Source organism: Bufo gargarizans, chromosome 2 (genome assembly GCF_014858855.1).
Source record: "Bufo gargarizans isolate SCDJY-AF-19 chromosome 2, ASM1485885v1, whole genome shotgun sequence".
Taxonomy (NCBI): Eukaryota; Metazoa; Chordata; class Amphibia; order Anura; family Bufonidae; genus Bufo; species Bufo gargarizans.
Genome location: NC_058081.1, coordinates 410380716 through 410513254, shown reverse-complemented (window position 1 = coordinate 410513254; position 132539 = coordinate 410380716). Strand labels below are relative to the sequence as shown.

The window sequence follows — 132539 nt, the reverse complement described above, 5'->3', positions numbered from 1 at the left end:
GACAACAGTCCACCACTTGCAGTAAATTATAGCGCTACCACAGTCCGCCACTTGCAGTACATTAGAGCGCTACCCAGGACTGACCCCCTACTTTACCGTGCTGTCAGCAGCACAATATACATACAGCATTAGATCATGAAATTAGGATACCCCGCACAACACTTTAATATGTAAAGATGGCCAGCACATATAAATACAACTCCACAGTCACACATACTATATAGATAGCAATCAGCTTCAATACAGCAACTATCTCTGCACTCCCGGTGACAGTCAGGCAGATGTGGGCGTTCTCTACCTGACATCACGAGTAGCATCATACATACCAGCTCCCCGCCCAGTAAACCACTGGCCTGCGCGCCAAAATACAGTTTAAAAGGCGATGTTTTGACATGACTCAGTATATACTTTTATTGTCCTGATGAAAAGGGCTGTGCACCCTTGAAACGCGTTGACAAAAGAATAAATAGCGACTTTCTTTTTTACAATATTAGGCGAGAACCTGCCTCCTGTTTTCAGCGCCGATAAAAAAGGTTCAGAAAAACGACTACTTTTTATCTTCAATACTTATTTCTCTTGCCACACCTGGGGCAGAGCAAAAGGAACCTTGGCAGCAGTACAGGACCCCGCACGCTGGACGGGAGAATACCAGCATAAGCATTATACAGTTGTTGTGGCTCCACACAACAACATATGGCAAGCACTTCTTGTATAAAGTGCAATAAGACTATAAATACAGCCACACACACGATGCGTGGGCTCCTTTCTCCTTCTCTCCCCTTTCTTTTATTTTTGTGAAAGTGCCACCTTGTTTAAGCGACTTGTAGCTAATCATTGCAGTTAGACAGAGAAGGAGAAATTGATGCTACACAAACTCGACTTTTGTTTTTACATATCTGTGATGTTTTTAAGGAGGCGAAAATAAAGGTTTTGCATTATTTTTAAGACAAGCTTAAGGTTATTATTATTATTAAAGCGCCATTCACTCCATAGCGCTGTACATGTACAGGTATTCATATATAATAAAAAACAAGTACAATAAGCATGAACGCCATGAGTTACAAACTGGTACAGAAGGAGAGAGAACCCGCCCACTAGGGCTTACAATCTACAAGGGAAGGGAGGTTCATCCTACTGCTGGTTAGGGTTTTTCTCTGGATTCAAGCCTGTGATGAGCTGATTCCTGTTTGTTTCTCATGTTGCAGTTTTGTATCATCTTGTTCACTGCTTCTGTTTTCATTGTTACCGTTTTTTAACTTCAAACTCACCCACATGGTATAACACAAAAAAACATGCTCACGGTAAGGGCTCTTTCACACCTGCGTTCTTGTCTTCCGGCATAGAGTTCCGTCGTCGGGGCTCTATGCCGGAAGAATCCTTATCAGAATTATCCTAATGCATTCTGAATGGAGTGAAATCCGTTCAGGATGCATCAGGATGTCTTCAGTTCCGGAACGGAACGTTTTTTGACCGGAGAAAATGCTGCGCTTTTTGCTCCGGCCAAAAAAACTGAAGACTTGCCGCAAGGCCGGATCCGGAATGAATGCCCATTGAAAGGCATTGATCCGGATCCGGCCTTAAGCTAAACGTCGTTTCGGCGCATTGCCGGATACGACGTTTAGCGTCCCGGCAGCCATGGTAACCATTCAGAAAAAGCTAAAGTCCTGGCAGCCATGGTAAAGTGTAGCGGGGAGCTGGAGAGCAGCATACTTACCGTGACGTCAGGGCGCCCCAGGCGCATGGATGACGTGATCGCATGGCACGTCATCCATGCGCATGGGGCGCTCTGATGTCATTCTGGAGCGCCCCGGGAGCCGCACGGATGGTAAGTATACCGCTCCCCGCTCCTACTATGGCAACCAGGACTTTAATAGCGTCCTGGGTGCCATAGTAACACTGAAAGCATTTTGAAGACGGATCCGTCTTCAAATGCTTTCAGTACACTTGCATTTTTCCGGATGGAGTAATTTTTCCGGATGGCGTGTAATTCCGGCAAGTGGAGTACACGCCGGATCCGGACAACGCAAGTGTGAAAGAGCCCTAAGAGCAGTGAGACTATGCCTGAGGAGGTGGTGATGGTGAATTTACTGAAAGAGGCTACTTTGACAATAGCGTTGTTGGATTCCAGCAGGCAGTTCTGTTGCCGGAACTGCCTGCCGGATCCGGAAATCCGTGTGCAAATGGAGATCATTTGTTTCCGGATCCATGTGACAAATGCATCGAAATACCGTATCCGTCAATGCAGCAATTTCCTGAACACTTGGTAGCGGATCCAGCATTAATACATTTCAATAGAGTGTTCCGGAATTTTGGCCGGAGAAAATACCGCAGAATGCTGCGGCATTTTCTCCGGCCAAATACTGTAAAAGGGACGGAACGGAAGACATCCTAATACATACTGAATGGATTGCTTTCCATTCAGAATGCATTAGGACAAAACTGAAGTGTTTTTTTTCCCGGTATTGAGCCCCTATGACGGAACTCAATACCAGAAAACTTTAACGCTAGTGTGAAAGTACCCTTAAAGTGGGGCCTTGATGCATTTCTGGAGGGTAATAATCTATTACAGGTTATAGTTACTAGAGATGGGTTATTGATCCAGGGAGTTATTTTGATTGCCTGATTAAAGTCGGGAAGGAATTTTTTTCCCCTAAAGTGAGGAAAATTGGCTTCTACTTAACAGGGTTTTTTTTTTTGCCTTCCTCGTGATCAACTTGCAGGATAACAGGCTGGACTGGATGGACAGATGTCTTTTTTCAGCCTTATAGACTATGTCACTATGTTACTATCTTACAAATCAACCACCTGCTTTCTCTTTCTATTCTTTTGCTACTAGCTGTAGGCGACATCTCACCAAACTCAGACCCACCTTCTACTAATTCTTACCTGCCTCACAGAGAAACCCTGGGAATCTGATTAGCACTCACAGTACATATTTTCCTGTTTCTCTTAACTGTGCTCTCTGGAACAGCTGGTGTGCAACAAACTGTCCAATATCCATGACGTCTTTCTTTTAAAATCTCTTAAAGGGCATCTGTAAGCAGATTGGTACCTATGAAACTGACTGACCTGTTGCATGTGTGCTAGGCCACTATGTTGGTCCCATGTTCATATGTGTCCGCATTACTGAGAAAAATTACATTTTGATATCTATAAATGAGCCTCTAGGAGCAACAGCGCTGTTGCAATTACTCCTAGAGGCTCTGCTCTTTGCAACTGCTACACCCTCTGCACTTCAAAGGGCTTTAGGAGGTCATACCCAGATGTGATCACATTTATATTGCCTGGCCCTGTCAATCAAAGTGCAGAGGTTGTGGCAGTTGCAGGGAGAGCTGGGCCTCTAGGTGTAACAGCAATTATCTGCCAATCTTGACAACCATACCCTCAAAACCACCCTGGATGACACAGCTCCCATTACAGTCTGACCTTTCCGACACAGACTGCGACAGCTCAGGCAAACCTTTAGGTAGGCATGTTTTTTTCAGTTGTGCTCTTGGTGTGCCAAACGTTTATAGAGAAAATCACATATGCCAGTAGATTTTCTCAATTATTAATTCATGCTTAAAACCTACAAATCTTCCCTTCACCTTGCCAAACAAGCCTACTTCGCTTCTCTCATGTCCTCACATTTAAATAATCCCAAATGACTATTTGATACTTTTCACTCCTTCCTTAACCCTAGAGTGCACATGCCCCTCACCTCTGTGCTGAAGACATGGCCACTTACTTTGAAGATAACATCCACCAGGAAATGATCTTCGAGTTACCAAGCAGCATTGACCTTGCTCTCTCTCTCAACATTTGACCCTATAACAAAAAAAATAATCTCCAGGCTGCTTTATTTTTCTTGACTTGTGAACTGCAGTAGAGATTCTATTCCTTCATACTTTGTCCAGTACCTCTCCCTAGCTGTCATTAGTCGCCTAAATACAATATTTAACCTCTTCCCAACATATGATGTAATAGTACGTCATGTCGGCAAATGACCTACTATTACGTCATGGTGATCGGGCGGGCACCAGAGCTCAGCAGTAGCTGCTGTATCCTCCGGCATGGAAGGTGCATGTGGCAGGTGAGTGAGCCCATCGGGTCCCTGCGCTGCTGTGGCGGGGACCCGATGGGTGACAAGGCAGCCCGATGCAATGCACATGTAGTGTACGGGAGAGTAATACCCCGTCACTACAGAAGGGTCACTTGGGTATTGTCGTTCCCCCTGTATTTATGGGGAGGTTGGTATAAAACATCTTATAATGTCATGCTATGTATTTTCCTGTTACTGTGAAACGTGCTTATGCAGGCCGGCTAGGGTGTCATTCCAGCTCTGAGTCACTAGAGGGAGCTAGGGAACCCTAGGTTATATAAGGCCCAGTCAGGAAGTAATAGCAGGAGGAGTGTGTTCAGACAGTGGGAGCAGAGGTCAGAAATGATCCTGTGTCTGAGGGAAAGCCAGGCTATGGGCCTGTGAGAACATAGCAGGCCTGAAGCCTGTCGGCTAGGAGAGGGTAGTAAAGGCCCTGTAACCGGGTTCCGGATCCAAGGAAAAGGTTCCCCTCCTGAGTCACCATCCGTTCAGCTGAAGCAGCATAAGTGAGCCACAAGCCAAGACACAGATTACCACAGAGGCCGATCAGATAAAGCGAGAGGTACTCAAGATAACAGAGGAGGTACTAGATAAGGACAGCTTCAAGGGTACGCCAGATAAAGGGCATTAGACCTTGGAGGAAATTCACATATAGCGGGACCAGTCAGGAATAGTGTGCAAGCCGCCTGTACTGCATCTCCTGTAATTAACACTCTGTATAATTCATCGCTAAGACCGGCCTTTCTGTAATGTCAAGAACCATCTGTATTCTTCTAAAACCAACCGTCTTTTATGGAACTGTGCACTACCAGTGTCCGTGTATTATCCTGACTGATATTCAGTAAAAGTTCCAGTTTTTGTTGGCTATCCTGTGCTTGCTTCATTTGCCCACCATACTTTACACGGCGTGTCACCGTTTAATTGACACTGGCGTCACGAACTCTTTAACTACCTGCCTGTTCCAGTGTTTGCCCCAATTGAAGACGACAGTGGATCCCAGGTTAGTGGTCAATCTGCACTACAAAGCCCAGCACACACTACTGACCCCCTGGGACACTGCACACAGGCTGCCCAATGCCTTGCATGGCATCGGAACCTGCCTTCTACGGGAAACGAGGAGATCCAGCCCCAGGCTGGGTCTCCTAGGCAACCTGCTAGTGTATTACTCATTGTAATAAAGTGACAGGCAATGCATTACAGATGTATTGTAATGCATTACAGAGGGGGATCAGATCCTCAAAAGTTGAAGTCCCAGAGTGGGACAGAAATAAAGTTTAAAAAAAAAAGCTTCAAGTAAAAAAAGACAAAAAAACACCCCTTTCCCCTGATTTTATAATAAAAAATAGAAAAAACTGAAAAGACACATTTTAGGTATCACTGCGTCCGTAACGACCGGCTCTATAAATATATCAAATGATCCACCCTGTCTGATAAATACCATAAAAAAAAACTAAAATAAAAACTGTAAAAAAAAGCATCACAAACATCACAAAAAGTGCAACACCAGGTGATTAAAAAGGTGTATGTCCCACAAAATGGTACCAATAAAACAGTCACCTCATCCTGCGTAAAAATGAGCCCCTACATAAGAAAATCACTCAAAAAATAAAAAAAACATGGAAACATGAAAACATCATTTTTGTTTCAAAAATTGTGTTAAAGGGAAATAAAATAAAAAAGTATACATATTAGATATTGCTGCGTCTGTAACAACCAGCTCTATAAAATATCACATGACCTAACCCCTCAGCTGAACACCGTAAAAAAATAAAAAACTGTGCTATTTTTCACTGTACATCACAAAAATTGCAACACCGAGCGATCAAAAAGGCGTATACCCCCCAAAATAGTACCTATCAAACTATCACCTCATCCCGCAAAAATTTTGACCCTACCTTAGACAATCAGTCAAAAAATTTAAAAACTTTGGCTCTCAGACTATGGAGACACCAAAACTCATTTTTTTGGTTAAAAAAATGCTATTATTGTGTAAAACTTAAATAAAAAAGTATACATATTAGGTATTGCCACATCCATAATGATCTGTTCTATAAGAATGTCACATGACCTAACCCCTCAGGTAAACACTGTAAAAATAAATAAATAAAAACTGTGCCAAAACAACCAATTTTTTGGTCACCTTGCCCCACGTGTAATAATGAATGATCAAAAAATCATATGTACCTAAAAATGGTACCAATAAAAATGTCAACTCTCCCTGCAAAAAAACAGCCCCTGCACAAGACAATTGGCAGCAAAATAAAAAAAGGCGTTCAGAAAATACAAAAACATATATAATTTTTAAATGCTTTATTATGTAAAACTGAAACAAACAAAGTAGACATATTTGATCTCATTGCATCCGTAACAACCTGCTCTATAAAAATAGCACATGATATACCCTGTCAGATGAATGTTGTAAAAAAATCTAAACAATGCCAACATCAATTTTTTGGTTTACTTGCCTCACAAAAAATTTAATATAGAGCAATTAAAAATCATATGTACCCCAAAATAGTACCAATAAAACGGACACTTTATCCCCTAGTTTCCCAAATGGGGTCACCTTTTCGGAGTTTCTACTGTAATGGTGCATCAGGGGGCCTTCAAATGGGACATGGCATCTAAAAACCAGTCCAGCAAAATCTGCCTTCCAAAAACCATATGGTGCATCTTTCCTTCTGCGCCCATGGGGAATGTTAAGTAAGAATGTAATATTTTATGAGGTATCACTTTCTGTTTTATAAGCAGAGAAATTGAAATTTAGAAAATTGAATTTTTTTTAAATGTTTGGTAAATATGGGATTTTTTCATGAATAAATGTGAAATATATTGACTCAGATTTATAACTATAATTAAGTACAATGTGTCATGAGAAAACAATCTCAGAATGGCTTGGATAAGTAAAAGTGTTTCAAAGTTATTGCCACATAAAATGACACGTCAGATTTGCAAAAAATGGCCTGGGCAGGAAGGTGAAAACTGGCCCAGGGTAGAAGGGGTTTAAAGAGTGATGAGTCACAGGCTGGCCACACACCCCACACTGCTCTGTGTGCAGCAGCTACACCCACTACAACATCTGTGTCCATCTTTCTACACCCAGACATGAATCTGCTTCTCACCCAGTGTCTAACGCTAGGTTCAGACCTGAGCGTTCTGAAAGGAGTGCTCTGTATGCGAGATTGTACCGGCGTTTGCAATCGCGCATACAGAAACAAGCGAACGCCCATTGTCGCGCGTTCCCGAAAGTCTATGTACGGGAACACGCGACAAGACGCCCCAAAGAAGCTCATGTACTTCTTGGGGCGTCGGGCGTTTTACAGCGCAATCGTACGCGCTGTAAAATGCCCAGGTGAGAACCATTCCCATAGGGAATCATTGGTTTCTCTTTGTTGAGCGTTTTACAGCGCGTAGGAACGCGCTGTAAAACGCTCAGGTGTGAACCCAGCCTAAATCCCATTACTGACTGTCCACAGGCTCTTCCCTCACCATCTCCAGAGTGTGAAAAAAGGCTTGAATCAGCAAGTGTATCCAAACACATCTGTATCTAATCCTATCCTGTATGTGTGCCTGATACACATCCTGTTGTGTGCAATACTGCCTGCTGAAGTGTGTATTTAATCTCATTTTGTATTATAATGCCTGCTGAAGTGTATATCTAATCCCATCTTGTATGATACTGCCTGCTGAGCGGTGTATCTAATCCCATTTTTTATGACACAGTCAGCTGAGTGGTGATTCTAATGCTACATTGTATGATCCTGCCTGCTGAGCTGTGTATCTAAACCCTTATGCACACAACTATATCGATTTTGCGATCCACATTTTTTGCTGTCCCATTGAGTTCTATGTACGTATTTGAGATCCTCATTTTGAAAACCAGAATAGGACATGTTCTGTATTTTCTGGAACTGACATACGGATGTAAAAAAACACACTAATGACGTCCATGTGCTTTCCACATCCGTATGTCAGTTATGCGAAAGACAGAACATGTCCTATTCTGGTCCTCATAATTCTGACCTAAAACCCATAAAACTCAATGGGACTGTAAAAAAATGTGAATCGCACACGGACAGTAACCTTATTTAGTGGATCCGTGACTTGCAGACCGCAAAACGGATATGGTTCTGCGCACGAGCCTCATCACTTTCCATAGTGCATCCATAACAGTGACATCCAGTGCCCCCTTGTTTGCCATCCAGTGCCCCTGTTTGCCATCCAGTTCCCCCATTGTGCCATGCAGGGTCCCATTGTTTGCCATCCAGTGCCCCCCTTGTGCCATCCAGTGCCCTCATTGTGCCATCCAGTGTCCCCTTGTGCCATCCAGTTCCCCCAATGTGCCATCTATTGCCCCCTTGTGCCATCCAGTGCCCACTTGTTTGCCATCAATTGCTCCCATTGTGCTACCCATTGCCCCCTTGTGCCATCCAATGCCCTCATTGTGCCATGCAGTGCCCCTTGTGCCATCCAGTGCCCCTATTTAGCCAGCAATTATTAGGTTTGGACCGGAGAACCCCTTTAACCTTGCACTCTTTTGGCATCTTTCTGTCCTCTTTTAAAGATTTTGTTATAACTCCACTATTTGAAAAACAATCTCCTCTCACCTAATAAGTTAATGCTCTGCTAACTCTCTTCTCGACCTCTTACAATCTGGCTCTTGCACTCTACAGAAACTGCCCTTACCAAAATGTCTAATGATCTTTTGACAGCAAATCAGACATTGCAACTACACTATACCAATTCTTCTGGATCTTGCTTCAGCATGTGATACTGTAGATGATAAAATCCTTCTCACCATGCTTCACTCTATTGGCCTAAAGGACACGGCTCTCTCTTGGCTTTCTTCTTTTCTCTCTCGTCACTCCTTCACTGTATCATTTGCTGGTTCTACTTCCTCTCCTCCTCTTGCTGTTGGGGTTCTTCAGGGTTCACTCCTAGGTCCTCTCCTCTTTTCTCTCTACACAGCCCCTATCGGACATACCATAGGCAGATTTGGGTTTCAGTATCATCTCTATGCTGATGATGCCCAACTGTAAACCTATAAATTATCATTTTACAGCTCACAGTAAATGCTGGTAATGAGTTCTTATCAGTATATTGAGCTATAGACATGGATTACTTATACTCTCTATCATTCATTATAGTTTTCCAATTTGTCCATAATAAATGTTGGCTGTGATTTTAGGATAAGATGTCCAGAAAAAAAAGCTAAATTATGGTTGTCAACCCTGCCATGACATCACTCCTGCAGTACTAAAAAACATCATTGTCCGCGTTGCATCAGCTTTCTGGAATGCACTACCCTGAACATCCAGGTTAATTGACAAATTCCTTAGCTTTAAATGTGCCCTAAAAAACAATTTTTTTAGGTAGGCTTATCCCGGTAACCCCCAACACTCATTCCTCCGAATCGAAAGCCATCTTCTGACACTAATACACAAATTTTATGCACTAGCTCATGCAGCAAAATCTGCAGTATTCTATTAGGTAAACGATGGCAGAACCATTTTACAAAACAATTTTACCTTTTGTGTCACCCCCATTGCCTCACAGATTATAAACTCTTGCGAAGGCAAGGCAGAGACTTCACTCCTAGTGTTTCAACTGTATATTAGCCTGTAATCCTGTGATGTCTATTTTGATTTGTACATGCACCCTCTGAATTGTAAAGCCTTATGGAATATGGTGGCGCTATAGAGAGAGTAAATTATAAAAAAAAGTGACATTATACAGTTGAGGCAAGTATCCTTCTGTTTGCTTTTGCACATAGTAATATGCTCTTGTTACACACATGCTTGTTTGTGTATTTGTTTTGTCTGATATCCTAATTTCTATTCTACAGCTGTCATCATCATGAAATTATCATCCTTCCAGTCAGGGACAGGAAGCTTCAAAAGGGCCCACCTCCATACAATCCTCAGTGTCTTTTGGACATGAAAGGCCCGATATTTCAACACTCACACCAACAAACTTCCACCCTTTATTATAATTCATATATATATAACTTAAAAACCTTATTATTGTACCTCCTAAGTATTTTTTTTTTTTTGGGGTGGGAATATAAGCAGTGCCGTAATGGAGGTTTCATGAAAAGGGAATTACCGGTAAGACTAATTCAGTTTTTCCCCTCACCTCCATGATGGCACCTTTACCATGAGAATTAACAGATTAATAGTCTAGGGTGGGACAACTACTTGCAGAACCAATAACTTTGGCTCATCTGAGCCAATACATTCTAATACTGTACGGAGCGTTTTATGCAAATCCATTTGTTTCATCCAAAGTTAATTCGCTCATCCATAATTGGTACCTTTGTTTGCAAATAGATCTATTTGTGGTAATCCCCATCTCTGTAGTAAAGCGTTGAATGTTTCCTTTTTCAGACACCACTCCCCTGGATCCATTTTTTTACTTAAAAAATACGCATTCCATATTTTGAGTTCCCTTTAAGAAGACTGCTGACAGCGAGTTTACAGTTTTTTTTGCCCATTATGAAAAAAAAATCCTGCTGGTTAGGGTCTGTTTAATTCGCATGAATATGTATGCCACTATGGTCTTGTTGTCTGAACATTGAACCCCCTAAGCTCTTCCGTGGAGTAAGTCAGGTCTTCCCAAACTGCCCTCAGTTCTCTGTAGTTGGATGACTGCTTCTTCACAGCGTGTGATCATTCCACTTGGGTTGACAGACCCCGTAGATGAGCCCCCTAACCCCAGAGGCTGGCGTTCGTGGTAAGAATTAACGGATTCCTCAGAACCCATGGAACCCCAATTTGGAGATTGCATCTTGCTTCCCACCAACCCAGAGATAAGATGATATCCTCCGGGATTGTTATCAGCTTGTCCAACGATGGGATGGTATGGGACTTTTTACTTTTGAAACATATTATCTGGGATTCGTAGGAACGATCTGAGATTTCTCCCAGTTTTTTATCCAGTCCAGATCTTCTAATCTGTGCTGGGTTTTTAACAGATTGTTTTCCAGATCTGATTTGGAGTTGCTTACTATTAACCCCTTAGGGACACAGCCTTTTTACACCTTAGGACCAGGCCATTTTTTGAAAATCTGACCAGTGTCACTTTAAGTGATGATAACTTTAAAACGCTTTGACTTATCCAGGCCATTCTGAGATTGTTTTTTCGTCACATATTGTACTTCATGACACTGGTGAAATAAAGTTAAAAAAAATATTTTTTTTTGCATAAAAAAATGTCAAATTTACCAAAAATTGGGAAAAATTAGCAAATTTCAAAGTTTCAGTTTCTCTACTTCTGTAATACATAGTAATACCCTTAAAAATTGTGATGACTTTACATTCCCCATATGTCTACTTCATGTTTGCAGCATTTTGGGAATGATATTTTATTTTTTGGGGATGTTACAAGGCTTAGAAGTTTAGAAGCAAATCTTGAAATTTTTCAGAAATTTACAAAAACCCAATTTTTAGGGACCACTACAGCTCTGAAGTCACTTTGCGAGGCTTACATAATAGAAACCACCCAAAAATGACCCCATTCTATAAACTACACCCCTCAAGGTATTCAAAACTGATTTTACATACGTCGTTAACCCTTTAGGTGTTGCACAAGAGTTATTGGCAAATGGGGATGAAATTTGAGAATTTCATTTTATTGCCTAATTTTCCATTTTAACCAATTTTTTCCACTAACAAAGCAAGGGTTAACAGCCAAACAAGACTGTATCTTTATTGCCCTGACTCTGCCGTTTACAGAAACACGCCATATGTGGCCGTAAACTACTGTACGGCCACACAGCGGGGCGTAGAGTGAAAGGTGCGCCGTTTGGTTTTTGGAAGGCAGGTTTTGCTGGACTGGTTTTTTGACACCATGTCCCATTTGAAGCCCCCTGATGCACCCCTAGAGTAGAAACTCCATAAAAGTGACCCCATCTAAGAAACCACACCCCTCAAGGTATTCAAAACTGATTTTACAAACTTTGTTAACCCTTTAGGTGTTGCACAAGAGTTATTGGCAAATGGGGATGAAATTTGAGAATTTCATTTTTTTGCCTAGATTTCCATTTTAACCCATTTTTTCCACTAACAAAGCAAGGGTTAACAGCCAAACAAGACTGTATCTTTATTGCCCTGACTCTGCCGTTTACAGAAACACGCCATATGTGGCCGTAAACTACTGTACGGCCACACAGCGGGGCGTAGAGTGAAAGGTGCGCCGTTTGGTTTTTGGAAGGCATGTTTTGCTGGACAGTTTTTTTGACACCATGTCCCATTTGAAGCCCCCCTGATGCACCCCTAGAGTAGAAACTCCAAAAAAGTGACCCCATCTAAGAAACTACACCCCTCAAGGTATACAAAACTGATTTTACAAACTTTGTTAACCCTTTAGGTGTTGCACAAGATTTAATGGAAAATAGAGATACAATTTCAAAATTTCACTTTTTTGGCAGATTTTCCATTTTAATATTTTTTTTTCCAGTTACAAAGCAAGGGTTAACAGCCAAACAAAACTCATTATTCATGGCCCTAATTCTGTAGTTTACAGAAACACCCCATATGTGGTCGTAAACCGCTGTACGGTCACACGGCAGGGCGCAGAAGGAAAGGAATGCCATACGGTTTTTGGAAGGCAGATTTTGCTGGACTGGTTTTTTTGACACCATGTCCCATTTGAAGCCCCCTGATGCACCCCTAGAGTAGAAACTCCAAAAAAGTGACCCCATCTAAGAAACTACACCCCTCAAGGTATACAAAACTGATTTTACAAACTTTGTTAACCCTTTAGGTGTTGCACAAGATTTAATGGAAAATAGAGATACAATTTCAAAATTTCACTTTTTTGGCAGATTTTCCATTTTAATATTTTTTTTTCCAGTTACAAAGCAAGGGTTAACAGCCAAACAAAACTCATTATTCATGGCCCTAATTCTGTAGTTTACAGAAACACCCCATATGTGGTCGTAAACCGCTGTACGGTCACACGGCAGGGCGCAGAAGGAAAGGAATGCCATACGGTTTTTGGAAGGCAGATTTTGCTGGACTGGTTTTTTTGACACCATGTCCCATTTGAAGCCCCCTGATGCACCCCTAGAGTAGAAACTCCAAAAAAGTGACCCCATCTAAGAAACTACACCCCTCAAGGTATACAAAACTGATTTTACAAACTTTGTTAACCCTTTAGGTGTTGCACAAGATTTAATGGAAAATAGAGATACAATTTCAAAATTTCACTTTTTTGGCAGATTTTCCATTTTAATATTTTCTTTTCCAGTTACAAAGCAAGGGTTAACAGCCAAACAAAACTCATTATTCATGGCCCTAATTCTGTAGTTTACAGAAACACCCCATATGTGGTCGTAAACCGCTGTACGGTCACACGGCAGGGCGCAGAAGGAAAGGAATGCCATACGGTTTTTGGAAGGCAGATTTTGCTGGACTGTTTTTTTTTGACACCATGTCCCATTTGAAGCCCCCTGATGCACCCCCAGAGTAGAAACTCCAAAAAAGTGACCCCATTTTAGAAACTACGGGATAAGGTGGCAGTTTTGTTGGTACAAGTTTAGGGTACATGTGATTTTTGGTTGCTCTATATTACACTTTTTGTGCGGCAAGGTAACAAGAAATTGCTTTTTTGGCACCGTTTTTTTTTTTGTTATTTACACCATTCATCTGACAGGTTAGATCATGTGGTAATTTTATAGAGCAGGTTGTCACGGACGCGGTGATACCCAATATGTATCCAATTTTTTTTTTTTTATGTACGTTTTACACAATTATTTCATTTTTAAAACAAAAAAAATGTTTTAGTGTCTCCATAGTCTAAGAGCCATAGTTTTTTAAATTTTTGGGCGATTATCTTATGCAGGGTCTCATTTTTTGTGGGATGAGATGACGGTTTGATTGGCACTATTTTGGGGTGCACATGACTTTTTGATTGCTTGCTATTACACTTTTTGTGACGGAAGATGACAAAAAATGGCTTTTTTTACACCGTTTTTATTTTTATTTTTTTACGGTGGTCATCTGAGGGGTTAGGTCATGTGATATTTTTATAGAGCCGGTCAATACGGACGCGGCGATACCTAATATGTATACTTTTTTTTTATTTATGTAAGTTTTATACAATGATTTCATTTTTGAAACAAAAGAAATCATGTTTTAGTGTTTCCATAGTCTAAGAGCCATAACTTTTTCAGTTTTTGGGCGATTATCATGGGTAGGGTATGATTTTTGCGGGATGAGATAACGGTTTGATTGTTACAATTTTGGCGTAGATGCGACTTTTTTGATCACTTTTATTACCTTTTTTGGGAAGTAAGGTGGGCAAAATTCCAATTTCATCATAGTTTTTAATTTTTTATTTTTATGGCGTTCACCGTTCGGGTAAAGTAACATTACCGTTTTATAGATCAGGTCGTTACGGACGCGGCGATACCAAACATGTGTAGGGAATTTTATTTTTTTCATTTTTAATCAGTGATAAATGTGTTTTTTGATTTTTACTTTATTTTTCACTTTTTTCACTTTTTTTTTGACCCAGACCCACTTGGTTCTTGAAGATCCAGTGGGTCTGATGTCTGCATAATACAGTACAGTACAATATATATAGTACTGCACTGTATTTTACTTACACTGAACAGATCTATGCTTTCAGCACAGATCTGTTCAGCACCATGGACAGCAGGACGCCTGAGAAGGCGTCCTGTTGCCATGGGAACCTTCCCCGTCTGCTCAGTAGTGGCCAGAACTGCGCAGACGGGGAAGGGTAAGGACGGGGCTTGGGGGGGCTGCCTGGAAGCTCTCTCCCTCTCCATTCGGGGGACTGCAAAGGCACAGCAGCCCCCCGATCGGAGAGGGAGGGAGCTCCCTCTTACTGTTAACCGTTTCCATACAGCGGTCCGTACGGACCGCTGTATGGAAAGGGTTAAACGGCTGACATCGCATCACCGATGTCAGCCGTTTATACCAGGGTGCCAGCAATGTGCTGGCACCCTGGTATACCCACTAGACGCCAACGATTACGCAATGGGAGGCGGGCGGGGGATCGCGATCCCGCCTACCGCACCGCCCGCCTCCCGCAGCGCCCGCACCGCCCGCAACCCTCCCCCTGCACCTCCCACCGTGCTCGAACAACTCAGGGGTGCAGGGGGGAGGGATACAGGAAACAATTTTTAATCCTAAAGTTTCTGATCCCCGCGGTCAGGGACCGCGGGGATCAGAAACTGCAGAAATCGCAGCAAACCGCAGGTCTGAATTGACCTGCAGTTTGCCGCGATCGCCGACATGGGGGGGTCACGGGACCCCCCCGCGCATTTAGCCTAGGTGCCTGCTCAATGATTTGAGCAGGCGCCGGGTTCCGATCACTGCCAGCCGCACGGCAGTGATCGAAAATGCACAGGGCGTACATGTACGCCCTGTGTCCTTAAGTACCAGGGCACAAGGGCGTACCTGTACGCCCTGTGTCCTTAAGGGGTTAAAGGATTGTCCAAGTAAGGTATTACCAGGACATTCTCTCTTGTCAGGGATCAGGGATCAGACCCTCTCATTTGTGAAACTGGTGTAAAGTAGAACAGGCTTAGTAGCCCATAGCAACCAATCAGATTCCACCTTTGGAAAATGAAACGTGGAATCTGATTGGGCAACTAAGCCAGTTCTACTTTGCACCAGTTTCATAAATGATAAATGTAAGCGCTTTCCAGCCACCGGTATTGGTAAAATCCATTAAATTTTATTTTTTCTCCATTAAAAGCAGTTACAAAAGGTAAATACAAAACTGGCCTCACATCTCTGACGCGTTTCGGGTACACGCTTGTAGCACTGTTAGTCATAGTGTCACTAGATGACTACAGCAGTCAGGTTTTATGATGGAAAGGAGGGAGAGGACATACCCAGTGGGTGTGATTGGCATAGAGGAATACTAGCCACTTCCAAATTAACTCCTTGACCGCCATAGAAAACTAGACTGTATGTGAACAGGACCTTAAAACGACATTGCCAAATGAACACAAAATACAACAAAGCATTTCCTTACATAAAATTTTAAACTTTGTGCACTGTCACAACAATATACATGACAATCTTCAAAAATAGATTAATAATGTAAGATTAGATCTTGTTTTCTATTCAATCCATGGGGGACACATGATTTAGGCTTGAATATCCAAAAAGCCTCAAGATTAAAGTTTTCTCTGTAAATCTTCACCCCTCTCATATAATCTTACTTTTTCAATACCCTGTACCATAATGTGACTCACATCCCCTTCATGATGGGGTAAGACATGATGGGAGACTACTGAGATATGGTGGAATGTGTTTGTGTTGTTGTTGTTTTTTTAATCGTGAGGCTTTTTGGATATTCAAGCTTAAATCATGTGTCCCCCATGGATTGAATAGAAAACAAGATCTAATCTTACATTATTAATTTATATTTGAAGATGGTCATGTATATTGTTGTGACACAAAGTTTTACATTTTATGTAAGGAAATGTTTTGTTGTATTTTGTGTTCATTTGGCAATGTCGTTTTAAGGTCCTGTTCACATACAGTCTAGTTTTCTATGGCGGTCAAGGAGTTAATTTGGAAGTGGCTAGTATTCCTCTATGCCAGGCATGTCCAAAGTGCGGCCCTCCAGCTGTTGCAGAACTACAACTCCCAGCATGCCTGGATAGCTTACAGCTATTAGGATTTTTACCAATACCGGTGGCTGGAAATCGCTTACATTTATCGCTGGGGGAGTGCAGTCCTGCACCATCCGTGCCCTGGAGGTCCGAGCAGAAGCTGGCGTTTGTTATTATACTTAGTTTCATAAATGACCCCACTAATATTCTAAAAAAATTAAAGGATATTTACTAAATTATGCCAACTTAAGGTAGACATATTGTAAATGTCAGTTATTAACTTATTTGTCTAACAAGCAGAGATTTTTTTTTTTTAAATGCTCTTTGCATTTATTTATGTACACATTGAAAATTTAACCTCCTCCGGACACATGACGTACCAGTACGGCATGTGTATTTCCAATCACCGCCACCCTGGAACAAGGTGGAACAAGGTGCCTGCTCAAATCATTGAGCAGGCACTTTGGCACCCTCCCCCCCCCCATGTCGCAAACCGCAGGTCAATTCAGACCTGCGGTTTGCGGCTTTTCATGTTGCGGCGGTGCCATCGGGCCCCCATGGGGCTGTAGGGGGGACCCGATGGCATGGAAGGAAGCGCGATGCCTTCCTTTGGCATTGCACTGCCTTCCTGTGACAGCCCCCTGGATCTCACAGGCCAGAAGCTGTATGGGTAATACTCACTGTATTACTTATGCAGCCAATGCTGAAGTATTGGAATGCATTGTAAAGGATAAGACCCCCAAAGGTTGAAGTCCCAAAGTGGGACAAAAAATAAAGTGAAATAATAAAGTTTTCCCCCCAAAAAATTAAGTTTCAAGTAAAAATAAACAAAAATGTAATTCCCCCCCCCCCCCCCCAAAAAAAAATTGTAAAAAAAAATTCTCAGCGAAACGCGCATTGAGGTGCAGCTCAGGTCATACACTTTGGGTTCCAGCATACCATGGGTTTTGTTTCATGCATGGTTAGTTTGTTATTTTAGTGTCACTGCTTCCATATAGCATTCTTGCTTCGCCCTTACTATGTGATGCAGTTTGGTCGTCTGTATTCCCATGATGGCTATTCATGTTACCAGTGGTGGGCAAGTCTGCCATGTGTGACCGAGTTCACCATATTGATCCTCTACATGTATGCAATACACATATGTTTATATGTCACTTTAGGTGAACATACAGCTCTCCCATCTTTATGCGGTTTTATACCCAGTGTTTATGACTCCTTTTCCCTGTTAGTCGGGTATATGTGAGGGTGGTTGCTCACGGTCCCGTTACACTGGGCATCCCACTCTCCTTTACCTTGTGCCTTCGTGTTATATTTATTGTATTGTGTCTTAATAAACTACATATATATTTTATATGTGTGTTCTGTAATTTTCTATGGGGTTATTGTTTTTTTTTTTTTCATTGGTTGGCTATGGAAACACTAAAACATGCTTTTATTTGTTTAAAAAATGAAATCATTGTGTAAAACTTACATAAAAGTATACATATTAGTTATCACCGCGTCCGTGACAAACTGTGCCAAAACAGCTATTTCTTGCTACCTTGCCTCACAAATAGTGTAATATAGAGCAACCAAATATCATATGTACCCTAAAATAGTACCAACAAAACTGCCACCTTATCCTGCAGTTTCTAAAATGGGGTCACTTTTTGGGAGTTTCTACTCTAGGGGTGCATCAGGGGGGCTTCAAATCGGACATGGTGTCAAAAAACCAGTGCAGCAAAATCTGCCTTCCAAAAACCGTATGGCATTCCTTTTCTTCTGCGCTCTGCCGCGTGCCCGTACAGCGGTTTACGACCACATATGGGGTGTTTCTGTAAACTACAGAATCGGGGCCATAAATATTGAGTTTTATTTGGCTGTTAACCCTTGCTTTGTAACTGGAAAAATGTTATTAAAATGGAAAATCTGCCAAAAAAGTGAAATTTTGAAATTGTATCTCTATTTTCCATTAATTCTTGTGGAACACCTAAAGGGGCAACAAAGTTTGTAAAATCAGTTTTGAATACCTTGAGGGGTGTAGTTTCTAGAATGGGGTAACTTGTTGGGAGTTTCTACTCTAGGGGTGCATCAGGGGGCTTCAAATGGGACATGGTGTCAAAAAAAAAAGTCCAGCAAAATCTGCCTTCCATAAAACCGTATGGCATTCCTTTTCTTCTGCGCTCTGCCGCGTGCCCGTACAGCGGTTTACGACCACATATGGGGTGTTTATGTAAACTACAGAATCGGGGCCATAAATATTGAGTTTGGTTTGGCTGTTAACCCTTGCTTTGTAACTGGAAAAATATTATTAAAATGGAAAATCTCCCAAAAAAGTAAAATTTTGAAATTGTATCTCTATTTTCCATTAATTCTTGTGGAACACCTAAAGGGCTGTTTCACACGAGTGGAGGCCGTGCCATCTGCTGCGTGAATGATAGCCAAGACCCGATGCGGACAGCAGAAGCACGGAGCAGTAACATGATTGATAATGCTCCGTGCCTCTCTGTGATCTCTTTACTAAGAAATCACAGTGAGAAAAAGTTGTCACTGTGATTTCGTAGTAAAGAGATCACAGTGATTCACATTTTGGTGCCATCTACGATATAAAAGGCAGAGGCAAACAGGTGATGCGGTACCACTGATAAAGGGAAAGAGTTCCCCAAATTTGTTTGGGCTGGATCGTACACTTGTAAAGAAGCACCTCCGCATATACAAGCATGGCCATGCTATAAAGTTGAAATGAGGGACTGTTGAAAAGATTTGACTCAAGATCAACCAATTGGAAATATCTCTACCTTCCTACTGCATCGAACGGTGATATCTTATATCAAGCAAAGCTGAAATCCCGCTCGAATCCCCGCGAGATCTCGGGTAAGTTGGCTGGAGGAGGATACAGCGAGACGCCGGCAGTGTCCCGCGCCACTCGATCCTCACTGAACTAAGACGCCAACAGTAAGGAAGGTAAGAAGGACTCAACTTATTAACATAGTATCCAATATTTGGCATGGGACTGAAATTAGCGCAATAGTCATCTGACTGTACCAGTGCCTAACGGTTGAGAAGCAATAGGATTATTGGAGATTCTATATGCAGCAGGATCCACATTATATTTCGATCCAATTGCTTGTTTATATTTGAACTAGAACGGAACAGCGGCGGAGCACTTGATTATAGTGCAGCAAGCCAAATAGCGTAATGTGCATTAGAGTAACAAGGGACTACTCCCATTAACGGACTCCATCCCTGTGGATTATACATTTTATGAAGTGTATTTCTATTTTACTGTATTTTACTGCATATTGTTTTATTGTATTGTACACGTGTCTATCTATTGTGATTTAATTAAATACTATTAATTTTAGAAGTCCAAATGCAGTGTGCTCACCCATAATTTTAACTTTTATACCAATATTCATTTCCAGATGGTGGGTGGCCCTCTTTTTTGGGTTAGTAGCACCTACTCCACAATCTCGCCCAGAGTGAGCCACCGCTGTGAAAGTTGAAGTATAATGTGTCATAAGAAATCTCTGAATCACTTCTATTCTAAAGTTAACATATCTCAGAATCAATTCCAAAGTTATTACGATATAAAGAGATGCAAATCAGATTTGTCATAAAGGCCAAAACTAGCAGCTGTCGTAAGAGGGTTGAGAGAATCTTTAACTGTGTCAGCCAGGATTATTGTTGCAATGTGGAAATCAAGTGTAACTTGGGCAGATGAGTTATCTCTAGTTTAATAGCTTTTTCTGGTCACCAGGAGACAGTTGCATGAATAAAACTGTGTCACGTACGGGAACCGCCCTGTCTCATGACCCGGGTGCGACTGCCAAGGGTCGATCTATTTGACATACTCAATCTCTTGCGCCCCTGCACACAGGACTCAGATTGAACCTAGATCACACTCCAACACAGCCTTTCATGTACGCCGACAGGCTGCCACCATCTATGACACTTAAATCGATACACCAATTAATTAGGGGCTAATAGAAAACCCCAAAGCACCCCGCTTGCAAGCAGGCTTACAGTAGCACAGGCCACACAAAATTACAAGAAAAAAGAGACATACATAAACATAAACAGTTATAAAAATATAAGTATAAAAAAGAAATGGTTCTTACTACTCAAAGACTTGTGTGATCAGTGTGCATTCTGGTTCCGGGGACGTGGATAACCAAATTGTGTCAATGAAATGTTTTCAATTGTCCATTTTTATCCCCAATAGGCAGAGGGTGGAGCTTAGAGGAATCGCCCTCCTATTCTCATCCCAGCCTTCTGGGAAGGCCTTCATTACCTAGTCAGGCTCTACCTCTCTTACTCATCTGGCAGACATGAAATATTAATAAAACATGGCTTCCCGTCCACACTAATGGATATTCAGACCCCAACACGTTTTAATAACACATATTTCATCAGACTGATTGTTCACATACCACATATGACCAGTCTAGGGGTCCCAGAAGGTGAGAGACTCGTTATGTGGGAATGCTGTCTAATAGGGGTGGGATGTTTGGATTCCCTACGATGCCCACATTATATGGAATGCAATGATTACAATAATGAATATGTGAGTTGCACTAGAGATGAATTATTGCTTATGTGATATTTTCTTCATCTTCTGGTACTCTATTTGGAAAGCTGCTGGACCCCCACTGGGCGAGGTTCCATTCTGTCTGAGTGTATGCCTTTCCAGGAAACATGTTCAAGGGCCAGTTTTTTTACATATAAGTGATAAATTTATTTTTTCCAAGGGGAAAGCGTATTCCAAATGCGGGCCCAGACTGAACGGAATTGTACTGACAATTACAGAATGGCATGAAAATATATAGGATCGCCTTACATAGATATAAACACATACACAGATAATAAAGTTATGAGAAAGGTTGTCCATTTCTCACAAACTGATTCTCATGATTTCCAGTTGCAGATTACACTACATGTGATGCAGATTTTAGGCAAAGCTGCATTAAAATGCCAAGTTGAGCGCTCTACTTTGATTGTAGTCCACAACCCCATTTTACACAAACCCTCCCTGAATGAGGCTAATTGTTCAATTCTTCAATATAGCAAACTTTGTTGCCAAACTGCCATTAAATAAACTATAAAAGTCCAGCAATACAGATAGCGAGCTTATACTAAAACGGGGTATCAATATGTATCAACAGTTAGTCCAGCAAGAGTACCCTGTTTATCCATTAAGTAACTAAATTTAATAGGTAAGTTCAGAATTTACATATATACAGACAAAACAGTTCTATGCAAATGATCCATGTAGAGGCCAGAATATGGATACCTAAGATACAGGTATACATAGGCGGGAGGCCGGGGAAAGTTATCCCTAGCACTGATTCCCTGATCTGGTCCTCTGCCCAGGGACGTCTCCTGATGGTGGGGGCGCCCTGTCCCCGTACCTGAACTCCAACTCCTAATTATCCCTGGTGAGGTGAGTGATGGAGTGGGACGATATACGTGGTGTCTAACATGGAAAACAAGCACAGATAGGAAAGGATAGGTTACAAAGGTGTCCACTGTATACTGCCCTCATGGCGTAACCAGGAGGTACAGGGCCCACCTAGAAGATAAAATATACTAACAAAACGCACAATTGGGTATAGATATATTAAGATAATTATAGATGACCTACAAACCCCGACGCGTTTCACCCAAACGGAGGGTTCATCAGGGGGTTACGTGTAGTAGGTATGCAAAGATAATGGGACCATTGCCAATGGTTATGGCCGCCCCAGTTCAGTGATGCGTGCGTGCATATATAACAGGAATAGACAATCCTTTATGACACTGCAGACCCACAGTAATGAAACGATTGCCAAATGGCAGTTTACATACGTTTTTGGCAGCGTGGTGAGTGAACTCGACTACCAACATACACACTGAGGTTGGCAATAATATATTGCAAACAAGGTCGTTCCTGAGGAGGCTCATAGATAGGAGCATATGCACCTGACTGAAGTGCAGCACGAAAGATATGCGTGCCCCAGTTTAGTCACCCAGGATGCCGGGTTACCCACCCAGAGGATACATGGTGTGGTCAGTGGTGTGGAATAATGGGTCTGAGGTCAAACTACTCAATGTAATTTACCAAAAAATTTTATTAGATCATTGTTGACAATTGAAACAATGTAAACTTGTGACATAAAATAATCTAACAATTATAACAGTTATAAAAAGAGATTTAGTGATAAATGGCTTCGTCATTAATTTTAGGTCTGTTAGCATTGTGTTTCAAAAGCCACTCAGCGAGCCATATCTGTAACCAAGAGAAAGACAAAAAATTAACATTTAGTCCATCACAGTTTATGCTCAATGTATGTTAACTGTGAGCACATTTACATTTGGATTTAAATCTGGGATCAGGTAATGGATGCAATTTATTTCTATACGATTTAAAGGGGTTATCCCACGAAAAGTTACTATGCAATGATTAGGGCATTTATATTATCGCAATATACATACAATAAAACTAATGCTAGATTTTTTAATGTACATTACAGTTTTCTCTTTGGCAATGGTCCCTGCAGTTTCTCCTGTGGATAAAATTCTGGTGCACCTTCATCCTGTTGGACTAAAATGCTCAGTAGCTTCCCTGTTGATTTCACTTCCCCTCAATGCTGGCTTAGTAATCTCACAGTGAAGCAAGTTCAGACACTTTTCATTCTTCAATTTTTACTTCTAAATTTATAGAAATATAGGGGGTCATTTACTATACTGAAATAGACCTAAATAGGTGTAAGGCACAGATGGTGGCACAACTGTTAGATGCACCACTATCTGCGACTTTGCCCCTCTCACGCCAGATCTAAAATTGTGGGTGTGACATGGGTGGGGAAGGGGACAGGCCTGCAGGCCCATCTTATTCACCAATTTCCATGCCTGTTTTAGGTGTAAAAAATGTTCTAAATTTAAGACAGCTCGGAAATTTAGAACTGGCACTGGATGCGCCAAAGTTATGGACAGGCATGTCTAAAATGCCGGTCTTAATAAATGTGCCCCATAGTTCAATGTAAACTCATCTACAACTGAATTCCATGCTCTTTGTGACTTTATGTTAAGACTTTATGTTTACTTGGGCGTTAGATTTAGGGGAAACTTTATCGTTAGTACGATATATTTTATTCTGTAACATAAATTCACAGAAACTGTATAGCCGCCGATGTTCTTCACAGCAGTGCAGTGGAGAAGGAGTCTCTCCCTCCCCCCTCTGCTGCTGCCACCGCCAATAAGAAGAGAGACGGGAGGAGGAGGGGAGAAACTGTGGCCACTGCGCCACCAATGAAGATAACTGACCTGTTAATACAAATACAGTAGGCGGGTGCCGGAATCAAATAGCCGGCATCCAACCTCTATGACAGGGAGCTGCAATCCGCTGCAGTTACCTGAGGGGTTAACTGCAGCGGATCGCAGCTCCCTGTCATAGAGGTTGGGTGCCGGCTATTTGATTCCGGCGCCCGCTTCCTGTATTTGTATTAACAGGTCAGTTATCTTCATTGGTGGCGCAGTGGCCACAGTTTCTCCCCTCCTCCAGGTCAGTTATCTTCACTGGTGGCGCAGTGTGCCCCCGCAGTATAATAAACATTGGTGGCACAATGCCAATGAGGGTTAAAAAAATAAAAAATTAACTCACCTCCTCCAACTGATCGCGTAGCGGCCGGTCTCCTGTTCTTTCTTCAGGACCTGTCAAAGGACCTGTGGTGATGTCACTGAGCTCATCACATGGTCCATTACCATGGTGATGGATCATGTGATGAGCGCAGTGACGTCACTACAGGTCCTTGTCCTCACAGATGAAGACAGAAGAGAAGCAGGGCTGCGCGAACAAGTGGATGAGGTGAGTTAAAAAAATGTATTTATTTTTTTAAACCCTCCAGCCCTATTTTACTTAGCATTCTGTTTTAAGAATGCTATTATTTTCCCTTATAACCATGTTATAAGGGAAAATAATTACATCTACACAACACCTAATCCAAACCCGAACTTCAGTGAAGAAGTTCGGGTCTGGGTACCACAGTTTTTTATCACGTGCTTGCAAAACACATTGCACCTGCGCGATAAAAACTGAACAACGGAACGCAATCGCAATCAAAACTGACTGCAATTGTGTACCTACCCGTGTGGGTTTGCCGCAATGCACCAGGGACGCATCCGGAGCTAAAACGTGAAGGCTACTTTCACACTTGCGGCAGTGTTATCCGGCAGGCAGTTCAGTCATCGGAACTGCCTGCCGGATCCGCCGATCTGGATGTGACTGAAAGCATTTGTGAGACTGATCTTGATGCGGATCCGTCTCACAAATGCATTGCAAAAACGAATCCGTCTCTCCACTTGTCATGCGAACAAGGATACAAGACGGATCCGGCATTCCGGTATTTTGAATGCCGGATCCGGCACTAATACATTCCTATGGGGAAAAATGCCGGCATTCAGGCAAGTCTTCAGTTTTTTTTCACCGGAGATAAAACCGTAGCATGCTGCGGTTTTATCTTTTGCCTGATCAATCAAAATGACTGAACTGAAGACATCCTGATGCATCCCGAATGGATTTCTCTCCATTCAGAAAGCATAGGGATATGCCTGATCAGTTCTTTTCCGGTATAGAGCCCCTGTGACGGAACTCTATGCCGGAAAAAAAAAACACTAGTGTGAAAGTACCCTAAAATATTATGTTTAAATCCCCCCTTTCCCAATTTTACATATAAAATATATAAACAATAAATAAATAAACATGTTACATAGCGTTGCGTCCGAAAAGTCAAAATTATTAAATTATTAAAAAAATATCTCCTATGCGGTGAGCGCCGTAACAGAAATAAATAACTAAAAACCATGCGATCCGCCATTTTTTGTCACCCCAAAAAATAGGATAGGACTGTTCTATTATGGGTCTACGTTTCATAAAATGCGAAATGCACGCGGCTTTTTTTTTTTAATTTGCCCGGTATTGAGTATCACAATACTTTTTTATGGTGACGAAAGCGAATCAAAATTTTGGTATCGAAACAACCCTACGCCGATCTGATCGGCGTAGCGTTGTCATGATACCAAAATTTTGATTCGGTTTTGATTTGGCAACTAAAAATAAAATTTGGCTCCTAAATTTTTCAGTTCAGGAGCCAATGGCTACTAGGTATTTTTTTTTTTAGTCTGGAACACCGATCTGTATGCCTGAGTACATATGTTAGAGCCCTTTTTTGCTATGCAGGGTAGGAAGGGGTTAACAAGAGCTGACTGCAATGCACTGCTGCAAAATGTAGGTACTTTACTATCTCACATAAGCTGCTGCTGCCCACAGACAGGAAAGACCAAAGTCCTTCAGGTAATGTGAGAAAAACAGGTCAAAAAGACCATGGAAAACAGTGTTGTTTGCAGTGATATAGTAAAAATAACAGTATGCATTACTCCAGATATTTTTATTTTGATAAATTCGTGGGATAACTCCTTTAAATGGGAGTCAACAAAACAACACAATTGGGGTCATTTATCAAACTGGTGTAAAGTAGAACTGGCTTAGTTGCCCACAGCAACCAATCAAATGCGCCTTTCATTTTCCAAAAGGAGCTGTATAAAATGATAGGAGTTATCTGATTGGTAGCTATGGGCAAGTAAGCCAGTTCTACTTTACATCGGTTTAATAAATCTCCTCAATAAGATTTTTTTTTAATTATAGATACAAGTCATCTTGGGGATGACTATTTATAATTGGTTACTATAAATACTATTACACATTCTAAATTGAATGAACTACTAAACTATATACACCTGTACTACTAATGTTACTATTATATACATTCTCTCTGAATATTTATATATGTATATATAGATTCAAAAAGTATAGTGCAAAAGTACAGGCCTGTAGTAAAAGTGTGCCCTTGAAAAATATCCTGCGATTGGTTGCTATGGACAACAAAGTCATTATTTTTTAGTTTTCATGAATCAGGTTCTTTGTGTAGAGGTTAGTTTAAACCTGTATACAAAGGGGCAGGTTCAAGATGGCGACTTCGCAGCCAGAAAATGCTTTTCAATTGTTAGAATTTGCAAAATGGGATCTGTTGTGACAGTACAGCAAATATTTACAGAATACATTTGGTAAATGTTCTCCGCACAGAAAGTACACTTCACACTGGGTAAGTAATTCTAAACTGCTGGCTATTTATGTCATGGGAAAAGTCAGAGCCTCCCAAAGACTTTGGAAGAGACAGTGCTCAAGATTTGAGACCTGGACGAGCATAACTGTAGAAAGTAGACCAGACTGACTAGTATGGAACTAAAACAAACCACAGTGTGCTGTATTTTACGAAAACGTGAGTATTATAACCCATAAGGGTTACAAGTTTGTCAAGATCTGAAACCAGATGACAAACCAAAAATCCATGACTTTTACAATGACTTGCAGGGTCACCACTGGATGACTTACGCCTTCAAGAATATACCGCCACTATTCCAGATCACCGGCGTTCTCGATCACCGGAGCAGTGAAAAATTGCATATTAACATCCAGCCGGAATAAGATTTTTGAGTTAGGAAAGCCCCAGCAGTCAACTTAAACAACTCTGAAAAAAAGTGGTAGCAGATATTTGTTCTTGATAGTGATGATATTGAGATCTCAGTAATCGATATACAGGTATGAATGAAGAGAACAGTCTTTTTTTTACCAAAAAGAATCCGGCACCAGCAACCAGTTCATATTTTTCTTAATGTACTCCGATATTGTTTGAGTCTCAGTAGGTTACAGGGGATAAACTCAGCCACAAGGGGGTGGGGATCCAGGACCAGGTCTATTGGACTGTCACATGATTATTGTGGTGGTAGGGTTTCTGCCTCTTTTCTGTCAAAACGTATGCAAATTTCTGGTAGGCCACAGGCAAGTCCTTCAAGTTGGCTGAACTGAGGCAAGACATTTCTTTTGGCAGGCTAGTCCCCAAAGAAGAACCTTTATGGAATTCCAATCCAGAGCAGGATTATGTAGCCCCAACTGAAGAGTTAGACAATTCTGGCAGCACCATGATATCTTCTCAAAGAGGAGAACTCCAACTTTTAATTCAAAGAGTTAAGTGAAAATTTTTATGAACTTAAACAGAGCTCTCCCATCAATGGGTTTCTTGAGATGTCAAACTGGTAACCAGTACCGGTCTGCCACAGCTGCCTGATGCAGGAAACTACCTGCTGAACCAGACTCAAAGGGGGCCACCATAGAGAACCGATTACCCTCAAACGACAAAGACGCTGGCAAAGTCAAAGATGAAGAGGACTTCTATTTGCCCAGGGTCGCCTCTCCTACTGACCCTAGACTTTGAAGCCTGTTTTCTGGCTTCTTGGGACAGGTACAGGCAAAATGACCATTGCCTCTATAATACAAACAAATTTCATTGGCAAAGCTGCGCCTGCGTTCCTCCTCACAAAGCAAGGTTCTTTTCTTTTGACCTATCTACTAGGCACGTTTATGAAATCGGGTATCTATTCAGGTAGCAAGAGTTATTAGGGCATACAGGGAGGTTGGAATGTCCCAGCCTGCTAACTCATCCTCGATTCCACTAGAGAGCCCCTCCCAAATGGCTGCGAGCAATGAGTCACCATTCCACGCCAGTTCTGAGGCCATGGTATGAAACCGAATCGCATACTAGCATACAGTATGGCAGAGATGGAGCTGGGAGGATGCTGCAAAAAGTTTATAAAAAGAATCCAGCAAAAGTTGTAGGTTACTAGTAATAGCACTATTCCTCTCCCAAATAGTATTTGCCAATGCCAGGGCTTCTACACCAAGATGGGAAATAATAATGGCCACTTTGGACCGTTCCATCAGGAATTGATACAGAAATAACTCCAAATGTATTTTACATAAGTTTAGAAAGCCATGGCAAGACTTAGGACCGCCATAATAGCATGGGAGTGGGAGAGGAGATAATTTGGGTCTGGTCTTTCCAGAGGAGACGAGGTGCAGAGACTGTACAGTGGCTGCAGTAATTGCAGGTTGTTGCGGTACCACTGCTGTTGCAGTCAAATAATCCAGTTGGAATGACACATGGTGTAAATACAACAGTAATTGTTTCCATCTTGCACACTAGTTATCAAGCACTTGGAAGACCTCTAAAAAGCCAATGGCCTAGGTTTACTGTTACGGATCTGCGAGTGTGAACCCACTGTGCCAAATAACCAGCTTGGTGTAGGACTAACCTTAAGGGCGTTATTCTGGCGCCTCCCCTGTATTCAGCCTTTAACACCTATATAGGGATGTGAGTTGGCAACCAGACAGCCACTCTTTCTAGGATAGTCCCGATGTAGTTGGCAGCTGACCCACTGGGTCAGGGACCCTGGTGCAAAGCACCGGGAGGTCTGGATATAGAAAACACACCAAAAACACAGGAAAACTGCAGGCACAGTCTTAACATAAACCAAGGCTTTAATGCTGGTTTTTGAGATCCAGGTAGCACACAATTAAGGGTGAGTTCACATCACCGTTATGGATTCTGCTATTGTTTTCCGTTATAACATGGTTATAATGTAAAATAATGTAATCCGTATGACGGAAGTCAAAACGGAAGCCTTTACTTTTAAGCCTTTGCTTTCTGTCATAATTGAAGTCTATGGGCAATCATAACAGATCCATCTGGTTTACGTTATGTAAGACAGAAAAAAAAGTCCTGCCAACAGGACTTTTTTTCCGTTCTGCATAACGGAAACCAGACGGATCCGTTATTCTTGCCCATAGACTTCAATTATGATGGAAAGCAAAACAGAATGTCTTTTAAAGGCTTCCGTTTTGCATTCCATCATAATACAAGTCTGTGGTCAGCATAACAGATCCGTCCTGGTTTCTGTTATGCAGGATTTGACTCCTGCATAATGGAAACCAGGATGGATCCGTTATGCTGCCCAAAGACTTGTATTATGAAGAATCAAAACAGAATGCCTCTTAAAGGCTTCCGTTTTGACCTCAGTCTTATGAATATAACCATCCATAACAGAATCCATAACGGTGATGTGTACTCACCCTAACAGACACCGGAAAGACAGGCTGGGTTAACTTAAACTGGAACTAAACTTGGACTGTAATGTGCAGGAGCACACAGGCAAGATGGAAACAGAATCTTAAAGGATAGTAGTGTCAGGAATAAGGACTGTCTTATTCCAAGTTATGTTTGCTGTGATATTATATGTTTTATGGGTATATGTAGTAGTGCAACATAGTCCAGTGTGATTCACATTCACATATTTATGTATTTGTATTGCCAAGCCAGCAGCCATTGATGAATTGGTTGAAGGCTGCATCTAGTGCCAAGATGTCTGCCTCATACCTGTGAAAACAGCAAACTGCTCCACTGTGGGTTAGTTAGCACATAGATGCTAACCAGGATGGGCTTGGTTGTTTGTCACACTTGGGACAGGAGAAAAGCAGCCTCTCCAGTGCCTTGTCTCAGCATGGGGGATTCCTAACCAGAGAGTGAACAATAATTAGTAATGCCTCATCAGTTGTTCAGGAGGGATCGGATGTCCCCAAAATCTGGTATGATGGGAGCATTACATGGACACCAGACATGGCATATCAACTCGCCTTTATCTTCTTAAAATAAGGATCTCATCTTCCGAGCGTCCTGGACGTGTCTCGTTTGATATGCTAGGACTCGGAACGATGAGATATGAATTATGAAGAAGGTCTGGGGTCTGTATCTTAACCAGGGCAACTGGGAGAATATATTTTTGATATTTTCTTACCTGTTCCCTAGATGGCCAGTGGGCCGGCTGCAAGGGTAATAAAGTCCGGCCAGAGGGGCTGAATCAGAGGTGGGAGGGAAAATCCCCCTCAGGCCTGCCCCTGGAGGAAAGGCATAAACATGCAATCCCTGGATATTTGGGTGTCACAAAGTGGGAGATTCAATCGAATTGGTTTGTGCACCAGTATTCTGCCCAAATCTCCTGGGAGGAAAGGACTTTTACCACACAACTGCTAAGTATTAGAACTTTCTTTGTTTTCTCCTGTTTATTTTACTATTGTTTGCCATTTATGTACACTCACCTAAAGAATTATTAGGAACACCATACTAATACAGTGTTGGACCCCCTTTTGCCTTCAGAACTGCCTTAATTCTACGTGGCATTGATTCAACAAGGTGCTGATAGCATTCTTTAGAAATGTTGGTCCATATTGATAGGATAGCATCTTGCAGTTGATGGAGATTTGAGGGATGCACATCCAGGGCACAAAGCTCCCGTTCCACCACATCCCAAAGATGCTCTATTGGGTTGAGATCTGGTGACTGTGGGGGCCATTTTAGTACAGTGAACTCATTGTCATGTTCAAGAAACCAATTTGAAATGATTCGAGCTTTGGTGCATTATCCTGCTGGAAGTAGCCATCAGAGGATGGGTACATGGTGGTCATGAAGGGATGGACACGGTCAGAAACAATGCTCAGGTAGCCCATGGCATTTAAACGATGGCCAATTGGCACTAAGGGGCCTAAAGTGTGCCCAGAAAACATCCCCCACACCATTACACCACCACCACCAGCCTGCACAGTGGTAACAAGGCATGATGGATACATGTTCTCATTCTGTTTACGCCAAATTCGGACTCTACCATTTGAATGTCTCAACAGCAATCGAGACTCATCAGACCAGCCAACATTTTTTCCAGTCTTCAACAGTCCAATTTTGGTGAGCTCGTGCAAATTGTAGCCTCTTTTTCCTATTTTTAGTGGAAAAGAGTAGTACCCGGTGGGGTCTTCTGCTGTTGTAGCCCATCCGCCTCAAGGTTGTGCGTATTGTGGCTTCACAAATGCTTTGCTGCATACCTTGGTTGTAACGAGTGGTTATTTCAGTCAACGTTGCTCTTCTATCAGCTTGAATCAGTCGGCCCATTCTCCTCTGACTTCTAGCATCAACAAGGCATTTTCGCCCACAGGACTGCCGCATACTGGATGTTTTTCCCTTTTCACACCATTCTTTGTAAACCCTAGAAATGGTTGTGCGTGAAAATCCCAGTAACTGAGCAGATTGTGAAATACTCAGACCGGCCAGTCTGGCACCAACAACCATGCCAATCTCAAAATTGCTTAAATCACCTTTCTTTCCCATTCTGACATTCAGTTTGGAGTTCAGGAGATTGTCTTGACCAGGACCACAACCCTACATGCATTGGAGCAACTGCCATGTGATTGGTTGACTAGATAATCGCATTAATGAGAAATAGAACAGGTGTTCCTAATAATTCTTTAGGTGAATGTATGTCTCTTGTTAATTATTTTTTGTAACCAAGTGCTGTCTATTTTTAATACATTAAACCTAAAAGTTTGATGGTTTGTCTTGTAACCTTAAGAACCTGTTAGCTCCATGAAGAGTGTGTGTGCAGTCTGAGGCTGTATGTTGTTTTCTGTGAGGCTTACTACCGTGTGTGTGTGTGGTGACGGGTGGTGGCAGTGAAAGTTTCGTGTTAGTGCGTCGGTGTGCTTGCAGGCTTCAGGTGGCGATTTATGCTCGAGTTACGGCTCGGCGCAGGGCGTAACAGCGAGTGAGGACGTGAGGTGAATCGGCCTGAAGGGCTTGGGCAACCCTCGTCACGTGGGCTGGTCTGGTCCCCGGTACGTGACAAGTAGGAACACAGAAAGTAAATAATAAAGGAGAAACGCAGGTAAATCACAATTGCAGTAGACTGTCAAACACCTTTGCTGGTCAACAGGGAAGCTAAAGCTCAGACACCCCCTGCCTGGAGGAGGCGCATTAAATAAACAAAGGCCTTCAGCTATTGGTTGTGAAAGGTTTAGGAAGCCAGAGGTGAGTGTACTTTCGCCCTAAGGGAGAATCCAGAAGGAGCATAGAGGCAGCAGCATAGAAACATGGCTTGGTGAGTCGCACAAAGGGGACAGCAGGAGGGCACCGTGCACGGACAGTAGAACTAAAGGCCAATCGAAAGAAGATAAATTCACTGACAAACTGGTGTTAAGCAATCAGGCTACCTATCACCGAAGTGGGAAAATCAATCGCTAATAGAATCTCGGGCTCAGAAAACCAACATGCACTTATTGAGTACATGAGGGACTCAACCAAAGTAAACATGTTCTGTGCAATGAGCAGACACAAAGTCTACGGTCTCTTCTTTTTTGCTGAGGATACTATCATTGGCCACTCCTGCCTGGAAATCATCCTCTATTAGCAAGATGGTGCTTTGCCAATACCTGAATTAAACTTTACTTGGACTGAATTGGAAGTGGAGAAATAAGTGATTCACTAGTGTTACTCTGGCCTCCATGATAACCAGCTCTAACTCCTTGCAACTTCTTTCTGTGGGGGCTAGATCAAGAAGTCATTGTATCTGCCAAACCACGCTCCCCAAGACCCCTCTCCCAGCCACAGGATGTAAACTACTGGAGATTATGCATCACTAAAAAAGTGTAGTTCGTATCCGAGGATATGCTGTCCTGGCAAGTGTCTGGACAGAACTGGACTACCTCCTAGACATCTGCTGTGTCACCAATGGAGCTCACATCAAACATTTGTAGTGTATAGACAAAACTTTAATTTTACACCAGGTTTCCATAACAACCCAGCCACTTTTCATCAATGCTGCAGGGTGCTGTGGATGACACGGTTAAGGGAGTGGAGTGCTATGGAGGTCACAGTTCAAGGGGGCAGGTAGCGTGGCCATTCAAGCACCCTCAAAAGACAGACTTAAAATCCCCGGCCCCAGGTCCCACTAAGCAACGCCCCTGACCCGGTTAGGCCACGCCCCCTCCCACGCTGCAGCCAAAGGGGATTGAAAAAACGAAGGTAGAAATCAACTTCTGTCAGATGCAGGGGTGAGAGCGTGAGCTGCAGGGAGACTCCCTCAGACAGCACAATGCTCTGCCCACCCTAGGGGCAGGCTGCTGTGGAGGTCGCATTTAAGGGGACTGTCCGCTATGGAGGTCAGTGTTAAGAGGCAGATTGCTGTAGAGGTCACTGTTAAGGGGGCGGGATGCTGTGGAGGTCACTGTTAAAGGGGCGTGCGCTGTGGAGGTCTCTATTAAGGGGGCAGGCAACCGTGGAGGTCACAGTTAAGGGGACAGTCCGCTATGGAGGTCAGTGTTAAAAGACAGAGTGCTGTAGAGGTCACTGTTAAGGGGGTGGACTGTTGTGTAGATCTCATTTTAAGGGAACGGAGCTCTGTGGAAATCACTGTTAACAAGATGGGGTATTGTGGAGGTCACTAATAAAGGGGCGGCCACTGTGGAGGTCACTGTTAAAGGGGTGGGGTACTGTAGATATCACTGTTATAGTGGATACTGCCCATGTATTTTAATGACACACACCGGGTCCTTCTGCTAGTGTGTATACATATATATATATATATATATATATTTCAATACAAGGTAAAATATAGGTAAATATAGGTAAAAATGGGTTAAAAACAAAAGAACAACAACAAAAACCTACTAAAATGTCTGGTCCCCGCAAGCAGCTTTGATCTCCACTGGGCCTGCAGTGGTCATGCGCCATTCATAATTCCCGCTAACATTGGAGCCAGTTACTGGCCTCAGCCGTCACGTCTTTCATGCACACTTGACTGCTAAAGCTAGTGACTGTAGCAGTTATGTGAATGAAGAACATAACATAAGTACAGGTCTAGATTACTGAGCCGCAGGGACCAAAGTGGCAGAGAGGTATATTTTAAAGGTGAATACATTTTTAAAATTTTTTACAAAGACCCCTGTTCCCTGCAAAAAATTTTAAATATCTTGTACAATCACATTAAAGAGTAATTCCAATTACGGTCTCACTCTAAAATAAGGATAACATACGTATGGGTCTGACGGCTTCTTCTTGCAAAGGTCAATAAGTCCAGAAAGTAACGTTGGATTAACAAAAAGCTTCAAATAATCCAAGGCAACCTGACCAGTGGGCATGGGTTCAATAGGAGCTGAAAGATGATGAAACATTAGTATTAAAGGATATTCACATACATTTCCAATACCATACTGGTAAAAACTAATATTACTGTGATGTTAAGATTGTTAAAAACAGTAGCTACATTTAAAGAATGTCAGAATGTTAAAGATGACTTGTCAGCCTTTCTGAAATATACCTATATGGGTAGGAGAGTAAATTGTTCTCCTCCTCTACTTTGTCCCAGATCATTCAATGAGCTCAAGAGCATTAAGGATTAGCGAATTTGAGGTAAAACGTAACTTTTATTAAGAATTGTATTAAAATTGTAACCCCAAGTGAAAAAGTTCCTCAGTATTACAGCAGGGGGTCAAGTGCTACAAGTCTGCATATAACTACAAAGTTGTTTCCACAACTGATTCATATACAAGCGAAACTCGAAAAATTCAGGTTCAATATTCTAGGCTCAAAGTGTCACACTCTAGTCAGCTAATTAATCCATACCCCTGAGCAAAGGGTACCTGAGATTGTGACTTTGGGGTTTCATAAGCTGTAAGCCATAATCATCCAAATTATAACAAATAAAGGTTTGCAATATCTCGCTCTGCATATAATGAGTCTATCTCATATGTTAGGTTCACCTTTTAAGTTGCATTACTGAAATAAATAAACTTTGCACGGTATTCAAAGTTTCACCTGTATAATGCTGGCCTATCGCTAGTGCATACACGGAGTGGGTCATGATCTGCTTTTGTTGCTATAACTCTGCTTGAACCAGGGTTGCCTCCAATATGGCTTTGGGGAGATCTGAAATCCTACAGTTTCTTTTGCAGGACATATATAAATATAGCTCTTTCAGTTCACTATTCCCAGGACGGTGACTGTGACGAGGGGACATCCTCTGCGTCTGGAGGAAAGAAGGTTTGTACACAAACATAGAAGAAGATTCTTTACGGTAAGAGCAGTGAGACTATGGAACTCTCTGCCTGAGGAGGTGGTGATGGTGAGTACAATAAAGGAATTCAAGAGGGGCCTGGATGTATTTCTGGAACGTAATATTACAGGCTATAGCTACTAGAGATAGAGATGATCCAGGGAGTTATTCTGATTGCCTGATTGGAGTCGGGAAGGAATTTATTCCCCTAAAGTGAGGAAAATTGGCTTCTACCTCACAGGGTTTTTTTTGCCTTCCTCTGGATCAACTTGCAGGATGACAGGCCGAACTGGATGGACAGATGTCTTTTTTCGGCCTTATGTACTATGTTACTTGCTCCATCTCTTAGGGTACTTTCACACTTGCGTTGCTGGATTCCGGCAAGCGTTCTGGAATTTGGACAAAGAAAATACCGCAGCATGCTGCGGTATTTTCTCCATCCAAAAACGGCACTGTGACTGAACTGAAGACATCCTGATACATACTGAACGGATTGCTTTCCATTCAGAATGCATTAGGATAAACCGATCAGTTATTTTCCGGTATTGAGCCCCTAGGACGGAACTCAATACCGGAAAAGTTTAACGCAAGTGTGAAAGTACCCTTAGCTGCATATCAGTGAAGTCTGGACACTGTTAGAGTGTCCTGAGAAGGGCAACCCCCAGCCAGTCTGGGATCACAGAACTGCTCTCAACTTTCCCTCTCCTAGCGCACATAAACCCCTTCCTCCAACCTTTCTGAAATATCTGTTTCAGCAAATATTTGTACTTTACATGAAATACTTTTTTTTTTTTATCTGCATTATACCATTTTCTGTTATTCCAATTTAACAATAAACTTGGCATTACTATTACACTAAAATAAACTGTCTGACACTATCAGTGTGTACTGACCTGCCCCACAGAAAGGGGATTGTTAACGCTGAGCTGTTAATTTATTTGTAATTTCCATTAAGAATTGAAATTTGTAATAAACATTCCTTTAAAAATGTGCAAATGCATATGTATCTTATAATTCAAATTTACATATCTGTAACAGCGCAACCCAATACCTTAACCCCTTCCTAACATCCGCTGCAAGTAATAGCTATTTTGTAAGGTATCACTATCTGTCTTAAAAGCAGAGAAATTGAATTTAGAAAATTGCAAACTTTTCCAAACTGTAAATGTTTTATTTTTTAAAAATAAATAAAGGTAAAATATGTCAACACAATTTTTACCACTAACATGAAATACAATATGCCCCGAAAAATTTGTTTCAGAATCGCTTGCATAAGTATAAGCTTCTAAAGTTATTACCACATTAAGTGACACATCAGATTTGCAAAATTACAGTGTCAGGAAGGTGAAAAATGGCTGGAAAGGATTAACCCCTTCAACCCCGGTCCAGTTTTCATAGCAAGTCCAGGCCATTTTTTGCTAATCTGACGTGTCATTTCATGTGGTAATTACTTTGGAACCCTTTTACTTATCCAAGCCATTCTGAGACCGTTTTCTAGTGACACATTGTACTTCACGTCAGTCATAAATGAGTGAATATATTTCACCTTTAATTTATGAAAAATTCCCAATTTGCTAAATTTCTATTTCTCTGCTTTTAAAACAGAAAGTGATACATCATAAAATATGTATTGCTTAACATTTCCTATATGTCTACAATCATTTTGAAAATGTCATTTTACACTGACCAAAAATATAAATTTGCTCCTATTTTGTATGATCTGAATCATTTTCTACATACACAAAATACTCAAATATTGTTCACAAATCTGTCTAAATCTGTGTTAGTGAGCACTTTTCCTTTGCCGCCTCACAGGTGTGGCATATCAAGGTGATAATTAGACCGCATGAATATTGCACAGGTGTGCCTTAGACTGTCCACAATAGAAGGCCACTCTGAAATGTGCAGTTTGATCACACAGCACAATGCCACAGATGTCGCAACATTTCAGGGATTGTGCAATTGCATGCTGACTGCAGAAATGTGTACCAGAGCTGTTGCCCGTGCAATGAATGTTCATTTCTCTACCATAAGCTGTCTCCAAAGGCGTTTCAGAGAATTTGATTGTCTGAGACCAGCCACCCGGACAGCTGCAGCAACAATCGGTTTGCATAACCAAAGTATTTCTGCACAAACTATCAGAAACTGTCTTAGGGAAGCTCATCTGCATGCTCGTCATCCTCATCGGGGTCTGGACCTGACTACTGTTCGTCATCGTAACCGACTTGAATGGGCAAATGCTCACATTCAATGGCATCTGGCACGTTGGAGAGGCGTTCTGTTGACGTATGAGTCCCGGTTTTCACTGTTCAAGGCAGATGGCAGACAGTGTGTGTGACGTCGTGTGGGTGAGCAGTTTGCTGACATTAACGTTGTGGATCGAGTGGCCGATGGTGGCGGTGGGGTTATGGTGTGGGCAGGCGTATGTTATGGACAACGAACACAGGTGCATTTTATTGATGGCATTTTGAATGCACAGAGATACCGTGATGAGATCCTGAGGCACAATCCACGACCATCACCTCATGTTGCAGCATGCTAATGCACGGCCCCTTATTGCAAGGATCTGTACACAATTCCTGGAAGCTGAAAACATTCCAGTTCTTGCATGGCCAGCATACTCACCGGACATGTCACCCATTGAGCACATTTGGGATGCTCTGGATCGGCGTATACGACAGCATGTTCCAGTTCCTGCCAATAAACTGCAACTTTGCACAGCTATTGAAGAGGAGTGGACCAACATTCCACAGGCCACAATCAACAACCTGATCAACTCTATGCGACAGAGATGTGTTGCACTGCGTGAGGCAAATAGAGGCCACACCAGATCCTGACTGGTTTTCTGCCCCCCACAACCCCCCTCACACAGAGTGTGTTTTTATTGTGGGCAGTCTAAGGCACACCTGTGCAATATTCATGCTGTCCAATCAGCTCCTTGATATGCCACACTTGTAAGGTGGCATGGATTACCTTGGCAAAGGAGAAGTGCTCACTAACACAGATTGAGATGGATTTGTGAACAATATTTGAGAGTACTGGGTCTTTTGTGTATGTAGAAAATGTTTTAGATCTTCGAGTTAAGCTCATGCAAAATGGGGGCAAAACCAAAAGTGTTGCATTTATATTTTTGGTCAGTGTATTTTTTAGGACGTTAAAAGGCTTAGAATTTTAGAAGCAATTCTTAAAATGTTTAAGAACATTTACAAAAGCCACTTTTTAACCCCTTAAGGACACGGCCATATTTCACCTTACGGACAAGGCAATTTTTTGACAAGTGTCGCTATGTGTGAATAACTTTAAAACGCTTTGACTTATCCAGGCCATTCTGAGAGAGTTTTTTCGTCACATATTGTACTTCATGACACTGGTAAAATGGAGTAAAAAAAAAATCATTTTTATTTATAAAAAAAATACCCAATTTACCAAAAATGTTGACAAATTAGCAAATTTCCAAGTTTCAATTTCTCTACTTCTGTAATACATAGTAATACCTCCAAAATAGTTATTACTTTACATTCCCCATATGTCAAATTCATGTTTGGATCATTTTGGGAATGACATTTTATTTTTTGGGGATGTTACAAGATTTGGAAGTTTAGAAACAAATCTTGAAATTTTTCAGAAATTTTCAAAAACCCACTTTTTAAGGACCAGTTCAGGTCTGAAGTCACTTTGTGAGGCTTACATAATAGTAACCACCCAAAATGACCCCATTCTAGAAACTACACCCCTGAAGGTATTCAAAACTGATTTTACAAACTTTGTTAACCCTTTAGGTGTTCCACAAATATTAATGGAAAAATGGAGATAAAATTTCAAAATTGCACTTTTTTGGCAGATTTTTTCTTTTAATAAATTTTTTCCAGTTACAAAGCAAGGGTTAACAGTCAAACAAAACAATATGTATGGCCCTGATTCTGTAGTTTACAGAAGCAGCACATATGTGGCCGTAAACTGCTGTACGGGCACACGGCAGGGCACAGAAGGAAAGGAATGCCATACGTTTTTTGGAAGGCAGATTTTGCTGGACTGTTTTTTTTTTACACCATGCCCAATTTGAAGCCCCCCTGATGCACCCCTAGAGTAGAAACTCCAAAAAAGTGATCCCATTTTAGAAACTACGGGATAGGGTAGCAGTTTTGTTGGTACTATTTTAGGGTACATATGATTTTTGGTTGCTCTATATTACACTTTTTGTGTGAGGCAAGGTATTGAGAAATGGCACCGTTTTTATTTTTTTGTTATTTACAACATTCATCTGACAGGTTAGAACATGTGGGGTTTTTATAGAGCAGGTCGTCACGGACGCGACTAAATCAAATATGACTACTTTTTTGGGTTGTTTGTTTCAGTTTTACATAAAGCATTAAAAAAAAAATATATATTATTTAGCGTCTCCACATTTATTTTTTGGGCGACTGTCTTGTGTAGGGGCTCATTTTTTTCGGAATGAGATGACTGATTGACACTATTTTGGGATGCGTATGACTTTTTGATCGCTTGCTATTACACTTTTTGTGATATAAGGAGACCAAAATTTTTTATTTTTTTTTACTGTATTCACCTGAGGGGTTAGGTCATGTGATATTTTTATAAAGTTATTATGGACGCGGCAATACCTTATATGTATACCCTATTTTTATTTATGTAAGTTTTACACAATGATTTCACTTTTGAATAAAAAAATAAAAAAAATCATGTTTTAGTGTCTCCATAGTCTGAGAGCCATAGTTTTTGGGCGACTATCTTGGGTAGGGTATGATTTTTGCAGGATGAAATGACGGCACTATTTTGGGGTGCGTATGTCCCAGGGTGCCTGTTCAATGATTTGAGCAGGTACCTTATTCCGATCACCACCAGCCGCACGGCGGTGATCGAAAATACACAGGACGTACAGGTATGCCCTGTGCCCTTAAGTACCAGAACATCAGGGCGTACCTGTACGCCCTGTGTCCTTAAGAGGTTAAGGACCAGTTCAGTTCTGAAGTCACTTTGTGAGGCTTACATAGTAGAAACTAACCATAAATGACCAAATTTTAGAAACTACTCCCCTCAAGTTATTCATAACTGATTTTACAAACTTTGTGAATCCTTAGGCCCCTTGCAGACAAGCAAATCCGGATTAGGTCCAGATCAGGGAAAATTGTGCGAGTAGGTACGCAATTGCAGTCAGTTTTGACTGCGATTGCGTTCCGATTTTCAGTTTTTATTGCGCGGGTGCAATGCGTTTTGCACACACGTGATAAAAAACTGATTGTGGTACCCAGACCCGAACCCGGACTTCTTCACTGAAATTCAGGTTTGGGTTAGGTGTCCTGTATATTTGATTTTCCCTTATAACATGGTTATAAAGAAAAATAATAGCATTCTTAATACGGAATGCTTACTGAAATGTGTCTTTAGGGGTTAAAAAATGTTGCGCGAACAACAGGAGGAGGCGAGTTATTTATTTTATTTTTTAACGTCTAAAGCCACATTTTAGTAAGCATTCTATATTAAGAATGCTATTATTTTCCCTAACAAACATGTTAGAAGGGAAAATAATACAGTAAATTGACTTTCATCAATTTACTTACATCATCTCCTAGCAACCATGCGTGAAAATCGCAGCACATCCGCACTTGCTTGCGATTTTCACGCAGACCCATTCATTTCTCAAGTGATGCGTCAAAATCACCGCTCATCTGAACAGCCCCATTTAAGTGAATGGGTCCGGATTTAGTGCAGGTACAATACGTTCATCTCTCACACATTGCACCCGCATGGAATTCTCGCCCGTGTAAAAGGGGCCTTAGGTGGCCCACAAGAATTAAAGGAAAATGGCAGATTTTCCATTTTGATCATTTTTTTTCTGTAACACATGAAGGGTTAAGAAACAAAACTCAATATCTATTACCCTGATTCTGTAGTTTACAGAAACACCCCACATGTGATGATAAACTGATGCAAGGGCACATGCAGGGTGCAGTAGAAAAGGAGAGCCATATGGTTTTTGGAAGGCAGATTTTACTAGACTGGTTTTTAGACACTGTCACATTTGAAGCCTACCCCCAACCCCCCACCATGCACCCTACAGTAGAAACTCCCCAAAAGTGGCCCCATTTTGGAAATTACGGGATAAGGTGACAGTTTTATTGTTACTATTTTGAGGTACATATGATTTTTGATAGGTCTATATTACACTTTTTGTGAGACAAGGCACAGTTTTTACTTGTTGTCTTTTACAATGTTCATCTGACAGGATAGGTCATGTGGCATTTTTATAGAGCAGGATGTTATGTTCACGAAAATATCAAATATGTCTACTTTTTCGTTTGTTTGAGTTCTACATAAAAAGCATTTTTGAAAAAAATTATGTTTTTGTGTCTCCATTTTCTGAACGCCATATTTTTTTAAATTTCTCTGCCGATCGTCTTGTGCAGGAGCTCGTTTTTGTTATTAGTACCATTTTTGGGTACATATGATTTTTTGATCATTCAATATTACACTTTATGGGGCAAGATGACCCAAAAAATTGGTTGTTTTGGCACAGTTTTTATATATTTATTTTTACGGCGTTTCTCTGAGGGGGTAGGTCATGTGATATTTTTATAGAGCAGGTCGTTATGGACGTGGCAATCCCTAATATGTATACTTTTCAAAATTTAAGTTTTAAACAAAAGCATTTTTGGAACAAATAAAATCATGTTATAGTGTCTCCATTTTCTGACAGATTAATTATATTTTGTTTTTACAGAATGTATTTTGTAGGGGTTAATTTTTTGCGGGATGAGGCGACGGTTTGATTGGTACTAATTTGGGATACATCCGATTTTTGATCACTTAGTATTGTTGTACTGTTGTAAGGTGACAAATTTTTTTGGGGCACAGCTTTTATTTTTTGGGGCACAGCTTTTATTTTTTTATGTGTTTATCTGATAGGGTAGATTATGTGATATTTTCATAGAGCAAGCCATAACGGACCTGGCGATACCTCATATGCGTGTTTTTTCATCTTTTTTTTACCATAAAATCAGGGGAAAGAGGTGTTTTTTTTTTTTGTTTGTTTTTACTTGAAACTTAATTTTTTTTTATTATTAAAAATATCCCCCCCCCCCCCCCACTTTGGGATTTCCCCTTCCCCTTTGCAAGGCCTTACAATACATCTGTTACAATACACTGTTGAATAGGAGACAGCAGGGGCTGAAACTCCGAGGTCCCAATGCCTCTGCACAACGCTCTGGTGCCCGTCCGATCAGAATGACATAGTAGTACGTCAAATTGCAGGAAGTCTCTTCCCACTATTACGTAATATTACGTCATTGATCGGGAAGGGGTAATTATTATAAGGGGTTGTCTGGCCTAAACAATAAACTAATGGGAGGCAGCAGTGTGTTAAAAAATCCTTACCTTTCAAATCAACCAGTCTTCCAGTGTTATGGCTCTCGGCAGTCAACTTCAGACTGGAAGTGGCATGGACCCGTTCTTGGTCATGAGACCATTGCAGTCAATCAATGGCCTCAGCGATAAAGGTTTTTATTATCTTGAACACTACTGCTGTCTACCATTAGTTTTTTTTTTTTTCAATAGTCAGGACAACCCCTAAAGGACAATCCATTCCTGGACCCACTCTGATAAAGTGTCGCCGCACTATAATCTTCCCTGGGACTGCAGCCAATGACATATTGATTTACTGCAGTGGTGACATTTCAATTACTGCTGCAGCCTCCGCAGTCTTGCACTGTACACTGCTGAGGCTAGTGACTGCAGCAGTATAAGGAACAACACTGGCTGCAGCCCAGAAGATTTTTTAGCTTTGCTTTCTTAGAATTCCAATTGAAATGTGGAATTTATAGTCATAAAAAAAAGGGAATTAAATATAATTTTTACCAGCATACAGGGAGTTTTGACAAAATGATCAAAGGGGGTTTAGTTAAAGTCAACAGAGGTGTGGTAGATTCTAAAACAATCTTTTATGCAAAGATCAGGCTTTGAGGAGCATGTCTCACAACTGTAAATTGTGTCTTTCCCGATTCTGCTTCTGAAGCATACCAGACACTTTTTTGTGGCTATGTCTCTGTGGGGGGAACTACCCCAGGGAAATGCTGTACTTGTACTATTCTGCTCTCACTTCCTGTGGCCCTGCTCCCTTCCCCTTCCTGTTCCCCAAATAAAATGGTCTTTATTACTTTTTCTTGAAAGAACAGGAATTATCCTCTGTTTCCTGCACTTCTGTATATTACAAAGGCATTATATAGGGCTATTTGCATCAAGTATATTACCAATTTTTTTATACCACGCCCAATTTTTGCAAAGAGCAGTGTATGGTTGCAGTACCTGGTCTGACAGATCCACCCCTCCCATAAACCTATTATAGTTCTGAATGCACACAGGCTTGGGGGCTGATTCTGTGGATCCATGAACTGGGACAGGGATAGATCTCATTATGTATGGTTACTCAGTATGTATGGTTACTACAAGGACATCACGCTTGGCTTTGTACTTAACAAGCATCATGTTATCACTGCAAACTGCCTGCTTTCCCCTCACCTTTATTCTTTGGTCTATAAAAAATTTTTTTTTAGGCAGATGTTTTTGGTCTTCTCTGATAGTTCCACATGCAACAGTGTCTCTGAAAAACAGGCATTTCAGTAGTGGGACACTTGTGTAGAAGTTGTCAAGGTACAAGTTGTACCTTTGACTTAGCACGGAGTGAATCAAGTCCATACTATTTTGCCGGACGGGAAGAAGGACACTCTGGGGGTTCGATTTTTTAATCTTTTCCCTCGTAAACTCTGAATTTATGTGTATAGCCACTTTGGATTTCACATAATTTGTAGATTTTGATGCCATCCATATCCCGTTTGTTGAGCAGGTATTGGCAAAAATGCAGTCTGCCCTTGAAGTGCACAAGGGATTAATCAATGGAAAGATGCCTTTGAGGGTTGAATACCTGGGCAAACTTGAGATTATGATGATCTATAATGGTCCGAATTGTGTGTAAAGAATCATATCTAGGATCATTAGGGGGTAGACCATCTGCATTATTGTTATAATGCTGAAATTTCAGGAGAACTTTGCATTGGGCCCTAGGCATAATGGTGCATGTGATGTAAAAGGTCATTACTCCAATATGACCGTAGTGATGTTTTTTTTTTTAACTATACCCATATTAACCACCTCCCGTCCACCCATAGGATGGGAGGTGGATCTCTATTTCTGAATGGATGTTTTAAAACGTCCGTTCAGAAACTACAGCTGCACGCTAATCGTGCAGCTGCTGATCGGGTTGTCTGCTGTCAGAGAAGGCAGGGACAGTACCCAGGTGTCCCTGCCTTCTAGATCGCTGCATACACAGCGCTCACCGAGCGCTGTGTATGCAGAACAGGAAGCAATATGCGCTTCCTGTTCCGGCCCGGCGGTCATGTGACCGCCGGGAGCGGAGAGTGCAGGAGCTGTGTGAGTTCACAGACCTCGATCAGCCCTGCACTGAGGCTGTACAGCGCTGTATTGCGCTGTACAGCCTCTCTGGGGGGTGTATTTTTCCTGTAACTGGGGCTACTATGTCAGCCCCAGTTACAGGAGAAATCAACAGTGAAAAAAAAAAAGAAAAAGTGAAGTAAATGTCCCCCAGAGGTCTTGTATGACCTTATGGGGGACTAAAAGTGTAAAATAAAAAAATAAAGTGTTGGAAAAAAAAAAAAAAAAAAAAAAAAAGGTTTCACATGCAAAAATAAAATTCCTCAAGTAAGGAATACATTTTTTTTTTTTAAATATAAAATAGACATATTTGGTATTGCCACGTCCGTAAAAACCAGCTCTATAAAAATATCACATGACCTAACCCCTCGGGTGAACACCGTAAAAAACAAAACAAAACAAAAACTGTGTCAAAACGAGCAATTTTTTGTCACCTTACATCACAAAAAGTGCAACACCAAGTGATCAAAAACGCATATGTCCCACAAAATGGTACCAATAAAACAGTCACCTCATCCCACAAAAAATGAGCCCCTACATAAGAAAATCTCTCAAAAAATAAAAAATAACTATAGCTCTCAGAACATGGACACATTAAAACATAATTTTTTTGTTTCAAAAATGCTATTATTGTGTAAAACTTTAATAAATAAGAAAAAGTATACATATTAGGTATCGCCACGTCCGTAACAATCTGCTCTATAAAAATGTCACTTGACTGAACCTCTCAGGTGAACGCTGTAAAAATAAATAAATAGAAACTGTGCTAAAACAACCCATTTTTTGGTCACCTTGCCCCATAAAGTGTTATAATGAATGATCAAAAAAATTATGATTACACTTACCGGTAATCGGATTTTCCTGACCCCACGACAGCACCTTAGAGAGATGGCTCCGCCCCAGGACAGGAAACCTGCAGCATAAAAAGGTGGAGCCGCTCTCCCACCTCAGTGAGTTTCCAGAGCATGAGAGGGACTCTCCCTTACGTTAGTTTAATTTTTACATACTGTGTATATATATATATATATATATATATATATATATATATATTTTTTTTATTTTTATTTTTTTTCTTCTGCAACCCCCTTGAACACACAGACTTACACCAATAGGGAGGGAATAAAGAGGTGCTGTCGTGGGGTCAGGAAAATCCGATTACTGGTAAGTGTAATCATCATTTCTCCCCTCCCCCACGACAGCACCTTAGAGAGAGATTTCAGAGATCATCCTCAGGGTGGGTGACAGAACTAAAAACCTTAGTGCCAAAGAGAAGGTCAGAAATAGAGTCAAGCTGAAGCCTATAGTGCTTATAAAAGGTGGACGGAGAAGACCAGGTGGCCGCCCGACAGATCTGTTCAATAGATACGCTGGCCCTCTCTGCCCAAGAAGTGGAGTGAGCCCTCACAGAAATAGGGGGAGACACACCGGATACTGAATACGCCAAGGATATATATAGCCTCTCTGATCCACCGGGCAATAGAAGCCTTAGAGGCAGTATTACCTTTTCTAGCCCCACCGAACAGAACAAATAAGGCAGAGGACTTCCTCCAGTCTTTAGTCACCTCCAGGTACTGCAAAATACACCTCCTGACATCCAGAGAATGCAGCTCCTTCTCTCTGTCATCTTTTGGTTCTGAAAAGAAAGCTGGGAGAACTACCTCCTGACCCCTATTAATCCTGGAAGGAACCTTCGGCATAAAACCAGGATCTGGTCTGAGAACCACTCTGTCCTCTCTGATGGACATAAAAGGGGGGTTAATAGAGAGGGCCTGAATCTCCCCAACCCTTCTGGCTGATGTTAAAGCTACCAGCAAAACTAGCTTAAGGGAAAGTACTTTAACCGAGCAAGAGGCTAGAGGTTCAAAGGGATGTCTGGTAAGGACATTAAGCACTAAGTTAAGGTCCCAGGGAGGAAATCTAGGCCCTGCTACTGGCGTAATCCTATCCACTGCCTTAAAAAACCTAACCACCCAAGGGTCCATGGCCAAACTTCTTCTCCCCAGAACCGATAAAGCTGACACCTGCACTTTTAGCGTACTCTTTGCTAACCCGAGGGACAATCCCCTCTGTAAAAAATCCAACACCTGAACTACAGAAAAATCTAATGGCCAGGAAACCCCTTCTGCGCCTATAAAGGACAGAAACTTTCTCCATACTCGTGCATAAATAACATTCGTCACCTCCTTCCTACTTTTCATCAAAGTGGAAATTACCTCCTCAGAGAATCCCTGACTAGCTAAAAATGACCTCTCAAATTCCATGCCGAAAGATGTAGGGACCCTACTTCCGGATGGAACACTGGACCCTGAGATAATAGGTCTGGAATTCCTGGCAGGATCCACGGATCTGAGACTGACATTGCTCTCAACAGGGAAAACCACGCCCTCTTCGGCCAGAAGGGGGCTATCAGGATTACCCTTGCCCCTTCGTACCTGATCTTCCTTATTACTAGTGGAATCAACTGAAGCGGGGGAAAGGCATAGCCTAGCGGAAAATCCGATCTCTGGAGGAAGGCGTCTACCCCAGATGGGCACTCCTCTGGACCGAGGGAGAAAAAATTCGGTACCTTTCTGTTTTCTCTTGTGGCGAACATGTCTACTGAAGGTAAACCCCATAATCTTACTATCTGGGAGAAAATTTCTGGATTCAGAGACCACTCTCCCTGACGTAATCTGTGGCGACTCAGGGAGTCCGCTCGAGAATTCTCGACCCCTCTGATATGAATGGCCGAGAGATGAAGCACTCTCCCTTCTATCTCCTCGAAAATCCATCTCGTCTCCTTCAGTAAAGAATCTGACCTGGTCCCTCCCTGACGATTGAGATATGAGACCACTGTCCGATTGTCGGACATCACTCTCACATGTCTGTTCTGGATCATAGGAAGAACTGCTCTCAAGGCCATCAAAACCACCCTCAGCTCCTTTCGATTTGATGAAAACCGTCTCTGACCCTGGGACCACTCTCCCTGAAAGATCTGATCCTCCATGTGAGCCCCCCAACCCCAGGGGCTGGCGTCCGTAGTAACAACCACCGGTTCCGGAAAGGACCAGGGAAGTCCCTGGTTCAGATTTTTTACCTCCTTCCACCAATCTAGGGATGAAAGAGTCACTTCTGATAAGCTTATCACTGACTCCAGGGATGCCCCTGCCCGTCTTGTGGCATTCAAGATCTCTCCCTGTAACTGGCGGGAATGTCGTTGAGCCCACTGGACTGCTGGCATGCAGGAAGTTAGAACTCCTAACAGGGACATAGCTTTTCTTATAGACAGGGTCTGTTCTAAGTGAACCCTCTGAACTACTCCCTGAACCCCGGATACCTTCTCCTCTGTGAGGAAAGTTCTTTCCAGCCTGGAATTTAAAACCAGACCCAGAAAAACCTGGCTCGTTGGCGGCTCCAACCTGGACTTTTGGATATTCAACAGCCAGCCCAAAGACTGAAGAACCTCCATAACCCGATCCAGAGACTTGGCACACTCCTCCCGAGACTGGGCCACCACCAGAAAGTCGCCCAGGTAAGGTAAAAACGTGATGTTCTCCCTTCTGATGAAGGAAGCCATCTCCGCCACTACCTTGGTAAAGATCCGAGGTGCCATGGAGAGGCCAAAGGGAAGAGCCTGGAACTGATAGTGAAGAAGTCCCACCTCGGTTCTCACCGCCACCCGGAGGAATCTCTGGTGATCTGGATGAATCGGAATATGAAGGTAAGCATCTTTTAAATCCAGGACCGCCATATGGCACCCTGGAGACAAAAGATATATCGCTGACCTGATGGTTTCCATCTTGAATTTTATGGCCTTCAGGAATCTGTTCAGATATCTGAGATTTATTATGGTCCGGTACGACCCATCCGGTTTCTTCACTAAAAACAGGGTGGAATAAAAACCCTTCCCTAGCTCTGACTCTGGGACAGGAATCAACACCTTCTTGCTTATCAATTTTTTTTATTTCTTGCAGCATGATGAGAGAAGACCTCGAAACCACAAATCTTTCTGTGGGGCAACTCTAGAACTCCAATCTTAGACCCTCCCGCAGAAGACTTATTAACCATTTCCCTGCCATCTTTTCCCAAACAGGAAGAAAGAACTTCAATCTTCCTCCTACTGGGATCATGGCGTCATTGTTTCCCTTGTTTTCCCGCACGGGCTGTGGCTGATCCAAACAAAAAACCCTTACTTCCTGATCTAGGCCTTGCTCCCTGCTCTCTGTCCCCCGTCTGCTTCTTATTCTGGAACCTTGTCGCGTTCCGAAAGGGCCGTTTATATTGCCTGAATTGTGTAAAAGATTCCTCAGGAAACTTCTTCTTCCTATCTGCCGCTTTCTCAAGTAAAGAGTCAAGTTCCGACCCGAAAAGAAACTGGCCATCACAGGGAATGCTACATAGCCTTAGCTTGGATGGCAAATCTCCCCCTTTCCAATTCTTAAGCCACAAAGCACGTCGCGCAGAATTGGAAAGGGATGTGGTTCTTGCTTCCAGCCTCACAGAGTCCACCGCGGCATCCGCAATAAAATCCGCGGCTTTCTGGAAGGTCGGTATAGAAGCTAATAACTGCTCCCTAGGGCATTTCTCCCTAATCTGCCCCTCTAGCCTCTCCAACCACAGTGACATAAACCTTGCAACAACAGTGGCAGCTATACTAGGCCTGAAAGCAGCCGCAGAAGACTCCCACGCATTCTTAAGGGAAGAGTCTATTCTTTTATCTAAGGGGTCCTTTAAGAATCCCATGTCCTCAAAGGGCAGTGAGGATTTTTTAGAAATCTTGGAAATGGCTACATCCAGTTTCGGGGCCTTGTCCCAAGATGTAGACGCTTCTTCCTCAAATGGATACTTCCGTTTAAAGGTCTTAGAAATGAACGGCTTTTTATCAGTTTTTTTCCATTCCTTTTCTATCACCGCTGAAATAGACCTATGGACAGGGAAACACCCTACGCTTTCTTTCCCTAAGTCCCTCAAACACAACATCCTCTACCGATCTATCCTCTCTGGCATCCTCCAACTCCAAGGTAGATCGGATAACTTTTAACAATTTGTCCGTATCTTCCGCTGGAAATAGGAACTTTCCTTCTCTTATATTATCCTCAGAAGAAAAGGAATCATTAGAGTCCTCATTCCCGGAGAGAGAATCGCTATCTTCCGATTCCACGTCGGACTCCTGCCTCACCGTTCTTCTTCTCTTCCTACTTCTCAGGGAATTTTTAACTTCAGACATAAAAGACTTAAGGTCTTTCAAAAGACTTGGAGTCTCCTCAGCCACCGTCTTCTCAATGCACTGCTGACAGAGCTTTTTAGTGTAAGAAGAAGACAACGGGCACTTGCAGATAGGACATTCTTTGTTCTTTTTCTTTGCCACCACCTTCTTAGGCACCGTCTAAGAAAAAAGGAACATACCCAAATCTGAGGAACAGTCTAGACCCTCTAAGGACCGAGAATAGGACTCAATACCGGTGGCAGGATCTCAACATCCACACTTTCAGACCTCCTCTCTTCATCCATAGTGAGGGCAAAAAACCTGCACGGATACAAACAATGCCCAAGTTACATACTGCCACCAAGTATTCCTCTCACCTGAGAGATACACAGCTCCTGCAGACCCACCACGCCAAGATAGTACTGGAACCCTCTGGTCCACTTTCTGGCCTCTGAACTTCAGATACCGGCGTCCAGAACACCCCAGCTCCTCATACCTGCCCGGAGCCGGTTTAAAATTGCCGGGATGTCGAACTTCCGGTCACCCGACAGGAAGCGCACGGCCGTGGAATGCATGGCACTTCCTGTCTCAGACGCCGCGTCTACATCCGGTGGCGTCCCGGCTAGTCTGCAGAACCACCGAGGCCTTCTGGCCCCCTTCCAGCCGCTGGTGCTGTCCTCCTCGCCTGAGGGACCGGCACCTTCTGCCCTGTGATCCGGGATCCAGACACCGGAACTTCGCCCCCATGCCTGTGGGGAATAATCGGACAGGTACCATACGCAGCCCCAACCCTCCGGCTTCTACCGGGACTTCCAGGTCAGGACGACACTGCAGGCTCCCGTACCAGGACAGGAAACCTCACTGAGGTGGGAGAGCGGCTCCACGTTTTTATGCTGCAGGTTTCCTGTCCTGGGGCGGAGCCATCTCTCTAAGGTGCTGTCGTGGGGGAGGGGAAAATCATATGTACCCAAAAATAGTAGCAATTAAACTGGCACCTTATCCCCTAGTTTCCAAAATGGGATCACTTCTTGGGAGTTTCTACTGTAAGGGGGCATCAGGGGGTTCAAATGGGACATGGCATCTAAAAACCACGTGGAGTTCCTTTTCTTCTGCGCCCTGCCATGCGCCCATACAGCAGTTTGTGACCACATGTGGGGTGTTTCTGTAAACCGCAGAATCTGGGTAATAAATATTGAGTTTTGTTTGGCTGTTAACCATCTAAGTGTTAAAGAAAAAATTGGATTAAAATGGAAAATCTGCCCAAAAAGTGAAATTTAAAAATTTGATCTCCATTTTCCTTTAATTCTTGTGGAACGCCTAAAGGGTTAACAAAGTTTTTAAAATTGGTTTAAAGTAACTTGAGGGGTATAGTTTCTACAATGGGGTCATCTATGGGGGTATCCACTATGTAGGCCCCACAAAGTGACTTCAGACCTGAACTGGTCCTTAAAAAGTGGGTTTTGGCAATTTTCTTAAAAATTTTAAGAATTGCTTCTAAACTTCTAAGCCTTCTAGCGTCTTAAAAAAATAAAATGACATTTCCAAAATGATGCCAACATATGGGGAATGTTAAGTAATAAATATTTTATGAGGTATCACTTTCTGTTTTTAAAGCAGGGAAATTGAAATTTAGAAAATTGCGAATTTTTCCCAATATTTGGTAAATTTGGGATTTTTTCATAAATAAAGGTGAAATATATTGACTCAAATTTATGACTATCATGAAGTATAATGTGTCACAAGAAAACTATCTCTGAATGACTTGGATAAGTAAAGGCGTTCCAAAGTTATTACCACATAAAGTGAGATATGTCAGTTTTTCTAAATTAGGCCTGGTCAGGAAGGGGGCAAATGGCCCAGATGGTAAGTGGTTAAGTATTAATATGATGGACCATGTGATGAGCGCAGTGACGTCACCAAAAGGTCCTTTTCTCCCAGGTTCGCAAAGAAGAAGAAAGAAGACAAGCCGAGCTGCGCAAACAAGTGGATGCAGGCATATGATCGTTGGAAGGGAGAGAGCATTAACTTAAATGATACACTGTGATTCGTCTGCAGCGAGGAACAGACCAATCACAGTGATCTGCGCCCGGGACCACAGCTGAATGGTCCCTGGCCAGCAAGCGGAAGATGTTCAGTCCTGGACACAGTCAGGTAAGTGGAGTTTCAGGTGCACTATCTTGGCCAGGGAGCATCTAAGTGAATGCCATGCATGTACGGCGGAATGGAGTCTGGCACAGCATTCCCCGCTGTACATATAAGGCATAATGCATTAAGGGGTTAAGAAAAATATATATTGTTGTTAACAGTAAAGTCAAATGTCAGGTTGCATAAAACCTTCAAATGATGGTAATTTTCAACTGTATGTAGTAAATTACCTTCAGGAAACATAAATCGAATTTCACGTTCAGCTGAAGTTAAACAGTAACTTCCATGTACAGCATTGCGGAGGTCATCAGTTCCATAGATAGCCCTGATACTGAAACAAAATAATATAATCAATAAATAAATCGGGTGTTGCAACACATTCAAATGACTCATTACTGAAAAAAAACATACATTTAAAAGGGACAATTCAGAAAGGGGTATTTTCTTAAAGGGGTTGTGCACTTTTTTTTCAGTGCTCCCCAACTGTCTCACTTTTTTAGTGGCCCTAATAACAGTGACCTCCACAATGCCCCCCGTCCCCCTTAACAGCGACCTCAATAGCACCCCACCTCCTTAACAGTAACCTCCACAGCTCCCTGACCCCTTAACAGTGACATTCATACTGACCTTATAACAGTAAAGAAAAATGGCCAAGTTGTTATGGAAATGTGGTGTAAAATTGTGTGTATGTTAATGAGGCGAAGAGTTAAAGATCTGTTCTACTGGCCAATAATGGTCATGTGACTGTATGCCAGTTAAGATATGTGTGTCACAATGTAGGTGGAGGGGAGGAACACCAGAATCACAACAGAAGGAAAATGACCAGGAACTAGGCCTCAATGCTAGGGAAAGGAAATGGTGACCACCTAAGGAAACCCTAAACCCAGCCCTGACTCCTGTCAGTATGAATAGACCCTGAAGGTGGGAGTATTCATACACCGGAAACCTAGGCCCTAGTGACCCTAAAAAAGCCCTCGGATTAGTGACAGGGTCTGGGACTACTGGTTATTTCCTAGATGAACGAACCAGCATCTTCCTGAGGCTTAGTAAACAACGAGCAAATGGGAGCAACAAAATACCAAGAGAAGTACACTTATCTTCAATAGAAAATGGATGAGCAGGAACTCAGATGAGGACCACACACCAGCCCTTCCAACTCCAGGCAGCAAATATCAACCGCATGGTATGAAGTGTGAGTTAAGGCTAAATAGAGGAACAGTAATAACCACAAGCTACACCTGAGACACGAGGTGTGGTCATTACCAACAACAACACTGCAAGAAGTGAAAACATATAGGCTGTCAGATGATCTAACGTGCAGCCAGTCTCTCAGGTCTTCTGGACCGTAGCCCTTCCAGTGAACGAGGTACTGAAGGGATCTATGGAGAATTTGTGAATCCACTATCCTGGTGATCTGAAATTCAAGATTACCGCCCACAATGACAGAAGCGGAAGGCAAGAAGGACAGTTCAGCAGGTTCGACATATCTCTTCAGCAATGATTTGTGTAAAACATTATGAATTTTTAAAGCCTGTGGAAGTTCAAGAAGAAAGGCTACTGGGTTAATAATGGCAGAGATCTTATATGGACCAATAAACCTTAGACCCAACTTCCAAAAAGGTACCTTCAACTTAATGTTTCTTGTGGACAGCCACACAGAATCACCAACTCTCAGGTCCGGACCACACATATGTCTCTTGTCAGCCATTCGTTTATACTTTTTGCCCATTTTTTGTTTTTATAATTTTGAATTTTCGGCCAAATAGATGACAAAGCACAGGAAAATCTTTCCTCTTCGGGTATACCAGAAGTCTCAGTACCAGAAAATGTGCCAAACTGTGGATGGAACCCATATGCCCCCAAAAAAGGAGACTTATCAGTGGACTCCTGCCGACGGATATTTATGGCAAACTCAACCAAAGACAAAACTGAAGACCACTTGTCCTGATTCTCTGAGACAAAAGATCTCATATAAGTCTACAGATTCTGGTTAGTGCGTTTGGTCTGTCTATTTGACTGAGGATGAAAAGCCGAGAAGAAGGACAATTGAAACCCCAGGCGAGTACAGAACGCCTTCCAGAATCTAGAAACAAACGGAGTCCCCCTATCAGACACCATATCATAGAGAATACCATGTAGCTTCACGATGTTATCGACAAACACTTGTGCAAGAGTTTTAGTATTAGGTAGACCTGATAATGCTATAAAGTGTGACATCTTGCTGAAGCGATCAACAACCACCAGAATCACAGTTTTTCCTGAGTAATTTGGCAAATCTGTGATAAAGTCCATGGACAAATGAGTCCAGGGTCGGGACGGGATGGACAACGGAAGTAGAGATCCTGAAGGCCGAGTATGTATCACCTTAGCACGTGCACAAGTACTAAAAGCTGACACATAGCCCTCAACACATTTACGCAACCCCGGCCACCAGAATCTACAAGAAATGAGATTGACCGTGGATCTGCTCTCAGGGTGTCCTGTAAGAACTGTACAGTGATGTTACTCGAACACCTTGTGTAGTAATTCGGAAGGAACAAACAACTTTCCAGGAGGACAGGACTTCGATGCATCTCCCTGGGCCTTCAACACCTCTGCCTCAAGGTAGGGATAAAGGGCGGATATTACCACTCCTTCAGCCAATATCGGACCAGGATCCCCCCCCTTCCCCCAAGGAAAGCTACGCGACAAAGCTTCCACCTTGACAACGACCATCTGGCCTGCCTTGGGTTCAGATGTTTAGCTGACTCCAGGTAAGCCAGATTTTTGTGATTGCTAATTACCGTAATAGAATGAATCGCTCCTTCCAACCAATGATGAAATTTCAGCAGTTGACAGCTTCTTAGAGAAGAAAGCACATGGGCGCCATTTACTAGGTGAAGGGCCCTGCGACAAGACTGCTCCTACCCCTACCTTGGATGCATCAACTTCCACAATGAATAGCTGTGACACATCCAGTTGCACCAGCTGAAAAGGCTTGTAATGCCTCATTAGACCAGACTGAGACATCCAAACCCTTCCTAGTCATGTCCGTTAAAGGTTTAACCACAGTTGAGTAGTTCAAAATTAATTAACGGTAGTAGTTGGTGAACCCCAAAAACCACATAAGCGCTTTCAGATTTTCGGGTCGATCCCAGTCTGCAAACACCAGAACACACACCAGCTCTTCCAACTCCAGGCAGAGAATATCAACCGCATGGTATGAAGTGTGAGTTCAAACTAAATAGAGGAGCAGTAATGACCACAAGCTACACCTGAGACAAGAGGTGTGGTCATTACCAACAACACTGCAAGAAGTGAAAACAGATAGGCTGTCAGATGAACTAATGTGCAGCCAGTCTTTCAGCTCTTCTAACCTCTGTCACGGGAGGGACTATGACAATGAGTTAAGGACCTGCAAGACTCTATTGGCTAATACGTATCATTTGATGGTGCCATATTTGCATTTTTTGTAAATATATCTAAAGATCCATACGTTTTATAGAGCTTAGGCTGTCTATTCCAAGATTTACTTTAAGATAGAAATGTATTTTTATATCTATAAGAGACTACCAAAATGACCCAGCTTTACACTGGTGTATTTGGTTTATTATTTGTGTGGTTAAAAGGTGACATCCACAATGCGAGCCATAACAGTATCATGCACAGTGCCCCATAACAGTGTCATTCATAGTGCCTCCATAAAAGTAACATCCACAGTGCTTTCATAACAGACGAAATCTACAGGGTACTCTTAACAGTGACCTCCACAGCGCCCTGCCTCTTTAATAGTGACCTCCACAGCTCCCCGCCCCTTAACAGTGACATCCACAGTGGCTTTATAACACTGAAGAAAAATGGCCAAGTTGTTATGGAAACCTGGTGTGTTTGCATGTCAATGAGGTGAAGACTGAAAGACTTGCAAGCTTCTATTGGGCAATAAGGGTCATGTGACAGTGTATGTAAATTAGGAAATGAATGAAGGACATGCAAGCTTCTATTGGCTAATACATATCATGTGATGGTGCCATAATTGCTTTTCGTGTGGGGATATCCTAGAAAGCTGAAACCCATCTATTTCCTTTATTGTTTGTGTGTGTGTGGTCAAAAGATATACATAACAGTGACATCCACATCACTCCCCCATCATAGTGAAATCCACAGTGGTCCCATAATAGTGACATCCTCAATGGCCTCATAACAGTGACATGCACAGTGGGCCAAAAAGTGACATCCACAGTGGCCTCATAATTTCAACATGCACAGTGCCCCCATATTAGTGTCATCCACAGTCCCTCCACAACAGTGATGTTCGCAGTGCCCCCATAACAGTGACATGCAGAGTGCCCTTTATATCAGTCATGTCCACACTGTCCCCATAGCAGTGAAATCCACAATATTGGTCAGATTAACACGCTATCATACGGAACTGTATTAGGAACCAGTATTTAATTAAAAACAACAGTATGTATATATAAAAAACAGAAAATATAAAAAAATAAAAATAAATATATATGATCCCAAAAAATCAGTTGCCAAAACAATTTGAGGTTTTTTGTTCTATGATTAGCGTACAAGTCAAGATATTTCCATAATTTCGGCAAAAAGTATCCAAATTAAGATGTTTGCATGAATACGGCAAAATGTTCATAATTAACTCCTTAAGGACCCACGACTTACATGTACGTCATCTCTGGCTGTGACTTAAGGACCAGAGAAGTACATGTACGTCATGGTGAAAGGGCAGCTGCCGGAGCTGCGCCCGCCCGATCAGCTGCAGGGGTACGGCTGTCACTGATAGCCAGCGCATGAACCCCAGCACAGCCGTGGTCATCGCTGACCACGGCATGTGCGATGTCTGTGCAGGGAGAAAGAAGCCATCAGGTCCCCGGGCTGCTGTGACGGGGACCTGATGGCATGGAAGGCAGCACGATTCCTTCCTTAGGCATCGTGGCTGCCTTCCAAGAGAGCCGGTGAAATCCAGCCCCCTGGATCTCACAGGCAGGAAGATTGTAACTAGGGGTGGGCGATATGGCCTAAAATCTATATTGCAATATCATTTTAAGCAGATGCGATATATATCGCAATATATTCTATATTTAGGGGGGGGGGTGAAACTTTTTTTTAAACTTTTATTTAATAACTATTAGCCTCCTTAGGGGCTAGAGCCCTTGTCCTATTCACCCTAATAGAGCTCTATTAGGGTGAATAGGACTTCACACACTCCCTGCTGTTCTGGGCATAGTGCACACAGCAGCAGGGAGCTGACTATGGCAGCCAGGGCTTGAGTAGCGTCCTGGCTGCCATGGTAACTGATCAGAGACCCGCGATTACACTGCTGGGGCTCCGATCAGAAGCTGCCACCCTGGGGCGACTGCCACCAATGATTTAATCTTGTGGGGGGGGGGGGGGGCGCAATTAATACAGTCCTGATAAAAGTTTAAGACCACTTGAAAAATGGCAAAAAATCATATTTAGCATGGCTGGATCTTAACAAGGTAGAGCTTCAACATGCAACAAGAAGAAATGGGAGTGAGACAAGACATTTTTTGAGCATTCAATTTAATGAAAACAACGAATAAACCGAAACAGGCTGTTTTTCACCTCCCCAAAAAAAACTAAACCCCCCCAAAATAGAAATCCAACTTCCAAACATGAACTCCGTAATGAGTAGCTCGGCCGTTATTGTTTATCACTTCAAATGAGGCTTCCATGAGGTGAGTGGGGACATTTCTCTAAGTGGTTAATGTATAAGCAAAACCCTGTGGGAAGATATACGTAGGAGAAACAACTCAAAAGATACGCGATCATGTATGCCAGCACAAATCAAATATCAGACGTAAAAATCTACTACTTCCAGTACCAGCACACTTTGAGTCAGCAGGTCATAATCTATCGCAACTAAAATACCAAGTAATTGAACAGGTGACACCTAGTAGGAGGGGAAGTGATAGAATTAAACTGTTAAAAAAGAGGGAAGCATACTGGATCCATACACTTGATAGCCTGGAACCCAAAGGATTAAATAGGGAATATGAAATCCACAGCCTTATCTGAATCATCAATTATACACAGTATAATATACGGTGGTACAATATAATAAACCAAGCAATGATATCCATTATTCATTATCCAATCTGCTTGTCATGCCAGTAACATTGGAAACCATCAGGACCATCAAGGTTAAAAAAAAAAATTCTCATCAGAGAATAAAACTTTCTTCCACCTTTGAATGTCCCATGTTTGGTGTTCTGTGGTGTTCAAGGAGACGAGGTCTTTGAAGACGTTTTTTTGTTTTTGAAGCCCTTCAGTCTCAGATGCCGTCTAATGGTTACGGGGCCGCAGTCATCACCAGTAAGGGCCTTAATTTGGGTCGAGGATCGTCCAGTGTCTTGACGGACAGCCAATTGGATCCTCCGGCTCAGTGTTGATGACATTTTTTGGGGTCTTCCACTTGACTTTTTTGTTCCATAACTCTCAGGATCATTTAAGAAATTCCAAGTGACTATCTTACTGTGTCCCACCTCAGCAGCGATGGGGCGCTGTGAGAGACCCTGCTTATGCAGTTCAACAACCCGACCACGTTCAAAAAGTGAGAGTTTTTATTTTCCTTTGCCATCACAACGTGTGACTACCTGACAGAAAATGACAATGAATCCACATCTTTGCACAGATTTGGCCTTTTAAAAGGCATGTGGTCCTAATATTTGGATCAGCTGAAAAACAGCCTGTTTAAGTTTAAAGGGATTCTGTCACCAAGTTTTAGGCTATGGAGCTGCAGACATGCACGGCTAGATCACTGCTAACATGTCCGCAATATACCTGTCATATAGGGCTGTGTGCTTTTATTTTCTTTAAAAAAGGATTTTAGCGATATGTAAATTAGTCTTGTAAGGTGACCAAGGGGCTGTACGAACCTTCGTGAGCTTGCGTATGCGCAGTTCCTTCCCTGAGGCCGATGCCAGCACAGGGAAGGAACACTATACCGGCACTGCGCATGCGCGAGCTTGCGCATAACGATATTACGGCTATCTAACGGTGACGAAAGGAGGAGATTCGGAGGACACCACGAAGGTTCGTACAGCCCCTTAGTCACCTTACAAGACTAATTTACATATTGCTAAAATCCTTTTTTAAAGAAAATAAAAGCACACAGCCCTATAGGACAGGTATATTGCGGACATGCTAGCGGCGACCTAGCCGTGCATGTCCGCAGCTCTATAGCCTAAAACTTGGTGACAGAATCCCTTAAAATATTTTTTTCTCCAATGTATTTACTGAGGAAAATAAACTGTCAGATGACATGCACAATGTAAAAATAAATTCCCCATTAAAAGTGTCCTGTCTGACCCAGGAAGAAGTACAACAGCGACTTAAAAAGATTAAAATAGACAAATCGCCAGGACCGGATGGCACACACCCCCGTATCCTAAAGGAATTAAGTAATGTCATAGCCAGACCCTTATTTCTGATATTTGCAGACTCTATACTGACAGGGAATGTCCCACAGGATTGGCGCATGGCAAATGTGGTGCCAATATTCAAAAAGGGTCCAAAAACAGAGCCTGGAAACTATAGGCCGGTAAGTTTAACATCTGTTGTGGGTAAACTGTTTGAAGGTTTTCTAAGAGATACTATCTTAGAGCATCTCAATGGAAATAAGCAAATAACGCCATATTCGCATGGCTTCATGAGGGATCGGTCATGCCAAACTAACTGAATCAGTTTCTGTGAGGAGGTAAGTTCTAGACTTGACAACGGCGAATCAATGGATGTCGTATAACTCGATTTCTCCAAAGCATTTGACACTGTACCACATAAAAGGTTAGTATATAAAATGAGAATGCTCGGACTGGGAGAAAACGTCTGTAAGTGGGTAAGTAACTGGCTCAGTGATAGAAAACAGAGGGTGGTTATTAATGGTAAATACTCAGATTGGGTCACTGCCACTAGTGGGGTACCTAAGGGGTCAGTATTGGGCCCTATTCTGTTCAATATATTTATTAATGATCTTGTAGACGGCTTGCATAGTAAAGTATAAATTTTCACATATGACACTAAACCGTGTAAAGTAATTAACACTGAAGAGGACAGTATACTACTACAGAGGGATCTGGATAGATTGGAGGCTTGGACAGATAAGTGGCAGGTGAGGTTTAACACTGACAAATGTAAGGTTATGCACATGGGAAGGAATAATGCAAGTCACCCGTACATACTAAATGGTAAAACACTCGGTAACACTGACATGGATAAGGATCTAGGAATTTTAATAAACAGCTAACTAAGCTGCAAAAACCAGTGTCAGGCAGCTGCTGCCAAGGCCAATAAGATAATGGGTTGCATCAAAAGGGGCATAGATGCCCGTGATAAGAACATAGTCCTACCACTTTACAAATCGCTAGTCAGACCACACATGGAGTACTGTGTTCAGTTCTGGGCTCCTGTAAACAAGGCAGACATAGCAGAGCTGGAGAAGGTCCAGAGGAGGGCAACTAAAGTAATAACTGGAATGGGGCAACTACAGTACCCTGAAAGATTATCAAAATTAGGGTTATTCACTTTAGAAAAAAAGATGATAGAGGGACGATCTAATTACTATGTATACATATATCAGGGACAGAGATCTATTCCATCATCTATTTATCCCCAGGACTGTGACTGTGATGAGGGGACATCCTCTGTGCCTGGAGGAAAGAAGGTTTGTACACAATCATAGAAGAGGATTCTTTACGGTAAGAGCAGTGAGACTATGGAACTCTCTGCCTGAGGAGGTAGTGATAAGTACAATAAAATTATTCAAGAGGGGTCTGGATGTGTTTCTGGAGCGCAATAATATTACAGGCTATAGCTACTAGAGATGGGTCGTTGATCCAGGGAGTTATTCTGATTGCCTGATTGGAGTCAGGAAGGAATTTTTTATTCCCCTAAAGTGGGGAAAATTGGCTTCTACCTCACAGGTTTTTTGTTTGCCTTCCTCTGGATCAACTTGCAGGATGACAGGCCGAACTGGGTGGACAAATGTCTTTTTTCGGCCTTATGTACTGTTACTTGATATAACGCTTTTTGTGAGAAGGTTACTGTTCTGGCGCCATTTTAATTTTAATTTTTTTTGCAGGAAGAGTTGACGTTTTTATTGGTACAATTTTTGGGTACATATGATTTTTTGGATCATTCATTACTATCTATATATATTTATGAGGCAAGGTGACCAAAAAAAAGTGGTTGGTTTTTATTAATTTCTTTTTACAGCGTTCAAATTAGGGGTTAGGTCATGTGATATTTTTATAGAGCAGGTCGTTACGGATGTGGCAATACCTAATATGTATACTTTTTCTTATTTATTTAAGTTTTACACAATAATAGCATTTTTTAAATTAAAAAAATTATGTTTTAGTGTCTCCATAGTCTGAGAGCTATTAGATTTTTTGACCGATTGTCTTAGGTAGGGGCTAATTTTTTGTGGGATGATATGACGGTTTGAATGGTTCTATTTTGGGGGGCATCCGCCTTTTTAATAGTCTGGTGTTGCACTGTAAATGATGTTAGGTGGCAAAAAATTGCTTCTGTGCATGTGATATTTTTATAGCGCAGGTTGTTACGGACACACCGAAATCTAACATACCGTATCTACTTTTTTTTTTCCCCTTTAACACCATAATAGCAGTTTTGAAGCAAAAAAAAATCATTTTAGTGTCTGCATTGTCTGAGAGTCATAGTTTTTTAATTTTTTGCGGGATGAGGTGACGGTTTGATTGGTACTATATGTGTTCACATGAGGGGTTAATTCATGTGATTTTTATAGAGCTGGTTGTTTTGGACGGGATGATACCAAATATGTATACTTTTTTTTTTTTTATTTCACTTTAGCACAATATTTGCATTTTTGAAACCCCAAAAATTATGTTTTACTGTCTCCATGTTCTAAAAGCTATAGTTTATTTTTTAGGCGACTGTCTCAGGTAGGGTCTCCTTTTTTGCGGGATGAGGTGACGGCATATGCTTTTTTGATCGCTTGGTGTACTTTTTGTGATGTAAGGTGACAAAAATGGCTTTATTTTAAACAGTTTTTATTTTTAATTATTTATTTACAGTGTTTATCGGACGAGGTGGATCATGTTACATATTTATAGAGCCGGTCGTTACAGACACTGCGATATCTAATTTGTGTGTGTTTTCATTTTTTTATATAAAATTAGGGCTCTGCACAGCATGGGGCTGCCTTCTCACCCATCGGGTCCCTGCCACAGAAGCACGGGGACTCAATGGTCTCTCTCACCCACCTTAAATCCCTGATCGCGGCATGGAAGGGGTTAATCCGCCGGCATCAGCTTGTACAGTGATGCCGGCGGATACAGCAGGGGCCCGGCTCTCAGGGACTGCCGGACTCCTGCAGTGATCGGGCGCGCACCGCTCCGATGCCTACTCGATCACCATGACGTAACAGTACATCAAAATGCACCTGCTGCCATGACGTACTATTACGACATATGTCGGGAAGGGATTAAGGGTACACACTAAGATTAGGTCACTATAACTAGTACCTCAGGGGTCAGTATTGGGCCCTATTCTCTTCAATATTTTTATTAATGATCTTGTAGAAGGCTTGTACAGTAAAATATCAGTTCTTGCAGATGACACTAAACTGTGTAAAGTAATTAACACTGAAGAGGACAGTATACTACTACAGAAGGATCTGGATAGAGTTTTTTTCTTTCTTTAGTTGAAACTTTTTTTATTAAACTATTAAAAACATGTTTTTTTTTATTAAAAACTCTTGATTTTGACTTTTTAGTGTCATCTGCTTGGTCGGAGAAGTGGCAGATGAGGTTTAACACTGACAAATGTAAAGTTGTGCACATGGGAAGGAATAATGAAAATGATCTAGGAATTTTAGTGAACAGCAAGCTAAGCTGCAGAAACCAGTGTCAGGCAGCTGCTGCCAAGACAAATAAGATAATGGGTTGCATCAAAAGAGGCATAGATGCCCGTGATGAGAACATAGTCCTGCCACAAATCACTAGTCAGACCACACATGGAGTACTGTGTACAGTTCCGGGCTCTTCTGAACAAGGCACACATAGCAGAGCTGGAGAGGGTCCAGAGGAGGGCAACTAAAGTAATAACTGGAACGGGTGGCCCAGAAAGAGTATTAAAATTAGGGGTTATTCAGTTTACCAAAAAAAAAAAAAAAAAGACGACTGAGGGGAGATCTAATTAATATGTATAAATATATCAGGGGTCAGTACAGAGATCTATCCCATCATCTACTTATCCCCAGGACTGTGACGAGGGGACATCCTCTGCGTCTGGAGGAAAGAAGGTTTGTACACAAGTATTAAAGAGGATTATTTACGGTAAGAGCAGTGAGACTATGGAACTCTGCCTGAGGAGGTGGTGATCAGCACAGCCTACGGCCATTTCACATCCACAGAAGCTGCCCCAAGGCCTTGTAAATGGCCGTAGGCTGTGCTGATCTAAATGTTGATGTCCAGCTCACTTATCCCTAGCATGTGATGTTACAATAAAATAAGGATTTTCAAATAGTGGTGTGTAGTGTGGATACCTGTCTTGTTTGATACTACATAGAGAAATATGCTGCACTACACGCATATTGGTCTGGGCAACTACTAAATCAATGAAATTATTAGAAAAAAAAAACAACTTAAAGAGAACCTGTCATGTGGATTTTTGATTATAATCTAATTATATACAATCATTAACTACAAAAAAGTACCTTAGATGTATTCACTTACTGGTGTGACGGATGGTTACCTCATAATATACACACAAAGATGCCACATGCTTCATGCTAATGAGCTGATTTGAGTCCAGCGTGATGTCAGTGAGTCCAGCGTTTTTTTTATTTCAGAGCTATAACCACTCCCCTGCCCACCTGCTGCTGATTCATATGGAAAATAACTGTCAATCAGCAGCAGGGAGAGTCAGGAGCCCATGAATGTTCATGACTCATCATTATCAGCTGGAGCCTTTCTATACAAGATGTTGGCAGATTGACTGGGTCAATTAAAGAAAGTGATCCAGCATTTATGTTGCCCTTAGTTAGGACACCATAAAACTGGTGACAGGTTCCCTTTAAAATCAAATTCCTTGAGTCCAGTGGGGTCAAATTGTATTGTTGGATTGAAAGTGTTGGATTTCTTGTGACTTTCGCAGCAATCTCATTTATGTCTATGGGATCACCGTAACTCTAATCCAGGCCGTGGCCAGTGTCGCCATGTAGCACTAGCCTAAGTGTTATCCTTGTGGGGTCAACAGCAGCAGGGGGAGGGTTGTTTAGAGTCGCTAGCGGACTCTGTATCGGAAGCAAAAATAGCATAGGCCTCTTCCATACAGTGTGAATAGTGTGAATACAAAAAATTGTGATGTAGAATAACAATGATCCACAAAAAATGTTGACTCCCCAGCTAGGCACAATAAAAAAATGTGATGCACCAGTATTACCATACTGAAGACGGTAATAAAGTTGAATTCAGGAGGGCACCTAGCATTAATTAATACTGAGCGCATTAGATTGTTATATGTACCTGGCCAGTGGCCGTGTGGAGGGCTTGGGCGGACCCCTGGGCAGCGGCCCTCCAGGAACTTTCCTTGTAGGTTGTATGACTAGGCAGCCCTTGTATGTACGCAATCTAATATGATGGCAAAAATGTACCCCTTGTTACAAAAAAAAACTATTTCCTACAGCCGTGGCAACAAAATAAAATTATTATAGCTGTCATAATATGGAAAGATAAAAACAAATATGGTAATAAATAATAGAGAATCTGAACATGGGTTACCATCATGAGACAAGCCCTTTAAATAGTTAAGAATAGGAAAAAAAAAATTCTTACCTTTCAGGATGAGTTTCTTTAGCTTTCAAACTATTAGATGGTCCCATTACTTGTCTCCAAAAGTTGATGGCATCATGTCTTGCCAGTTCCAAAGCAATTATAGGTCCAGAACTCATGTAAGCAGTCAAGCTAGGGAAAAACATTTTCCCGTACTGTTCAGAGTAGAAGTCACTACATTTTTCAGGGCACATATGGACTTTCAATTTCTGCAAAAAATGTATTAAAACATTACTATGTTTTTTTTAGATTCTTACATATTCTGGATCTCATGCACACAACCATATTTTTTTTATTCGTGCGCTATCCTATCATTTGCAGATGGCAAACTGATCCATTCATTTCTATGAGACCATGCACAGCCATATTTTTTGCAGATCCGTGTGACCATTCCGCAAATTATAGAAGAGTCTATTTTCATCCTTGTTGAAGAGAAAGCAGAGCAGCGCACATAGGTGAGGCTACTTTCACACTTGCGTTCAGAGCGGATCCGTCTGAGACGGATCCGCTCATATAATGCAGACAGTGGCTCCGTTCAGTACGGATCCGTCTGCATTATAATGTTAAAAAATTTCTAAGTGTGAAAATAGCCTCAGACGGATCCGTCCAGACTTTCAATGTAAAGTCAATGGGGGACGGATCCGTTTGAAGATTGAGCCATAGTGTGTCATCTTCAAATGGATCCATCCCCATTGACTTACATTGTAAGTCTGGACGGATCCGTTTGCCTCCGCATGGCCAGGTGGACACCCGAACGCTGCAAGCAGCGTTCAGGTGTCCGCCTGCTGAGCGGAGCGGAGGCTGAACGCTGCCAGACTGATGCATTCTGAGCGGATCCGCATCCACTCAGAATGCATTAGGGCTGGACGGATGCGTTCGGGGCCGCTTGTGAGCCCCTTCAAACGGAGCTCACAAGCGGACACCCGAACGCTAGTGTGAAAGTAGCCTAACACTGCTGAACACCAATGTAATTGTAATTAGAGGTTCTCACCTCACAAGGTTGCATGCAAGTAATGTCACTGATGCAGCCAGGCTTCCCTCAAGCACTGCGTTCAAGCTATAAAACTAGTTAAGAGGACAGGGTGCAGTGGAGGTCACAATTACGATGGCAAGGTGAAGTGAAAGTCACTGTTAAGGTGGCAGGGTGCTGTGGAGGTCACTATTAATGGCGAAGGTGCTGTGTCATTTTTCCTCTTCCCACATATCACATACACATCTTCACTTATTATTCTATTTTAGATATTAAAGGCTACTATACTACACTACATACAATAAAGGCTACTAACAATTTCAATTATACATCTCTATATTCTGACAATCGCATATTTATATTTCCCCTTCATTCATACAATCTACAGTTGTGGCCAAAAGTTTTGAGAATGACACAAATATTAGTTTTCACAAAGTTTGCTGCTAAACTGCTTTTAGATCTTTGTTTCAGATGTTTCTGTGATGTAGAGAAATATAATTATACGCACTTCATACGTTTCAAATGCTTTTATCGACAATTACATGACATTTATGCAAAGAGTGAGTATTTGCAGTGTTGGCCCTTCGTTTTCAGGACCTCTGTAATTCGACTGGGCATGCTCTCAATCAACTTCTGGGCCAATTCCTGACTGATAGCAACCCATTCTTTCATAATCACTTCTTGGAGTTTGTCAGAATTAGTGGGTTTTTGTTTGTACACCCGCCTCTTGAGGATTGACCACAAATTGATTAAGATCTGGGGAGTTTCCAGGCTATGGACCCAAAATGTCAACGTTTTGGTCCCCAAGCCACTTAGTTATCACTTTTGCCTTATGGCACGGTGCTCCGTCATGCTGGAAAATGCATTGTTCTTCACCAAACTGTTGTTGGATTGTTGGAAGAAGTTGCTGTTGGAGGGTGTTTTGGTACCATTCTTTATTCATGGCTGTGTTTTTGGGCAAAATTGTGAGTGAGCCCACTCCCTTGGATAAGAAGCACATGAATGGTCTCAGGATGCTTTACTGTTGGCATGACACAGGACTGATGGTAGCGCTCACATTTTCTTCTCCGGACAAGCCTTTTTCCCGATGCCCCAAACAATTGGAAAGAGGCTTCATCGGAGAATATGACTTTGCCCCAGTCCTCAGCAGTCCATTCACCATATTTTCTGCAGAAGATCAATCTGTCCCTGGTGTTTTTTTTGGAGAGAAGTGGCTTCTTTGCTGCCCTTCTTGACACCAGGCCATCTTTCAAAAGTCTTCGCCTCACTGTGCGTGCAGATGCGCTCACACCTGCCTGCTGCCATTCCTGAGCAAGCTCTGCACTGGTGGCACTCCGATCCCGCAGCTGAATCCTCTTTAGGAGACGATCCTGGCGCTTGCTGGACTTTCTTGGACGCCCTGAAGTCTTCTTAACAAGAATTGAACCTCTTTCCTTGAAGTTCTTGATGAACCTATAAATTGTTGATTGAGGTGCAATCTTAGCAGCCACAATATCCTTGCCTGTGAAGACATTTTTATGCAAACCAATGATGGCTGCACGCATTTCTTTGCAGGTCACCATGGTTAACAATGGAAGAACAATGATTTCAAGCATCATCCTCCTTTTAACAGGTCAAGTCTGCCATTTTAACCCAATCAGCCTGACATAATGATCTCCAGCCTTATGCTCGTGAACATTCTCACCCGAGTTAACAAGACGATTACTGAAATGATCTCAGCAGGTCCTTTAATGACAGCAATGAAATGCAGTGGAAAGTTTTTTGGGGGGATTAAGTTAATTTTCATGGCAAAGAAGGACTATGCAATTCATCTGATCACTCTTCATAACATTCTGGAGTATATGCAAATTGCTATTATAAAAACTTAAGCAGCAACTTTTCCAATTTCGAATATTTATGTAATTCTCAAATTTTTGGGCCACGACTGTACATTGTATCTCTGTGTCACTTTTAATATCTGCAACAGGCTGTTGAGTACTCATACACTGCAACCTACACACTGTTTCCTACATCATACTATGTGGCTGCAGACCCCATCACCCAGCAGCACACACGTGCAGCCTCCCTCTCCCTCCTCTTTAGAGGAGGGATGCTGCAGTGTCATTCGTTCTAACTCCCCCATCTCGGCTTATATCTTGGAGCGCGTTTCTTGGACGCCGAGAAGCCATGCAGTCTGAACCAGCAGATTAGGGGTGTAACGATTTCGGTCGCATCCTCTGTGGTGAGTGGAAAGGGGGCCCGCTGCACTCACACTGTCACTGTACTTCATGGCGGGCCCCATCAGAGTGTTCAACTCACATGCAGTACAGCATCTATCAGGCACCAACACTGCCCTACTACAATTTGCAAAAAATTTAATTGGTGGGTGGACATTACTGGGGCAGTGGGATGACATTAGGGACAGTGGTAGACATTAACTGGGGGCAGTGGGGGACAATACTTGGGGGCAGTGGGGGACAATACTTGGGGGCAGTGGGGGACATTACCTGGGGGCAGTGGAAGGACATTATAGATATTACTGTGGGCGCTATAGGTACATTAGTGGGGGGATATTATTATTACCAGAGACCAGGGCTGTAACGATTGCTGTCACAGAGGGTGCGACAGGACACGGAGGTGGGAAATGGAGATCCGATCCAAAGCTTATACCCTGATCATCACACTCCGTATTATACTCAGCTTCATTTGTAACAATGTCACCTATACCTACTCTTTATACAGCAGCAATATGTTCCTCTTTCAGTCTGTGTCCCTACAGTAGTCTATCAATCATGATTAAAGGATATATACCACATAGACAGCCTTAGTCCTCTTCCAGCTTTAGTCCTTACAGCATCTTGCATATGTATGCAGTCCTGGAACAGGAGTTCAAGGGTGCATATCTTTGTTCAAGATGTGAGCAAATTACCCATTTGGAAATCGCAAATCGAGTCTCTAAATGGGCAAGTTGGAACACTGAGAGGCATTGATAATTTGCAAAAGAGTTTGCTTCTCACCGAGCAAGCACTCTTTGGGGTAGATGAGGGGAGGGTGACAGAGAGGAGGCTGAGGAAAGTGAGGTAGCTAGCTGGGTAACAGTTAGAAAGCGGGGTAGAGGGAAGAGTGCCAGGGAGGCTAGCCCTGATCTGACACACCCCAACAAGTTTGCACATTTGGCAGATGAGGGGGATGTCAGTCCAGGGATGGCACTGCCGCAACCAGACACTTCCTCTGCCAGTCAGGGGAATGCCAGCTCCGGTAAGCAGTGGGCCAGGAGAGCAGGCCAGGCCAGACAGGTGCTGGTAGTGGGAGACTCAATTATTAGGGGAACAGATAGGGAAATCTGTCACAAAGACCGTGATCGCCGAACAGTGTGCTGTCTTCCTGGCGCTAGAGTTCGACACATCGCGGATCGGGTTGACAGATTACTGGGAGGGGCTGGAGAAGATCCAGCGGTCATGGTCCATATCTGAAACAATGACAAAGTTAGGGGTAGGTGGAGAGTCCTTAAAAATGATTTCATGGATTTAGGTCAAAAGCTGAGGGCAAGGACCTCAAAGGTAGTATTTTCCGAAATACTACCTGTACCACGGGCCACACAAGAGAGGCAGCGGGAGATTATGGAAATTAACAAGTGGCTCAAGGGGTTTGGGTTCCTGGAGAACTGGGCCGACTTCTCTATCGGCTACAGGCTCTATCGTAGGGATGTGCTGCACCTCAATGGGGAAGGGGCAGCTGTGTTGGGGAAGAAGATGGCTAGAAGGTTGGAGGAGTGTTTAAACTAGGGACTGGGGGGGGGGGGGGGTAATTATGTTATAGAATGGGAATATAGTGCAGATAGAGACCGGGGGCAAGGTAGTGAGACTGGGGGAGGAATGGAAGGAGGGACTAGAACAGTTCAGAAGGAAAGGTGTAGCGTAAAAAAATATACATAAAACTCTCAAATGTATGTATACTAATGCCAGAAGCCTGACTAATAAAACTGGGGAGCTGGAATTACTGATGTGTGAGGAGGACTATGACATAGTGGGAATAACTGAGACATGGCTGAATGATAGCTATGACTGGGCAGTTAATGTACAGGGTTACAGTCTGTTTAGAAAGGATCGTCAAAACCGGAGAGGGGGAGGGGTCTGCCTTTATGTAAAGTCAGGTCTAAAGACCACACTCCGTGAAGATATAAGTGAGGGACATGAACATGTGGAGTCACTGTGGGTAGAGATACATGGAGCTAAAAACAATAATAAATTACTAATAGGAGTTTACTATAAACCACCTAATATACCAGAGTCCACAGAAAATCTACTACTAAACGAGATAGACGAGGCGGCAAATCATAATGAGGTGGTTATTATGGGGGACTTCAACTACCCAGATATAGACTGGGAAACTGAAACTTGTATATATCTCATAAAGGAAACAGGTTCTTGGCAATAACCAAAGACAATTACCTCTTCCAACTGGTTTAGGACCCGACTGGAGGGACGGCCATACTGGACTTAGTATTAACCAATAGGCCTGACAGAACAACAGACGTGCAGGTTGGGGGACACCTGGGAAATAGTGACCACAAAGTAATAACCTTCCAATTATCATTCAAGAGAGCGTTTCTACAGGGAGGAACAAAAATACCAAACTTCAAAAAAGCTAAATTTAGCCAACTAAGAGAGGCCATAGGCCTAACTAAATGGGATAAAGTCCTCACAAATAAAAATACAGCCACAAAATGGGATATCTTTAAAAGCATCCTAAAATCTCAATGTGAAAGGTACAAACCGTATGGGAATAAAAGGTTAAGGAACAAAAAGAAACCAATGTGGATAAACAGAACTGTAAAGAAAGCAATACATGACAAAAAGAAAGCATATAAAACACTAAAACAGGAAGGTAGCACGGAAGCACTGAAAAACTATAAGGAAAAAAATAGAACATGTAAAAAAACAAATAAAAGCGGCCAAACTAGAGACTGAGAGATTAATTGCCAAAGAGAGTAAAACTAACCCTAAAATGTTCTTCAATTATAAAAATCTGAAGGTGTCGGCCCGTTAAAGAGTAATGAGGGGGGAGGAGGAGCGACGAGGAGAAAGCAAAGCTGTTAAATATTTTTTTCTCCAATGTATTCACTGAGGAAAATAAACTGTCAGATGACATGCCGAATGTTGAAATAAATTCCCCATTAAAAGTGTCCTGTCTGACCCAGGAAGAAGTGCAACAGCGACTTAAAAAGATTAAAATAGATAAATCGCCAGGACCGGATGGCATACACCCCCGTATCCTAAGGGAATTAAGTAATGTCATAGCCAGACCCTTATTTCTGATATTTGCAGATTCTATACTGACAGGGAATGTCCCACAGGATTGGAGCATGGCAAATGTGGTGCCAATATTCAAAAAGGGTCCAAAAACAGAGCCTGGAAACTATAGGCCGGTAAGTTTAACATCTGTTGTGGGTAAACTGTTTGAAGGTTTTCTGAGAGATGCTATGTTAGAGCAGCTCAACGGAAATAAGCAAATAACGCCATATCAGCATGGCTTCGTGGGGGATCGATCATGTCAAACAAATGTAATCAGTTTCTATGAGGAGGTAAGTTCTAGACTTGACAGCGGCAAATCAATGGATGTCGTTTATCTGGACTTCTCCACTGTACCACATAAAAGGTTAGTATATAAAATGAGAATGCTCGGACTGGGAGAAAACGTCTGTAAGTGGGTAAGTAACTGGCTCAATGATAGAAAACAGAGGGTGGTTATTAATGGTAAATACTCAGATTGGGTCACTATCACTAGTGGAATACCTCAGGGGTCAGTATTGGGCCCTATTCTCTTCAATATATTTATTAATGATCTTGTAGAAGGCTTGCATAGTAAAATATCAATTTTCGCAGATGACACTAAACTGTGTAAAGTAATTAACACTGAAGAGGACAGTATACTACTACAGAGCGATCTGGATAGACTGGAGGCTTGGGCAGATAAGTGGCAGATGAGGTTTAACACTGACAAATGTAAAGTTATGCACATGGGAAGGAATAATGCAAGTCACCCGTACTTATTAAATGGTAAAACACTCTGTAACACTGACATGGAAAAAGATCTAGGAATTTTAATAAACAGCAAACTAAGCTGCAAAAACCAGTGTCAGGCAGCTGCTGCCAAAGCCAATAAGATAATGGGTTGCATCAAAAGGGGCATAGATGCCCGTGATGAGAACATAGTCCTACCACTTTACAAATCATTAGTCAGACCACACATGGAGTACTGTGTACAGTTCTGGGCTCCAGTGAACAAAGCAGACATAGCAGAGCTGGAGAGGGTCCAGAGGAGGGCAACTAAAGTAGTAACTGGAATGGGGCAACTACAGTACCCTGAAAGATTATCAAAATTAGGGTTATTCACTTTAGAAAAAAGACGACTGAGAGGAGATCTAATTAATATGTATAAATATATCAGGGGTCAGTACAGAGATCTATCCCATCATCTATTTATCCCTAAGACTGTGACTGTGACAAGGGGACATCCTCTGCGTCTGGAGGAAAGAAGGTTTGTACACAAACATAGAAGAGGATTCTTTACGGTAAGAGCAGTGAGACTATGGAACTCTCTGCCTGAGGAGGTGGTGATGGTGAGTACAATACAATTCAAGAGGGGTATGGATGTATTTCTGGAGTGTAATAATATTACAGGCTATAGCTACTAGAGAGATATTGTTGATCCAGGGATTTTTTCTGATTGCCTGATTGGAGTCGGGAAGGAATTTTTATTCCCCTAAAGTGAGAAAAATTGGCTTCTACCTCACAGGGTTTTTTTTGCCTTCCTCTGGATCAACTTGCAGGATGACATGCTGAACTGGATGGACAAATGTCTTTTTTCGGCCTTATGTACTATGTTACTATGTATTTATTATGATTAAAGCATGAACAGATATTACAAAGACAGTCACAACTTAATAATAATATAATTGTTCATTTTATTCATTTTTATTTCATTTCAAATCAAACAATACATACAAAACAACTAATATTTTAAAAAAATAATAATAATTTTGATTCAACTCAAATCACCCTTTAAGGCTGAGTTCACATCAGGTTCAGGCTTTCCGTTCTCCTGCTCTGTTATAGGAGCAGGAGAACGGAAAGGATGGATTTGGCACATAACTGAGCCGAACGGAGCCTACGGACCCCATAGACTATAATGGGTTTCCGCTCAGAGGAAAAAATTTGGAAGCGGAGACAAAAGTCCGGCGCGTCACACTTTTGTCTCCGCTCCAAAATCATCTTCTAAGCGGAAACCTAACAGACCCCATTATAGTCTATGGGGTCGGTAGGCTCCATTCAGCTCAGCTATGTGCTGAATACGTCCTTTCCGTTCTCCTACTCCTATGACGGAGCAGGAGAACGTAAAGGCTGAACGCTGATGTGAACTCAGCCTTAGATGGAAGGCCCCTCTGGTCTCTATATATAACTATTGAAAAATAAAAATATAAACAAAAATATAAAAAATAGGAATAGCTTTGTCTGTTAGGTCACTAGCTTTGATATTTTGTATTCATTCATCTTTTACCTATCGTAAAGCGTCTTATTTTTATTATTATGATTATTATTATCACTATCATCATCTTTATTATTATATCTATCATTATTTTTATTCCCTTGCTGTATCTTCATATTGATACCTATACAATGACTTATTTATTTGAATGAATATATACAAAAATATATATATTTTTTACATTTTTTTTCATTCTTATCTATATATTTGTGTATTATTAGCTGCACTTGCTACACAGCCTTATCTATTTATTTTTAGGTGGAAGAAAAAGTTAATGTGAACCCTTTGGAATGATATGGATTTCTGCACAAATTGGTCATAAAATGTGATCTGATCTTCATCTAAGTCACAACAATAGACAATCACATTCTGCTTAAACTAATAACACACAAAGAATTAAATATTACCATGTTTTTATATAACACACCATGTAAACATTCACAGTGCAGGTGGAAAAAGTATGTGAACCCCTAGACTAATAACATCTCCAAGAGCTAATTGGAGTGAGGAATTACTGAAGTCCAATCAATGAGATGAGATTAGAGGTGTTGGTTACAGCTGCCCTGCCCTATAAAAACCACACACCTGTTCTGGGTTTGCTTTTCACAAGAAGCATTGCCTGATGTGAATGATGACTTGCACAAAAGAGCTCTCAGAAGACCTACAATTAAGAATTGTTGACTTGCATAAAGCTGGAAAGGGTGATAAAAGTATCTCCAAAAGCCTTGCTGTTCATCAGTCCACGGTAAGACAAACTGTCTATAAATGGAGAAAGTTCAGCACTGCTGCTACTCTCCCTAGGAGTTGCCGTCCTGTAAAGATGACTGCAAGAGCACAGCGCAGACTGCTTAATGAGGTGAAGAAGAATCCTAGAGTGTCAGCTAAAGACTAACAAAAGTCTCTGGCATATGCTAACATCCCTGTTTGCGAATCTACGATACGTAAAACACTAAACAAGAATGGATGTCATGGGAGGATACCACAGAGGAAGCCACTGCTGTCCCCAAAAAACATTGCTGCACGTTTACAGTTTGCACAAGAGCACCTTGATTTTTTACAGCAGTATTGGCAAAATATTCTGTGGACAGATGAAACCAAAGTTGAATTGGAAGAAACACACAACACTATGTGTGGAGAAAGAGGCACAGCACACCAACATCAAAACCTCCAAAACCTCATCCCAACTGTAAAGTATGGTGGTGGGGGCATCATGGTTTGGGGCTGCTTTGCTGCGTCAGGGCCTGGACGGATTGCTATCATCGAAGGAAAAAGGAATTCCAAAGTTTATCAAGACATTTTGCAGGAGAACTTAAGGCCATCTGTCCACCAGCTGAAGCTCAACAGAAGATGGGTGCTGCAACAGGACAACGACCCAGAGCATAGAAGTAAATCAACAACAGTATGGCTTAAACAGAAGAAAATACGCCTTCTGGGGTGGCCCAGTCAGAGTTCTGACCTCAACCCGATTGAGATGCTGTGGCATGACCTCAAGAAAGCGATTCACACCAGACATCCCAAGATTATTCCTGAACAGAAACAGTTCTGTAAAGAGGAATGGTCAAGAATTATTCCTGACCGTTGTGCACGTCTGATCTGCAACTACAGAAACGATTGGTTGAAGTTATTGCTGCCAAAGGAGGTTCAACCAGTTATTAAATCCAAGGGTTCACATACTAATTCCACCTGCACGCTGAATGTTTACATGGTGTGTTCAATAAAAACATGGTAACAGTTAATTCTTTGTGTGTTATTAGTTTAAGCAGACTGTGATTGTCTATTGTTGTGACTATAATTCCAAAGGGTTCACATACTTTTTCTTGCAACTGTACATATCTTATGGAAGAAAAGGGTGGGTAACAAGAAAAAAAACTATGTGGATAAATAAAATTGTCTAGAAAGCAATACATGACAAAAAGAAAGCATTTAAATCACTAAAACAGGAGGGTGGGGAGGAAGCATTGAAAATCTATAAGGAAAAAAATTGAGTTTGTAAAAGATAAATAAAAGCAGCCAAACTAGAGACAGAGAGATTGATTGTCAAAGTAAAACTAACCCTAAAATGTTCTTCAATTATACAAATGGTAAAAAGTATAAATCTGAAGGTGTCAGCCCTTTATAGAGTGATGAGGGGGTATGCATACAGCGATGAGGAGAAAGAAAAGCTATTATTTTTTTGCAGAATGTAAAAGCAAATTCTTCATTAAAAGTGCCCTGTCTGACCCAGGAAGAAGAACAGCGATCTCTTAAAAAGATTAAAATAGACAAATTCCGGGGGAGTGGTTTGCCGACCAAGCAAAATGGCCGCATAGCCTCAGAGCTACAGCACCCTAGCAACAACTTACCCAGCTAACCAGTGCATATACTGCTTTTAAGCTGTTTATTTGGCGACTTACAGAGCCCATATGATGACCGGAGGCAAAAGGTCTGTGAAAAAAACAGGGCAAACTAAACTTTTTCTTCAGTCGAGAAGGAGACAAAGATGGCACTGACTCAACTTCCACCTCACCTGCTCAAGCGTCTCATTAAATAGAAATTTAGAAAATTGCAATTTTATAAATGTTTGGTAAATGTAGCATTTTTTCATAAATAAAAGGTGAAATGTATTGACTCAAATTTATGACTATCATGAAGTACAATGTGTCCCGTGAAAACATTCTCAGAATGGCTTGGATAAATAAAAGTGTTCCAAAGCTATTACCACATAAAGTGACACATTGTCAAAAGATCTGTAATTACCTTATAATAACAGCTTTCATTAATGTCCTCTGTCCCTTTCCACTGCTCCCTTAAAAGACTGTTGCTATGGCTTGTCTGGACAGGAAGAAGGAGGGGAGGTCCTTAACACTGCATGCCTGCATTAGGCTTCAAAGTGAGGAGGCGTGTCTCTCAGTAATCCAATCTGATTGGCTGGCAGGGAGCTGCTGGCTACAGCAGGGTGTATGTGAAGTGAGGGAAAGCAGTTTTGGCCTCAGAGAACTGGCAGAGGAGCCATCTTGAGAAGGTCCTCATATTATAAATGTTTAAACAGCCGTAACTAAGGGAAAAACTTAAGGAAAATTGTGGTATGTGAAGAAACTAAAGATTGCTTTATGCATAATGCTGCTGCTGCAGCAGTAACATATGCTAAAATAGATTTTTGGATGAAATGATGACAGTTACACTTTAAAGGCATCCTAAACTGTAATTGTGAGAGGTACATACCTTATGGGAATTAAAGGGTAAGGAACACGAAAAAAAACCCAATATGGATAAATAGAATTGTAAAGAAATCAATAAATAACAAAAAGAAAGAATTTAAAATACATTTTTTTTTGTCTTCCTCTGAATCAACTTGCAGGATAACAGGCTGAACTGGATGGACAGATGTGTTTTTTCAGCCTTATAAACTGTTACTATAAACTATGTTACTATCATTGTCATAAGTATGGGTTAATTTTGAGTGTGATTGGTACTAATTTGGGGACTTTTTTGATCACTTGTTATACCATTCTTTGGTAAGTGAGGTGGGCAAAAATGCAATTCCATCATATTTTTTTTAATTTTTTTATGGCATTCACCAGCCAAGAAAAGTAATGGACGCAGCAAAACCAAACATATAGTGGATATAAAAAAGTCTACACACCCCTGTTAAAATGTCTGGTTTCTGTGATGTAAAAAAAGGAGACAAAGATAAATCATTTCAGAACTTTTTCCACCTTTAATGTGACCTATAAACTGTACAACTCAATTGAAAAACAAACTGATATCTTTTAGGTAGAGGGAAGAAGAAAAAAAATATAAAAATAAAATAATAATGGTTGCATAAGTGGGCACACCCTTAAACTAATACTTTGTTGAAGCACCTTTTGATTTTATTACAGCACTCAGTCTTTTTGGATATGAGTCTATCAGCATGGCACATTTTGACTTGGCAAGATTTGCCCACTCTTCTTTGCAAAAACACTCCGAAATCTGTCAGATTGCGAGGGCATCTCCTGTGCACAGCCCTTTTCAGACCACCCCACAGATTTTCAATCGGATTCAGGTCTGGGCTCTGGCTGGGCCATTCCAAAACTTTAATCTTCTTCTGGTGAACCCATTCCTTTGTTGATTTGGATTAATGCTTTAAGTCATTTTCATGCTGAAAGATGAAGTTCCTCTTCATGTTCAGCTTTCTAGCAGAAGCCTGAAGGTTTTGTGACAATATTGACTTGTATTTGGAACTGTTCATAAATCCCTCTAGCTTAACTAAGGCCTCAGTTTCAGCTGAAGAAAAACAGCCCCAAAGCATGATGCTGCCACCACCATGCTTCACTGTAGGTATTGTGTTCTTTTGGTGATGTGCAGTGTTGTTTTTGCGATAAACATCTTTTGGAATTATGGCCAAAAAATTCAACCTTGGTTTTATCAGATCATAACACCTTTTCCCACATGCTTCTGGGAGACTTGAAAAATGTAGCCTGGCTTGGATGTTTTTCTTCGGAAGAAAAGGCTTTCGTCTAGCCACTCTACCCCATAGCCCAGACATATGAAGATTACGGGAGATTGTTGTCACATGTACCACACAGCCAGTACTTTCCAGAAATTCCTGCAGCTCCTTTAATGTTGCTGTAGGCCTCTTGGTAGCCTCCCAGACTAGTTTTTTTCTCGTCTTTTCATAAATTTTGGAGGGACGTCCAGTTCTTGGCAATGTCGCTGTTGTGCCATATTTTCTCCACTTGATGACTATCTTCACTGTGTTCCATGGTATATCTAATGCCTTTGAAATTATTTTGTACCCTTCTCCTGACTAATACCTTCTAACAATGAGATCCCTCTGATGCTTTGGAAGCTCTCTGTAGACCATAGCTTTTGCTGTGGGATGCGACGAAGAAAATTTCAGGAAAGACCAACTGAACTTTATTTGGGGTTAATCAGAGGCACTTTAAATGATGGCAGGTTTATGCTGACTCCTATTTAACATGATTTTGAATGTGATTGCTTAATTCTGAACACAGCTACATCCTCAGTTATCAGAGGGTGTGCACACTTATGCAACCACATTCTTTTTTTTTTTTTTTGTTTTCTTCCCTCCACCTAAAAGATTTCAGTTTGTTTTTCAATTCAGTAGTACAGTTTATAGGTCACATTAAAAGGTGGAAAAAATTCTGAAATGATTTATCTTTGTCTCATTTTTTTTACATCACAGAAACCTGACATTTTAACAGGGGTGTGTAGACTTTTTATATCCACTGTATGTAGTGTATTTTATTTTTTCATTTTTAAGCAATTATAAATGTGTGGATATAGTAAAAGTTATTTATTTATTTTTAACACTTTTTGCACCGAGATCTACTTGGTTCTTGAAGAGAATGAGGCATTGTTGGCATTGTTTTCTTTTGGGCCGTCGGCCATCCTGAAAGCGAAGGTGGGCTGTTTATATATTCATTTCAACAGGTTTTGATCCGCACAGTCACAAACTGTGGGGATAAGGACCTGTAGCCGACGATTCAATCCTCTGATTGGCTAGTCTGTACAGACTAGCCAGAGTGATCACCGGCTTGGGACTGCCCCCACTCGTCCTGGGCCGGTTAGCTGACATCGCTGGTAGTGTGAAACAGCTGCGATCTAAGCACTGTCACCACGTACATAGACATGGTGACAATTTGCAGCCATGACAAACCTGTACTTCATGGAGGCTTAATGCAGTGCAGTTCATGACATACAGGTACATTAAAGAGGACACCAGCGTGTGTATCTTACCTGAAGATTAATTCAAGTGAGTTATCTAACTTTTCATTCAGTTCTACAAACAGTGATACCGTATTGCAACCAAGCAAGGCTAAATTCCTGCATCATTTATATGCTGAGCCATGCCAAAAATATGCTACTGCACATAATATTCAACAATAAGTGCATTTTACATATTACCTGAACAATGTGAAATCCATTATGGAGAATTATTTCCTCAATTTCTTCTGCTTTATGAAGAACATCTGGTTTGATAAGCACTAAGGTTCTTTCAACATGAATCTTAGGAGTTACCATGGACCGCTCCATGATTTTCATTTGATTTTGACTTATTTTCTTATGCTGGAAACTTAGAAAATAATATGGTTTATATTACCAATAAAAAGAACAATTTCCAATTTGCATTCTACACAATTACACTAATCAAAGCCCTCCTGCACACACACACACAGCACAAGTCTAAAACCATCCACCGATTCAGCAGCAGAAAGCTGACAGAAACTCCAAGGCCCATTGCAGCGCAGCTCCCGTCCTGACCTCCCAGCACTGACGGGGTCACATAGTATTATATTTATTTATGATGCTATGTAACCCTTAGAGGTGTATAACACTGAAAAAATGCTGCCAGTGTTATCCAATATATTCCAGAACTATAAGGGTTACATAGCATCATAAATCAAAATCAAAAATCGAATTACTGGTAAGTGTAATTATTTTTCCCTTCACCCATGACGGCACCATAGAGTGAATAGAACAGGGCAGTTTTTAGGGAATTTTGCCAACAGGGAGAACAATACAAAAGAGCCCCATTCCCCCCAATCACGATGAAGAGATTAAAACACATTTTAAACGAATCGGTTACCCAGTGACTTACAGGCGACGTCTCCACAAAGTTCAGTTTGTTCACTTTTCTTTTCTTTACAGTTTGTTTCCAGAAGCTCATGCGCTGAAGTCTTCTGCCACATAAAAAAACATCACTATTAAAAAAATGGCACAGGTAGATGAGGTCTGTTACAGATTTCACATTAGGGACCAGGGAATTGAGCTTATACCTTTGACTCTGGCTTGTTGTTTCTGCAGTCAATCCTGACCCTCTATAGAAGATAACCCCTATATAGCTGCCCCCTTTAACACTGCCACCCTACAGTGTCCACCAATACTATGCCCAGTGCTGACCCATGTGCGTATATTAGTTTACTTTCAAACTGCTGAGAACATGATAAAATAATAAAAGTAGTGAAACTTTTTTAATCTCACCACTCACTTCTCAATCACTGGCTGAAGCAGTCTCATGTCTCAATGGAGGGAAGTACATAGACCAGCGAGAACACGGGAAGTAGTGGACAGGAGGGATCAGAAATGTGTGGCTACTTTTATTATCACATTCAAATCAGTTTTCAAAAATGAATTCTACACGGCTGGGGTTCTCCAGGAATTAGGAAAATTATAATACGTAAATATTACTTTATTATAAACATATTCCAACAAACTGAAAAAATGGCAAGGTGTTAAACAGGCAGGAAGTGCTCAAACCATATGCAGTTTTGCATGTATATACAGGGGAGCAAATCCTGCACTTGTGACCCGTTGCTAATGGCGATCCCCAGCAAAAATGCATACGGTGGAGGATGCCCGCGGCGAACCACAAGTACCACAATAGACATCCTACATAAGATAGCAATTATGTGGATGTGATAACCAATATAATAATATATGCAAAGACAGGTGCACTCTGCGGTCTTACTAAACCCTCAAACTGATGTTAAAATTGAGAGATTAGCCAACATGTCCTGCTATGGAGGACATGTCTGAGCCCGGGCACCGCACCAAGATTTCTCAAGTAGCTCGAGTCCTAACACTCATCTACTTGTGCGTATTGGCAATACCAGGGGCCAGTGGGCGAATTACAGGAGCGTAAGGTCCGACTCACAGACAACTCACCAGTTACCTCCAGCATGTAACTAGCAATGGGAGGAGGGGGGAGTCTCCAAGTCCCACTGAAGACTGGCTGGTATGGCCCAGGCCTCACAGGTGCACCTAAATGTAGCCTCTGGATGGAAAACAGGCACATTTGAATTGGAGTGTATACACCTCCAGGCATCGCTATATTCAAACAAACTGAAAAAAATGGCATGGTGTTAAATATAAATATATTCCCAAATACCTTTTATTAGTTATAATGGCTCGTTTTTTCTGGGGAGCAATAATTAGGAGAACCAAAATTGCCACTGTCCTATTAGTGCACACAAAACCTGTCAAAATCACACATGTGAACAAGTTACTTCACAACACTGAGGTAAAGAGCTGCCTCCTCCTCCTCTCCTACTTGTCAGGGATTATGATCCTGAATACAGATGAGATGATCTTCAGCTAAATCTCTGTAGGAATGGAGTCTATGAGGAGACATGAAGTACAGAGAAGACGCAGGACAGACTGTAGTAATATGAAGCTGTGGTAATGGAGACTGCATACAACTACTGCTCATTAGCCACATCTTCTCATGAACTTCATTCCTACAGAGATCAGCTGATGACAATATTAAACTGTATTCAGGTTCATAATCCCTGACAAGCAGAGCAGAGAGGAGAATGAGGCAGCTCTTTAACTCAGTGTTGTGAAGTAATTTGTCCTCCTGTGTGATTAGGACAGGTTTTGTTTGTACTAATAGGACAGCGGCCATTTTGTTTTTCCTAATGGTTGCTCCCCTGACAAAACGAGTCATTATAACTAATGTAAGGTATTTGGGAATATATTTATAACTAGCTGAAGGACCCGGCTTCGCTCGGGTATATTTAATCTATTTTATTTAATGTTTGTGTGCGTCGTTAAAAGATATCAACACTATCCACTATAACAGTGACATCTACAGCACTCCGCCCCTAAAACAGTGACCTCCACAGCCCCCACCCCTTAACACTGACCCCCCCACAGTGCCTCATCCCTTAAAATTGGACCTCCACAGAAGTCCACCCCCTTAACTTTGACCTTTACAGCAGCCTTCCCCTTTAACAGTGACTTTCACAGCATACCACCCCCTTGACATTGACCTCCACAGGAGCCCGCCCCCTTAACAGTGGCCTTTACTGGACCGGGAGCGTGTCCTTTTGAACAGCTCACTCTAAGACAGCAGCACTGTACTGTCTGAGTGTGAGCTGCAGGGAGAAAGTCACCCTCCCTCCCTCCCACCCCTGCAGCTGACAGAAGTAGATTTTTACTTTCCTTTTTTAATCCCCGTCGCCTCAGGAGTGGGAGGGGCATGGCCTAACCAGTTCTGGGCGTGGCTTAGTGGGACCTAGAAGTAGATTTTTATCTTCATTTTTTCAATGTGTAGGCTGAGGAGTGGGAGGGGCGTGGCCTAACTGAATGAGGGGCGTACCCTTTTGAACAGCTCACTGTAAGACAGCAGCTCTGTGCTGTCTGAGTGTAAGCTGCAGGGAAAAAGTCATTCTCCCTCCCACCCCTGCAGCTGACAGAGGTTGATTTTTACCTTCATTTTTTCAATCCCTGTCATCTGAGGAGTGGAAGGGGGCGTGACGCCACTCTGGGCACCTTACTGGCTCATTTGCATACCAAATAAACTGGATTTTCAGAGTATAAAAACATCTATTGCTGGAAAAAAGGCACATCTTGAAATAAGGTACGAAGTGCTATTAGGTCATGGCTTTACTTCAATAGCGATTATCCTGGTGATAGATTTCCTTTAACCTGCTCCGGACCGCCCTACGCAGGATTGCGTCCTGCCGGCGGCCCTGCTCTTCTGGGTGGACGCATATACGCGTCCTCCCACGAGAGCCGAGATTTCCTGTGAACGCGCGCACGCTCACAGGAACGGAAGGTAAGAGAGTGGATCTCCAGCCTGCCAGCGGCGATCGTTCGCTGGCAGGCTGGAGATGTTTTTTTTTTAACCCCTAACAGGTATATTATTTTGATAACAGCGTCTAATATACCTGCTACTTGGTCCTCTGGTGGTCCCTTTTGTTTGGATCGACCTCCAGAGGACACAGGTAGCTCAGTAAAGTAACACAAAACACTACACTATACCCCCCCCGTCACTTATTAACCCTTTATGAACCACTGATCACCCCATACAGACTCCCTGATCACTTCCCTGTCATTGATCACCCCCCTGTCAGGCTCCGTTCAGACGTCCGTATGATTTTTACGGATCCACTGATACATGGATCGGATCCGCAAAACGCATACGGACGTCTGAATGGAGCCTTACAGGGGGGTGATCAATGAAAGGGGGGTGATCACCTCATATACACTCCCTTATCACCCCCTGACATTGATCACCCCCCTGACATTGATCACCCCCCTGTCATTGATCACCCCCCTGTAAGGCTCCATTCAGACGTCCGTATGCGTTTTGCGGATCCGATCCATGTATCCGTGGATCTGTAAAAATCATACGGACGTCTGAATGGAGCCTTACAGGGGGGTGATCAATGACAGGGGGGTGATCAGGAAGTCTATATGGGTGATCACCCCCTTGTCATTGATCACCCACCTGTAAGGCTCCATTCAGACGTATGTGTTTTGCGGATCCGATCCGTGGATCCGTAAAAATCATATGGACGTCTGAATGGAGCCTTACAGGGGGGTGATCAATGATAGGGGGGTGATCACCTCATATACACTCCCTTATCACCCCCTGACATTGATCACCCCCCTGTCATTGATCACCCCCCTGTAAGGCTCCATTCAGACGTCCGTATGCGTTTTGCGGATCCGATCCATGTATCCGTGGATCTGTAAAAATCATACGGACGTCTGAATGGAGCCTTACAGGGGGGTGATCAATGACAGGGGGGTGATCAGGAAGTCTATATGGGTGATCACCCCCTTGTCATTGATCACCCACCTGTAAGGCTCCATTCAGACGTCCATATGATTTTTACGGATCCACGGATCGGATCCGCAAAACACATACGTCTGAATGGAGCCTTACAGGTGGGTGATCAATGACAAGGGGGTGATCACCCATATAGACTTCCTGATCACCCCCCTGTCATTGATCACCCCCCTGTAAGGCTCCATTCAGACGTCCGTATGATTTTTACAGATCCACGGATACATGGATCGGATCCGCAAAACGCATTCAGACGTATGTGTTTTGCGGATCCGATCCGTGGATCCGTAAAAATCATATGGACGTCTGAATGGAGCCTTTCAGAGGGGTGATCAATGACAGAGGGGTGATCAGTGACAGGGGGGTGATCACCCCATATACACTCCCTGATCACCTCCCTGTCATTGATCACCCCCTGTAAGGCTCCATTCAGACATTTTTTTGGCACAAGTTAGCGGAAATATTTTTTTTAGACATTTATATTCCAGACTTCTTCTCACGCTTTAGGGCCCCTAAAAAGCCAGGGCAGTATAAATACCCCACATGTGACCCCATTTCGGAAAGAAGACACCCCAAGGTATTCCGTGAGGGGCATATTGAGTCCATGAAAGATTGAAATTTTTGTCCCAAGTTAGCGGAAAGTGAGACTTTGTGAGAAAAAAAAATAAAAATCAATTTCCGCTAACTTATGCAAAAAAATAAATAAAAATTCTATGAACTCGCCATGCCCCTCATTGAATACCTTGGGGTGTCTTCTTTCCAAAGTGGGGTCACATGTGGGGTATTTATACTGCCCTGGCTTTTTAGGGGCAGTAGGGGATCCAAATGTCTAAAAATGCCCTCCTAAAAGGAATTTGGGCCGCTTTGCGCATCTAGGCTGCAAAAAAATGTCACACATCTGGTATTGCCGTACTCAGGAGAAGTTGGGGAATGTGCTTTGGGGTGTCATTTTACATATACCCATGCTGGGTGAGATAAATATCTTGGTCAAATGCCAACTTTGTATAATTTTTTTTTGAAAAGTTGTCTTTTGCCAAGATATTTCTCTCACCCAGCATGGTTATATGTAAAATGACACCCCAAAACACATTCCCCAACTTCTCCTGAGTACGGCGATACCACATGTGTGACACTTTTTTGCTGCCAAGGTGGGCAAAGGGACCCATATTCCAAAGTGCACCTTTCGGATTTCACCGGTCATTTTTTACAGATTTTGATTGCAAACTACTTCTCACACATATGGGCCCCTAAATTGCCAGGGCAGTATAACTATGCCACAAGTGACCCCATTTTGGAAAGAAGACACCCCAAGGTATTCCGTGAGGGGCATGGCGAGTTCCTAGAATTTTTTATTTTTTGTCGCAAGTTAGTGGAATATGAGACTTTGTAAGGAAAAAATAAATAAATAAATCATTTTCCGCTAACTTGTGACAAAAAATAAAAAGTTCTATGAACTCACTATGCCCATCAGCGAATACCTTAGGGTGTCTACTTTAGGAAATGGGGTCATTTGTGGGGGTTTTCTACTGTTTGGGCATTGTAGAACCTCAGGAATCATGACAGGTGCTCAGAAAGTCAGAGCTGCTTCAAAAAGCGGAAATTCAAATTTTTGTACCATATAGTGTGTAAACGCTCTAACTTTTACCCAAACCATTTTTTTTTTCCAAAACATTTTTTTTTTTATCAAAGACATGTAGAACAATATAAATTGGTGAAAAATGTATATATGGATGTCATTTTTTTTGCAAAATTTTACAGCTGAAAGTGAAAAATGTCATTTTTTTGCAAAAAAATCATTACATTTTGATTAATAACAAAAAAAGTAAAAATGTCAGCAGCAATAAAATACCACCAAATGAAAGCTCTATTAGTGAGAAGAAAAGGAGGTAAAATTCATTTGGGTGGTAAGTTGCATGACCGAGCGATAAACTGTGAAAGTAGTGTAGTGCAGAAGTGTAAAAAGTGGCCTGGTCATAAAGGGGGTTTTAGCTAGCGGGGTTGAAGTGGTTAAAGCAGTGAAGATAAATGGCTGGGTTGTTATGGAAACCTGGAGTAAAACTGTGTATGTGGAGGCTAACGGCCTGCGAGCTTCTATTGGCTGATAAGGCTCATGTGACCACGCTTCTATTGGCTAATGCATTTTTGGGGAATATCTCTGGAACTGTACGTCCTAGAGAGCAGAGATCTGGTCTAAAACCTTCCCGGACACCTGATGTACCTGTGTACCAAATTTCGTGATTGTGAGAATGCGATGGTGCGGATTCCTTTAGCGGACATACACACACACACACACACACACACACACACTCACTTCATCTAATATATAAAGCTAATATTTAAATATTTTTATTTTCTTAATTCCCGGAGAACCCCTTTAACATAGAGCCCACATGAGATCCCCAATTAATACAGATCTCCACACCCCAACATTAATGCAGACCACCAGACCAGATCTAAAAAATTAATCCAGCCCCCAAATTCATACAGACCCTAAATTAGACTCCAAGTCAGCCCCAAAACCATTCAGACCCCAGAACAACCCCCAAATTCATAAAGATCAGCTCACAAATTTATACAGGCCTCAAAATTTTTCAGACCCGTCACCCCCTATAACCTCCACCTCACTCCTTAGTACTAAATGCATCCCTCAGACTATCGCTCTTGGTTTAGCACTATGTTCCGACATCACACAGCGCCAGGTCATAGTGTGCTCCTATGAACAATACGTCCTGGAGCTGTGTGCTGCACTAGAGCCGCCACAGTATCTGCCCACATACACTGAGCACCCCCATCCTCCACAATATCTGCCCACATACACTGAGCACCCCCATCCTCCACACTATCTGCCCACATACACTGAGCACCCCCATCCTCCACAGTATCTGCCCACATACACTGAGCACCCCCATCCTCCACAGAATCTGCCCACATACACTGAGCACCCCCATCTTCCACAGTATCTGCCCACATACACTGAGCACCCCCAGTGTGCTGATCACCCCCAGTGATATTATTTACATGGGACTGTGCATTGGAGGGGGTGTTATGTTATTTACATGGGACTCTATTTACATGGGACTATATATTGGAGGGATGGAAGGGAGGAGAGTGATGTTATTTACATGGGACTGTATGGTGGAGGGAGGAATATAACTACAGGGGGCACTATAAATACTGGGGGCACTGTAGGAGCATTTTAAATCCAGGGGGCATTATAGGCGTTCTGATCACCAATGGGAGGTGTATTTAATCCTTTTCCTCGGCTCCTCCACGATGGTACTCACAAGAGGATTTACAGAGAAAAAAACTCTAGATGTGGACAACAGCAGATAGAATTCTCTGACCAAAGGACAAGTCCTGGTTATAGAGAACATGTGGCCGCTCTAAAAATCTGGTCTAGGTAAACCAAAGCAGTCTCTGCCCAGGAGGCAGATATGGCATGGGTAGAGTGAGCTTTTATTCCAGCAGTAGGTTGTAGATCTTTCTGAATGTAGGCAAGAGAAATTGTATCTCTCTTTGAATATTCGTTTGCTTACGGACCATTTTCCCTCTTTCAGTATTTGTCGGCTTAGATAGTCGGCCACTACATTGTCTATTCCCTTCACATGAACTGTCGATAGGGACGTAAGAATTCTTTCTGCCCAACAGAAGATTTTTTGAGAGACCGCCGATAGGAAGGCACTCAAAGCCGTACCCTATCTGTTTAGGTATGCCACCATAGTGGTATTGTCTGACAGTATATTTACATGCTTAGAAAATTAACTTGTGTGAAGGGAGGTGAGAACATACATGGATTTTCACGGACCACGGTCCATGAAAACCCGTCCTGCTGAGTGCACGGCATCATTGGTTGCTATGAAAAATCCACGTTTGTGGAAGAGGCCTTAGGTTGGAGGAAGTATTTGTCATGTTTCCCTCCCAGAACTGTTTCCCTCGCTGAACTAGTTGCCCTTTCGAGTAACCACTCTATCCTAGATTGCTGGCCGACCATTTGTCTTTCTTGCCGCCAATGTAGATTATTTTTTCCAGAGTGAACTAGGTTTCATTTTAGGAGGCCAAGAGGAAAGACTGAAGTATTCTTGTATGGCTGTAGGCCCATCTGACTGATGGGATGGTTGATGTTAAGAGTTTCAAAATGGTCATCATGTTTCTTTGGCTACAAAAAAGATACATTTTCTAGCAGAGACTCATTTGTTTTTTCTTAAGGCAGAACGGGCATTAGCTGGTGAGAGTCCAAGAGAACACATAGAAAGAGTTTTTTCTGATTTGGAATTAAATCAGATTTTTTTAAAGTTTATAATCCAGCCAAAGTCTGTGAAGCATCTTTGAACCAGGGCAAGATGAGACCAGAGATCCGTTTCTGAGGGGGAGGCAATCAGGAAATCGTCTAGATACGGAATTATTAATATTCCTTTTAGATGAAGATATTTTATTATTTCTGACATTACTTTTGAAAGTGCTCTTGGAGCAGAGGAGAGCCTGAATGGAAGAGGTCCAAACTGAAAAAAACATAACTGTTCTTTTATATAAACTGCGATTCTCAAATAACTTTGATGGTCCTGAAGTATTAGATACATTTTTTTAACATAGGGAGGGAGGCTAGAATTTCCTCTCTGGGGTAGCCTGCCGCTAAATGTTCCTCTAACTGATTTAACCAAATAGATAATGTTCTGGCTGTGCAGGTGGATGTAACATGACCGTATTTTTTTCTCTCACATTTTTTATCTATTGGATCTTGTACAAGACGCATATCTTAAAACGGAAATGAAGTCTTTTTTTGAAATGTGAGCCACTGGGCCGTCAATTTTTGGCATATTATCCCATAGATTAGACTGATTCTGAAAAGGGATATTTCCTTTTAAAGGAATTTGTTACAGTGGTTCTCTTTTCAGGATCTCTCCATTCTGTGGATATCAGAGTTTTGATACTATTATAAATGGGAAAAACTCTTTTCTTCCTTTCTCCCAACCCTTGAAACATTTGGTCTTGGATGGAGTGGGTTTCTTTAATATCCTCAATATTCATAGTTGCCCTTATGGTTTTTAAAAGGCTTTCTGTTTCTTCAGGAAGAAAAAGCAATTTTCCGGAACAGTCATCTGAAGAATCAGAGTCGAAGTTAAACATGACCTCCCCTTCATCCAATTCAAATGCAATATCAGAGGATTTTTGAGATGTAGATGGTCACACGGACTGTGGAGTTATCATGGAATTCATCGCTGCTCTGACATCTTCCTTAATAATAGATCCCATAGTGTCAAGGAAGGAAGGTGACTACTTTCTCTGTGCATTTTGGACATAAGGCTTTTGTGAGCTTTAAAGAGAAGGATTTCCTGCATATACCACATTTTTTACATCCTGCTTCTCCTCCGGCTGGTTTAGGCCTCTTTCACACTTGCGTTGTCCGGATCCGGCGTGTACTCCACTTGCCGGAATTACACGCCGGATCCGGAAAAACGCAAGTGTACTGAAAGCATTTGAAGACGGATCCATCTTCAAAATGCTTTCAGTGTTACTATGGCACCCAGGACGCTATTAAAGTCCTGGTTGCCATAGTAGGAGCAGGGAGCGGCATACTTATAGTCCACGCGGTTCCCGGGGCGCTCCAGAATGGCGTCAGAGCGCCCCATGCGCATGGATGACGTGCCATGCGATCACGTGATCCATGCGCTTGGGGCGCCCTGACGTCACTCTGGAGCGCCCCGGGAGCCGCACGGGCGATAAGTATGCTGCTCCCCCGCTCCCCACTACACTTTACCATGGCTGCCAGGACTTTAGGTGTAAATGATGAAGACAATAACGCAGGTGTGAAAGAGCCCTAAGACGTGAAAACTCCACAGGAGAGGCTTACCAGGCTGAGGGCTATGGCAGCAGGATCCTCAGGCTTAGGCTCCATTTACACGTCCACAATTCTGTTCCGCATTTTGTGGAACGGAATTGCAGACCCATTTATTTCTATGGGGCCACATAACATGCTGTCCGGATCAGGAAATGCGGATCCGCACTTCCAGGTCCTCAATTCCGTTCCCCCCAAAAATAGAACATGTCCTATTCTATTTTGCCAGTGTGCGTGTTTTGCAGATCCGCAAAACACATACGGATGTGTGAATGGACCCTTAGGGGCAGACTCAACATCGTCTATGGGAGCAAGCATGTTTGTAGAGGCAAAGGAATGGACGGAAGTATATTTAAATCTTCCGCCGTAAATACATCCACAGCGCTCGAGGCTGTGCAGAATCCGAGGCACTACTCTGGAAGTAGATTGCTGGCTAAGAACAAGATTTTGCAAAGCCTAGCAGTGCTCCATGACAAGCATATACGTCGTATAGCGTTAAGGGGTTAACAGGAGATTTGTCTCCTGTTGAGTTCTATGCTGTTGTTCCATGATCTGTTGCTGTTTTTTCCCATGCCTTTCCATGCCTCTTCATGCTTCAGGTTAGCCTGCACCAGCTGCTTCATCATTTACACCTTTGTATTCGATGGGCCTTGTAAAGCTGCAGCAGGCTAAGGGTACTTTCACACTTGCGTTCGGGGCTCCGCTTGTGAGTTCCGTTTGAAGGCTCTCACAAGCAGCCCCGAACGGATCCGTCCAGCCCTAATGCATTCTGAGTGGATGCGGATCCGCTCAGAATGCATCAGTCTGGCAGCGTTTGTCCTCCGCTCCGCTCAGCAGGCGGACACCTGAATGCTGCTTGCAGCGTTCAGGTGTCCACCTGGCCGTGCGGAGGCAAACGGATCCGTCCACACTTACAATGTAAGTCAATGGGGACGGATCCGTTTGAAGTTGACACAGTATGGCTCAATTTTCAAACGGATCCGTCCCCCATTGACTTTCAATGTAAAGTCAAAACGGATCCGTTTGCACTATCATGAACAAAAAAAATATATATATATCAGTTCTGAACGGATATAAGCGTTTGCATTATAGGTGCGGATCCGTCATTATAGGTGCGGATCCGCTCTGAACGCAAGTGTGAAAGTAGCCTTAACCAGGACAAAAGGGTTAATTACAACAAAAATTTCTGTCACGCCTGCCGTTGGCCTTAGAAAGATGCCCTTTGCATACCAATTATAAGTGATCATGCACTTGCGGTGGGGTCAGCAATAACGAATTCTCAGACTCCAGGCTGAAGCTGCAGCAAATAACACAAAAAAACATCAAAATAAACACCTGCCTGTCTAGCGCACGAATACAGTGCAGTTCACACAGGGAGAAATCAGTCTCAGACAGCTAGCAGTCTATCTAGCTTGCCAGGCATTCTAACCCTGACTGACAGCCTGAGGTCTTTTTTTATTCCCCAGTAATTATCCTAGCAGTTACATGTGAGATCTCCTCAGACAAGGGAAAATCACAGCGTTGAATAGGTGTGGACTGGTGGGTCCCACATCGCCCTACCCACCAGTCCAATAAAATCCAGCCCAGTGCAGAATCTAACCAAAACGGTCTCAGTAAACTACATTTTGCTGAAACCACTGCAGCTTTCTGGATTTCATTTATCTTACCCAGCTGAGGATTCTGGGTGAAATATACACCCCTTCCACTACACACATATATATATATATATATATATATATATATATATAGTGACAACTCGGGGTCACTAAGCTTTCCAGGATCGCCATCTTCTCAGCTCAGATGGTTGGGCACACCTCATGAAGCCACTCCAACACTGCAGATTTGGGTGCAAACTGGCCATAACCAGTTTTATTGTCACTTTTACAGAAATCCAAACATAAACAAATCCTCAGCCGTCTGGCCACTAACTACACAGAATCTTACCTATCAGGATCTGGGTCTACCACCCAGCTCCCCAAAACACCACTCAGTGCTTACCCCACACAGTGTTAGAGGGTCCTGGCTCCCACAGGCCTTGGCACAGTCCATTTTTCCCAAGACTGGGAGCCATGATTGAGGAGCTCAGCCCGCCTTTACCTGAGCTACTCAGCTGGCTGCTAATTACCTTCATTACCAGCCTGGATGATACACACAGAGGGAAAACACAATCTTCCCAAGTCTCTTGTTCTCACCCAGCTTCCTCTGGGTGACATAAACCATTTTAATGGCCCTCAAATAGACCTCTGGCAGATCCACTGCCACTATATATATATATTGTGGGGGTCAGCTCAATAGTGGAAGGCACAGCAGTCAGAGACAGTGACACCATGAACAATTCACACAGGGATTTGCCCGTTTTCTTAATTTTCATCCACAAGCAAAAATATAGGCCTTTACATTCAGGCAAAAACACGAATTAAGTTCCTACTCAGCTGAGCACTAACTAAACACAAGATCACCCTTTCTATACGGGCTGCCTACTACCAGCCACGCAACACAACTCAAGTAAACTGACAGTGCAGACCTTTATATCCCAGAAATGAGCTGGACTCCATCACCTAGCTGAGAGCTCCATAGGAAACCTGTTCTGGACATGAGAACGAGGAGCCCCACTACCAACCTGCTCATCATTCCATAAAAATCGAGACCCGAAAACACCATTAACCAAAGTCCTCAGCAAACAATGTTTTGCTAAGGGTACTTTCACACTAGCGTTTTTCTTTTCCGGCGCCGAGTTCCGTCCTAGGGGCTCAAATCCGGAAAAGAACTGATCAGTTTTATCCTAATGCATTCTGAATGGAGAGTCAGTCCTTCAGGATGCATCAGGATGTCTTCTGTTCAGTCTTTTTGACTGATCAGGCTTTTCAGAAAAACGTAGCATGCAGTATTTTTACCTCCGGCCAAAAAGCCTGAACACTTTGACTGAACGCCTGATCAGGCTTTTTTCCCATTGACTTGCATTAACGCCGGATCCGGCCCCGTGTGTTCAGTCAAAACGGATCCGGCTTTTGCATGTTAAACCCGAAAAATGTGAAAAAAGTCCATAAATGGCGGATCCGTTTTTTCCAATGCATTTTTCCATTGTGATCGAAAGCCTGATCAGGATTCAAATGTAATCAGTTTTCACACGTTTTTCCGGATCCGGCGGGCAGTTCCAGTGTCGGAATTGAACGCCGGATTAAAACAACGCTAGTGTGAAAGTAGCCTTAGGCAACCAATCTTTCCTGGATTTCTGATAGCTCACCCAGCTTTCCTAGTTGAGATATCCACTTCCTGTAGCCTAGTACATTGTATATGAAAGAAACCTATGCGGAATATAACGATTTTTTACTACTTTTCACTTTCACTGTCTTACAATATATATACAGTGCCTTGCAAAAGTATTTACCCCATTAAGACTTTTATTGTATTTGTTTACATTACAGCCTTAAATTCAATGTTTTGTTAATCTGAATTTTATGTGAAGGATCAGAACACAATAGTGTAAGTTGGTAAAGTGAAATGAGAAAAATATATAAATCAAACTATTGTTTAGAAATAGAAAACAGAAAATTGACATGTGCGTATGCATTCACCCCCTTTGTTAGGAAGCCCATAAAAAGCTCCGGTGCAAGCAATTACTTTCAGAAGTCACATAATTAGTGAAATAATGTCCACCTGTGTGCAATCTAAGTGTCGCATGATCTGTCATTACATATACACACCTTTTTTGAAAGGCCCCAGGGGCTGCAACACCTAAGCAAGCAAGAGGCATCACTAACCAAACACTGTCATGAAGACTAAGGAACTCTCCAAACAAGTAAGGGACAATGCTGTTGAGAAGTACAAGTCAGGGTTAGGTTATAAAAAAATATCCAAATCTTTGATGATCCCCAGGAGCACCATCAAATCTATCATAACCAAACGGAGAGAACATGGCACAACAGCAAACCTGCCAAGAGACGGCCACCCACCAAAACTCACGGACCGGGCAAGGAGGGCATTAATCAGAGAGGCAGCACAGAGACCTAAGGTAACCCTGGAGGAGCTGCAGAGTTCCACAGCAGAGACTGGAGTATCTGTACATAGGACGACAATAAACCGTACACTCCATAGAGTTGGGCTTTATGGCAAAGTGGCCAGAAGAAAGCCATTACTTTCAGCTAAAAACAAAAAGGCACTTTGCGAGTTTGCGAAAAGCCATGTAAGAGACTCCCAAAATGTATGGAGGAAGGTGCTCTAGTCTGATGAGACTAAAATTGAATTTTTCGGCCATCAGCATTATATTTTACTAAAAAAGTCTAAGTACAATTTGTATTTAGACGGATCCGTCCAGACTTTACATTGAAAGTCAATGGGGGGGCGCATCAGTTTGAAAAATGCACCATATTGAGTCACCTTCGAACGGATCCGCCGCCATTGACTTACATTGTAAGTCTGGACGGATCGGTTTGCCTCCGCTGCAAGCTGTGTTCGGGTGTCCGCCTGCTGAGCGAAGCGGAGGACAAGCGCTGCCAGACTGATGCATACTGAGCGGATCCGCATCCACTCAGAATGCATTAGGGCTGGACGGATCCGTTTGGGGCCGCTTGTGAGAGCCTTCAAGCGGAACTCACAAGCGGAGCCCTGAACGTTAGTGTGAAAGAAGCCTAACAAGGTGAATATCCATGGTGTGAACGAACACCAAGACTGCGAACTGTCATTTTGTTTTGCCTTTTGTGTGAATAAACATTGAACTGTTTAAGTTAAAGACTTTGTGGTTGCCTCTATACTGTGTCCGCTAACCTGCCTACAATAGCAAAACCCCCACAATTGGTGTCGGATGCAGACAAACGCAGTGAGGCTGGCCTGAAGGCAGAAAAGTTTAAGTTTTTTCCCGGGCACGAGTGTATTTCTTATATCAAGCCGGCAAAGTTACGACCTGTGTCCCCTGACAAAATGGAGGCGGTCGTATAAAGCCCTCATAGAGGCTAACTTGCAGCAGCGGGAGGCTAAAAAGCAGCAGCAGGAAACCAACCAGCTGCTATTACAGCATGTGATGGCGTTACAAGCAGCAGGAGCGTCTCAGAATGACCACAATGCCCGGAAAGCTGTCCGTGCGGCTATCCCCAAGATGACCCCTGCAATCGACGTTGAGACCTATCTGGCGGTGTTCGAAAAGGTGGCCATGAGGGAGAAGCTACCCAGAGGACAATGGGCTGAGGTCATTGCTCCATTCCTGGCGTCCGGACCCCAGCAAGTGTTTTTGGACGGACTCGAGCGGCGCTCTTGGTCCTAGGCTGGGGAAGATGGGTGCTCTTCCCCATCCCCGTGGCTTCAGAAAATATCTCGTCCAGGCGGGTCCCGAATAGACGGGAGCCCGTGAAGGGAAGGCCAGCAAGTGACCGTTTGGAAGCGGCATCCGCTGTCCAAACCTTCCGCCAAAGTTCTCTCCTAACTGAAATGGCCAGAGCAGAGGAACGGGCCATGAGGGCACCTGCATCAAGGGAGGCCTCACAAATGAATTTTCCTGCCTGAACAATGAGCTGGGCTAAAGCACGGAGGTCCTAGATGGAGACGTTCGAATCAAGTTCCTGATCCAGCTGGGAAGCCCATTCCGAAACCGCTTTTCCGGCCCAGGCGGAAGCAAAGAACGGCCTGAGGGCTAAACCGGAGGCGGCAAATATGGCTTTTGTAAGGGATTCCATGCGCCGGTCTCAGCGGACTGAAGAGAGGAGCCGTCCACCACAGGAATGGCCATGCTTTTAGACAAGCGGGCCACGGAGGGTCAACCTTAGGCGGAGACGCCCAAGTGGAGATGCAATCCGCCGGGAAGGGATAACAGATATCCAACTTCTTGGGGGGGGGGGGCTAAACCGGGCATCAGGGCAAGACCAAGCCCTAGAGACTACCGACGAGAAGTCGGTGTGGAGGGGAAATACTGTGGACGCCAGCTTGGGGCGGAAAAAGGACACACCAGCCTTCTCATCGTGAATTTTAAAGTTGTCACGAATGTTGGTAATGAGATGGCCCACAGCAGAGGCCAGCTTGGACGGTAAAGCCGAGTCCATATCCCAATCCGAATCCACTAATTCTCCCTCTGAGGGCATGTCCTGTGAGGAGGAGGGGCCCGATTGAGACCGTACCCTTGGAGGTGACAGGGATGCATCCGAGGATGACACACACTCCGCCCTGGACCGCTTCTGGGAGTGCCGGGCCCTGGAGGCATCGCTGGGAGCGAGGGACCCAGACGGGTTGGCCAAAGTAGCGGACCCGGAGGGTACGGCAGGGGGTGTATCAGGCTGCGTGGCAGGCTGTGCATTCGCAAGGCGGCCCACATTAGTGAGGCTTTCCACGGCCTGGGACAGGGATCTTGCCCATTCAGGAGGATCCAAGAGGACAGGGGGCAGCACAGCAAGTGGCGGACCCTGTATTGGGACCTGGCATGTGCAATGCGGGTCTGATTGCCTCCGTGGAAAGAGTGCTGAGGGGTCAGACATGTTGGCAAAAAAAGGGTATGGCCATCCAGGCTAGAGACTGCTGGCACTAGGAAGGGGTTAGTAGTCCTACCAGACCGACGACCTCAGGGCAGTCAGCAGCACAGGGATTTTGTCCACAGAAAAACAGCAGCAGGAGCAGCAGAAGAATTCTCCCTCTGCAGTGATACGATCTCCTCAGGAAGAAGCGGCACTAGCGGTAGTTGGACTACTGGCTGATCAGAAGGCGGGGACATAGGGAAGCGAAACCCCGCCCCCCCACCGGCTTCGTTCGCGCGCGCGCGTGATTTGAATATATGAAAGGGCTGAAGTAACGGCCTGCGGCGCTGGATGCCGACTAACTGTAATTAGAATATATATATATATATATATATATAGATATATATATATATATATACACACACACAGTACAGACCAAAAGTTTGGACACACCTTCTCATTCAAAGAGTTTTCTTTATTTTCATGACTATGAAAATTGCAGATTCACACTGAAGGCATCAAAACTATGAATTAACACATGTGAAATTATATACATAACAAAAAAGTGTGAAACAAATGAAAATATGTAATATTCTAGGTTCTTCAAAGTAGCCACCTTTTGCTTTGATTACTGCTTTGCACACTCTTGGCATTCTCTTGGCATCGCTCTATCTCAGGGACGGTCTTATCTCTCTGCGGCGGCATACATCTTACAGTGCCGAAGACAGCCCCCTCCTCCTCTCTCTCTCTCTCTATATATATCTATACAGTACAGACCAAAAGTTTGGACACACCTTCTCATTCAAAGAGTTTTCTTTATTTTCATGACTATGAAAATTGTAGTATGTAGGTTTGTCAACGTAAGAAGGATATCATCAGTGAAGAGTGATCATTTAAAGGATACCTTATTGACTTCTATTCCTTGATTATCAGGATGGGCTCGTATTAGCGCCGCCAAAGGCTTTATGCAAAGTACGAAAAGTAGGGGGGATAACGGGAAACCCTGCCTAGTTCCCTTTTGAATAGTTATCATGCTGGACTGGGCATGTGTCGTTTTCACATAGGCTGGTCGGGTTGGGCGGGTGTAAAGAGCACGAATGGCATTCAAGAAAGGCCCCCCTATACCAAAACACCGTAATGCAGAAAACATAAAAGGCCAACTTAGGCGGTCAAGGGCCTTTTCTGCATCAAGGCCCAATATTAACGCTTGCTGTTTCCGCCTGTTAATGTCTATCAGATCTATAGTCCTCCTCGAATTGTTGCCTCCTTGGCGATTTAATACAAAGCCAACTTGATCTTTATGAAGCAAACTCGGGAGCAGGTTAACAAGCCTGTTTGCCAGAAGTTTCGTAAATATCTTAAGTCTGAATTAAGGAGGGCAATAGGACGATAGTTGGCGCAATCCATATGATCCTTCTCTGGTTTTGGTATAAGGGTGATGAAGGATTGAAGCATTGTGTCCGGTATAGGAGAGTCCTCCAGGAAAGAGTTATCTACATGTCTTATAATAGAGGTATGGCACACCATCCGGCCCAGGTGACTTGCGATTAGGAAGGTGTTTTATCACTTCTAATATTTCTTCAACTGTGATCTGAGTGTTAAGGGTAGCTGCTAGGTCACTAGTTAATTTAGGTAGCTGACATTGTTTGAGGAAGGAGGAAAACATTTCCCGCTGCGTCAGACAGTCCTTAGGGAAATGCTGGGGGAGAGAGTAAAGATTTTCATAGTATTTCTGAAAGAGGGCCATACTTTTATTGGGGTCATAGGTAATAGTGCCATCTGCTTGTCTCAAGGCAGTCGGGGTGCTTGTCATATTAGAATCTCGCAACGCCAAGAGCGTGTGTGATTTATTTCCCCAGGCATAATAGCGTTGCTGAGAATATAGGAGTAGTTTATCGGTTTTCACCAATGCTAGATCTCTCAACTTAGCTCTCAGCATAAGTATGTGCCTTAAAAGGTGACGAGAGTTGAGGGATCCCAACTGACCCTCCAAGTGCTCCAGATCTCTCTTGATAGAACAATACAGTATATTTCTATCCAGGTCTTTATTGTAACACTGCCATTTAATGTGTGGCTATACCCACCACTGTTGACTTTTGTTTCAATAAATTGTGAGATAAGAAAATCAGTATGGCATGCTTCTGCTTAAATTCTCTACTTTCATGATGTAATATCACTATATCGTGAACTTTTTAAGTTTACCATAAATTTCAATCAAAAGGCAAATATCCCTAACTTTTTGTGATTAGTGTAAGTCTGTTCATGCTGAAGCAAATCTAGATTTTGTCTGTTGGACTACAGGGCTAGCTAAAAAATAAAGCTGCTGTGAAAGAAAAATATATGCAGCAAATGGCTCAAACTAATTCCTCAACTTGTTACATTATGGTGGAGAAATGCCGTGGGTATCAACTGCGCTATTTCTCTGCTGCTTAGAGCAAAAATAGTGAAAAGCAATGGCAAAAGCCAGCAAAGGATATATATATCCTAGGTGAAAGCAGCTTCTCTCGTGTCTGAAAAATCCACAAGCATGGAGGAGTTAATCCAGCAGCTTGTGCAAACTGTGGGAATTTGCTCTAGTAGACAGGCTAGCTGACGCAGTATAGAGGCAACCACAAAGTCTTTAACTTAAACAGTTCAGTGTTTTATTCACACATAAGGAAAAAGAAAAGTGACATTTTGTAGTCTAGGTGTTTGTTTACACCATGAAAAGTCCAAAGAACAAAAACCTTCACCTGATATGCAGTTTCTCCACCTGTGGTCCACAGCAGGCTTTAGAGGCCTGTTTCTCAGCATAGAAACATAGACTGTGTCGGCAGATAAGAACCATTTGGCCCATCTAGTCTGTCCAATATACTGAATACTATGAATAGCCCCTGGCCCAATCTTATATGAAGAATGGCCTTATGCCTATTCCATGCAAGCTTAAACTCCTTCACTGTATTTGCAGCTACCACTTCTGCAGGAAGGCTATTCCATGCATCCACTACTCTCTCAGTAAAGTAATACTTCCTGATATTCCTTTTAAACCTTTGCCCCTCCCAGCTGCTCCCAGCCCTTTTGCATGGCACAAATTTTCAGATCACAAAACACACAGGGACTGACAGCGCTCCACTGTCAGAGAGGAGTAATCCACACCTAGCTGAGACTGCTGGATGGGTTGGATATAGGCCAGTAAAGACCCGGCCTGGAGTGTGGGGGACAGCCACCCACCCAGCACTTTGGCTACTCCCAGTAAGAATCGGCCCGGATCAGCTTACAGCCATACTAAAATAGCAACATGTCAACCAGCACTAGCTGCCACTGACACTTGAAATTACCAGCTCTTACTTCACAGAGGCCAAGAACCTCGGTGACACATACCTTCCTTCAATGACGGAACCTTGCAATTTCCTACATAGCTACTCCCTTTGTTCAATCCTGAGGGGGTGAACACTTGCCAGACAGTGTACCCGGGACAGGGCATTTGCGTTTCCCTGGAAGCGGCCTGCCCTGTGTTCCACTGAGAACTTAAAGTTCTGTAACGACAAGAACCCTCTGGCGACCCAAGCATTCCTTTGGCTTGGCTCATCCACTTGAGAGGGGAGTGGTCGGTCACCAGACGGAACTTTCTCCCCAACAGATAATAGCGTAGAGATTCGAGTGTCCACTTGATGGCCAGGCACTCTCTCTCCACTATACTGTGCCTAGTCTCGGCTGGGGTAAGTTTTTGGCTCAGGAAAACAACGGGATGTTCCTCCCCATTGATTTCCTGAGAGAGTACAGCTCTGAGGCCTACTTCAGAAGCATTGGTCTGCACCACAAACTCCTTCTTAAAGTAGGGCATCACCAAAACCGGTGACCCGCACACGACCGATTTCAATGCGGAAAAAGTCTTTTCTGCCTGGTCATTCCAGCAGACTATCACAGACTTCTGTCCCTTCAGGAGCCCTGTCAACGGAGCCGCTAAAGTGGCAAAATGGGGAACGAACCTCATATAATAGCCCACCATTCCCAGGAACGACTTTATTTGCCTAGTGGTGACAGGTCGGGGCCAATTCCGAATAGACTCTTTTTTATTTACCTGGGGTTTGATGACTCCGCGTCCAATGACATCCCCAGGTACTGAGTCTCCTCTAACCCTATAGCACATTTTTTTGGGTTAGCGGTCAGTCCAGCCTTCCTAAGGGAGTCCACTACAGCCTGCACTTTTGGTAGATGCCTTTCCCAGTTGGTACTATGAATAACAATATCGTCCAGGTAAGCCGAAGCGTACCGACGATGTGGAAGAAGTACAATATCCATGAGATGTTGAAAAGTGGCAGGGGCGCTATGCAGACCAAAGGGCAACACCTTATATTGGTATTTTCCTTGGCAGCCTCCGTCAAGGGTACCTGCCAGTACCCTTTGGGGAGGTCCAAAACAGAAAAATACAGAGATGGCCCAACCTCTCAATAAGCTCATCCAACCGAGGCATGGGATATGCATCAAACTTAGAGATTTTGTTTAGTTTGCGAAAATCGTTACAGAACTGGGTAGTAAGACTATCGGACTGGCCCATTCACTTTTGGTCTCCTCAATGTCGTCTAGCTGCAGCATCAGCTGGACTTCCTCAGCAACAGCTTGTCGCCGAGCCTTGGGTATCCGGTATGGTTTTAACCGGACTTTTGCCTGAGGCTCAATGATAATGTTATGCCGGATTATGGACGTGCGTCCAGGGAGGTCCGAGAACACATCCATGTTCCGACTAATGAACTCCCTGGCTTCCTGAGCCTGTTTAGAGGAGAGGCTGTCAGCATTTTTCCCTGAGGCAGCCGCTTCCCTTGCTTCAGAGGGGCTGAAACCGCTTTCCCTAGAAACTCTGGTTGGGGGCTGTCTCAGTACAGGTTTCCCTATCTTTCCATGGTTTGAGCAGATTCACATGGTACACCTACTCCGGGAACTTGAAAATGAAGAAAAGGTCCAGCTTCCCAAAAAAAAAAAAAAATCACGTTTTTTATTCCACCTCCCTTGCTGGTGTACCTTGTAATCTACCTCTCCAATTTTTTCAAGTACCTTGTAGGGCCCCTGCCACCTAGCTAGGAACTAACTGTGTATGGTTGGTACCAGAACCAATACCCGATCACCCTGGTTAAAGTTATGGACCCAAGCCTGCTGATTATAGACCCTACTCTGGGCTCGCTGCGCTTCCTCCATATGCTCACTAAACAGAGGTAACACTGTTTCCATCCATCTTTGCATCTGGGTGACATACTCAACAACACTTTTGTGAGGTGTGGGTTGTTGTTTCCATGCCTCTTTGGCCACGTCCAACAGACCGCGAGGGTGTCTGCCATATAGCAGTTCGAAGGGAGAGAACCCAGTAGAGGCCTGGGGCACCTCTCGCACTGCGAACATGAAATAAGGCAGAAGGTCCCAGTCCCTCCTATCCTTAGACACCACTCTTTTTAGCATATTTTTTAATGTTTGATTAAACCTCTCTACCAGGTCATCGGTTTACGGATGATACACAGACGTCCGTAGCTGTTTTATGTGGAGCAACAAGCAACTTACAGAGGTCCCTCGGTCAGTCAGAGCCTCCTTAGGCAGACACTCTCGAGAAAACATCTCCATTAACTCCTTAGCTAGGAGTTTGGCTGATGTGACGCAGTGGCACAGCATCTACCGGGTGGCGTAGTCAAGGACAACAAAGATGTGTTGGTGCCCTCTAGCGGACTTCAGTACCGGGCCTACGAGATCCATAGCGATTTGCTTGAATGGGACCTCGATAAATGGGAGGGGTACCAGGGGACTAAGGAAATGTGGCTGGGGGCTCGTTATCTGGCAGGTTGGGAAAGACTTACGATATTCTTCTACCTCTCTGACCACACTGGGCCAGTAAAACCGTTGTAGTATCTGGTCCTGTGTTTTCTGCATTCCCAGATGACCCCCGAGAACATGCTGGTGGGCTAACTCTAACACAAGTTTGCGATAAGCCTAGAAGACCACCAACTGTTCAATGGATTCACCTCGCAGGTGATCTACCCGATACAACATATCTTGATGAACCACAAAACTGAGAAACACAGACTCTGCCCCCGGTAGTTGTGGTTCCCCATCTATTATTCGGGATAGGGTTGGGTCCCAGTGTTGTGCAGAAGTCTGCCAGCTAAGGACCCGGCGGCAAGTCCTCCATGTCTCCCACCATCACAATTAGCGGGGTTGTCTCCCCCTCTTCCACCAAAGTGGCGGTCATCCCCCAACGCTGGCCTTTCGGACTCAGGTCCCAGTGTTCTGGTCTCCCCCTTGAGCCTGGCCACTCCTAGGGTTACAGCTGTCTCACGGGTATTGGTAACTTTCGTATCTGGCCATAGTGCCAGGAAACTGGGGAAGTCTCTCCCAATTATTAGTACATACGGTAATTTTGTGGAGACGGCCACCTCATGAGTCCACCTGCCGGCCACAGTTGACAGAGAGACCAGGGCAGTGGGATAGTTTTTTTTTAAGTCTCAATGAATGCACACAATGCCGAATTTTCGGCCAGTATACTCGGCGGGCTGCACCAGGGCAGCTCTTACCAGGGACACCAGGCTCCCTGAATCCAGCAGTGCCACTGCCAGAGTGTCCCCCACTTCCACCTGGCACAGGTGGCTACTGTCTATAGTGTCGGAGGTACCTGTGGCATACAGCTTCCTGGCATACAATGAGTGGCGGTAGCCATAGTTGGCATGTATGGGTTCACCCTGATGGGGACAGTCGGCCCTTATGTGTCCAGGCTCCTGACACCACCAGTAGACCACCGGGGCTGCATGGGGTACGTCCTGGGCTTTTGCTGGCACCAGCCACTGAGTCTGGGGTAAAGATTTCCGTGGTTTGACGGGCCCCCACCGAAAATAACCCCCCTGTAGTTTTCTGTTGGCCTCGTAGAGCTCCACCAGGTCGGCCATCTCTAAGGCATTACCAGGAGACACCTGGCCGACCAAGTGCTGGAGAGGGTAAGGCAAAGCCCTCCAGAACACATCCGCCAACAGATGCTCCAGCATAGCAGTGGGAGTCAATACGTCAGGCTGCAGCCATTTTTGCAACCATTGTAGCAGGTCATAATATTGTGGTCTGGCAGGTTCAGCCGGGTTCAATTCCCACTGATGCACCCACTGGGCCCAGACCAATACATTCACCCTCAGTCTTGCCAGGATCTCACATTTTATGGTCGGGTAGTATGCCGCTTGTTCATCGTGTAGATAAATAACTGCTTGCTGGGGTCCAGACGCCAGGAATGGAGGGACGACCTCAGCCCACTGGTCTCGGGGTAACCTCTCCCTCACGGCCACCTTTTCGAACACTGCCAGATAGGTGTCTACATTATCCAAGGGGGTCATCTTAGGGATCGCCACACGGACAACTTTCCGGGCATCGTGGACGTTCTGGGACGCTCCTGCCGCTTGCAACACCATCACATGTTGTAATAGCAGCTGGTTAGTTTCCTGCTGCTGCTTGTTAGCCTCCCGCTGCTGCAAGTTAGCCTTCACAAGGGCTTTCACGACCGCCTCCATTTTGTCAGGGGACACGGGTCGTAACCTTGCCGGCTTAATATAGGACATACACTCGTGCCCGGGAAAAACAAAAACTTTTCGGGCTTCAGGCCTGCCTCACTGCGTTTGCCCGCATCCGACACCAATTGTGGGGATTGGCTTTGTTATTTTTAAAGAGCAGGTTGTTATGGACACGACACACCAAATCTGAATATTTATCTTTTTTTTTCTGCTTCAGTTTTAAATAATAAGGTATTTTTGAAAAAAAAATCTTGTTTATGTGTCTCCATTTTTTTTTATATTTTTTATGCCAATTGTCTTGTGTAGGGGCTCATATTTTGCTGGAAGAGTTGATGTTTTTATTGGTACCATTTTCTGGCTGTTCTGGTGACCAAACAAATGTTATTTTATTTTTTTACAGCGTTCACCTGAGGGGGTAAGATCATCTGATATTTTTATAGAGCCCCTCATTAAGGAGCCAGCGATATCTAATATGTCTATTTTTATTAAACTGATTAAACTTTTTTTTTTTATAAAACACTTTTTTTTTCACTTTTTTTTGTCTTAGTACAGGGACTTTTCAGAGTCTGATCCCTGTTTCAATGTAGTACAATACATGCTGTAGTATACTACTTTCAAACTGTCGGCATCACATTGACAGTGTGCCTGTGTGCCTCTGGGTCTCACAGGCTTCTGTACACCAGTCGAGGCCTGGAGTTGCCATGGCAGGCATCAGTCCCCCATCACTGCAGTGCCGGGAGGCGAAGGAGCGGAAGATGGAGCCCCCTCCCTCTGCGATCCTATTATATGCCATGGTCAGCATTAGTTGCAGCATATAAGGGGGTAATCTGCCGGCATCAGCGTTTAGGGCGGAGGCCTGGCTGGCAGTCATAGCCCTTCTGTTCACAGGCACTGTGATCATGTTACTCAAAAGTGAAAAAAATAAATTCGAAAAAAAGAAAGCATTTAAAAATGCTAAAATTATAAATGAGGTACCCCAGGAGCCAGAGGTAAATATGCATTACCCTTATTTTGTATTCATCAGTGACCTACTGTATAGATTGGCTAAGGTAAATGAAGAGGCTGTGGAACAGTTAGTGTTCTAGTTAAAATTATAGGAGGAGGTCCTTGAACAGTCACACACACACACACACACACACACACATGTTCTGGGAGGACATCTTGGTATGGAAAGAACACAAAAGCGCACCTTGCAGCAGTTATTTTGGCCTGGAGTGAAATACTTCTGTGATTCCTGTCCCACGTACCAGTTGAAGGGCCAAATGCCACATTTTCGCGGCCCCGTAGTCCCACTCCCAATAACAGAGTTTCCCTTTGAGCTCAAAGGAATGGATCTTGTGGTCCACCTAATGAAATTGGCCAGAGGTCACCAATACATTCTTGTGATCATTAATTATGCAGCCTGATACACCCCAAAATGGTATTAATGAAAAGTACAGATCGCCCCACAAAAAATGTGCCCTCACACAGCTCCATGCACATAACAAAAAAAAACAAAAAAAAAAAAACTGTTAATTACACTTACTGGTAACTGGATTTTCCAGAACCCAATACCATTTTGGGGTGTATCAGGCTGCATAATTAATGATCACAAGAATGTATTGGTGACCTCTGAACAGGAAGCCCCAGAGCAATCAAAAAGAGAACAGCAACTTCCTCCCTCAGTGTTGATTCCAGAGTAGATCAGTAGGAGCCGTACAAAATAGAATTCCTATAACGTAATTCTTCCTTCATTCCTTTTTTTATTTTTTTACTTGAAAGACAGAAACATTTCTCATCAACCATAAGCAACAGGGAGGGAATTAGAGGGGTGCTGTCATGGGTTCTGGAAAATCCAATTACCGGTAAGTATAATTATCATTTTTCCCATCACACATGACAGCACCATAGAGAGACCAAATAACAGCGATAACCCCCCCCCCTCCCCCCCTCGGTATTGTTCGTGCTTGAAAAGTAAGCTAAGCTAAGAATACCCAGAAGGAAGCATAGGGAACCCTAGGCTAACAAGAGGTCCAAACTAAAAAAAGTCAGAACAATACACATCCTAAAACCTAGGAAATTTCAATACTAGACATTATACTTTAAACCCAGCATAATCTTCAGCGCTCCAGATGGCGACCAAAATGGTCGCACATGCGACCTAGAATTGCTGAATGGCGCCTAGACCCACGGCACCTGAGGGGTTTATAACAGCAGATCGCAGTCATAGCGGCTGGGTGCCGGGTGTGGGATATGTCTAGCACCACAGCCTGCGTTTGTATTAAGCATAAACGATATTCATTGGTGGTGCAGTGCACCGCACCCTGCCCAACCCCAGTATTATAAATCAGAATCATTGGTGGCGCAGTGCGCCCCCAACCCCCCAAGTATTATCATTGGTGGCAGTGGCAGTTCTGATCGGAGCAGTGTAAGCCTGGGGCTCCGATCGGTTACCATGGCAGCCAGGACGCTATTGAAGCCCTGGCTGCCATAGTCGGCTGGCTCCCTGCTGCTGTGTGCACAAAGCACAGAGCAGCAGGGACAGTGTGAGGTTCTATTCACCCTGATAGATATCTATAAAACACTTTTTGATTGCTCTGGGGCTTCCTGTTCAATTGTGGGGGCAGATCCATCTCTCTATGGTGCTGCAATGGGTTCTGGAAAATCCAGTTACCAGTAAGTGTAATTAACAGCTTCTTGTGTTTTTTGTAGTTATGTGCATGGAGCTGTGTGAGGGCACATTTTTTGTGGGGCGATCTGTACTTTTCATTAATACCATTTTGGGGTGTATCAGGCTGCATAATTAATGATCACAAGAATGTATTGGTGACCTCTGGCCAATTTCACTAGGTGGACCACAAGATCTATCTCACAAGATAGAGATCTATCAGGGTGAATAGGACAAGAGAAGAAAAATCCCAGGTTCTAGCCCCTAAGGGGGTAAATAGGATATTGTGGTATCGAGTATCGCAATACTTTTTTATGGTATCGAAATCAAGTCAAAATTCGGGTATCGTGACAACCCTAGGTAAGACATGTGTGTTGTTTTTATTTTATTTTTATACCGTAATTATATGTATTTTAAATTTGGCGACTAAAAATTTACATTTGGCTCCTAAATTTTACCAGGTTAGGAGCCAATGGCTCCTTGATATTTTTTTTTAGTCTGGAGCCCTGAATAAAATAAATCTCATATGGGTTTCTCATCAAGTGTTAAAAATAATCATAACAGATTTAACAAAACATCTTTAGAGAAGTACTTATCTTGACACAGAATGATCCAAACTGAAGATGATTGCTGAACACCGATTCCTTTGGTGCAGATTATATTGCGAGACAGATGTTTTGATTCAAGATCCACTGGAGTCTCTTTGTTACGTTTACCAGAAGAACCTCAGATGCCCAAATCTCCAAAATTCCTCGCAATCTGGCATCCAAAATTTAACTCTACCGTGGCATCTATTCCTTTTCTGGAGGAGCTCACGGATCTGCTGCAAGAGGTCCAAAGAGGCCCCTGGACTCTTCAGAACTCGTAGGGTACCCACCGCCAGAAACTACCGCACAAAGGACCCCAGCAGACAACCGCCGACCCTCCAGGGACTCCCTGCGAAGTTCTAGATTGGCATCAAGTAGTTATAGGATTTAGCTGGTGAGCCATATCTCCTGTAGGCTATCCAGTATAAATGGACCAGCCCATCTTCTTACTCCCAACCAGGAGCATTATAGGGCTTTGTTGATGTGCTATGCTTATTGTAGACAATTAAACTACAAATTGTCAACCAGGCATAGCCACAGAACTAGTTCACCATGCAGGCATAGCCATCAAGGTAGACCGCCACCAAGACATTTTGGCACCTCAGGCACAGCTGGTTACATAGACACCCACTCAGACCAAAGTACAGTCAACTAGATACTGATGCAAGAAACGTGAGCCATCCTGATACGACGGCACAATTCGCCAGCCATGCAGATACGGTGACGGAAGCCACTAACCATGCCGACACGGTGGCAGAAGCCGCCAACCATGCAGACCCGGCTTCAGAGTAAAGTAAGCAGCTGATCAAACACAACTGCACTAGATAAGTCCAGCAGCAGAAGTAGACAGCTACAATGCAAAGCTGCAGGAGGAGACATCCCAGCAAGCATGAACACAGAAGTAATCAGCTCCATGAGGCCATGAAAATAGTCCCGTGCCACAAAGACTGACGTTTTAGTTTTTTTTTATAACACGGGCTCAAGGCAGTCAGCCAGAAAGACCCAGGCTCATAGGCAGCCATCATTTTTTATGCATGGACCCAAAGGGGTAACCAGTCAGCCAGGCATATACTCAAAGCCAGTCAGCCAGGAAAGGTAGCCAGCCATCGACTCAAAGGCAGCAAGCCAGCCAGCCATCGATTCAAAAGCCGCAAGCAAGCCAGCCATCGACTCAAAGGCAGCAAGCAAGCCAGCCATCGACTCAAAGGCAGCAAGCAAGCCAGCCAGCCAGCGACTCAAAGGCAGCAAGCAAGCCAGCCAGCCAGCGACTCAAAGGCCGCAAGCAAGCCAGCCAGCCAGCGACTCAAAGGCAGCAAGCAAGCCAGCCAGCCAGCGACTCAAAGGCAGCAAGCAAGCCAGCCAGCCAGCGACTCAAAGGCAGCAAGCAAGCCAGCCAGCCAGCGACTCAAAGGCAGCAAGCAAGCCAGCCAGCCAGCCAGCGACTCAAAGGCAGCAAGCAAGCCAGCCAGCCAGCCATCGACTCAAAGGCAGCAAGCAAGCCAGCCAGCCAGCCATCGACTCAAAGGCAGCAAGCAAGCCAGCCAGCCAGCCAGCCATCGACTCAAAGGCAGCAAGCAAGCCAGCCAGCCAGCCATCGACTCAAAAGGCAGCAAGCAAGCCAGCCAGCCAGCCATCGACTCAAAAGGCAGCAAGCAAGCCAGCCAGCCAGCCATCGACTCAAAGGCAGCAAGCAAGCCAGTCAGCCATCGACTCAAAGGCAGCAAGCAAGCCAGCCATCAACTCAAAGGCAGCCAGCCATCGACTCAAAGGCAGTCAGCCAGCCAGCCATCGACTCAAAGGCAGTCAGCCAACCAGGCATGGGCACACAGGTGTTCAACCGACTAGGCATAGACACAGGGGCATTCAGCAGACCGGGCATTCAACGAAGCAAGTATAGATGCGAGAGATTCAGCCAAGCAAGCATAGATGCACAGGTGGTCAGCCAACCAGGCATAGATGCACAAGCGTACAGCCAAGCATGCACTGGTGCACAGGTGTTCACCAGACAGGCATCGGTATTCAGCCAGAAAGCCTGAAGGCAGACAACCAGGCCCCTAAAGGCCAGAGGCAGAAAACCAGGCCCCTAAAGGCCAGAGGCAGACAACCAGGCCCCTAAAGCCCAGAGGCAGACAACCAGGCCCCTAAAGCCCAGAGGCAGACAACCAGGCCCCTAAAGCCCAGAGGCAGACAACCAGGCCCCTAAAGCCCAGAGGCAGACAACCAGGCCCCTAAAGCCCAGAGGCAGACAACCAGGCCCCTAAAGCCCAGAGGCAGACAACCAGGCCCCTAAAGCCCAGAGGCAGACAACCAGGCCCCTAAAGCCCAGAGGCAGACAACCAGGCCCCTAAAGCCCAGAGGCAGACAACCAGGCCCCTAAAGCCCAGAGGCAGACAACCAGGCCCCTAAAGCCCAGAGGCAGACAACCAGGCCCCTAAAGCCCAGAGGCAGACAACCAGGCCCCTAAAGCCATGAGGTATCAAAGATTCAAACGTATCAATCATGCTAAAGGCACCAACAGAATCATACCAGCCACATAACACAAATATTCGTATAACCTAAATTCAATCCTTCACAAAGTGTTCCTTGTATCACAACCCGGGAGGCTGCATGCTCCAGGCTCATCTGTCCAGAGGACAGGAAACCACACTGAGGGAGGCAGTGGGTGTTCCCTTTTTGACTGCTATGGGGTTTCCTGTCCAATTGTGGGAATGGATCCATCTCTCTATGGTGGTCATGGCTCAAGGGAAAAAACTACATACATATGTGGTATCGCCGTAATAGTATTGACCTGAATAATTAACATAACTGGTCAGTTTTACTGTACATGGAACACCGTAAAAACAAAACCCATAGAACTGTTGCAGAATTGCATTTTCTTTCCAATTTCACCTCATTTGGATTTTTTTCCAGCTCCCACTATATCGTATGCAATATTAATGGTGGAACTAGAAAGTGGTCATTAGAAAGTGCAACTAGTCCTGCAAAAAAAAAAAAAAAAAAAAAAGTCCTCATACGGCAAAATAAAAAAGTTTTGACCCCAGAAAGGCTGGGAGTGAAAAACGTATACGCAAAAAATGAAAAAACCTCAGGGGCTGAAAGGGTTAAAGTGGTTGTGTCACTTCAGCAAGCGGCATTTATCATGTAGAGAAAGTTAAAGGGGTTGTCCGGGTTCAGAGCTGAACCCGGACATACCCTTATTTTCACCCTGGCAGCCCTCCTGAGCCTGGGATCGGAGCATCTCATGCTCCGATGCGCTCCCGTGCCCTGCGCTAGATCGCGCAGGGCACAGGCTCTTGTGTTTTCAATAACACACTGCCGGGCGGTAACTTCCGCCCAGCAGTGTGTTCGGTGACGTCACCGGCTCTGAGGGGCGGGCTTTAGCTCTGCCCTAGCCGTTTTACTGGCTAGGGCAGAGCCAAATCCCGCCCATCAGTGCCGGTGACGTCACCGGGCTGCCTGTCAGCCCCATAGAGAGCCCGGTATGTCACCGGAACTCAGAAAAATGCCTTTGCCCTGCGCGATTTAGCGCAGGGCAAAGGAGAGCATCGGAGCATGAACTGCTCCGATGCTCATGTCAGGGGTGCTGCCGGGGTGAAAATGGAGGGATGTCCAGGTTCAGCTCTGAACCTGGACAACCCCTTTAATACAAGGCACTTACTAATGTATTGTTATTATCCATATTGCTTCCTTTGCTGGCTTCATTTGTGATCTCATTATACACTGCTCGTTTCCATGGTTACGACCACACTGTAAGGCCCCTTTCACATGAACCATAGGGATTGTGTCTGGATGCATTCAGCAACATTTTGCAAGTAAGTTCAGTCAGTTTTGTCTGCAACTGCGTTCAGCGTTTCAGTTTTTTCTACGTGGGTGCAATCAGTTTTTCAAAAAAATTACTAGAAGTTATGAATGAATTGCTAACAGTCTGCAGTAAGGGTATAGAGGGTGGTAACCAGTTGGGAGTTTGTGCCTGCTCAGTCTCACTCCATCCAATTAGTGCTGCCATATTCAGACTATGCAGATACACCCCCCAACTGGTTACCACCCTCTATACCAAGGCTGGCCAACCTGAGGCTCTCCAGACTGCCTACAGCTATCAGCCTACAGCAGGGCATGGTGGGAGTTGTAGTTTTACAACAGCTGGAGAGCCACAGGTTGGCCATGCCTGCTCTATACTCTTACTGCAGACTGCTAGCCATTCATTCATAACTTTTAGTTGAAATAATAAAGGAATAGCACAGCATAGAGCCATAACAATAGATGCTCCAGAATCCTGGCATATCAGGAGTGGTAAAAGGTCCTCTTTAAAACCTTTTCTGCATTGTGTTGAAAAAAATGAAGTTTTAATATACGCAAATAAGTCTCTAGGAGCAACGGGGGCACTGCCATTACACCTAGAGGCTTCCACAACTGCCATACCCTCTCCACTTTGATTGACAGGGCCAGGCAGTTAAAAATGTAATCACGTCTTGCCCTGTCAATCAATCAACCCTGATTATTGGGGCTGCCATCTTGCCTGAGGTGTTCTTAACAGCATTTAGAAAGCATAAAAAAATGCTTTATGGCAGACACATGGGCCATAGACACAATGGAAAGGAGGGTACTTATTGACTTCTATGGGAGACTCTTCTAGGCATGCTCTGCAAACTAAATATTCTCTACAGGCAAAAATGAGAAACCTCTGGTGCTCCAGCTGTTGTGAAAGTACAATTCCCAACATGCACATTTGCTTATCTGTTCTCAGAACTCCCATAGAAGTGAATGAAGCATTCCGGGAGTTGTAGTTTCACAACAGCTGGAGTGGCGGAGGTTGCCGATTCCTGCTCAAGGGAATAGGACAACCACCCAACAGTGCCTATCCGACACTGCTGCTTTTAGGTCTTTCAGTAGATTGCATCTACTTATATAATATAGGTATAACCAATGCCAGTTCACTGAGGTTTTATGTTAGTCTAGGTGCAGACATTAAAAGACACATTAGTCCACAACAATTCTAAAATCTGTGGTCATTTTATAGTTTCCTATCTCACTGCAAGCTCCTGTATGCTATGAGGTTTTAGTTGGTTAACCTTTTATATATTCTAGATATACACATAAGGCTACTTTCACATCAGTGTTTTTGCTAGATCAGTCATGGATTAGCAAAAACGAATCCATTCAATAATACAAACATCTGCATCCGTTCAGAACGAATCCAGTTGTGTCGTTTCCAAAATGAACAAGATGTGTTTTTTGTGTCCGAAAAAATTGATCCGTCTTCATTGACTTACATTGTATTTCATGACAGATTCGTCTTGCTCAGTATCCCATGACGCACACAAAGACGCTGCTTGGACCGTGGGAATGCATTCTGATGCACTCCGTTCAAGGTCGTTCAGTTTTGTCCCCATTTTAAATGAAGGGGGAGAAAACTGAAGGGTTTTGCTGCAGTTTTGAGATCCTATGACGGATCTCAAAAGGGTTCAGCAAAACGCAGATGTGAAAGTATCCTAAGATAAAGCAGTGGTGGCAAATCTAGGGCACACGTGCCAGAGGGGAAACTCAGGTATATAATCAACCCAAAAATACAAATGTACACAGCCGGCACCTGGCCTCAATGACAGGGAACGGCGATCCCAACAAACCCGTCAATTAACCCCTCAGGTGCCGCGATCAGCTGTGCACATTTGTATTTAGGGGTTAATTATATTCATTGGTGGCGCAGTGGTTACAGGGCCCCTCACCATCCTCATTGTTATAATCACTGGTGGCCAGCGGCAGCTTCACAGCTGAAGAGATAGGCCTGCCGGCCTGCCCTCTTCCCCGCACACACCACACACCCTATTTTAGACCGGTCAAGAAAAGTCACAAATGTTGTCACAAAATGGCTTGAGACAAAATCTGTGACTGATAAATACGCCACAAAAGTGCATTATATCAGCCAATAAATGAGCCCCATAGAACATACTTTCAGTAAAGACAATTCTATCTCTGCGGGGGGGGGGGGGGGGATCGTGATCATCAAAAAATTTCTGATATTGCCCAATCTTAGCCAACACTTCTGAACAAAACTAAAATGTATCTTGTTTAGTTCACCTACATTTTACGATAAATGTGGCTGACATTGTATAGTAAAGCTTCACTAATATTGTGAGTAGACGACCATAATCCACTTTTCCAACACACATTGGCCAGATTTACCAATGTTTATATGCGTAGAATAGGTCTAAAAAGTTTAGTAACTTGGATTGACTAGGGTTTCTACATTTTTTTCTGTCTTGCTCGAAAACAGGGCATGGCTTAGTGGGAAGCACTGTGGCCTAAGATGACATTCTGAGCTGAGCAGAGTGAGCTGAGGCAGAAAATTTGGATTACACTTACCAGTAATCGGTTTTCTTTGAGTCTATGACAGCACCCCTGGAAAGACTGTCTCCACCTCCTCAGGGAAGGAAACAGGAACCAGAACCACCTTTTAAAAAAGGAACCATCCCCTCTATCCCCAGTCTGTCCTTTCTCAAGAACTAAGGAAAATAACATCTTAATAAACCTAAACATTATATATTTACCTTTTTTTTTTTTTTTTTTTTTTTTGGGAAGGGAATTAATCGAGTGCTGTCATAGGCTCGGTAAGGTCCTCACATTAGGTAAGGTCCTCACATTAGAAGGTAGCTGAAGTCTATAATGCCTAAAAAAAGTAAGTGGGGAGCTCCAGGTGGCCGCCCTACAAATCTGTTCTATGGAAGCTGAAGCTCTCTCCGCCCACAAAGTGGAGACTGACTTAGTAGAGTGAGCCCCAAACCCTGAGGGCAGTACAACTCCCCTAGAAGAATATGCTAAGGAGATAGCCTGTCTAATCCACCTAGCAAAGGTCTGGGAAGAAGCAGCAGATCCTTTCTTTGCTCCCTGGAACAAAAGCAACAGACGTGAGGAGGACCTCCAAGGCTGAGTGAGCTGTAGATATTGAATAATACACCTCCTAACGTCCAAACAATGGAATTCTGACTCCCTCTTATTTTTAGGAGAGGCACAGAAGGATGGTAATACTATCTCCTAGGAACAGTGAAAATGGGAAGAGACCTTTGGTAAACAACAAGGATCAGGAGAAATCACCACCCGATTCTCCAAGATTACCAAGTAGGGAGGGTCAACGGATAGAGCAACAATCTCACTCACAATCCTAGCAGAGGTAATGGCCAAAAGGAACACAAGCTTAAGGGAGAGCATTTTTTGGGGAGATCTTATCAATAGGCTAAAAGGGATCTGAAGTGAGAGCCGAAAGGACCAAGTTCAAATCCCAGCGAGGCACCCTACTTTTACAGACAGGGGACAACTTGGACACTGCTGTCACAAACCTCTTAACCCAAGGATGTTCAGCTAACTTAAACTCAAATAAAGTGCTTAATGCAGAAATCTAAACCTTCAAAGTGCTAGGCCTAAGATTTTTTCTCCATCTCTCTTGTAAAATACGAATGTCAGGAACATCTAAGCACATCCCCAGGTCTATTGGCAAATCTGTAAAAGGGGCTCCAAACTCTCAGATAGTTATCAGAAGTGATCATCTTACGACTGTCCAACAGAGTGTTAAACACATCCTCAGAGAGGCCTCTTTTTAAAAAAAAATCTTCCTTTCAACAACCAGGCAGTCAGGTGCAGGTTTTTTACCTTTGACTGAAAGACTGGATCCTGAGTCAGAAGCTCCTAAGATTCGGGAAGTAGCCAAGGAGTTGCCATCGACATCTTGCGGAGCCAAAAAGGAGCTATTACTATCACTGTGGCACACTCCTCCCTGATCTTCCTGAGAACCCTTGGTAACAACTGCAGAATGGGAAAGGCATAAAGAAAGCCCCACTGCCAAGATTGGGCCAATGGGTCCACTGCTCTCAGATGCTCCCTTGGGGAAAGGGAAAAGAAAACTTCTAACTTTTTGTTTGACCTGGTGGCAAAAAGATCTATCTCCGGAAACCCCCATAATCTGATAGAATACTCTCCATACTAGGAACCACTCTCCTTGGTTTAGACGATGACGACTGAGGAAATCCACTTTTACATTGTCTGCACCTCTTAGCTGTACTGCAGAAAGAGAAAATAGAGAGGTTTCTGCCAGACTGAAAATTTGACGAGTGAGAGATATGAGGCTCTGAGCTCTTGTACCTCCTTGCCTGTTGATATAGACCACTGCTGTCGTATTCTCTGAGCAAACTCTCAAATTTCTGCCTCTGATAACCAGGAGACTCTGCACTAAGGCTATCCGGAATGCATTCAGTTCCTTGAAATTGTGAGACTGGGACAGAGAATCGCTGTCTCAGCTCCCCTGCAACAGAAGGGACCCTACATGGACCGCACCACCAATTAGGTGAGTCCCTAGTGACAAGTGGGGGGCAGCGGCAGGGCACAGGGAGATGAGCGCTCCCATTGTGGAAGCACTCATCTCCACAGGACAGCGATACAGATGGATGCTGCAAGGAAGGGGAGAGGCGTCTCCCTTCCCCGTTCCTCTGATAGGCTGCAGGCCTGTGTGCTCTAGCAGAGAATTATTTCTAAAGGTGGAACTTTTGGGAGCACTATTACTGTGGGGTCACCTTGGCACAGTATCAGCTTATCACAGTTATTTTTGGGGGACATTATATTTACACTATTAGTGTCAGAGACACTATTTGCTGGGCGCAGTTATTTTAGGACTCTGTGTGGCAATAATTATTGAAGGGCACTATCTGCATGTTTCTGCAGTATAATATTGGAGAGCACAGCGGCACAGTATTGGGGGTGGTAGGATGATTTGTCCCGAAGATGGGAGGATGATGGAAAAGTTATAAACCAATAATTTTTTTGTCAAACTGCAGAGACGAGAAATGGCTGAAAAATGGTGGTCTGAAGGGAGAAGATGAGGAAAGAGAACATCTAAAACAAAGGTGACATTACTGGATGTAAAAGGTATGTGGCGCTGTGTTAGCCTGTATGTTCTGTAGTGATATACGTAATGTTAGGAGGGAAGGGGTTAGGTTGAGAATTTGGAATGGGGGGGGGGGGGGGGCACTTTTTCAATTTTAGCCTCAGGCAGCAGAAAGGCTAAGTGCACCCCTGTCCGTGGTCAAGGGGAGAACCGCCTCCCTGAGCCAAGGAACCCCTTTCTGTAGATTTTGCAGATCCATCTACCACCCCAAGGAAGAGTCTGGGGTGATAGAAAGATCCCTGCATCCAGAGAGAGGAGACATCTGCCCCAATCCTGCAGAATCTGAAGCTGGAGAAGCCTTTAATTATATTGGGCACACTCTACCCCCGGAATAACGGCTGTCATGAGACCCAGCATAGACATGGCCTCCTTCAAAATTTCCGACGGACGCAAGTGCAGGATCTGAACCCTTGATTTAATAAGGAGGGCTTTTTGAAGGGGTAACAGTGAAGGAGTCCAGGATCATTCATAAGAAGCTGCATCTCTGACTTGGGCATAAACTGGACTTTTCTAGGTTTACCTTCCATCCCAGTTTCTCTAGAACCTCCCTCAACCAGGCAATCAGTCCCTGAAGAACCTAACCGGGTAACCAGAAGAAAATCGTCTAGGTAGGGAACAATGACAATCTCCTTCTCCCTCACATGGGCCATCATCTCTTTGTGAAGACCCTCAGAGTCTGTGAGAGTGCAAAGGGTAAGGCCTGGAACTGAAGACGCAGAACTTCCCCTTCTAGTTGGACTGCTACTGTCAGGAACATCTGGTGGCTGGGACACATCCCTCAGGTCTACCTTGGCCATAAAGCAGTCTGAGAGGAGATTGTTCAAAGCCGACCTGAGGGATTCCATTTGAAATCTCTTGTGCACCAGATAACGGTTCAAACATTTTAAGTTTATCATGTTGAAACAAGCCATTTGGTTTTTTGACAAGAAAAAGGGTCAAGGAAAAACCTCCTGTCACTTCCTGCTCTGGCATTTTTACCAAAACCTTATTCTCTGAAAAGGGCGAAAATTTCTGAAATTGATGGCCGACTGCTTTGTGGGATCGGAACGGTAATCTGTCATCACAAATCTCCCTCCTGGAATACTTTGAAACCTTAGCTTTAAGCTCTCCCTTACCACAGAATTTATCCTAGGGCTGTTGCAGATCTTCTGCCACTGATGAGAAAAGAGAGACAGGTGACCTAGAACTGGGGGCTTGGCGTCATTGGGACTGTTTTTTTAGAGGCATCAGACCTGGAAAAAAGAAACCCCTTAGACTTCCTAGCAGCTCCTGTAAACTGCTTTGCCCTTTCTTTCCCCTTAAAGCTCTCTCTATTAAATCGGGGACGGAAAGACCTTCTAGGTGCTCTCTAGTGGAGGGAAAGCCCTATTTCTTGTCTGAGGCTTTTTCTAGTAAATTGTCAAGGACCAGCCCAAATAAAAATTCACCTTAACAAGGAATAGCACAAAGCTTAGCCTTGGAACTAGCATCCCATTTCAGCCCTTTAACCAAATTGCTCTACGGGCGGAGTTAAATAAGGTGCAAGCCCTAGCGGAAAATCTTGAAGAGTCCACAGAAGCATCGGCTAAAAAATCTAAAGCACTATTTATAGTAGGGAAAGAAGAAAGCAACTTCTCTTAGGGCCCCCCTTAATGTGAGCTTCTAACTCCACCATCCAAACCTTCAGGGATCTAGCAAAAGACGTGGCGGCAGAGACTTCCCAATTCTTTATTAAATAAACCTCTGCTCTCTTGTCCATCGGGTGTCACGATCAGTGTGGGGGGTGGGCGACTCCACACTGAACACAGAAGGGAAGGGGAACAGTGACTGGGCCTGGAAACTAGGGAAGAAATAGGTCATCTCCTAGACAACCCTAATCTGGGCCCTGACTACCTATCAATATGAATAGACCTTGAAGGTAGGAATATTTATATGCAGGATACCTAGGCCACGATTTCCCTATAAGACCCTGGAATAAGTTTAGGACCAGAGACAACACATTCCTCCCCAGATGGACGAATGGAAGTCTCTGTCTCAGGCCCAGATACAACCACAGGGAATATAACGAATACAAACAAACGCGACACTTAGCTTCTGTAGAGATGGAAGAACAGGAACACCAGAGACAACCTCACACCAGCTCAGACTTTATAGTCTGAGCCCACCCGCATAGTCAGATGGGTGGGCTCAGACTATAAAGGGTAGAAGTGAAGACCACTAAGCAACAGCTGAGAAAAGGGAAGTTATCATTAACCCTATCAACACTGAATAAAGAGAAATCAGGGAGGCTGTTAGATTCCTCCACGCTCAGCCAGTCTCTCAGATCTCCTGACACCAGTCACCTGAGGGACCGTGACATTGTGTCCTTAAGCAAACTTATATCTTCCAAAAGAAGGGCTGCTTTTTTTAACATTTTGGCTACCGGAGAATCAAGCTTTGGGGCCCTATCTCAAGAAGCAGAGATTTCTTCAAAAGAAGGAATAAAATCAGGTTTTTTCCACTCTTTAGAAATGACCGCTTGAATATTTTTATGCACGTCAAACACCTTTCTTCTTCATGGACCTAGACCTTCAAACATAGATCAAACATAGAGTTCTGGACTGACTGCGGTGGCTTCTGATAATCCAACCCCATGGTAGCTCTAACAGCCTAGTGTTCTCAACATGAAATAGTGGTTTCCCTGCGGATTCGTCATCAGAGGACTCATTAAATCATACCCATTCTCCTTCCAGTCCAAAAAGTATATCACTGTCACTGGAGGGGGGATTAGATGCATCCGCAGAAGTACTGGGGCGGCTTTTAATTAAACCGCTAACCAATTCTCTGACTTCCTCACGGATCATCTGTTTAATGCTTCCTCCTCTATTAACTTGCTTATACACACTTGGCATAGGGTTTTTTCCCAGGCAGAAGGTAGCTTCTTTTTACACACATCACATCCCTTTTCTTTTGATCTGGAGATCTTCCTGGAAGACTCCTTAGATACTTAAGCACAAAAAAATAACCCCCATGAGCATATACTGTAAAAACATGTCGGGGTAAAACCCCTCTTACCCCACCCTGGTACAGGCGTATCATTGGTGGTTTCAGGAAGGAGAACAGAGTGGGGTAGTAGAGAGAAGGGAGCCCAGTCTACTGCAGCGGCTCCTGAAGGAGTCTTATGCCGCACGGGATAACCCTCCACACACTATACATAGCCAGGGCTCCTGAAGCTCTGGGGCTCCAGCGGACAACCACTCTTACCCCACCCTGGTACAGGCATATTATTGGTTTTTTCAGGAAGTAGAACGGAGTGGGGTAGGAAAGAGAAGGGAACCCAGTCTACTGCAGCAGCTCCTAAAGGAGTCTTATGCCGCACGAGATAACCCTCCACACAATAAACATAGCCGGGGCTCCCGCAGCTCCGGGGCTCCAGCGGATCCGATTCCCACCTGTCCCTTAGGACAGGACACAGAACTGGGGATAGAGGGGATGGTCCCTCTTTTAAAAGGTGGTTCTGGTTCCGGTTTCCTGTCCTGAGGAGCTGGAGGTGGTCTTTCCAGGGGTGCTGTCAGAGTAAGCTGAAGTAGAAAATTCTGTCTCAAAGTAAACCAATATTTAGTATACAGTTAGACAAATGTATCTATCCATGCACCAAGTTTACCACCCAGCATGAACCACAGTAATCTGGTGCATGTCTAGCTAGCCTGTCTAAGTTTAAAGAGAACCCGTCATGTTGAGCGTGGTGTCTGTGCAGAAAGCAGCATGTTATTAAGCAGGAGCAGCTGAGCAGATTGATATATAGTTTAATGGGAAAAGATTGAACAAAACTTGCAATTTATTCATTTATATCCATGCTCATTCTGAGCATTAAAGACAAGGAGGCCTATTCTTCCCCATAAAACTAGGGCTGCATGAAAAATGCAGAATATAGAACATGCTGTGTTGAGATGAGTGAAAAAAAAAACGCTCATGTACACAGATACATTGAAATGAATGGGTCAGGATTCGGTGCGGGTGCTATGCATTCATGTCACGCATTGCACCCGCGTGGAACACTCGCTCATGTGAAAGGGGCCCACGATTGTTAAACCTGCCCCAATGAGGCAGATTTACTACTGCATATTTGGCAGAATCCTGGTTCAGATTAGGCCAGAATGGATGCAGTCAGGGTGCGTTCAGTGAAACTTGCACCATTTTGCAAGGAAGTTCAGTCAGTTTTGTCTGCGATTGCGTTCAGTTGTTTATTTTTTTTCCGCGCGGGTGCAATCCGTTTTGAAGCGTTTTCCATGAAAAACACATGAAAAAAAAAACAAAAAAAAAACTGAAGGTTTACAAACAACATCTCCTAACAACCATTAGTGAAAAACACGCTGCACCCAGACTGCATCCGGATTACACCGCAATGCAGAATATAGAACATGCTGAGATTTTCACGCAACACAGAAATGATGCGTGAAAAGAATGCTCATGTACAGACACACTTAAATGGTCAGGATTCAGTGCGGGTGCAATGCATTCACTTCACGCATTGCACCCACGCTGAAAACTAGCTCGTGTGAAAGGGGCCTTAGGCCCTATGCACACAACCATATCCGTTTTATGGTCCACAAAATATGGATGCGGTCCATGTGCTGTCTGCATTTTTTGTGGAACCATTGACTTCAATGCGTCCTTGGTTTGCATTTTGCAGACATTCTATCTTTTTGCAGAACAGATATATGGATTATGGTAACCCTTGCGTTTTCCCCATCTGTATGTCCATTCTGCAAAAAGTTAGAAAATGTCCTATACTTGGTCACAAAATGGGATCATGGACACATTTAAGTCAATGTGGATACAACACGGATGGTATCCACATTTTCTAATGTCTGTGATTGGCACACCACATGAGGCGGCACACTGAGATGGGGGAAGCTGTTTGTTGGTGGTGATAGACCTGGTAATCTTGCACAGGCTCCAGCCTATCACAGGTATTGTACTGCCCAGCTGAGTTAGAGAATCATAACAAATCATGTCTGCCTCAGTCTTGGTATTTCTGAAGTGTTTAGTGTGGTTATAGCACAATCACACTTTTCCTGTTACAAAGACTACTGCATTGTGGGTGGTGCACTGCATTATGGGAGTGCAAAGCATCCTGGGAAAGAGAAAGCTTCAGTCTCCCAGACACATCAGCTCCGCTGCATATCTCCTTCTCAAACTCCACCATCCTTGTAAAAGCATATCTGGTGAGAGATCTACCTTTGTTTTAGGGATATAGTGTGTTACAGAGCTGTTCAGCTAGTTGTAATTGTTACTCAGGGAGTTGTTATTACTGTTAGCTAGCCATGCAATCTTATGTACAGGCAGCCATTTTACCATGTGCTTCACTGTTAATGTAATGTTATAGTACATGCTATGCTTAATACTTATACATGTTATTTGTATTCTTGTAGTTTTAGCAAACAATCCTGTTTTACCAATCAAACAATCGCATATGTACGACCTGTTGACCAATAAACAAGTTAGACTACAAAGAACAGTCTTCTTATTTGGAAGATTGGAATGGTTTATGCTGAATGTTAGACTGCACACTGTGTGAACGTGTATGAAGACAGAACAGTAAAACAGATGCTAGTAACCAGCAATAGTGGATCTGACTATATGGAGCCACCATTACACGCGGTCCTGTGTACAAGGTTGCAGCAGTTGCCACACAGTCACAAAAAGTGCAGCCCCCAGCAAGTGCAGCACGATCCAGACCACACTGAAGTCTGTTGCTACCTAGACTGAGTCTGCACAGAGATATTAAGCAGCCAGAAAAAGGCACACAATGTCACCCAGCCAGGCATTATCATACAGGACCAGGTCACGAGCAAGTTGGTCTAGCAAGTCCTCAATAAAAGAAAAGGCTGCTCTCACCCGTGCAGAAGCCGAGGCTGCAAAAGTAAGGTCTTCCTTTGCTGCACAAGAGATGCAACTAAAGAAAAAGAGTGTCAAATGAAAAAGAGAGAGCATGCCTGCAAGCATCACTGGAAAAACTCGCCACAGAGAAAGAGGCGGCAGCCGCAGTAGCCAAAGCAGAGTTCCTAGAAGCCTTGGAGGTCCCCGAATGCAAAATAACACAGCCAAGTACTTGGGCCACACCTAGATGAACAATATCCAGCACAGCACGTCTCAGAATATGTCCATCAGCATTTCAAGACAGATGACAACAATGATCCAGTATATCAGCCAGCCTATATAGAGTGTCAAAGATCCTACTTTGAAGCACAGTACTTCGAGCAGGACGGTATGTGACGAAGCGATGCTGACCACAACTACAACCCTACAGAACGATAGCTACAACCTTCGCTTCGACTTAAAGGAACAACATTCGCGTCAAAATGGTATTATACAGACTTGCCTAAGCCAGAAACCACTAAAAGGTATGGTGATACACCACACACACAGCATAACAGCACAACGGGTAGTATTGGCGCTAACCAGGCTGCTATAGACTTTGCTAAGTTCTTTGCTAAACAGGAGCTGGTTACCAAAGGACTTATAAAGGTCACGATCACCCCGAGAACTACAGGGCATGGCGAGCCTCCTTCTAAAAAGGCCATAAGGTACTTAGATCTTTCCTGTAGTGAGGAGTTAGATCTCTTAGCAAAGTGGCTCGGAAGCGAGTTTGCTGAACATGCCAAAAAATTCTGAGAGAAAAAGACTTGATGAGTGTTATGGGTCAAAAGAAGCTATAGAAAATGCTTTATATAGGAGAATTTATAATTTTCCCAGAATAGTGGGTAGGGGTTACCAGAAGCTCAGGGAACTCAGCGACTTGTTGACAGAGGTACAGGTTGATCAGGCAGAAGGAGATCTGCCGATGCTAGTATTCTTGGATATGGCTAGAGGTGTCAATCCGATTGTCCAAAAACTCCCTCTTAATCTACCAGAGAAGTGGATCACACATGGTTCCCATTATAAATAGGTTTATAAATGTACCATTTCCCCACTTCGTGGTGTTTGTAGACTTTGTTACTCAACAGTAATTCCATGTGAATACCGTCAGCGCTGGGAGGTCAGGCCGGGAGCTGCGTTGCGGATTCGCTGCAGGAGGAACGCTCGTCTGAAAGGTGCCTAAGTCTTCTCAAGAAGAGAACATACCCAAAGATCTTACCAAACAATGCCCCCTGCACAAGAAACCACATCCTCTACAAAAATGTAGAGCCTTCAGGGATAAGTCTTTAGAGGACCGCAAAGAATTCCTCAAAGAAAACAACATCTGTTTCAGGTGCTGCACTACATCGCACTTCGCCAGGAACTGTAATGTCAGTGTGACCATGCACAGAATGCAGTAGCACAGAACACGGTAGCACAGAACACAACATGGCTTTACACCCTGGACCACCCTCTTAGGTATCAACCCAAGCAGAGGAGCATAATGGTAAGCAGATAGACACCGCAGTAGTCAATTCTCACTGTACAAAAATCTGTAAAGGACTTGCAGAAGTCCTGCTCAAAAATCTGCCTTGTCAGAGTTTATCCGGTCGGCCACCGAGATAAGGTGATCAAGGTATATGCAATCTTAGCTAAATACACCCTCTTCGACACCTTCAACATCGTAGGGCCCGATTCTCCCTACTCCTTAAGCACATGTGCAGGTACCTTTGAGACAGCAGGGAGGAAAGCAACTGGGTACAAGGTAGAGTCCAGGGATGGTCAGACCTGCTTGTCCTTGCCAATCATACTACTGGAGTATAATCACATACCTGACAACCCGTCTAACATACATACACCAGAGGTGGCAGCATACCACCCCCACCTGAGGCATATAGCTCACCTTATACCAGGTAGAAGAGAAGAGAAACACTACAAATTCATAAGGCTAGAGGACAGAGTAACGGTCCCCAAAACGCTCCATAAACCCAGAGACTTGACCTAGGATGGGTCATCATAGGAAACGTCTGTCTAGGAGAAACACACAAGCCAACCTCAGTCAACAGTATGCTCACCAACACACTTGAAAATGGACGGCCTTCCCTATTCCAGCCATGTCAGAGCAGTATCCTGATAAATGAATTGAAACAGAGTGCTACTGTGCCTTGTCCTTTCGTGGGTCCCTCCTGTGAAGACCACGCCTGCGATGGTGAGCAAGATCACTTAGGGTGCATAGTCTTCCACAGGACAAAAGAATACAACAGGGTCGCAATGTCCATAGAAGACAGGCTGTTCTTGGATAACATGGATCAAGGTATAGTAAAAGACAAGTCAAAAAGCTGGGTCGCACCTTTACCGTTTAAACCCCAGAGACAATGCTTACCTAACAACAAAGAACTTGTCTACAGTCATAGTAACAGTATATAAGGCCGAAAAAAGACATTTGTCCATCCAGTTCGGCCTGTTATCCTGCAAGTTGATCCAGAGGAAGGCAAAAAAAGAAAATAAAAGTGAGGTACAAGTCAATTTTCCCCACATAAAGAGGACCTTTCATCGGTCCAAACATTGTGAACTAAGTGTCATGATCTGTAGAGCGGCGCCCAGGGATCTCACTGCACTTACTATTATCCCTGGGCGCCGCTTCGTTCTCCTGCTCTTCCCTTTGGTATGTTTGGTCAATCTCTTAGAAAACCTTCAAACAGTTTACCCACAACAGATGTTAAATTTACAAGCCTATAGTATTCAGGCTCTGTTTTTGCACCTTTTTTTAATATTGGCACCACATTTGCTATGCGCCACTCCCTGTCAGTATAGAGTCTGTAAATATCAGTCGATTTATCTCTCTCAAGCACAAACTTCAGAGGACTCCGGAGACGAAAGAACATTTCTTTACCTTCATGGAAAGAATGTTCCAGAACAACCATGCAGAAATGGAAATGCACTCCAAGAGTCCAAGGAGTACTTTGGCGTGTATCAACCTAAAAAACCATTCAAGTGTTTTAAAGGACTTGGATCTTAGTACAGACTCCCTTTCCATGCAGCGGAGCCTCAGTTTGCTCTGGGATTTAAAGGCAGACACATTTACCTTCCGAATCAGAGAGGAAATAAAGCCCTTCACACACAGAGGAGTCCTGTCCACCATAAACAGCTTATATGATCGTCTGGGATTCGTAGCACCTGTTACCATCCAAGGTAAAATTATGTTAATAGACTTCACCACAGAGACATCTGTTTCGTATGATCCACTTGGAGAAAAAGGACCTGTGGACAGGTTGGAAGAAGTCTCTCGAAGCTTTGTCCAGCCTTCATGTGGCACGACCATATGCTTCCGTGCCATCTACTGAAGTCAAGATGCAAAGACTATAGATCTTCTGCGATACTTCAGTCAAGACAATTGCTACCTTAGCATACCTAAAGACCATTGATGTCAAAGAACAATGCCATATAGGATTTGTAATGAGCCGGACCAAACTAGCGCCTCTCCACGAACACACGTTCCCCAGACTGGAGCTCTCCGCTGCAGTGGAGTTGTCTAAACGTATAACAATAGGAATGAACCTGGAAATCGAGGAAGTTGAGTTTTACACGGACAGCAAGGTAGTCCTAGGATATATTTGCAACAAAACCAAATGCTTTTATGTCTATGTCTGCAATCGGGTGCTAAGGATCAGGAGATCCACTTGTTCTAAACAGTGGCACTACGTGCCCACACATCATAATCCTGCAGACCATGCGACTAGATCCATCGCACCAAGCCACCTTGAGGACACAACATCGTTTACGGGTCCTGCATTCCTGTACCATTCAACGTCTTGCAGTATCAGATCCGACACGTTTCAATTGGTAGACCCAGATGCCGATGAAGAAATCCGACCTGAAGTATCTGTTCTACATACGGCGACATCGGACCACAAACTCAAGTCCCATTATTTCGGCAGGATCTCCAACTGGATATCACTCGTTAATGCTATAATCTGTGTAGTTCATATAGCTGTTTTATAAGTCGACATTACCTGTGAGCCAGAAGCCCTGCAAAGGTTGGCATCGCTGCATACTTTTTTTTTTAAAGGGTTTGTAATTTTGGGATCTTTTCACTCCCTAGAGATTAAAGCTTTAACATTATTATGGATCGGAAAGACAAGTCTTTTTCTCTCTCCTAGACCCTGAAACATTTGATCCTGAATGGAGCGACTTTCTTTAGCCTCCTCCAGGTCCATAGTAGCTCTTATTGTTTTTAAGAGACTGTCTGTATCTTCCGGGAGAAACAACGGTCTCCCTTGCCCATCGTCAGAGAAATCAGAGTCTATGTCGGAAGCAATCTCCCCCTCATCCAAATCCAACCCGAATAACTGGGAACTATGGAATTTTTGAGACAGAGGCTTGAAGTTAAGAGGGAGGCAACCTAAACTCCACTGCAGCATTAACCTCTTCACGAATCATACTCCGCATGGAGTCTAAGAAGGGGGCAAAGTGATTTCTTGGCTTTAGATATAAATTACTTTTTGCAGATAGCGCATTTTTTGGAACTAGACCCAGGTGGATAATAGGAATAACATTACCCATACACCAATATCTGCCCAAGTCAGGAGGGGAGTAGTGTTGAGCGAACTTTCGTTTTTAGTTCGGCGTCTAAAGTTCGGGTTATCGAAAAATCGCGGAATCCATAACGCGATTCTTCGATAACCCAAACCCGAACATTAGACGCCTAACTTAAAACAAAAGTTCGCTCAACACTAGAGAGGAGGCTTACCGGGCTGATGGTGCTTGCGGCCACATCCAGAGGCTTGTGGGCGGTATCCGGGTTAGTAGGAGCAAACATTGCAGGAAAGGGAACAGCACGTGTCGCTGCTCCCTGAATCCGGCTTCCATTTAAAGTTCCCGGCCTTCTGTGATGTCATGACGTCCGTATGTGCGTGACGCCGCAGCGCAATGACGTCATGACGCACACAACGCCAGCTACCTCCGCCCACCGGAATTTCGCAAGAATACCTTTCACTCCTCCAAACGGAGCATGCAAGATAGAGCCCGGGGCTGCCTTTCAACAGGACTTATGCCAAAAGTATAGGGAAGGGAGGCCATGCGACCCCGGAGCCCCTGTCCACTACAACGGACCTCCCACTAGTGGGGAAGAAGAGACCAGGCCGTGCGCTTGATACTACTGCGAACCTACTCGGAAACACTGGAAGAACTTCCACGCTATCCGGGACAGGAAACAACACTGATTAGGTAAGGCCCTCTTAAAGTTTGAGCTTCCGTGTTGTTTCCTGTCCTCGGGGAGGGGCAGGGGAAAAAATATAATTTGCACCCATCGCTTCCCAAAAAGCCCAAATTATAAAAATAAAAACACATTTATCCAGTATAGTGAACACCGTAACGTAAAAAAAAAAAATTCTTTGCTTTACCTCTACCGATTGCTCAACAAAAAGTAGCCCTATCACAGCTCTGTAGACTAAAAAATCTATTTAAAGTATTTATGCACAAGAAAAACTAAAAATATGTTATTGCTATGACCCAGAGAATGAAGCGTATAGGTCTGTTTACCGCAAAGGTAATGCTGTAAAAATAAAAATCACAAAACTATGGCTGATTTACGTTTTTTTTTTTTTTCTTTTTCCTGATGCTAGTGCAAGTGAGCCAGAAAGTTTAGGAGGAGAGGGTTAAGATTAGGCTGCATAATTTTTATTTACACAGGCCATTTAGTTGGAATAACACACAGCCAAATGGAATTTGTTTACATCTCAACTTTCCTAGACAGCTAGATTGTTAAAGGGGTATTCCCATCACAGACAATGGGGGCATATAGCTAGGATATTCCCCCATTGTCTGATAGGTGCTGGTCCCTAAGCACTCTCCCCATAGAAGTAAATATAGGAGTGCACCGCGTTTGCGCAGCCACCACTCCCATTCATTTCTATGGGGCCAACGGAAATAGCCGAGTTCAGCTATTTTAGGGGCCCCATAAAAAATAAAAAAAAAGTGAATGGCGGGCAGCTGCACATGCGCCCTCCACCACCTTTTCCCCCTCTGTTCTCGGTGTAGACAATCAGGGCATATCCTACCGATATGCCCCCATTGCCTGTAAAACCACTTTAATGTGCCTAGCTATGCAGCGATAATTGCACCCTTGACTGCATAATTTTTGGAATGCTGAAGATCAAACTACATATATAGTATACACTGAAAGATGTCCTAATGCTACACAGTCAAGTCACATTATTATGACCACTTTCTACTTTCAACGTCGGCAGTGCGTAGTTCATGAAAGAAATCATGTGTCATTAGCTGATCGGCTGTCTACCCACATATCCTTCATTGCTGTAGTGGGTAAAAAAAAGGGGCGAGTGGCAAACTGTGATGATTCTTAGTTTTTGGGCCATGGTTTGCAGTATTTCTGAAACTGCCCAGTTTGTGAACTGTTCTCATGCTGATGTGGTGAAAGTGTATCGTAAGTGGACTATTGGCACCACTGCGAGTAAGTGATGTGGAAGCTATACGGCACCATGTGCTATTGATGTGAGAGGTTACACCGCCTACAAAGGTTTACGATATCACCACCAAAATGGTGGTGATAAAACAACAGTTCAGTAAACCCTACTGCATATGGGGCAAATTGCTTAAATTTCTCTGGGCCCACTCATCCATGTAGATGGCACTCTCAACCAATTTCAGTATGAATCCATCCTTGCATATCATGTACACCTATACTTCCCTGGGGTGGATGGGATCTTCCAACATGACAATGCATCATATGACATGCGCCACAAAGCTAGAAATGTCCAACATTGGTTGGAGGAGCAGGGCCAAGACTCCATGTCCTACCTTGGCCCCCAAGACTTGAACACAACTGAGTTTCTGTGGAACAACCTCAATTCCTGTGTTCATTCTATGGATCTTCCCCACACACCCTCTGGTAGCTGTGCACTGCAGTCCGCATGGCTCCAGATACCTACCAGGACCTTACTGGGTCACTTCCAGGCTTTCTAGCTGCCGTCCATGCTGGATATGGCAGTTACTCAGGATATTAGCTAGCGGTCACAATAATGTGACTTGAACGTGTATGTTGCAGCAGTGAAAATACTTGTTTCTGAATATTTAATTCTGGGGCAATTCCATGTTCTCTACTTACTGCCCTGGACATAAGTAATTAGATTTCCCCTGGACAAGTGCCGCATGTCCAAGCGACGTCACACATGGAGGGAAGGACTTGCACCTGACCAACCCATTCATGACTGTATGCACATTTCCGTCCCTTTATCTCTCTATCTTCATGTCGTCGTCGTCGTCCCCCTTAGATGTCTCTTCTCAAAACTAAATAAACTCAATTCTTTTCATCTTTCTTTATAACTAAGACCCTCCATGCCCCTTATCAGTTTTGTCGCTCTCCTCTGTACTTTTTCCAGCTGCAGTGCGTCCTTTCTATGGACTGGTGCCCAGAATTGAACTGCATATTCCAGATGAGGCGGCACCAGCGCTTTGTAAAATGGTTGTATTACATCCCTGCCCCACGAGTCCATGTCTTGTTTAATGCATGACAATATCCTGGGGCCTTAGAAGCAGTTGATTGACATTGTATGCTGTAATTTAATCTACCATCCACAAGGACAACCCACTCTATAAGTGACTCTCCCAGTGCTACATCACGTAGGTAGGACATATGAAGCACAGAGATTACTACCAAGATGCATAACTTTACACTTATGCTTATCCTTGTGCTTATCCACTGGAAATCTTAGGGCCATTTCACACAGCGCTGATTTTGGAGCGTTTCTGGCTCAAAATCTGCTAAAGAAAAAATGTGTCAAAATAGCCTCCCATTCATTTGAATGGGAGGCAGCACTTGTTTTGTTTTTTAACACATGGAAAAAAAAGATGTGTGGAAACAAGAAGCAGCATGCCCTATCTTGGGGCTGAATTCCCCATTTAGAGGAATAGGAATCAGAAATAACAGCTCCAAGTAAGTCCATGTGTTTTAGGTGCTTTCTTTTGGCACAGACCTTCTTCAAATACCTCAAGCTGAAAATTCAGCTTTGTATAGAACCTATTGGTAAAAATAAAATAAAATAAAAAAGACACTGATGAAACGCGCTGAAAAAAAGACACTGATGATTTATTTAAGCATGTTTTTCAAAATCAGTTGGGTGAACTGGCCTTTAAAGGGGTTCTCCAAGAATGATTTCAAATACCCGCAAGCAACATGTCCTGGTTGCCTGTAAAATTATCTTTTGCAGGTAACAGGCAGTGTTGTCTAATAACAACTGGCACCGCCAAACCACCATACAGCATGGAAACAAGTGATGGCCAAGTGATCGCTCCCCCTATGCTATGAAGGAGATTGCTGCTTGAAATAGCAGCAGGCGATTGCCCGGAGGGATCGCTTCAATCGGGCTGCGTAATACAGCTTTCCCGCACTGCAACTGGCATGTACTACACCTGTGAGAGTTGCTGTCAGACTTCTCTGTCATGATGGCATATTGTAGGCCGGATGCATGATTACCTTCTATTGTAGAGCAGTGTAGTGAGGCCTCAACCCCACAGGCATCTCTGCAAATGTATCATTCCCTGGGAACCACATTCATGGCGGAAAGTAGAGAACACAGAAGTGCACCAGAATGGAATGAAACGTACAGGTATTTACAGATCTAGTGCTATCTATAGGAAAATAGTCAATCCCTTTAAATAATAGGGATCCCAGAGTTTCTGCTGGCAGCTGCATAGGTAAAGCATGCCATATGAGACTCTGCTGGGGCACTGCAACAGCCTGCCCTTCACTGAAACCATGTAACGCTAGAACTATAGGAGGCCAACACGCAGAACACGTCCTCCACTCCACACACAGCGCCGACATCGCCATGTTACCTGCACTCACACACTGGGAGCTGTCGCCTTCCTCCGCCGCTCTCGCCCGAACCAGCTCTTTGTTTGCGGCTTCGTTTCTAGGCAACAGTCGCTAGGACGGTGTCCTGTGTGGCTCAGACTTGGTTCCCTGTAGCTGCGGCGTAACAGACGTACGCTGAAACTGACAGCCTCCCGCCACTGTGGGAATGGCGATCTAAGCAAACGTACATGGGCTGCATTCATTAATATGCCGCAAGCCGAATGTCACATTCCCTGCTTCACAGCGTGGAATGAAAACCTTAATAGACCAGTCACACTGAGTGCAATATTAGCAATGAATAAGATGTCACTGAAGAAGCAGCCGAAAGGAGAAAGTCCATTAATACAAATAGTATATATAATAACCAGGGGTGGACCAAGTGCAAGATAGGCCCGGGGCTGTCTACCCAACTTAAGCCCCTTCCTCCATTTTAGTTTAGTTTTTTCTTTTTGTATGAAGAGGCTGCGGTGCTTCGTGAGCGCCACAGTCTCTTCCTAGGCCGTATCTTCAGACTAAAAAAAAAAATACAAATTGGGTCCTAAATTGGGTTGAGCGAACATTTTTTGTATAAGTTCAGGTTCGAGTTCAGTGTTCGGCGATTTAACCACTTCAGCCCCGCTAGCTAAAACCCCCTTCATGACCAGAGCACTTTTTACACTTCGGCACTACACTCCTTTCACCGTTTATCGCTCGGTCATGCAACTTACCACCCAAATGAATTTTACCTCCTTTTCTTCTCACTAATGGAGCTTTCATTGGGTGGTATTTTATTGCTGCTGACATTTTTACTTTTTTTGTTATTAATCAAAATGTAACGATTTTTTTGCCAAAAAATTTCATTTTTCACTTTCAGCTGTAAAATTTAGCCAAAAAAAACGACATCCATGTATACATTTTTCGCCAAATTTATTGTTCTACGTCTTTGATTAAAAAAAATGTTTGGGCAAAAAAAAAATGGTTTGGGTAAAAGTTATAGCGTTTACACACTATGGTACAAAAATGTGAATTTCCGCTTTTTGAAGCAGCTCTGACTTTCTGAGCACCTGCCATGATTCCTGAGGTTCTACAATGCCCAAACAGTAGAAAACCCCCACAAATGACCCCATTTTGGAAAGTAGACACCCTAAGGTATTCGCTGATGGGCATAGTGAGTTCATAGAACTTTTTATTTTTTGTCACAAGTTAGCGGAAAATTATGATTTTTTTTTTCCTTACAAAGTCTCATATTCCACTAACTTGCGACAAAAAATTAAAAATTCTAGGAACTCGCCATGCCCCTCACAGAATACCTTGGGGTGTCTTCTTTCCAAAATGGGGTCACTTGTGGGGTAGTTATACTGCCCTGGCAATTTAGGGGCCCTAATGTTTGAGAAGTAGTTTGCAATCAAAATCTGTAAAAAATGACCTGTGAAATCCGAAAGGTGCACTTTGGAATGTGTGCCCCTTTGCCCACCTAGGCTGCAAAAAAGTGTCACACATCTGGTATCGCCGTACTCAGGAGAAGTTGGGGAATGTGTTTTGGGGTGTCATTTTACATATACCCATGCTGGGTGAGAGAAATATCTTGGCAAAAGACAACTTTTCCATTTTTTTTATACAAAGTTGGCATTTGACCAAGATATTTATCTCACCCAGCATGGGTATATGTAAAATGACACCCCAAAACACATTCCCCAACTTCTCCTGAGTACGGCGATACCAGATGTGTCACACTTTTTTGCAGCC

General features: G+C 43.3%; 1 protein-coding gene across 6 annotated transcripts; it reads right to left on the bottom strand.

The window, feature by feature from the left end:
* Positions 1 to 22747: 22747 nt before the first annotated feature.
* On the bottom strand, positions 22748 to 130863 carry NME5 (NME/NM23 family member 5). 6 transcript variants are annotated; one of them, XM_044277782.1, is made up of 7 exons: positions 130796 to 130863; positions 80165 to 80246; positions 79471 to 79632; positions 65088 to 65293; positions 52482 to 52582; positions 34441 to 34559; positions 22748 to 22923 (listed from the first exon to the last, which is right to left on the bottom strand). In XM_044277782.1, the coding sequence occupies exons 2-7, from the start codon at positions 80231 to 80233 to the stop codon at positions 22849 to 22851; spliced, it is 732 nt and encodes a 243-aa protein (XP_044133717.1). In that variant the 5' UTR covers positions 80234 to 80246; positions 130796 to 130863; the 3' UTR covers positions 22748 to 22848. The 6 variants fall into 6 exon arrangements, with proteins under 6 accessions (XP_044133717.1, XP_044133720.1, XP_044133719.1 ...); XM_044277785.1 differs by having other exon boundaries at positions 79471 to 79639; positions 130796 to 130850; XM_044277784.1 differs by having other exon boundaries at positions 80165 to 80243; positions 130796 to 130848.
* Positions 130864 to 132539: the final 1676 nt, after the last annotated feature.

Excerpts from the sequence above, each read along its gene's own strand:
- NME5 (XM_044277782.1), bottom strand. The coding sequence starts at position 80,233 with ATGAGCTTCTGGAAACAAACTGTAAAGAAAAGAAAAGTGAACAAACTG. Across the intron at positions 79,633-80,164 it reads ACTTTGTGGAGACGTCGCCT|CATAAGAAAATAAGTCAAAA; the intron begins GTAAGTCACTGG and ends CTAAGTTTCCAG. Across the intron at positions 34,560-52,481 it reads TCGATTTATGTTTCCTGAAG|CTCCTATTGAACCCATGCCC; the intron begins GTAATTTACTAC and ends ATCATCTTTCAG.